We start from the raw sequence: 144,179 nt of genomic DNA, 5'->3' as shown, positions 1-144,179 counted from the left end.
AGAATTTCTCAGAGGAAAGTGACAGTGACAGGTTTCCATTCGAATTTATTTGGGTATGTTTGTCTTCAAATCACTTTTGACTATTGGAGACTATTTGGACAAGTAGCTACAGTTTTCTTTCAAAAGTGATTTCCATTGCCTACTTCTTGGGTTTGAGACAGAGTGACTGAGACAAGGACACCCAGTTGGCTGCATGTCTAATGCATAAGTATAATTCATGGTTTCCTAGTTTCTAGGCTGGTGCCTTAACTCCTAGACCAAATTGTCTGTAACTTTCAGCGAACCAGTAAAGCTGGACCTAAGAGGAAAAATAGATGTATCTCTATAAACTTTCACTTAGATTTTTTTTATAGATTATATGTATCTGTGTGTCCTTTTGGGGGGGTGATGCATTAAATGAACATCTTCAAGAAATATCTAACTTTTAGCTTTTTTTACTCCCTCTTCTGATGTTTGTGTGTTCTCTCTCTCTCTCTCTCTCTCTCCCTCCTTCCCTCCACCTCCCTCCATCCCTCTCTCTCTCTGTAGAGAGAGTCACTAAATTTTAATTATGCCTTCTGAAATGAGGTCTTTAACACTTTGCTAGAAAGTGCAAAAGCCAGTCACTTCACTCACATGAAAAAATTTTTTGGAAAGAATTATCTTACCCATTGCTTTCCATGCTGTGGTTCCTTATGGAAACTTGCTGCTCACAGCAACTCTTTGAATTGAATGGGAGTGAAGAGATTAGGAATATCATAGAAGATGACTGTATTTTTACCTCAGAACCATTTTTGAAGGTACATATTGTGATTTTAAAAAAAGACTCCATTGAGATCCTATCAGACATGAGAAAAGGAGCAAAGCTAGACTAGTTTCTATGATAGGATTTTTAGAAATGTATTACTAGAATGGTTATATAACTACTGAAATGTTAATTACGTTTGCTGTTTCAATACTGTGGCTTAGAAATAGCAAGATTACTTTATTAAGGCAAAGAAGGAAAGAGTTGCCAACATTAAATGACTGCAAATCTATGCATTAGGAATTAATCATACTGAATGGAGACAAATTTTAAAGCAAACATTCATAGGATTAATTGCATGTGAGTTTATTTAGCAGTTATTTCATTATTAACTATCAAGATGTTTTCAAAATATAGACGGTAAATAGTTGTTTCAAAACCAGATGGTAGATAGCAGGAGTTGGCTGGATGTCTTTGTTACCATTTAGTGAATATCTGCCTTTTGCTGCCAAGATTTGATAGTTATATTTTAAAAGAAAAGGGACTTCAGATCTAATCAGAATTTTGTTCATGATGAAAATGGTGATGATGGGCATCCAAGAAATAGCATGCATTTGGAACAAGAGCATGATGGAGTTAGAGGAGTTTAGTGGACCATCTAGTCCATCTTGTTCTTTCAGTTTTATTTATTTATTTAAGAAATTTATATTGCAGCCTAATCATACTATGGCTTATAAGAATATAAAAACCTCATATAAAAAACAATAAAACTAAAGAGAGAACCATATAATAAATTAATAAAATAATAAAATAAAATAACACCCCCACCCCACCAACAACATATCACATGAGCCGTTTAAAGGGCTCCATCCCAGTCTGGGTTCCCCAGGCCCACTGGCAGAACCAGGTCTTCAGCACCTTCCGCAAGAGTGTTAGAGTTGGAAGCCATTGTAATCTCTGGGGGAATGATATTCCAGAGAGAGGGAGCCACTATGAAGAAGGCTTCGGGGTCCCACCAGGTGTATCCCCCTAGGGGATGGGACCCACAACATTCCTTGCCTCCTCGCACTGGTGGGTCAGATAGATGGGCTTTAAAGGTGACAACCAGCACCTTGAATTGCACCCAGAAGCAAACCGGCAACCAATGCATCTCTCGCGGGAGAGGTGCATACAGAGATCTACACAAAACATGGGCATGAGTGATCTTGAATAGGGATTGTCCATCCAGGAAAGGGCCAAAGTTTAAGCTCCCCAAACAGGGGTGGGCTGCTACAGGTTCGCCCTGGTTCAGGAGGACGTGTTGCTAACGTTATGGCTGGTTCGTTGAATTGCCAAATTCCACCCTGACTGGCTCCACCCCTCCCATCCTGCTGCTCCCTCCCAGGAGTCTCCATGCAGCTAGTTTTGGATGCCAGATAAGTGCAGGGCCCACACGGAGGCTCAGGGAGGGGCAAAATGATCCTCCTGGAAGTTCCAGAAGCCTGGAAATCGGCCCATTTCCAACCTCTGGAGGTACTCTAGAGCCCAGGGGAGACCATTTACACCATCCCAGAGGCTTGAGAAAAGCCTCCGGAGTCTGGGGAAGGTGAAAAACAGACCCCCCAGAAGTTCCATGGCCACACCCACCCAGCAACCGGCCGAGAACCCACTGCTGAAACTTTTGAAGCCCAGCCCTGCCCAACAACGTAAAAAGGTGCAGGATATGCAAACAACAAACAATGCAATTCAGTTATCAGTTTCATTCACTATAAACTGATGAGAAAAATGTGCCCAATAAACAGCCCATAGTTTAAGCTATACAGGGGAGTAACTTTCTGAAGTAGAGTATAATTCAGTAACAAATTGCAGGTTCAGGGCTCAAGGGATATAAGGAAAGCTTATTGCTACAATTGTTTAAGGGATTTACTCATCATAAGCAGGGCTCTATCAAGAAAAAGCTTCATTGCTTCCAACCATTTCTAGTGCTAAATAGATCTTGAATCAACATGCAGAGTTACTTAGGACAAATTAACTGGTTCTTACTTTCACAGTTCATTCCTTGAAGTGTGGCAACCTACCAGTTCCTTGTTCTTAGACCCTTGACTCAATGCAGCTAACATTTTTATAGACTTGCCAGATGTGCAGACTTGTCAGGATTTGCAGTTGAAAGCCACTTCACAGGTGGCAGGAGTTGGTCCTGCCATGAGTTCTATGCAAGAGCCTGACTTTCAGGATTAAACTCAGCAAGCTTCTTGTCACATTGCTTCTTCTCTTCAAAAGAAGATTTGTCATGACAATTCAGATAAACTGCAGAGCTAGAATACCTTTCCTTAAATAGCCGGCCACCTCTGTTTGTAGACTTTCTGCAAAGGAGAAGAGAGAGGACCTCTTTTTCTTCCTGAATGTTTATTATTAAATGCCTTTCCCTAACATTTCTAGTACTTTAAAAATAATAATTATCCAGGTATTATTTCTTAGTTGGTTTTTGCAGGAGATATATATATATATATATATATATATATATATATATATATATATATATATATATATACATATATATATATATATATAATATATATATACATACATATATACATATATATATATATATATATATATATATACATATATATATATATATATATATATATATATATATATATATATATTATTATTATTATTATTATTATTATTATTATTATTATTATTTTCTTAAGTTTTCACAGGTACTTACATGTATGGCATTCAGCTTTGTTCGGGTATTTTCCCACATCATTTTAGTTGTGCTTTTAAAGTTGTGGCAACGTTTCGGCAGAATCTCATCTGCCATCATCAGGCTTCTATACTATACTTCTATACTAATATTTTAGCCCCTAAGTGACTATAACACCTGACTAAAGATGCTCCACAAGAGATGAGTGGTCACATAATCTCTGGAAATCTCTTGTTTTAGAGGAGGCATCCCAAAATGTTCCCCCAATAATTTCCAAGTCAAAAGTCATTAACTACTACTGAGAGAAATAGATTGGAGAAGATTGAATGGAAATCTTGTGAATCTGCATTCAGCCTGTATTTATGTGCAAATAAACCATTATCACAATAATGCTAAAAATCTGTGGTAATTCATTCCAAGGAAATCAAAACTTGAAATAACATCTGGATAAAAGTCAGAGTTTTCATGCTTGCAGAACTGAGAAAGGGCTGTGCATAATATTGCAAATCAGAGCTCAGTCAATCAGATTAATAAAGAAAGAACATGCTTCCTTAACCAAAATAAACGATTTCAGTCAATTTATCAAGCCTGAATGCATTATCTCTTTTGAGTCTTGCAATTTCTAATTAGTTCACTTGCTTTTGTGGATTTTCTTCTCATCCATAATTTGTTTTGGCCTTAATGGAGGATGTGAAATAGGGAACAGGTAATGCATCTCACAATAAACACAGAAACACCCTACAACTCCAAAACAATATGCTCTATGAGATAGCACAGAAATCCATACAATAATGGGCCAGGTAATATTTAAGACAGAAATTTATTGTTATGCTTTTTCAGCAGCGGGCATGTAGACTAAAGTTTTGTTGCAGTTGGGCAATAAATATAATTAACCTGCCAGTGCCTGCTGCTATTAAAGACACAGGAGTGGGTCCAATAGAGATATTGGTAGCCCTAGAGGTTTCACTTTACTGTTCCATTAAAAGAGCAGCATCTGGTCAATTGTATATGGGGGTGGGGATTACCACTGCAATGTCTCAGCAGCTAGCAACCATTGGGTAGGCTTGGTTGAACTCACAAACTAGGTTAGGATATGGATGGGAGACTAATGGGGAATCATCTGCAGGCTTGGAAATATATAGGAAAAATTGGGAAAAAGTATTTCAGAAGACAACGATCGAACATGTTGATGTTGCATCAATGCACCTGTATAGACATCAGGTGACTCAAGGGCATCCATTTCATTTAAATAGTACTGAGTTCCCCAAACATCACCCACTATGATAGGTCTACTAGCCAAACTATCTCTCCTACACCCCAATCCTTCATGAGTCAGGAGATGAAACTGATCTTCCTACTTTGGCTCAGGTGAGGATATAAGCTGTGATATATGAAGCAGCTGTATCTGCTTCCAAACTTTCTAAATGTCAAATATTGAGGATGTCAGTACTGGGAGCAGGGAGAATCAATTTTTATTCTGTCACAACAGTGCCTGAAATGATGAATAATTAATTTTAAGAAGCATACTCAGAGTTAGTCATTGCTTCTTTCCTGAACTTACATCTGACACATCCTGCATCGTAAAAGAAGTACTTCCTCAAGTGTTTTGTGAAACTGGCTGAAAGAAATGTTAAAAGGCAAAGTAGGAAAGAAAAAGAGCCAAGAAATTATTTCTCAGATATATGAGGTACAGACAACGGACATGGCAAGTTGCTTCTCCTAATACACCCCAGAGGTGCTTTTCCAAGAGGCAACTGGACTTTCTGTTTTTTCTTTAAAGATGTTTCGCTTCTCATCCAAGAAGCTTCTTCAGCTCTGACTGGATGGTGTACAGGTAGTCCTCAAGTTACAACCTCAACTCAGCCCAAAATTTCTGTTGCTAAGTGAATCACTGTAGTTGTTAAGTTAGTTAGTTAGGTGAATCTGGCTTCCCCATTGACTTTAGGATTGCCAAAAAAATAATAATTACTACCAACCTGCTTTCCATTGAGGACCTGTATACTGCATGAGTCAAAAAGAGGGCTGTGAAAATATTTACAGACCCCTCACATCCCGGACATAAATTGTTTCAACTCCTTTCCCCAAAACAACGCTATAGAGCACTGCACACCAGAACTAGACACAAGGACAGTTTTTCCCTGAATGCCATCACTCTGCTAAACAAATAATTCCCTCAACACTGTCCAACTTTTACAAAGTCTGCATTGCTATTACTATTAATCTTCTCATCACTCCTTATCACCCATCCCCTCCCACTTGTGACTGTATGACTGTAACTTGTTCTTTGTATCCTTACGATTTATATTGATTTTTTCCTAGTATGATTTGATTGCTTATTGTACCTTATGACTATTATTAAGTGTTGTATTTGATGATTCTTGACTCTTGACAAATGTATCTTTTCTTTTATGTATATTGAGAGCATTTGCACCAAGACAAATTCCTTGTGTGTCCAATCACACTTGGCAAATAATTCTATTCTATTCTATTCTATTCTATTCTATTCTATTCTATTCTATTCTACTCATTTTAATGCAGAATTTCAGAAGATAAGTTGTAAAATAGAAAGAAATCTGAATTATATCAATCAGACTGAATCAACTAAATAATTGTTCTGCACATGTTCCTATACTAAACAAGTTATACACAAAGCTCTGGTAATGAAATATGTGTAGTAAATCCAAGGTTTCTACTGAGCAAACCATTTGCTTGGCAGGCTGTACCCAGCTATACTGTATTGAGTTCCTCTCTTATAGTCATAGTAAGTACCATGTTAAACAGAAGTATTATGTCACAGAAAAACCTATAGTATTTTTTTACTTTGTTTATAGATAAGAGATGAGATGTGGGAAGAAGAGATCATTTGTATTTCAAGAGAAGGTGATAAATTACTAAAATTGTTCATACTTGTGATGATGAAGGGAAACATCATTTATTTATATATATTTCTTTGTTTTTTCTTTACTATATTCTTGTTTTTTCCTGTTTTCTTTTTTAATTTTCTATACTTTTTTCTTTTTTAGTTTGTATCTGTTTTTATCCTTTTAACTGTAACTTTTAATTAAAAAGAATTCCTCCTATTTCCCCTGCAAACTATCTTCTTATCATTTTTCAAGCCAGTTGTTCATTGTTTATTTGCTCAATTAACTTTCTGTTGAATTATATTAGGAAAAAGCATTTATTCCACTGCTTTGAGCAGCGGAATGCATTTATACTTCTTTCTCTCTTTTTGCATCTCTCTCATCCCTGCACATGTTTCAAAAGCAGAGCCAGGTGTCTGAGCAGATTATGGCAGACAGCTCAATGCCATGGATGAATGCTTCCTCGAGATATAAAAATCATGAATAAGGAGGGCAACCAAATATTTTGTGTTGCTCCAATCAAGCATTATGCAGACACAACCCAGTGCAATCTAAAGTGAGAATGATGGGGCTGGAGAGGAACTCTTATAAAGTGCCACAATTTCTGTAGAAAAAATGAGACAGGTGTCTTCGGGAGTGCTACTTGGGTAGGAAAAAAGAACACACCAGAAGAAATGGAGAGGGCAATCTGTTCTCCTTAAAATAAAATTCATATATGTAACTTCAGCAAACAGCAAAGTTGCCAAGAGATGTTCTTTTGGAACTGATGGAAACTAGTTGGAAAACAAGACAAAACTTTGGATCAAATTGCATTCATTTTCTTTCCTTGGTCTGTTTCTATTTAGTGCAGTGGTTCCCAACCTTGGCAAGTTTGAAATATGTGGACTTAAGCTCTCAGAATTCCTCAGCCAGCATGGCAACTGGGGAATTCTGGGAGTTGAAAATCACATATTTAGTCTGTTAAGGCGAGGCAGTCCTAAATGGGCCTGTGGGATATATTCTCCCCATTTTGAAGCTAATTTTGGAATAATCTTGATAGGGCTGTCTGGCACCTTGCAGTAAAAAGGCAAAAAGAGGGCTTGGACAACCAGGAGGCATGCACACCACCTATCTCCAATTCTCAAAGATGCTTTTTCAAGAGGAAACTGGAAACTTCATGGATAAGAAGTGAAACATCTTCAAAGAAAAACCAGAAAGTCCAGTTGCCTCTTGAAAAAGCACCTTTGGGACAACCATGACCTGGATGACTAAGAATCTCCATAGACATCTATTTCCAATTCCTTAAAGCATCTACTGATTCCTTTCAGAGGATCATGAAGCTGTTACATGTGATAATGATTCAGGGAAAATATGCCTTTGGTTGAAGAATCTGCAAACTAGTGCTATGTGTAAGTTCCCACATGTTCTGAAGCTCCCTTTTTGCCTTGAATCAAAAGCACTGAATGGTTCTCAACCTATGAGGTTGAAAGAATGCTCTAAACTTTGCAAGGTTAAATGCGCCTCAAAAAAAGTTAAGCCCATGTGTTTGAAGCCCTGCCCCCCCCCCCACTGCATAGAAAAAGACATTGGGCTTCAGTTGCACAGCTGCCAATCTTGACTCTTTTTGCCCCATTCCCTGTAATAACCACCCAGGACCATTCTGGAGAAACAGAGAGACAAGGTGTTTCTCACAAACAGGTCAAGCCTCTTTTAGTACCAATCATAAGGAGAATTCCGTGTTTCAAACTCTGTCTGCAGATTATTTATTTAATTATGCCGGCCTGCCAAAGTGAGATTGGCTCAACAAATCTGTTATACTTCCCCTGGTTACTCCCATCCAAGCTCAGTGACTTGCACTAGAAATTCAGAAGTCTCTGCCACTTACATCAGTGTTGGCAGTAGGTGTGAGCTAAATCAGTGCTTGTGTGATTGGGAAATCATAAGTATTTGGCTTTTTGTTGGAGTGTGTTGCATGAAATAATGTTTACAGCAGTATTTAAATCGCCATCTCTTCTTTTGTCCACACCATTCCCTCCGAGTGTCATAAAAAATAAAATAAAACCTGTTCTCCAATCCCAGATCACTCTTTCTGAAGCCTTCTTCTTCAGGGACAACCATGAGAAGCCCTGCCTCTATTTTCTCCTCAATGCTGCAACGTTGCTATTATGTACTGTCACCATCTGCTGTGGCTCTATCCTCAAATGTCATTTGAGAATAATTTCTCTTCCTTTTCTGAGCTGAGCACAACTGTGGAAAAAAAAATACACTTGCAGAAATCCAGATGACAAGTCTAATGGAAGAATGCAACTCTCTACAGATATGGTCCAAATATGAAAGGCCCTCTTTTGGAAATTAAGTCTAGATGTAAAGAGAAACATGATTACGTAAAGCAATTTTTCTCTTCCACATATTTATGTAAATCTGAAAGCAGTTCTGGAGAATAAGTTATGGTTGGGTTTTTGATGTTGCCTGAGACAACCATAAAGGAAAAGAGCATTGAATTCCATTATCAAAAAATAGTCTCCCCTTCCTCCACTGCCCCTGTGAGGTGGCTTCTGCCCCAAATCTGGTTGATCAGGACTCTCCGACGCCGAAGCATGGACCAAAGCCACGCACAGTCGCAGTCAGTGGTCCATCTTCGGGGAAGCTCAAAACCGGAACCCTTCCTCATCAAGTTTGAGTATAGATGAGATGCTGCCACCTGCTCTCATTTGAATAGAAACTCAAATATAAGCAGGGAGGTTATAACCAGATCATATATGTGCATATTCCTCTCTTTGCACCTCAAGCACTATTTTATGTCCCTTGCGGTTCTTCCCCTTATATTTTTGGTCTGTGGCATGGATTTAGACTTATGCTATAAGATGCATGACAATTCTGTACTTATTGTATACTTCCTAACTGTGATACTTTCCACTTTAGTTTACACACAACACAATTTCTATATTCCACTATTCTGTACCATAAAGAAACAGTTGGATGGACCTTAGTGATTATATCCAACTCTTGCTAATATAAGAAATAAATAAAATAAACCCACCACTGCATCCCCTTTCTGCATTTTGCCCAAACAATAAAATGTTCATTATAAAAATGAAAGTTAATACTTCGAGAATAAGTGTGGTTGCTAACAGTGCTCAAAAGTAAAGGGGGGGGAGGGAGGGAGGGAGGGGGAGGGAGGGAGAGAGAGAGAGAGAGAGAGAAAGAGAGAGAGAAAGAGATTTCAAGCCAAAATATTCACTGTGGGAAACTTCACAATTTACATCATGCTGATATGAACTGGCAGTACATAAGAATCACACCATTTTTTTACATATAGAAAGTGTGAATAGCAGTAACATTTAAAAAACTACTTGATACAGCTGTTATGAACTGCAGCTTATAAAGGACTCTCATTCTTAAAATGTTATCTATCTATCTCTATCTATCAACTATTATCTCTCATCTCTCATCTATCTTTTATCATCTACAATATCTATCGCTATCAACTATTATCTATCTATCTATCTATCTATCTATCTATCTATCTATCTATCTATCTATCTATCTATCTATCTATCATTTATCTATGCTACTGTATTTCACTACCTAGCAGTTAACAACATAATGTACAAATTAAAATGCCCACAATAAACTAAAATTAAAAATTAATTAATTCTATTAATGTCAAATACCCACAGTCATAATACCTAAGGAATCATTAAGCCCATTCATAAAACTGGGGTATTAGCTAATCGCAGTGGTGGGGTTCAAAAATTTTTACTACCAGTTCTGTGGGTGTGGCTTGGTGGGCGTGGTATGGCTTGGTGGGTATGGCAGGGGAAGATTACTGTAAAATCGCCCTTCCCTCTCCACTCCACTAACCTGCTTTCCAGCTCTGGTCTCCTATGCAGGGCAACCAAAGAAGACCCAGCCGATCAGCTGGGACTCAGGAGGCAGAGAAGAGATGGGGGCGGGGCCAGTCAGAGGTGGTATTGGCAAGTTCTCCAAACTACTCAAACTTTCTGCTACAGGTTCTCCAGAACTGGTCAGAACCTGCTGAATACCACCTCTGGCTAATCAGCCTATCCTAAGAGTTTTAGAAGGGCTCTAGGTTTATAGGTTTTCTGGCAGAAGTCAGTCCTGCAAACTCTAATTCTCAGGGAAGATGATTCCACAATGCCAGGGCCATAGCAAAGGAAGAAGGCCCTCAAGTTTCAATCCTCTCATCTTATAAAAGTGGGGGATTATCAAGATTTTTTTTTTCCAGGATGAGTGCACTGGTTAAAAAAGGCAATCTTGCAAGTATCTTAAAGGGAATGTTAGTGTGAGTTTAGCAACATAGAAAGTGTTTAGCCTGGGTAGGAATTCTGGAAAATAAAGGAGGTGAAGATGGGCTATCTATGTAATTTGAATTATGTTAAAGACAAGGCTAACTCTGTAGTTCTTGATCAGTTTTATCTCTTTGATGATTTGAAAACTTCCAAATAATTGTGGGTTTTTAAAATTCCCAAACATGCTTGGCTTGATCTATGGGATATTTCATAATCTATTGACAAGAAAATATGAGAAAATATGATTTCTTTTAAACCCAGTACAGACATTTAAGTCATATATTTTTTAAGCTTGTAAACATATGGAGAATGAGATGAGAATGTGACTAGAATACAGTTATTATTCTTGTATTCTATAACTGTATAAGACTATGCAGCATTACCATGATATCAATTTCCTATCTCCAAAACATACTTTTTCTCTAGCCATTACAATCCAGGAAACAAAAAAAATAGCAATATATCTGTACAGCATATTTATATATAGGGCCAATAGAAAGGAAAGTAACAATTGCAAGTTACACTTAATTGCATGGTGATTATAGAATCAGAAGTGACTTTGGAGGAAAACGTAGAACATTCTGAATAAATGGAATCCATGAGAAAAGCTGTTGTATCATATCAATGGCTGGGTGGAAGTGAGACATGAGTGTAAAGAAAAAGTTATTGAGCTATTTAAAGATCCAAGAGAACTGATTGTTTGGCTCCTTAGACATATTCAGCTTCAATACATAGTTAAAGGTAAGTGTATCATGAATATGTATAGCAAGGGAATTAATATAAATCTAAAAGCATGACTTGATTATTTATGTGAATGATTGATAACAATTGTGAACAATAGGTGATGATAGGTTCTGGGAACATTATTGGTATTGTCAACAATATAGGGGGAAGGGGGAATAAACTTGGAAGAAAACTATAAGAAACAAGTTTGAAGACAGTATTTAGATGAAGAGAAATTATAAATCTATATGAAAAAATATTAAAAGATAGGTGAATGGAATGTGGCTATAGTTTCTGTGAATCCTACTTGGAACAGAGTTAAAATAATTATATCACAACAGATCACAGAATTGTGTGGAGTTGTATGAATATGACGTTGGAAATTGGAGCTGTTAATGATTTCCAGGGAAGAAATGGAAGGCTGAAGATGGTTCAGTGAAAAGTTGAGCCACCAACTACGGTGAAACAAAGAGCCAACGAGTGGATTAGCTCTTGGATAATTCTTCTCCAGACAAGGAGAAGACTTGAGATTACCTTCAAGTTCTCCAGAGAGTTATTCACCATTTGAAGAATGAAGTGATTCTTAGTCATCTTAAGTTTCTCTTTCAAAGCATTCAGAACTAAAAATCTAGCTTTCCACTTCAGGCTCTAGGGAGAAGAAGTTACTTATACAATTGACACAAGGCAGAAACTCAGTTGTGGAAGACCCAAGAGGTAATATGATAATATGGTACAAGCTGTGGAAGTGAGCTCTTCCAATTACCCTAAATTATGGCTTTAATGATAATCTGAAGATAGCAGCAGCTTCATGCAGGAAATTTACTGTGAGTAATTTCCAGTTTAGTCTAAGCTCAGCTCACTCCCAGTCCATCTCTATATCCAGATCACATCAAATACACACACACCCCCGAGGTGATATTCAGCAGGTTCTGACCAGTTCTGGAGAACTGGTAGCAGAAATTTCGAGTAGTTCAGAGAACCGGCAAATACCTCCTCTGACTGGAGATTTTACAGTATCCTTCCCCTGCCATGTCCACCAAGCCAGGCCCACAGAACCGGTAGTAAAAAAAATTGAATCCCAGCATCAGCAAACATCAAAAACATATCACTGACAAAATTTGGATAAAAGACAGGCAAAATCAGGAAGGAAAGGCATGAACAATAGCCAATACCAGGTGATCCCTTCTCTATTTTGCACCTTGAAGGAAAAAGTTTGGTAGCTGGGGATTATATTCCCAATACTTCAAAGGCTGAATTCTGTTTTTATATAATGGAAACATTAGTTATTTACCAAACAGAATGATTGTAAGAGCATGAGATCTAAAGTATTGAAAAGCAATCTGGTACAATTAAAACCATATAAAAAACATGGATTCAAATAAAGTAAGATCACAAGGTTCACATATGGGGTTGGGTTATAGTGCTGCTTTGCTAATATCACATTCGCAGTCTTGAAATCTGAATGTGGGAACACAATTAGAAGGCAACAGCTATCCCTCCAAAGTAAAAATATTTGATTATCCATATCCTAACAGCGGCACATATCTCACTGGCTCAATTTTGGAAATCACCTAATATACCACCAATACAATTTATTATTCAAAAAATTTGTGAATATGCAGAAATGGAAAAACTCACACTAAAATTAAAAGGAAAAGAGGAGGTGGAATTTTACTCGACCTGGAATAAGTGGTATGATTGGCTAGAACTTAAAAAAAACAAAAAGGGGAATCAAGGGGGAAAATAAATTTATGAAACAGATTCAGATAGATACAATAACAAACAGGAATCATTAATATCAGTCTTTGACTCTCTCGTACTTTAAACAATCAGTCAAAGGAATTCATTGGTAAAAATAAATAAGTATAATCCAACAACAAATATTAACAACAGAACATTATGTTTGATAGAACATAAATAACAGAGAACCCATAGGAAGTGAGAAATAACTGGCACATAATATAATTTAGGAATATTTAACTCACTGTCAAATGTATTAAAGGAAAGTTTAATTAGTTTTAGCACAGAGATTATGGTAATGTTTGTCTGTATGAATCTTTGTTTTTTGAGTCTGTATATTTTTATATTTTAATTTTTTGTATTCAATAAAGTTGATTTTAAAAAAAGAATGCAACAGCCTAGGGCAGATAGAAGAACTTCCTGAAAATAGATATCTGCAAGGTGAATTATGGCAGCAAATGATTCTGAAGAGATAATGATAGAGATGAAGCAGATAGGAGACAAAAAGAACAGGTGCTTTGTTAGGAAAACAGAGATCCCTGGGAGAAAAAAGGCAGTTGTAATTATAGTTAAGCTCAAAGCCTATATCTGCCAACTTTTTAGCACCACAATTACAAATGCTTCAGCTTTTATTATTGTGTAATTTTTGTAATTATGTAATTTTTGTACAAAGTCAGGACATAGTGCTGATTTGTTACAACCCTCTGGGAATGTGGAAGTGTAGTCATTATTCTTCAGTTTGGGCTTATATTAAAATGTACAACATTGTTTAAAGTCTCCTTGTGATAGTGCTAATGAAAACTCACCATTGACTTAAATGAAACTGCAAAGAATGGCTGTTATTTAGTGATCTATGCACAGGAAGGGACTGTCTCATTCTTCAACTTCTCTTGCTGTTCAGATTCTTTTGTTCTGCTGCATAATAACAACTTGCTGGATCAGACAAAAGTTATATCTGGACTTCAAATATCTGGATGGACACTTAATGCCAGCAAACAGTCAATGTTTTCTTTATCTATCTAGGTACTCCTATGGTGAACTTAGTCCTCATCCAAATTTTTAGAACCCAAGTTTATGATCTCCAATTCATCATCATTTTAGCCATTGTCTATGTACTGCAGGATGGAGGCTTCATCAACATGATTCCAACCTATACAGTCTTGAGCTTTAATATCTTCTGCCTTTGGGGACATCCCCCCACTGCCGAGAGCAGTTGCTCTAGGGCCTCCAGGGAATGAGGGCCATTTTTGAGGTTGTATTGGCATGTGGAAGGAATAGACCATAATCTGCCATGCTGGTCCAGTGCAGATTGGCAGGTGTAATTGGTGTTAGTTTGGGGTATCTATCATGGCCTGTTCTCCTTGGGAGACCCTTCTGGACATATACATGTATGATGAGTTAGTCCACCATTTCATTTACCCATACAAGCCCCTTCACCTTGTCAAGGCCTCAGTCATAGAAGGAAGATCTCCAATTATAACAGGTAAGTTGGTTCTGTGTTTGAGAGGTGATTCCTGTACAACAGGCATATTTGCAGGATACAGTCAAAAAAGTCAAGATGACATGAGGTGTATTAAAAGAAAAAGCGATCACATTTGCCCACCAGTGGGTTTTGAACATCAAATAAATCTACATGTTTTATGTGTTACACTGCAACATGACTTGAGAATATCACCAGTGACTTTTGCCAGTTGCTTTGCCACATTAAAAGTTGCAAATAGCATCTTCTACTATTGCTGGAAATATGTCAGAAAGCCCAGCATTCAAGTAGTTGGAGGTGTTCAGTTGTTATTCATTGTCAACATATAATTCACAGTAGAAGTGATTCTAATCCAGCGGTCGCCAACTGGTGGGCCACAAGAAAATTTTGGTGGGCTGCAGAGAAATCTCACCCCCAGAGCACCCCCCCAAAGCAATTAATCCAGGCTGTACAGAAACACAAGGCTGTGCTGCCTGTTGTAGATTGAGCAATGAGAGGCTAGACCAGGGCATGGATGCAACAAGACTTTATTAAGGTAATAAAGGACTGAACGTGTTTGCCTTGCCTGGAGCAGGCTCACAGCGAACAGCGGCTGGCCGAACCCTGCAGCTGGCTTTTATAGCCGGCTGTCGAGGGAGGCCAGCCAATGAGGGGCAGCAAACGCCCCCGCAGCATGAACGGACCTGGGTGGGGACTTTGGCAAGTTCCAGGGACATAACACCCCTTCCCCCCAGATGCGAACACGCATAGTCATTTAAATAAGCGGGCGGTCTGTGCTGGCGCCCCGAGCGTCGTAACTCTGGTGAGTTACCAAGTGTCTCAGAGTTCGAGGAAACCGGTAGGGTTGGTGATGGGATGCAGCCTCGCTCTGAGATCTGCGCTGGTACCAGTGCAGTGCTACTGGCCGGCGATGTCGTGCCCCCATCTGCTGGTTCAGGTGGAGGACCCATCGGGCAGTCCCGGTCTACTGCCTGCTCCCTTGGCTCGGGTGATGGTGGCGAAGAGCCTCTGGCATGGTCTTCGATGAGCGTTTGGTGAGGCACCAGGGGGCCGACCTGAGCCCACGATCCGGCACTGGCGAGGGTACCCTGTCGCTTCCTTAGCTGGTCCAGGTGCCTTCTCCAGATGCGGCCATCTTCCAGCTGGACTCGGTACGACCTGGGGCTGGTGATGGCTACTATCACTCCTGGAATCCAAAGTGGGTCTCCGGCATAGTTCCTTGCAAAGACATGTTCCTGCAAGACAAAATCTCTGACCCCCGTCATTGAAGCGAGAGGGGTGTCAGGGCAATAGTGAGGGTGGAGCCTATCCAACACAGTTCTTAGGCGTCTACCCATCAGAAGTTCAGCTGGGGACTTGTTGGTGACCATGCAAGGGGTTGAGTGTTGGCTTAGCAAGAAGCGGGAGAGTCTGTGATGCCAATCTTCTTTGCTGAATCTGGCTAACGCTTCTTTTGTGGATCTAACGGCTCTCTCCGCCAGTCCGTTGCTGGCAGGATGAAAGGGGCCGTGAAGATGTGTCGGATGCCAAGATTGGTGGCGGCGCTAAATTCTGTTGAGGCAAACTGGGGGCCATTATCCGAAACTATGGTATCTGGTAGCCCGTGTGTTATGAATAGGCGGGTCAGGGCCTTGGTAACCGCTTGTGTGGTGGTCGTGGATAGTTGGGCCACATCGATCCATTTAGAGTATGAATCTCGACCACCAAGAAGGTATTGCCGTGTATTGGTCCCGCTAAGTCAATGTGTAGCCTTGACCAAGGCGCGTTAGCGCTCTCCCACTTTGTGGGGTGGTGACTGGAGGATGGTCTGGATTCCTGACAGGGTTGGCAAGAGCTTACCCACTTGACGATATCGTCGTCCAAGCCAGGCCACCAGGCGTAACTCCGAGCCAACGCCTTCATCCGGACGATGCCCGGGTGGCCTCGTGTAGCGCCTCTAAGACTGGTGTGCGGCGGGCCGGAATGACAACTCGGGTGCCCCACAACAGGCAGCCCTGTAAGCTAGATAGTTCCTGTTGACGGGTCTTAAAGGTGTGAATTCGGCTGCGAGGTTAGAGCCCGGCCACCCCTCCTCACCCAGTCCAGTACCTGGGCGATTGTTTTGTCCGTCTTGGATTTGGTGGTGATGTTGAGAGCAGTGACAGGAAGGTCGAGCTCGGTGACATCGAAGATGGCATGGACCGGGGCCGGGTCTTCAGCTGGAGCTGGCAGAGGGCAGCGGCTGAGGGCGTCTGTGTGGCTTAACGTTTTTCCTGGGCGGTGGATGAGCTTGTACGAGTAAGCCGCCAGGAACAAGGTCCACCTCGTCATTCTTGGAGACAACACTTGGGGAGTCTGCTTGTCTCCCGATAGGAGACCCAGGAGAGGCTTGTGATCCATGATTAGCTCGAAGTTGTGGCCAAAAAGGAATTCGTGAAATTTCTTTACCGCTGCCACTGCGGCTAAAGCCTCCTTGTCGATTTGACTATAGTTACGCTCTGTTGCTGAGAGCGTTCTGGAAAAGAAAGCGATTGGTGCCTCGGAGCCGTTGGGTAGTCTATGGCTTAATACGGCTCCAATCCCAAAAGGGGATGCATCCGCTGCTAGTACCAATGGGAGGTGTGGGTCAAATTGAATAAGGACCGCGTCTGATGTGAGCAGTGATTTGACTGCGCGAAAAGCGGTGTCTTCCTTGTGTCCCCAGTGCCAAGGTGATTTTTTATCTAAGAGCCTGTGTAAAGGCTCTGCTACTGATGCTTTGTGAGGTAGGAATGACGCATAAAAGTTCAATAATCCCAAAAAGGCTTGTAGCTCGGCTTTAGTGGTTGGCGTGGGTGCCTCATGGATTGCCTTGACCTTGGATTCTAGGGGGTGAATGCCTGAGGCGTCAATTCTATAGCCCAGAAAGTCCACCTGTTTAGTGGCAATGGCACATTTCTCCCTTTTTAATTTGAGGCCATGCTGTCTGAACCTGTCTAACACTGCTCTGACTCTCTGGAAGAGTTGGGGCTTGTCCCTGGCCGAGACCAATATGTCGTCGAAGTAGGGCACTACGCCCGGGAGGCCCTGAAGTATACGCTCCATGAGGGATTGGAAGATGCCCGGGGCAACACTTACGCCAAACTGGAGATGCCTGCACCGGAAGGCACCCCTGTGGGTCACAATAGTTTGCAGTTCGGCTGTTTGGTTGTCAACAGGGAACTGTTGATACGCTTGAGACATGTCCAATTTAGCAAAAATGTTGCCAGGCTCAAAGGTATGCAATAAATGTTGAATGACCGGGACTGGGTAAGCGCTAACTTGTAGAAAGCGGTTAATTGTTGTTTTGTAATCCGAACAAATTATCAGACTGCCGTCCTTTTTTAGGGGTGTGACAATTGGCGTCTCCCATTTGGCGAAGTTTGTCGGCTCAATGACCCCCTGCTTTAATAATTTATCCAGCTCTGCATCCAGTTTAGGCCGAATGGCGAATGGGACTCTATGAGGTTTCAGACGGACTGGAACCGCTTGGGGGTCAACTGCAAATGAGATGGGGGTACCATTATAACACCCTAACTCATCGCTGAATACGTCTGAGTAGTCAGTGAATAAGGAGTCAGTGTCAGAAGCTGAGACAGCATGGACTCCTGTTAACCCTAGGCCGAGGTAGGGGAACCAATCAAGCCCCAAGAGACTAGGGAGGTTGCCATTAACTACCACTAGAGGCAGGTGGCCTTTGAAAGCTTTAAAATTAACCAGGAACTTGCCTTTGCCGAGTACTGGAATGTCCTTCCCCTGATAGTCCCTCAAGGTGATCTGGCACTTCTGGAGCTGGTTTCTGGATAGTCTGGGCTGGATTTTCTTGAGAGTGCTCCAAGAGATGATTGAGAGCGCTGACCCCGTATCAACCTCCATACGACAAGGTTTACCTTCTAATAAAATGGAGAGTGTGATTTTACTAATAGAATGACAGGTGTGGTTAGCATGGTAGCAAATGTGACAATTTAGTACTTGCCTTTGGGGTCCTGAATGGGAAAAGGAAGGAACCTTTTGTGCTGAGTTGTGCGCGGCCTGGCAGACTCTGGCGATGTGGCCTTTTTTGTGGCAATTGTTGCAGATGGCACCTTTGAATTTGCACGAAGCTCTCGAGTGAGGTCCGCCACAGGATAGGCACAGGATGATGTGTTTGGGTGCACTGTTGCTTTCTTGCCTGTTTCCTGCCTGTGGTTGTTTGGCCTGAGCGAGGCGGTGGATGTCTGTTTGATCGTTGGGATCATCTTCGTTGATCACCTCTTCTGAGTGAATGGTGGCACAGCTTTGTTTGGGAATGGGACCTTGAATTTCGGTGGCTGACTGGGTTGCCAGTTCTGCAGCCAAGGCTTCCTCGACTGCCTGGGAGAGGTTGAGGTCCTTCCTGGCAAGTAGTCGCCTCTGGAGGTGAAGGTCTTTGACCCCGAAGACGAGCTGGTCGAGGAGCATGTCATCTAAATAGTTCCCGAACCCGCAGTGGAGAGCTGCAGTCCTCAAGGCGGCCATATACTGGTTGACGGTTTCCTTTTCCGCTTGCTTCCTCATCCGGAAGGTGAAACGCCTCGCGATCTGTGAGGGCCTGGGGGAGTAATGATTGGTGAGGATCTCCAGCAATTCTGCCCAGGGGACATTCTTTAACTCACGTGGAGCAACGAGTGCTGTGGCGGTATCAAAAACGATGGCTCCGCAATAACTGAGGAAGAATGACTTCTTTCTGTGCTCCCCAGCATCAGCCAGACCAATGGCATCGATGTAGTGGTTAAAACGATTTTTGTATGATTCCCACTTTTCTTCATCAGGCTTGAACGGTGGGAAGGCTGGGTTGGAGTTCATGTTGAGAACTTCTGCAGGTTACACTGCTGTGAGATCTCTCTGGGACGACAAATGGCCCTTTGTGCTTTTGTCAGGCTAGTGACTACAGCTCTTGAGAGGTTACACAGAATCTCTCTGTTCTCTCTGGGTTACGCTATGGCTCAGGCTGCAACGGTCGTTGGCAGCGTTATTTGAATTTCGCGCTCCTGGAGAGCGTAGGCGGTAATGGCTGACCGCAGCTGACAGTGATTTGAATCTCGCGCCCTGTGCTGGCGTCAGAGACTCCCGGAATGGCAGCACCGCGCTGTATTCCGGCTCGAATTCAAACGACAGCCGTTTGAATTTCGCGCTCTTTTTTGGGCTGAGCGGCTGCGGCTCGCAACGCTTCACTTTCCCTGTAGCTTGCTAACTGAGCGGCTACAGACGCTCTTCCTTTTGCTTTTGCTGACCGAGCTCTCCGGCGGCGTGGCTGCGGCTCAGCAATTGAGTGATTTCAGCTGTTGCGGATTGCCTCTGGTAGCCATCCCACCTTCGTCGCCAGTGTTGTAGATTGAGCAATGAGAGGCTAGACCAGGGCATGGATGCAACAAGACTTTATTAAGGTAATAAAGGACTGAACGTGTTTGCCTTGCCTGGAGCAGGCTCACAGCGAACAGCGGCTGGCCGAACCCTGCAGCTGGCTTTTATAGCCGGCTGTCGAGGGAGGCCAGCCAATGAGGGGCAGCAAACGCCCCCACAGCATGAACGGACCTGGGTGGGGACTTTGGCAAGTTCCAGGGACATAACACCACCCACATGGCCCATGGCAATCCTCCCCTCCCCTCACTCCTTATCCAGCAAACTTGCCTGCTAAATTGCTATTTTTCCGACCATCAGTTGTTCTGCTGTGCCAGGAGATTTAGATTATCTAGGAAGCAGGAAATGGTTGGATTTCTTGCCTTCTAGCTAGTCTTTAGATCTTCAGCTCTGCTTTTAAGCACAGCCAAACCTCTCTTAGGACTGAAGGTTCTATTATTCAGTGCAGACTCATGGCAAGCAAATTTTATGTGACAGCTAGCTAGCCGATGGCAGATAGATAGATCATTGAATGATTCTGTGAGCAACTCAATCTGCCTGCCTGCTTTGCCTTATTTTGAATAAAAGTTGCTCTTTTTTAAATAAAAAATATACATACATGGTATGTTGTGAGTTAATTTTGTGAGTTTGCTTGCTACCAGATGCATGTAGGCCTTGTGGTGATGAAAGAAACCAGAAAAGGACCAGTAAACAGAAGTATTTCTTTTTTATTATTGAATGAGTGAATATTGTTGAACTGAGAACAAGTATGTTCTGACCCAGCTCCCCAAACACAACCAACCCTCTGACATGAACTCAAAAGATTCCTTTTTTAGGAATGCCAGTAGCTCCGGCAAAAAGTTTCTCTCGCAGGCTAACAAGTCCATCCAGCAGGGCAATGTATAGTTGTCTGCCACACCTATTCATCTCTGCCCCCTGCCTTTTATCCCAGAGCTAGGGGGTGCTCATTAGCAGTGGTGGCTCTTCCTTCCCCAGGATCAGCCTACGGCTTTCCACTGCTCTTCTCTACCCTGCCTTCTGCAAAACTGTGTGACAGGCACTGGACCAGCTGTTCCTCTTCCTCTTCAATCAATCACCTTCAGAATCGGAGGCTGTTCTCCAACTGAGGGCTGGTGGATGGACCAGGCTCCACCTCTGTCTCTCTCTGCCAACTCCATTCCCTCTTCCCCCTTGGAGCTCTCAGGTTGTCCTGATGCTGACCTTGACTCCCATGCTTCCTCCTCCTCTGATTTAGCTGCTGGAGGGGCTGGTGGCCAACAGGCCACAACAAAGTACAATTCTAAAAAAATTTGGAGAAGACGGAGGGACTACTCAGAGAGTGATGGCATGCAGTTTATTTAGGATGTGATGCAAGTGATTTAAAATATGGAGCCAATTTAAAGTTATGGGCCAATGTAGTTATATAGAGTTATTATGTATATTATATTGTAGCTATTAGAGGACCAAATTCTATTTGACCTTTAATTTTAATACTTTAAATTATTAAATTTAAATAATCTAAGAATAGAATGCTAACCTTATCTCTCCCGGTGGCAAAGGACTTGGAAAAGTGTTGTTGAAGGAACCTGAAAAAATTATTAGATCAATAAGATCTTTTATTACCATTAAAAAAAAACCAGATTTTGTTTTGAGAAAACAAAAGATTAGTACTGTAGACCTACTTATAGTTTGAGCCCTGAATGGTTGCCGATAGCACAGTAGTTAGAATGCAGCATTGCAGGCTGGTTCAATCCTGATGGACTTGAGATTGACTCAGTCTTCCATCCTTCTGAGATCAGTAAAATGAGGACTGAGATTGTTGAGGGCAATATGCTGACATTGTAAACTGCTCAGAGAGTGCTGTAAAGCACCATGAAGTGGTATCTATGTCTAAGTTCCAATATCTAAGAGACTGCCATGAAGAAGAGGGGGTCAGCCTATTCTCCAAAGCACCTGAAGGCAGGACAAGAAGCAATGGATGAAAATTAATAAAAAAGAGGAGCAACCTAAAACTAAGGAAAAATTTCCTGACAGTTAAAACAAAACCAATGGAACTACTTTCCTTCAGATGTTGGGTGGGTGCTCCAACACTGGAGATTTTTAAGAAGAGACTGGACAACCATTTGTCTGAAATAGTATAGGGTTAAGCAGAGAGTTGCACTAACTAAGAGACTTCAAGGTCCCTTCCAACTCTGTTTTGTTATTCTAATAGGCAAATGGCTATTTCTGACTCTTTTGCTGATGGATCTCTAGTGGGATATAATGGCTATTAGACATCAAAGAATATTGTGTTTCAATAATCTCACAATAGCCCTTTCCCTTTCTTATTCCCTAAATTTCAACTATAATCCCAAAAGTCTTAGTCAGATTGGAACTGAGTACAACTAAATTAGTAGAGATGGCCATTTGCCCAAACCTACTCTTTATTTTTCCTATTTTTCAGGTTATTGTTTTTGTTTTAGTTGTATATTCAACTTACAGATTGGCTTATTGACTGAAATATCCATTCACCTTGCATACAACTATGACACTGAAGAACCTAGAGTAGTCTTTTTTAGAAGAAGAAAATTAATTGTTCAGTTTTGTAGGTGACTCAGCACCCAAGATTATAAATATCTTGGAAGATAAAAACTCACACTTTCCTTGGAAATATTATATGCTCTCTCTCTCTCTTATCCAAATCTATCTCTGCCAAATTATCAAATATAAAAAGTAGTAAAGCTTAGTTTTTCATTTAACAAAGTGACATTAATACAAAAAGGATAATAAAGCAGTTACACCTGGTCTTTGTTTCCAAATGAACACTGTTTATCAATTAGGTTCTGAAAGCAATAAAAGTTGGGTGTATGGAATAACAATAGATTTATGTTCTGTTAAAATAGCATTAAAGTATCTTTTTCTCATAATATGTATGTTCACTGAAATCCCCAAAGACATGAAATCTTAATCCAATATGTCAAATGTAGGATCTTTTATGAACAATAACTGAATTCAGTGCAAAGAAGAGTGACAGACTTTGAAGTACACAAGAAGAGTCTTTCAATACCTTAAAAAGGTTGTCAAATATATTGCAGCACAAGTTTTTGTGAGGCACTAAAATGATCCACTCTGTTAGGCATCCAGAAATTATCCATAGTAATCAATCACTCCGAGACAAGAATAATCTCCAATTGATTTGTTAGGAACAGCTCTGGTATGTCTATGGAAATTTCCAAAACTGAAACTCATTCCCAGCGCAACAAACTCCTTCACCCCCACTTCATTGTTCACTTATATTCTTGTGGCTGCTGAATCTCAGAGCTGACCCACTCATTCAGAAGACAATTTATCAGAAGTATCGATACTGTGACAAACCTTATATGGAATACCAACAGAGATGGAACAGCTTGCCTTCAGAAGTAGTGGGTACTCCTTCATCACTGGAGAGAAGAGATTGGACAACCATTTGTCGGAATTTGTATAGGGTCCCCTGATTGAGCAGGGGGTTGGACAAGAAGACATCCAAGATTCCTTCCAACTTTGTTGTTCTATTATTCTGTTTTGTTATACTGCAAACATCCTAGGCACATATGTTTAACTCCCCCCCACCCCCCAAAAAAATTTTAGATAAGCAAAGTGGAGCTACTACAGGAGTTGCTAAAAAGATTTATTACTCCATCCATTTTCCATTTCCTGCACATTTCCCAGGAGTAGCAGTAGCAGCACTACTGACAAATAAATTACTCTGAAGGGGGTTATCAAATCTGCACTGTGAAAAAGCCATGTTGCAGGGAGAGGCCACAGCTAGCTCTGGAGACATCACTCTGATGAACTCATAGCACACAGAAGGTGAGTAACTAGCAAATTCTGACCCCTGACTGTGCTTCCTAAAGCATGTTGGCAGGAATAAAACACTTCTCCTTCAAATGTTGAAACAATTGCCTTTTTATTTATTTATTTATATTTATTTATTTATTTTGTCAAGCTATTATAAGATTACAGGTATAAGTGTAGACATAGTCATAAGTACATGAAATGGATGCATGTAAGAAAAATAAAAAGAAACAATAGGACAGGGATGGTAGGCACGTTGGTGTGTTTAGGCACGCCCCCTACAGACCTCTTAGGAAAGGGGTGAGGTCAATAGCAGACAGTCTAAGGTTAAAGTTTTTGGGGTTTGGGGAAGGAACCACAGAGTCAGGTAGAGTATTCCAGACAGTGACTACTCTGTTGCTGAAATCATATTTCCTGCAATCAAGTTTGATGCAGTTTACCTTGAGTTTGTATCTATTGTGTGCTCTTGTATTGTTATGGTTGAAATTGGAGTATTCATTGACAGGTAGGACATTGTAATGTATAATTTTATGTACTATACTTAGATCGGACCAAAGGTGGCATAGTTCTAAGTTTTCTAGGTCTAGAGTTTCAAGTCTGGTGGCATAAGGTATTCTGCAATGAGTAGAGGAGTGGAGAACTCTTTTTGTGAAATATTTCTGGACTTTTCAATTGTGTTAATATCAGATACATAATGTGGGTTCCAGACTGATGAGCTGTATTCAAGTATAGGTCTAACAAATGTTTTGTATGCTCTAGTTAGTAGTGTGATATTACCGGAGAAAAAGCAACGCAGGATTAGGTTAACAACTCTTAATGCCTTTTTGACTATGTAGTTACAGTGGGCTCTAGCACTTAGGTCATTAGAGATGAGTACTCCAAGATCCTTGACAGAGTTTGGATCATCAACAAGGTCTTGACTATTCAGCTTGTATTTTATTTTCTGATTTTTTTTGCCAATATGTAAGACGGAGCATTTATTTCTTGAGATTTGAAGTTGCCATTTGTTTGTCCATTCTGATACATAGTCAAGGTCTTTTTGAAGGTTAGCAATATTGTCGGTGGTGTTGAATAGCTTTGCATCATCAGCAAAGAGAACGCGGTTGTGCTCTTAATATGATCACAGAAGTCATTTATGTAGAGAATGAAGAGAGTTGGTCCTAGAACACTGCCTTGTACCACTGTTGACAGGTACAGAATTTGCTAGGACACTCCCAATTTTGACCATTTGTTGTCTGTTTGATATGCTTCTATCCAGTTATGCAGTTGTCCAGAGATACCATAAGATTTTAGTTTTAGGAGTAGTTTGTCGTGTACCACCGAACCAAAGGCTTTACAGAAGTCTATGTAGATTGCATCTATTGCTTTGCCCTGATCGAGTTGTGTAGTCCATATGGTTTTGCAGTGTAAGAGTTGCAGATTACAGGATAGTTTTTTCCTGAAACCAAATTGTTTATTAGAGAGTAGGTTGTTTGTCTCTAAGTGGAGGATAATGGATTGGTTAATAATTGATTCCATGACTTTAGAGGTGATGCAGCATAAGGAGATTGGTCTGTAATTTTCAACTAGGCTGAGGTCTTCCTTTTTGAAGATGGGAATGACCGTGGCTTGTGACCATAGTTTTGGCAAGGAGCTGATCCTGAAAGATTTTTCAAAGATTACACTTAGAGGTTCGGCTATGGCAGTGGATAGCTTTTTTAAGAAGTAGGCACATATTTCATCCGGTCCAATAGATAGAGATGGTTTTAGATTGTGTAGTGCTTTTTCAACATTGTCTTCTGTAAAATCAGTATCTATTAGATCATTGTAGTTGTCTGTGATTTGACTAGGAAGTACTGGGCATGGTCCATTGCTGTTTACAAATACTGAGCCAAAGAATGTGTTAAAGAGGTTGGCTTTGATTGTGTTGTCATTGCAGTCGGAGTTTGTTTAACTTCCCAGTCCAGTCTACAGTCATGAGATTTTTCATTGTCTCCCATTCAAGTACCAATTAGCTCCTACACTCATGATCATATTTTTATTAGTCCAGATCAAAAGGCCTGAGTGAGGAGTAAAATCTTAATTCTTATCCTAAAAGGAAAAGAAGAGCCTCAGGAGACAACTGCAGGTGTGAATTCCATAGCTTGGAAGGAATTCTTTTCTGCATAATAAATGCATGAGTTTCTGACAGCAGGAATCCCTTTAAAAACAGCTTGCAAAGGAGTGCAGGTGTTGGAGAGAGAAAGAATCAGAAAATTAGGGAATAATTCAACACTCCTTCCTGTTGTGGCTCCGGGCTTGGATTCAGCTCCTGTGATTGATATGAGTTCAAGTGAAGAGGTCATCGCAGAAAAATATGAGCCGGCCTGGCTTACTGATTGGACTGATAACCAGGATGAGGAGATGGACGTGACAAAGGACGACAGACCTGATGTATTAGAATTGTCAGGACCTTTGACCTCCTCTGGTTCCTTATCTGATCAACAGCCGGGAATGGCTGACAGGGAAGTTTTGAGAGAGTCTTCTAGTGGAGATGAGAACTTGGAAAATTTGTGGTTAAATGTAAAAAATAGAAGATGGTTGAAAAGGCAAAATCAGCTGGAGCGAATGAGAAGAGCAAGTCAGTAAATTAGCACGTTGCCTCAATGAGTATAAAAGGACACAGCTGGGCTGGTACATTTTGCCAGGAACAAAATAACTATTTGAGTGAGGACGTTACAGCAAGGAGCTCTGAGACTGGAGATTTATTGCCAGGACTGGTTTGCCGGACAGAGTAAAGATTTGTGCTGTGGTTTCTGCCAGCCGTTATCTTGTAAGACTTCTTTCCATTTGATTTAATTGTGAAACGGCTGCTTTCTGTTTTGTTCGTTTGAATTTCGAAGGGGAGTCATAACACCTTCCCATGTACAATTTTTCTTCGTAAATGACCTATTGTAACAGTACAACATGGCAATGAATGTGTAGTTTGGTGCCCCAAAATGATATGATTAAAACCATGCTTGCTTGAATTTGGTGCTGTAGCCAGGGGTGCCCATGGGAATAATGAAATAGTGGGCACACCAGGGCAATCATACACTATTGAGTGTACAATACATGCAATGTAAATTTTAAAAAATGATTGAGGATTTGATCTCCCAATTTCACTCAGCATTTACATCATCCTCCCCTGCTACCCAAGATATCCTTGCTTACAAGTATGCTAAAATTTGCTTCAGAGAGACAACTTGCATGTAAATGTATGATATGATATACACTGAAGCTGGTTTATATATGCAAAATATAGAACATAAAGAAAACATTAAAAAGCTTGCCAATAATGAATTTTAAAGGCTTTTGCTTCTCTTTTGGAACAGGATTCAGTTTTAATGATAGGAATCTGTTTCAATTCAAATTGCTCTTTGATAACATGAACATTTCCTTTCTCATAGTACTTTTGCTTGGAACTTTCTTTACTCTCCTGGACAACTTCATCATCAGACAGGATTGTTGGCCTACACATTGTGTATTTATATTTTATATTTTAAAACCCCAAATAATTAATAGTTATTTAGAATCATAAATAGATAGTGCTGCTGGCAGGGATGATCCAGGAACTCTGCCAAGTACCCAGTTTGCCATATTGAGAATACAGATGAAAATGTAGATATAATAATATCTTATCAAACTGTTTCAATGTTGGTTGAAACATTGCAAGCATTAAATGACACAGAACCTTTAATTAAGCAGAACAGAAAGAAATTATATTTTATGGATCTAAACAGAGAAGACTATTTCAAGAGGATTATTGTGCTAGGCATAATCTACAAATGTAACCAAGTGAGGAAGAAATTGTAAGAAATTGTTATAGAGGAGTGTACGGAGAAGTTGAGAGAACTCAAATAGGGATGTTCACAAAGGATTTTGCTTCAAAGTATATCTGCTCCGTTCCTTTTCTGGGGCAGTATCAACTCCATTAATTTAGTATTAGTATTAATCTGGTTTCTGGGTGAACAAATATGGTCTGAGATCCTTATCAGTGGTGGGATTCAATTTTTATTATGACCTGTTCTGTGGGCATGGCTTGGTGGACGTGGCAGGGGTGATCATACTGTAAAATCTCCAGTCGGAGGTGGTATTTGCCGGTTCTCCAAACTCCTCAAAATTTCTCTACCAGTTCTCCAGAACTGGTCAGGACCTGCTGAATACCACCTCTGATCTGACCAGTTGTTAACATTCTAAGCAGTTTGGAGAACTGGTTGTTAGAAGAAATTACTGGCCTAATCCTGTAAGGAAGGCAGGAAGGAAACATTCTGGTATTGCTTACAGAAACTGCCTCTCCATTAACTCTTATTACATTCTTGGCAGGACCAGACTTCCTGTCTCTGGGACTTCTCTGGAGTTTTTTTTCCTCCTTTGCTGGTACTTTGCTTGTGTGGAGTGACCATTCAAAGTTACAATGGCACTAAAAACAGTGACTTTGATCATTTTTCACACTTACGACTGTTGCAGCATCCCCACAGTCATGAGAGGCCAGGCAAGGAGATGCGTGCCTTGATGTGAGTGATGTTGAGTTGACCATGCCCAGCCAGTCACATGACCACCAAGCCATGCCCACCAACTAAGCCATGCCCACAGAACCGGGTGTTAAAAAATTTGGATCCCACCCGTGCCTCTGATCCTTATGATTATGCCTCATCAAATGTTCTGCAATGTAATAAATATAAATACTTCGTTAAACGCAAAAGATGAACACATTTTGGGCAGAAAAGATCTATGCAACTGATATTTTTAACTTGTAGAAAATCCTTATCTCCTTTGTAGACCATTGGATATATTTCTCAACAAAGACTGAGCTACAGACATTGAGCATTTTTATTTTCCAAGCACAGCATGTGTAAATTCCAACTGCATTCTCAGAAGTAAAGATTATTCTAGGACATTGGTTGCTTTGTTTGCATTTTACATCTTGTTTCATATTCAAATACTATTACTTTTTTAAAAAAATAGAATGAGTAAGAGAGCAGAAATATTTTTTTATGTATTCCATATTGCCAACCATGCATTCATACATCCCAGATGTAGAAGGTGGGATCAACTGTGCTCAGTCCTTCCTTCCTTCTCACTTTAGCCAGAATGTGTGGAAAGTGTTACTGATTCAGACTGATTCTGTAGCAACAGTAAGAAAAATTGGAATAACATGCCTGGAAAGTCAATGAGTTCAACCTTCCCTTCTAAAATTGTATTGACTCCATCATATATTTTCCTGAACTGTTCATTGTACTATATGTGGCACTATGAATTAGTATCACTCTCCTAATTAATCACTCTAGCTGTTCTTTGGAAAGGAATGTATTCTTCTTACCAAAGGAACATTTTGAAATCTTAGAAAGGATCACAAAATATTGTTCAGCCATAGGAACAACATGTATAGAAACCCTATATACAAATAAGAGTTATAGATTATTCTCCACATCAGGGGTCTGCTACTTTAGCAACTTTAAGACTTGTGGACTTCAACAACACAAGTTGAAGTCCACAAGTCTTAAAGTTGCCAAAGTTGGAGACGCCTGCTCCACATTAGAAGGCAATTAGTCATATCTATTATTTACTTTTACTCATATGATTAGTTTGATATAGTTTAATATAATTCAAACTGTTAGCAATATATTTATTTTATTTAATTAATTCCCTTTAAGATATTCCCCATTCAAGACAGAACAGCCAGAATATCCAGCTTTATTAATTACAGTACTTGTCTTTTCTCATGGGGACTTTTCTCTATCCTAACCAGTCACAAAGAAAAACTTTAAAGGTTTATTATGACTTTGTTCAATTACATGAACAAAAGGTCTGGCAGTTGCCCTGGCAACATGGAGATGTCAACTCCACATTAGTTCTGAAAAAACTTCTAGAATTAGATTGCCCTCAATTATTGCAATTTGCCCCCAAACATTCCCCAACTTCAGTGCTGTCTGAAGGGAGAAGGGTGAAAAAAATCAAAACAGTGGCCACAACTATGCAATCATCCCATCCTGTTTTACATGCATTGCAAAACACATTTAAAAAATGAGGCTTTGAGCAAAGGTTTATGGGTACCATGTTTTGAAAGACAAACAGGAGAGAGAGAAAAATGGGATAGAGTCACATCTGCCCAATATTCAGCAGGACAGCTTTCTGATATAAAATACATAAATATGTAAAAGTTTACTTTATTTATGTATTTCATTTTTATCCCATTTTATTACTTTATAAGTAACTGAAGGCAGTTAACATATATAATACTCCTTCCATGACAGATGATTTTCTTTTTTACATTAATTTTATTTAATATGTTGAAAGATTATAAGTAAAAGGAATATAAGTAGGGGAAAATAAACAATGGAATTATTAGGATATAAGATACAGATAATTATCCCTGACTTTATAGAATGAAAGGTGGAAGGAATTGGAAACCATACAAGCCAGTATTTCTCAGCCTTGGGATCTGAGTGGACTTCAGCTCCCAGAATGTTCCAGCCAGCTATGCTGGGAGTTGAAATCCACATATCTTAATGTGGATTTCCCAGTGGTGGGATTCAAATTTTTTTACTAAGGTTCTGTGGGTGTGGCTGTTGGCTGTGGTGAGGCTTGGTGGGTGTGGCTTGGTGGGCATGGCAGGGGAAGGATACTGCAAAATCTCCATTCCTAGCTTACTCCAGTTGGAAAGTTATTGCAAAATCCCCATTCCCTCCCATTCCTGGGGGAAGCTTACTGAAAAATCCCATTCCCTTCCCACTCCACTAACCTGCTTTCCAGTTCCGTTTTCCTGTGCAGGGCAGCAAAAGAAGACCCAGCCAATCAGCTGGGACTCTGGAGGCAGAGAATAGATGGGGTGGGGCCAGTCAGAAGTGGTATTTGAACTACTCTGAACTACTGAACTACTACCTGAACTACTCAAAATTTCCGCTACCACTTCTCCAGAACTGGTCAGAACCTGCTGAATACCACCTCTGATCTTAATGTTCCGAGAGTTGAGAAACACTGATCTAACTTCCTGTGTAGTTCAGGCATCCTCAACTACAGCAGAATCTGAATGCTTCAGTGTATTTAATCTCTACATTCTCATCTATCTCATTTTCCAACAATGTATCAGTGACCATTCTATCTTTCTAAGATAATTTGATTAGAAGTTGGTAATCAGTGGTAGAACCAGTTTGGTTTAATAGTTAAGGCATCAGGGTAGAAACTAAGAGACTGTAAGTTCTAGTATGACTTTGGGCACAAGGCCAGCTGGGTGATCTGGGCCAGTCACTTTCTCTCAGTTCTAGAAAAAGGCAATGATAAACCACTTCTAAAAAACTTTGGCAAGAAAATTTCAGGATTTGTCCAAGTAGTCTCTGAAAATCAGACATAACTGAACAGAAGAAAAAAAATAAGTGTCAAGTGGTATGCTGTAGCAGTAATGGCCAAAAATAATGACTTTGACGGTTTTTCACACTTACAACTGTTGCAGCATCCCCACAGTCATGAGAGGCCAGGCGAGGAGATGCGTGCCTCGATGTGAGTGATATTGAGTTGGCCACGCCCAGCCAGTCACATGACCACCAAGCCACACCCACCACCTAAGCCATGCCCACAGAACCGGTTGTTAAAAACTTTGAATCCCACCCCTGGAAATGGCCCAAGAGGTTTGCTGGTGTCTTAATTGATCAAAGACCTCCAAAGCTATGCCTGACTGGATGTGAATGCCACTACATTTGCTTTTAGTATTTAGTATTTATTTGATTTGTCAATCGCTTACAAGATACAGGTATAAGAATAATATAGTTTTGAATACATGAGATAGATACTTATAAGAAAAATAAAAAACAATAGGACAGGAACGGTAGGCATGATTGGTGCACTTATGCATGCCCCCTACAGGCCTCTTAGGAAAGGGGTGAGGTCAATAGTAGACAGTCTAAGGTTAAAGTTTTTGGGGTTTGGGGAAGAAACCACAGAGTCAGGTAGAGTATTCCAAACATTGACCACTCTGTTCCTGAAGTCGTATTTTCTGCAGTCAAGTTTGGTGCGGTTAAGCTTGAGTTTGTATCTATTGTGTGCTCTTGTATTGTTACGATTGAAGCTGAAGTATTCATTTGCAGTTAGGGCATTGCAATGTATGATTTTATATACTATATTTAGATGTTATATTATATTTTATATCATATTTATATGTTATATTAAAAGTGATCATAACTTCATTGTGTGTGCACCTTTGCCTTGCCTATGCACTAAAAAAAGGAATATTTTCCCTCTATCAGGAAGAAGAAAAAAGTGGGCAATTGTAACAAACAGCATTTGTGTGAGAAGCTGAAGAAAAGGTACAAAAAACTGGGATGAAAGATTTCCCAGCAGCTTCCATAAAATGGTTGAATTCTACTGCATAAAATCTTTGTTAAAGAAGTCTATTTTTTAAAATGGTAAATGGTATAGGCCAGGGTTTGCACTACAGCCAGAGCAGACGGTTGGACTACAAGACCTTCAAAGTCCCTTCCAACTCTGTTTTTCTGATTTCTGTTAAATTAAAACAGAGGATTTCTGGTTTAGGAGTATCCAATCAGTTTATTGAACCAAGCTTTTTTTCCTGACACTCTGAATTCAGCTGGTGGATATTCAAATTGGCTTATGATGAAACTATTGTTAACTCAAATGAAGAATGTTTTTATTACTTCTTAGGATTGTATCAATAGACTTAAACTCTTTGCACATTCATATGCTGTTCTTAAACAAATATCCACAAAGCCATTTATAAATCTAATAAATCACATTGCAGCAGCATCATTAATTTAAAAATTAAATACACAACACGGTGAAAAGAAAGAAGATCAAATTATGAAACAATCCTAAATACAATTTAAACTTGAGTTTTCCCATTCCTCAAAATATAGCAAAGAAATCCTTAGGCAAAGGCATCTAAAGATAGTGGGGTGAAGTTACATGAATTTATATCATGTAACGAACACTACACAACAAAGTTGAAGTTTCATCTGCTCTTACTTGGGGATGGGAGGTCAGTTGCTTGCAAAACCTGGTTTACTTGCAAAAGGTCTGAGGGTCATTTTTTTTCTTGGAAAAGATAGGAAAGATTTCAGCTAGAGAGCCATTACTAGTCAGTGAGAAACAATACTAAACTAGCCAGATTTGATTTAAACCAATTTCCGATATTTTTAAGCCTTGTTGTACATGGTGGAGTTTATTTAAACATGCATATATTCATGTTATTTCCTATAATTGTTTTTTTTAGTGAATTGTCACTAGGGAAGCACAAATATGTCAAGGCTGACTTATTTCAGTTTTCCATGTTTTCAGTCAGTAAATTTTGTTCACCTGCTTCTGCGATAGTTTGAAAAACTGAAAAAGTGTTGTAAAATTCTATGTGACCAATATATATATATATATATATTATTTATGTATTTTATATATATATATATATATATTATTTATGTGTTATATATTATTCATATATATATGGATCTTTGGTTATTTGGGTTTTCTCCCGCGTAAAATTGGAAGTATTTTGGCGACGTTTTGACGAAATCTCATTCTTCATCTTCAGGCTTGTCTCTTCGGCTTTGTGCTTCTTGGAGTAATGTGAGCTTGCAGCTGTTTTTTCTTTTAACTGCCAGTGGGAGTGCGGCTTGACTGGGTGTGGGCTTGGCTATGTTCTCATTGGTTGGGGGAGTGTTCTCATTGGTTGGGGGCCTGGCTGTGATCTGATTGGTTGGGGGGTTGGCTGTGTTCTGATTGGCTGGGGGTGTGTTCTGTTCAGGTGGGGGCTTGGCTGTGTTCAGGTTAGTCTTAGTTGTCGGAGGATTTGAGTTGGTGAGCTGTGATCCTGTTGTTTGGCTTCGCGTTCGTGGTCATGCCACATCTTCATGTTGGGCGTCAGTTTGCTTCATGTATGGGTCGGAGGGGTTTGAAGCGGGTAGTGATGCAGCTGCAGTACGGCTTCTGGACTGTGGTTGTGTCTCATCATCTGTGTGGGTGTGAATCTGCTTTCTACGTGGAAGTGTGGTGGTAGCATCTTGTGTGGCCTTCATGGGTGTGGGTCTGGTGTCATTCTTCATGTTAGGTACTCGTTTGTTAATGAGGGTGGGTATATAAACACAAAGGCCACACAAGATGCTACCACCACACTTCCACATTTCCATCTTATAACACTTATAATGCTTATGGGAAAAATTTGAAAACATTCAAAAATTTAAAACGATCACCAGAAAGAGAAGAATAATGGGGGGGGGGGTATTTTCCAATTGCAAAGTCAAATAAATCAAGGGTGAGAGGATTATTTGTGTTCTATCAGTACTTTAAGATGAATGGACTTCAGCTCCCAGTATTCCCCAGCCAGCATGTCACAGATGTTATTTATTTAGGTAATCAAGTATCTGCAAGCAAAAACCAACCTCAAAGAACACCAAGGGCCTACAGACCAAATCAAGCCCATCATCTATGCAGCTATACTGAGTTGCTTGCAAGACTGCAAAGATCAGAACATCCATCAGCAAGATGGGTGGTTTCTAAATTTGATAAATAAATAAACAGAAAAATATTTGCAACACTGGGTAAGTGGAGAGACTGTATTCTTGTTTCCCTTTTTAGTAATCTTGCATAATAATAACAATTCTGTTGCATAATAATTACAGAATAAGAGTCCTTTTAGGATTACTATGAATAGGAGGAGTGTGTGTCAATCTTTCCCCCCTCAATTTGATTTATTTATTTTATTTGTTTGTCAAACATATACAAGATAACAAGTTTAGGTATGAACATAAATATGAACAAAGGAAATAAATACAGATAAATGGGGACAGTAAGATAGAGATGGTAGGCACGCTGGTGCGCTTATACACGCCCCCTTTAAGGACCTCTTAAGAATGGGGTGAGGTCCACAGTGGACAGTTTGAGGTTGAAGCTGTGAGGGTTTGAGGCTGTAAAAACAGAGTCAGGCAGAGCATTCCAGGTGTTGACCACTCTGTTGCTGAAGTCATATTTTCTGCAATCAAGTTTGAAGCTGTATACCAAGTTTGTATCGATTGTTTGCCCTTGTGTTATTGTGGTTGAAGCTGAAGAAGTCATTGACAGGCAAGACGTTGTTGACAGGCAAGATGTTTGTGTACTATGCTGCACAGGTGAGGCAGTTCCAGATTGCCCAAGCCCAAAATTTCAAGCCTGGAGGCATAAGGATTTTGAGAAATACCTCTGAACTCACTCAATCATGTTAATGTCCGCTATACAGTGTGGGTTTCAGGTGGATGAGCTGTACTCAATAATTGGTCTGGCAAAGGTTTTGCATGTCCTAGTTAGCAATTCAATGTTACCGGAGAAGAAGCTTCACAAAATTAGGTTAACAACTCTTAATGCCTTTTTGGCAATGCTGTTACAGTGAGCTCTGGGGCTTAGATCATTTGAGATGACTTTTGTCTCAACATACGTCCACACAAAAACCACCACAATGATGTGATCCCCAATTATAATTTCAAAAAAGGCAACTATGATCTTATAAACAACGATCTCTCATCCCTTGATTGGCAATCTCTATTCACTGGATGCAATACTGTTGAAGACCATTACAACATATTTTTACTTGAAGTCAAAAGAGTCATCAAACTATATGTACCAACAACTACTCCCAAAACAAAACAAAAAAACAGATTGCCCATAACAATAAGGAAACTTCAATCCAAAAAGAGATCACTCTGGCGGAAAAACAAATCTGGTCACGTTGCCAATTTCAAAAGCAGATACAAAAATTTATGCCACCAGATAAAGACTGAATTGCACCAATTATCACATTAAACAAGAGGAAAACCTCCTAAGCACCAATTCCACCAATGCTTTTTACAATTTTGTAAACAACAAACTAAAAGATTCAAGGTCCATCCCACCCCTGATAGGACCTAATGGTAAAGACTGCAACGACGACACCATTAAAGCCAACATCTTTAACACATTTTTTGGCTCAGTATTTGTAAACAGCAATGGATCATGCCCAGTATTTCCTAGCCGAACCACAGATAACTACAGTGATCTAATACATATCGATTTTACAGAAGACAATGTTGAAAAAGCACTACGCAATCTAAAACCATCTCTATCTATTGGACCGGATGGAATATGTGCCTATTTCTTAAAAAAGTTATCCACTGCCATAGCCAAACCTCTAAGCAAAATCTTTGAAAAATCTTTCAGGACCAGTTCCTTGCCTAACCTATGGTCACAAGCCACAGTCATCCCCATCTTCAAAAGGGAGACCCTTGCCTAGTTGAAAATTACAGACCAATCTCCTTATGCTGCGTCACCTGTAAAGTCATGGAATCAATTATTAACCAATCCATCACCCTCCACTTAGAGACAAACAACCTACTCTCCAATAAACAATTTGGTTTCAGAAAAAAAACTATCCTGTAATCTGCAACTCTTACACTGCAAAAACATATGGACTACACAACTTGATCAGGGCAAAACAATAGATGCAATCTACATAGACTTCTGTAAAGCCTTCGATTCAGTGGTACATGACAAACTACTACTAAAAATAAAATCCTATGGTATCTCTGGACAACTGCATAACTGGATAGAAGCATTCCTGTCAAACAGACAACAAATGGTCAAAATTGGGAGTGTCCTATCAAATTCTGTACCTGTCAATAGTGGTGTCCCCCAAGGCAGTGTTCTAGGACCAACTCTCTTCATACTCTACATAAATGACCTCTGTGATCATATTAAGAGCAACTGCGTTCTTTTCGCTGATGATGTAAAGCTGTTCAATACCACAGACAATACTGCTACCCTTCAAAAAGATCTTGACTGTGTATCAGAATGGTCAAACAAATGGCAACTTCAAATCTCAACAAATAAATGCTCTGTCTTACATATTGGCAAAAAAAATCCGAAAATAAAATACAAGCTGAATAGTCAAGACCTTGTTGATGATCCAAGCTCTGTAAAGGACCTTGGAATACTCACCTCTAATGATCTAAATGCTAGGGCCCACTGCAACTACATAGCCAAAAAGGCATTAAGAGTTGTTAACCTAATCCTACGTAGCTTTTTCTCTGGTAATATCACACTACTAACTAGAGCATACAAAACATTTGCTAGACCAATACTCGAATACAGCTCATCAGTCTGGAACCCACATTACGTATCTGATATTAGCACAATTGAGAAAGTCCAGAAATATTTCACAAGAAGAGTTCTCCACTCCTCTACTCGTTGTAGAATACCTTATGCCACCAGACTTGAAATTCTAGAACTAGAAAACCTTGAATTACGCCGTCTTCGGTCTGATTTAAGCATGGTATATAAAATCATACATTGCAATGTCCTACCTGTCAATGAATACTTCAGCTTCAACCATAACAACACAAGAGCACACAACAGATACAAACTCAAGGTTAACTGCACCAAGCTTGATTGCAGGAAATACGACTTCAGCAACAGAGTGGTCAATGTCTGGAATACTCTACCCGACTCTGTAGTTTCTTCCCCAAACCCCAAAAACTTTAACCTTAGACTGTCTACTATTGACCTCACCCCTTTCCTAAGAGGTCTATAGGGGGCGTGCATAAGCGCACCAACGTGCCTACCGTCCCTGTCCTATTGTTTCTTTTATTTTTCTTTTATTTTTCTTATATGTACCCATTTCATGTATTCATAACTATGTATACACTTATACTTATTATCTTGTAAACAATTGACAAATAAAATAAAATTAAAATAAAATAAATAAATAAATGAGTATTCTTAGGTCCTTGACAGAGTGAGGATCATCTACAAGATCGTTTTTTCCCAGCTTGTATTTGGTGTTCTGATTTTTATTGCCAATGTGTAGGACAGAGCATTTATTAGTTGAAATTTGGATTGGCCAATTACACGACCATTCTGACACAAAGTCAAGGTCACTTTGTAGGGCAGCAGCTTTGTCAGTAGTGTAAATAATTTTACATCCTCGGCGAAGAGGACACAGCTGCTTTTAATATGATTGCATAGGTCGTTTATATAAAGCAGGAAGAATGTGGGTCCTAAAATGCTGCCTTGGAGGACACCGCTATTAATTGGTGCGGATTTGATAGGGACCTCCCTATTTTGACTATTTGTTGCCTTTTTGATAGGAACGCAGCTATCCACTTGTGCAGGGATCTGGAGATGCCATAATAACTTAATTTTAACAGTAGTTTGTCGTGCACCATTGAATCAAAGGCTTTGCAGAAGTCTATGTAAATTGTGTCTATTGCTGTACCCTGGTTAAGATATATGGTCCAAATGTTTCTGCAGTATAGGAGTTGCAGATTACAGGACAAATTTCCCTTTTTTACTATTATAACAAACCATGTTGAAGGAGATTGTACTCTTAATGTTTGCTTATAAATGCTTCAAATAAATATTTTCTGGAACTGATCCTTACTACCGGAAAGAATGTGTTGAATCACATTCAACTCAGCAGATGTTTAGTGTCCAATGTAACTCCCCTTTGACTTCAGAGATATGAAACTGTGTGGAGATATAGATCGTAGATTATAGAGTACCTTTGAGTTTGTATCTGTAAGTTTCATGCATATATATAATTACCATCATCATTTTTATCTCTAGAAGATTAGTGTGAAATTTTTAAGCAAGCCAAAAATATAATTAACACTGGTGCCACTTTGGAGGCGGAATTTAACATAAAAGAAAATAAATAAAGCTCTGAAGAGAATGAAGTTTAATCACATATTTTCAAACAAACAAAAACTATGGGCTGCATTTGAGGTAAATCCCTTCTTAATTTAGCAAGAAGTTTGTTTTGTATCTCTGGGTCAGGGAGGGAAATTCTTCCAGTACTGTAGTTTCTGTGAACTTTGCTATGGATGTTATACACAGAGTTGGGTTTTGTTTGTTTGTTTGTTTGTTTGTTTGTTTTAACGTGGGTAGTATTAGTCAGCTTCAAGAGGCAAGACTAAAAACATACACACAGTTCTCCCCTCTTGCAAATGGGCTTAAGAAAAGAATGGCAGGCAGTGACATGTCCATAGAAATGTCAAAGAAAATATTTAAATAAGAAGAACATTTCATCAATTCCTGAGGATTAAGGCCTCTATGCCAATTCTCCACTACTCCAAACCTATCCCTGAGACTGGATGTGTAGGAAATTGAACAATTTAAGTTGCAAGCATTTGCAGATCTGGTTTTTATTCTAGAAGACCCACTAGAAACAGCATCAAAATTGATAGAAAAGATAGAGACATATGGAAAGGTGGCTGGTTTGAAAATAAATAAAGATAAGACAAAGATCTTGACAAAGAATATGCTATCAAGATAAAAGGAAGAACTGGCAGATTTATTGAAAATTCAGGTTACGAATAAGATCAAGTACTTGGAGATATACTTGACAGTAAGATGCAGCACACTAAAAGAAAATAATTATATCAAACTTAAGCAGCAGATAGCACTAGATTTGGCAAAATGGGAAAATTTACAACTGTCATTATTAGGGAGAATATCAACAATCAAGATGAATATATTACCCAGAATTTTATATTTGTTTCAAACAATTCCAATTAGGCTTGGAAAAGACTATTTTGAAGATTTAAATAAAATTGTGTTGAAATTTATTTGGCAAGGTAAGAAAGCGAGAATACAGTTAAAACTTTTGCAAGATGCTAGAATAAGAGGAGGATTTGGTTTGCCTAATTGGGAGTTGTATTACCAAGCTACAAATTTGATGTGGGTTAAGGAATGGATAACATTAATACTAGATTGTTGACATTAGAAGAACATGATCTGTTGTTGGGGTGGCATGCTTTATTATGGTATAAAGGAACTAAAACACAGGGGTATTTTAGAAGACATTATATATGGGAGTCTCTGTGGTTAAACTGGGAGAAGATTAAAAGACAATGTTATTTGAAAATTCCAGTCTGGCTATCGACTATTGAAGCATTTTCTTATCCTATAATATACAAAAAGGAACAAATAGTTAGGTTTGGTAAAATATTGAATGAAAAGGGTGAACTTAAATCTATACAAAAACTAGAGGAACAAGGTATAAAGATGAATTGGTTTTCATATGCGCAAATACATTCAAGATATGATAAAGATTTTAAAACAGAAGGTTTCTATGATAAACTGACTGATTTAGATAAGATTTTGACAGGTACTGATGAAAAGATGATTAAAAAATTGTATGGATATTTATTAGAAATTAAACTAGAAGAAGAACAAGTTAAAGAAACTATGATTGCTTGGGGAAGAATTTTGGATATGGGATTGGTCTAGAGAAATGGCAAAAATTGTGGTCTCAAAATTATAAAATGACAATGTCAACAGCATATAAAGAAAATTTGTATAAGATGTTTTACAGGTGGCATTTCCCCCCGACAAGAATAGCAAGAATGTTCAAGAATAAATCCGAAAAATGTTGGAAATGTCATCAGACACCTGGCTCATATTACCATATGTGGTGGACTTGTGCGGATGCTAAAAAACACTGGACTAAAATCCACACGTGGTTGGAAAAAATGACAAAAAAGTATATAGACTTGAAACCAGAGATATTTTTATTGGGAATTTTACCTGAAATATATAGTAAAGATTTGAAATACCTGATTGTAAATGTATTAACAGCGGCTAGGATTGTATTTGCTAAAAACTGGAAAAATGAGAAAATACCATCACAGGAGGAAATTATTAAGAAAATATTGGAATGTGCTGAAATGAGCAGATTGACATTTGAAATTAGAGAACAGGATGATAAACAATTTTATAAAGTTTGGGATCTATTCTATCAATGGTTAGACAATAAAGTACAGTAACGAAATATGTAGACTTTTAGAAAATACTAAATATATAAAGATGTATTCTTTTCTTATTATATCTACAAAATGTTTTTAGGATAGATTTTGGATGATAATATGAATTGTCACAAAACAAGTTAAGTAAAATATGATTATTTTCCAAAGCATGAATGAATAAAAGTATAGTCAAATGATTGATTAATAATGATATCAATGTATTTAATATTGGATTGAAAATATGAGATCATATACAATGTAATTGTAATTGAAGACTACGAAATGGAAGCACAAAACAATTTGTAAACCAACCGGCACACTGTATGTACATATATGGAAGATGGCCTGATGTTTTTATGTTTTGTTTGTTTATGTTTGTTTTAAAAACCAATAAAAATTAAAAAAAAAAATATTTCCGGTTCTTTGAGCATGGCTTGGTGGGTATGGCAGGGGAAGGATATTGCAAAATCTCCATAGCCTCCCCACCCCATTAACCTTATTTCCACTTCCGTTCTCCTGGGCAGGGCAACAAAAGAAGACCCAGCCAATCAGCAGGGACTCAGGAGGCAGAGAATAGATGGGGGTGGGGCTAGTCAGAGGTGGTATTTGCTGGTTCTCCAAACTACTCAAAATTTCCGCTACCGGTTCTCCAGAACAGGTCAGAACCTGCTGAATACCACTTCTGGGTGAGAGGCTATGTTGGATTTTGGTTTCTCACAAATGTGGCTATTTTTTGGATACATGTGTGTTTTTATTGTTTGGCTTCTTGCTATGTATTTTAAGACACTAGAGTCTTTTGGGAGTGAGGCAGTATCCATATCTCATACTAATTAACCAATAAAGCCTAAGGGTTGAAAATAACCACCAATCTCCTTTTTTTGCAAATTTGTAACGCTTGCTACCACAACTGCTGAAGGTTTTAGGTATTTACAGTTTTCTAATGTTCTGAGGCAGGAAATAATGCAGAAATTATATTGTAAATCAGAAATATCCAGGAAAGGTTATAAAGAAAATGAAGAGGGCAGTAAACCACACAATCAAGGCCCTACTCCTTTTTAATGTGCATTTGGAATTGCCTTCCCCCAATTTTTAAATAGCCTTGCCCTCCTGCTCTTTACATGGGCCTTGAAACCTGTTTTTTCCCCTCAGGCTGTGACTTACCTGGAGTTTGTGTTCTGAAAAGCAATTGTGCAATTTATGTTGGTAGCTGTGCAGGTTATGTTGGTTCTCTGGTTACTGGCATCTTTCGTCTTTTATATTAGGCTTTTTTTTTAATGTATATGCCCGAAATTTTTGCAAGTTAGGCAGCTCTAAAGATATGATAAACAAATAAATAAATGCACATGTCTATGTAATCATCAGGAGTTGTGCTTGGTTCAAGTGAGATGTTTTTATTTTATGGCAAATCTGTGTATTCAAACTCTTTTGGGTTGTGCATCATCCATTATCTATATTGCCCTCTATTGCTTTTTTTTCCCTTGAGAATTGTATTATATAATATTAGCTTTCCACCAATGGTGCAAATTGCTCTTGTAAAATAGCATTCAACAAAGTACTGATGCCTCCTGTTGCTCTTTTTTCTTGTGCTTTCTAATAAGCTTCTTGTAGAGGTACTGGATTCTCTGGTTTTCTTGGTTCTCAAAAAACGAGGCTGAAATTTTTCGGCATAGACGGTGTGAGTATGCTTCCAAAAATACCGTAGCATAAATGATACAAAAGAGAAGCACAATGGCCAGAACCAAAGCTGTGTGGGGAGGATTTGGCATTTGCATGAAGCATTTAGAAGAAACGAAAGTCAAGTTTTGATGGTAATTTCTCTCAAATATAACCATTAGGAAAGGTTGGATCTGAAACAAGAAATGAATTATTAATTAGAAATGTAGAGGCTACCTCCAAGGGGTGGGGTGGGGGGGGGAATCAGACACCTTAAAATCTTCCCAGAACATTACATTCTCTTTTCCGTTTTCTTTTTTTAACCAAGTAGTATTTACCACTTTTAGAACTGAATATTTGTACTCTACATTTTCACCATTTATCTTTTTCTAATCACATTTGATTTTGTTTATCTCTCATGAGATTGGTTTGTGTTTGGAGGGGAAACTAGGAGGTTGAAATTATTATTGATTTGTTGATTGGTTTATTTGATATAATGTTTTTATTTTTGTTTTTACATTATAATTGCCAGAAATGCAGCACAGGTTGTGAAAACATTGCCTGTATCTTACACAGGAATTATGAAAGGAAGCCAAATGAAGTTCTCTCTGAAAATAGGTAGTGTTTGGTATTTCAGACATTAGCGTTCTGTCCTGTGGGCTCAGCTATACCATTTTGTTGCCTACATTATTAAAATTCCATAGTAAATCCAGTAACATTCATTTGATATGTATTGACAAATGGCATTTCATGGCTTTATTTGAAATCCTGGAGGTTGCAGCCCTAACATATCTGAAAAGTTCCAAGCTAAAAGAGACCAATTTAAGCCCAAACTAGAGACTTCAGTACTCACTTCATATTTTACCCAGAACGTAACTGGGACAACAGGGATCCGAGTGACTTCAGTTACAGCTGTTTGTGCCAAATGAAATGCAATGTAGTCAGCTGCTATGACAAGCAGCATCACCACTAGAACTAATGTGAGAAGAAAAACATGTCTGAGGGAAGCCTTGAGTTCTTTTGGGGACAATTTGAAGCTGGTTGGTTTAATTAACTTCCTGGATGTGCAGATCAGTACATCAGCTGTTTTGTTTTCCCGAGCCAAATCTTCCAGCTTTGGGGTAATGTAAATATTATCAAAACGAACATCTGTAAGATAGTTCTTCAGGTACCATGTCGCTTGAAAAAGGAGACAGAAGAGAAAGAACCCAGCCATCACCCGGTTGGTCAAAAGTATGATGTTCTGGACCAACTTATCAGCATATAAAAAATCTTCCTTGATACTTTGGCTAATGTTAACCATTTTCTTATTTAGTTGGAAGATATTACTGTCATTTCTAAACTGAACATGGCTATCCCTTGAACTAAAAAAATTATCTGGCATATGGTCAATGACGCTTTTGAGAGAGTGGCTGAAATCCCAGGAAGCATTACCCAACAAGAGCATTGAGGCCACAAGGCTTTCCATGGAATTCTTGCAGGTGCATTTAATGATTTTCAGGATTGCTTGGATATTGTTCATAATATTTGGGATAATGTTGACAGCTACAATCATAAAGCAGGCAGACAGCAGCAGCCTTCGTCCTTGTCTAGTCCCTAATGTAGGCACAGTTATAGTAAACAGGCACCGAACTGGATGCACCAAAAAGAGGATTAAGAACACCAGGAAACTAAGGACAGAGGATGCCAAGGCAGAAAACTGAAAGGAATATTGTAGAGAGGAAAACATCCAGCAGTAGAAGAGGCCTCCAACAGATGCTGCAACACAGGAGCAGATCACACATAAGGATAACAGTTGGCTGTGGCTGGATGGTAATGGTATGGAGTAAGCAAGCCAGATATCCAGCATGAATTCTTGTATCTTTAGGAACTTAATGTCCCAAATGTAGGTCCAGATTCCCAACCTGTATCAGTAATGGATAAAGTAGTTTCAATTGCTAAAAACTATTTAACACACATATGTACACATATTTCATTTACACATGCACACATATCTCTCTCTCTATAGAAACATATACACATTCAAGTTTGAAGGAGAATTCTGTATTTCCCACCTTTTATTCTGGAGCTCTAAGCAATATACATTGTGTTTCCTTACAATAACTTGTAGGTCAGGAAAAAAAATAATGATGATGAGCCCAAAGTCTCTCTCTGGGTGAATTGGATTAGAACTTGGGTCTCCTTGCTTCTAGCCCAATATTTTACCCAATTAAAAATAATACTATTCTGTGCATTGGGCAACATAAGCTCTTAGCAAATACCAAAACAAAATTGTTTGTAATCAGTTGATCAAACAGAAATACAAGGTAACCATTCAGTTACAATCATGTACTATTAAATCTATGCTTATTTTTGGACTGATTTGAAAAGAAATCTTCGTGCAATTACTCTGCACTCCTCTGTACAAAATATACAATTGCAACTTAATCTTTTCAAACAATAAACTGAAACTCATTTGCACTGATTTCAGAATAATATAGGTTATGTTAATATAATCATTCAATTCTTCGCTATATTACCCAAATGTTTTTAATGAAAGCATTCTCAAAATAAGGTGTAACAGACCTATATTTTCTTCAGTGGAACAGTTCATACTAGCAATATAGTCATTGTTTTTGTTTCTTTTGTTAACACAAGAGAGGATATTATACAATATCAATTAAAATATTTTTAAAAAATTACACATACCCAATTTTATGAAGAAGTTTCCAGATCCTTTGGAAACAGTCAGCAATCCTGAAAAAATTCATCTTATTTTAAGATTAAAAAATAAAATAAATTAATTGAAACCCAACAACAAAATGGGATAGAAAAACCCAGAAAATCTGGAATTAGATAATAAGAGTTATTAAATTAAATTAAAAATTAAAAATGTTAATTTAAAAAAATAACCTTAACTGTTCATTTAAATTGTTAGTTCAATCTGCAGTGTATCCTAAAGATGAATACATTTTCTCCATTTGTGCCTGTTGCTGATTGAATATCATACCAGGAATATTAAACATAAGATTAATAATTGTAGCTGTAGAGGATCTCTGCCAGTCCTTTTTTTGGTGCTAGTAGTATATTGTTAAAACTACGCTTAGTATTGCAAAAGTAGAGTCAGAAAAAGAAGAAGCTAGGGAGCATTTATTTTTATACTATACTGAGATTGGTCACTCGGAATTACCACTGAATCATGGTGGTTAACTTAATCAGCTGATTGCAACCTACTTTAATATGTTTCCGAAATGTGTTGTTTATTATTGATATTGTTTTCATTGCTGATTGGGAGCTGCTCAGAATTTGATATAAAATGGGCTGCAATATAAATGCTTTACATAAATAAATAATTTAATATTAGTAAGCATATTTTGATGGCACTGTACTCATTTAGAAATCATGTTCTCAAACTTAAAATATCTGTTCATGCAGTGCATTATACCAATTATACCATTATAGCAAAAATTCAATCAGGATTTTTTGAGACATTTTTTTGGACATTAGCAAGAGATCAATAATAAACACAAGTACCACAATTATTATGTAATTCCCTGACTATTTTCCAGTTGCCCAAATCTCAAAAACAGTATCAGAGAAGTTTTACAGCAAAGGAAGATGAAACAGCAAGGTGCGTCTGATTTCTTGTGACTAGCCATGCCTACCAAGACAAACATTTTGTTAGAATGCCATGACATTCTCAAATTCCAAAACTGCTTACAGTCTCCAAATATTTGCACCATCCAAAGAACCAGTCATTTCTTAATTTTGAGTCAAACTAGACTTGATGGCGTTCTCACTGAAATCAATGTTCTGTTAAAGTCAGTGGCAGCTGAATTAAAACTGGAGAGTGAATATTGAACTCTTTCTGCTTCGTTTATAATAGACTTTCCTTCTTGAAAATAAAACAATATAAATACCAGCTTGAAGAGATATCTTTTGACTAGACCCATGACATGAAATAAAGGGCAATCTTCATCTTTATGAATAGCAATTCTTATCCACCATTCGTAGTATTTATCCTACATAAAGAGACTAAGGAAGAAAATACAAATATTTTACAAGATGATGATGCAGCTCGACTGTTCTTTACTCCTTCCAGCTCAGATTGAACTGTATTTATCCCTAAGCCTTTTCTCCACATTTAGGTGAAATGTTATTCCATGATTGAACTAAGAGCATGCGCTTCAGATGAATGATTCAGAGAAACATGGGAAGAAATAAATACATATATGGTGCCTGAGTGGGCAGCATTTGTTATTAATAATACAATTGTGTAGCTTAGTAGAGTAATAACATCCCATGAAACCTTTTTCCTTGTGAAAATGCTGAAATCACTTACCTCAAAAACCGAAAGATGAACAAGTGTGATATCACTCACTTCCCCTTCCTCTTTCACAGAGAAGAAAAATTTTCTTTATTGGCTATTAATGGAATTTTCTTCTCTGTTTGTTTTAAAATCTTACTACAGCAGGAATGTTCACAACTTTAGGACCAAAGCAGATTTTTGCAGACACTCAGAGGAATAAAGGCATAAAATGGGTGCTTTAAAGTAAGGCCCTCAAAAATTGCTTTTAAAAAAATAAATTGATTGGCTTCATTCACTCTGAGATTTTGTAGATCACATTATTTGCACTCCTTCCTTCAGTGGTTACATTGAAAGGAAGTTATATCCACTTACGTTTTGGTAGAAGAGAGTGGGAATGGGAATATTTCGCATAAGACAGACCATTCTTTTTAAAAGCCTCCACTTTTCCCATTGATTGAGCTCTGTGTCCCTTCATACTGTCTAAAAAAATCATAGCTGATCTCTTCAAAAAGCCATTTCCGTTTATGGAATATATGTGGATGTGATGTGATGGGTTCTGAAAGCCTGCAAAGAGCAAGAAAAAGGTTTGCTTTTTTACAGATGGAGAGAATTATATTTCAGTTTGTTTTGCTAATAGCTTCTGCCCACAGTTCTCCCTCTCCATTCCTGGAGCAGCCATTCCAGGCTATTTATGGTCTTCTTCCAACACGAAGGTACTTCTGCTCCTGTTTTTCTTTTTCCCCTAGGTACTTTTAATCTCATTTTCTTCTCTTCCAGAGCCCTTTGTGATGCACAGTTTAATAGGTTATCCTCATCCACAGGACATTGGTGAAAATAATAGGAACCCTTTGCAGATGAAACCAGAACTGTACTTATTAGGATTTATGGAAGAAGAACTGAGTAAAAAGTACAGAGTCTTGTTGTTCTATAATATGATCGTTGCCACAAGATTATATGTGCAGAAATGGAAAACTAAAGTAGCTCCACGTGTTGAAAATTGGCTATTTAAACATTTTAACACAGATGGCAAAAATGACATGCCTGATCAGAAAAATTTACAGAGGTTTTTAATAAAGACTGGAGTCTGTTTATGGATTATACTACAAAAACAGAGAAATTAGCTTGATCATAAAGGACTTTATAAAGTAAATAAGGGGAGATAATAAAAAGTTTAAATAGTAATTATAATTGTTAATGGATCCATGAGGAAAGTATAAAGAGACACATAAACCTGCAAATACAAAACTAAACATGTATCTTAAAAAATAGTTATATATTTTAAAGTTACATGTTTAGCTTTCAATTTGTAGGTTTATGTTTGTTTTTATGTTTATATGTTTTAAAAATTGTTATTGTCCAAACTTGGAGTTTCAGAAAACATATGCTGGCATCTATTGTACTGCCCCAGTGGCCAGATGCTCTTGTTAATAAAATCAATGGCTGTTACAGACCTTTCCGTTTTAATGTGGGGCAACTTAAAGAAACCACTTGAGAATTTTCTCTCCCACCAAGTATTGTCTGCCAGTGTGAGAGACAAACCACCTGCTGTTCTTTTTAACATGAGGCAGGACAAGTTGACCAGTCAGCTTGGTTATTTTTCAATGTGGAATTAGAGACTAAGAATACTAGATCTGTGCTCAAAAATATTCTGAGTAAAGATCATAAGCACAGAAGTGGGCCTATAAGGAACATGGAGTGTTTCCTCCCTCTTCACCCTTGATTCTCCACTGCACCTGTAACTGATAGCAAGGAAGGCCCAGTACTGTAAGAATGGTAGTGTTGACAACATTGTGAAATAGTCCGTGCATGAGGAAAAATGTCACTTCCCCAAATAATGAAAAAGAGTTTTAAAAAGAGTCACATGAAACCCCTGATCAGCAAACCCAATCAAAAGCCTGTACTGAACTCATTAGTCAAAGAATCATCAACACAGAGCTGAGAGAAACGAGAACTCTCTTCCTTAGTTTAAAAATGAGCCCTAAATCTCCGCATATTAGGAATATTTTGGAAAGCACTGGTGAAGCATCATTGAGGCAAATTCCCCTGCAGGGAGTTAGCCATGATATTAAAAGATCCAAGGCTGGACTGAGAGGGACCAAAGTGGGAGTGGTTTGGGTCAGGGTGGATCTTTGGCTAACTTAAAGATTACCTTTTATTAGCATGGAACAATTTCTAAGAAAAACCAATGGCTGGTAAACCAGGCCACAACAGGAGCCATCCAGTGAGTCTTGTTCTTTCTGCAGGGATATTAAAGGCAAGAAGCAGAAAATGAACAATCAGATATTGTAATGGTCATGGTCCAGATAAAGAACCAGTTCAGCCATGTTGCCAACCCACTGCGATCCAGACTGGAATTTCCAAGAGGTGGCTTAAGAAATTGCTAGGAGAAGCATGGGAGACGAACAACATGGAACTGACTCAAGATTAGTTTAAAGAAAAAGAACATTAAGAAGAAAGAGTGAGTGAGGTGACAGATGACTGAGTAGTCATCATTCATAGTCATCTTCTTAAGTTGAGGTACATTTTAATCCTATTTCAATCATAGTCATGATCCATATTTACATTTTTAAGGTGATAGATTTTTTTTCTTTATGTCTCTTGGTAATGCATCAGAGACAAGTAATGCTGTTCACAGACAAAAGAAGGAAAGGGGAAAGAGACATAAATTCTTCAGCTCCGTTTCCATCCTTGCTGGCACTATGACTCAAAACTGCCCTCTTCATAATGAAAACTATTTCATTAAAATTTCAGTAATCTTCCTTGACATTAGAACAGGATTTTATTTTGTTTTGTTTTATTTATTTTATTTTCACTTTGTTTCCTGCCTCAGAAAAAGCGATGGATATCATGACATCATTGGTTTTAATGATGAGTGGGACTGAAATTTTCAGATAAATAATTTTCTTGTCATAAAAAAATCTTTTTCAGGTATCAAGGGACACCTGCACAAAAATAGCCAAAAATAAAAAACTTCACAATAGAATTCACATCTAACAAATATAATCTATAAATGGCAGACCAGCAGCTGAGTCATGGCACATAAAAATTCCAATCACTGCAAGCACTAGCATTGCATAGTGCAAAACGTTTTTTAAATGTTTTTTTTAATCAAGAACTCTCACATAACCCCTAGCAATGTCTTGCAGTTCTGCAGAGCCTCAGTTGAGAAAAGCTGCTCCAAAAGACTCACCCCCAATTCTCCAAAGTTTTTGAAGACAGAAGGAGCTGCAGAGAAGAGAGTTTGCATAGAGTTCCTGTCTCTGCACCCCTGTGGTAATCCTGTGGTAAATGCAAACCCATCATTTGCAAGCTTGTCATAGATTTCTCCAAACCTGAGTTCTACTAATAATAGCAAAACATTTTGTTTCTCATCATCCTTGATCTTGTATTAACATTCTCATATCCGTGTGTTATGTCTCCTCTTGGAAATTCAAACGAACAAACATAAAGCAGCCGTTTCACAATCAAATCAAACTGAAGGGAGTAACAAGATAACGGCTGTCAGAAACTGTTAGGACTCCCCTTCGAAATTCAAACAAACAGAGAGCTCTTTGCTGTAACGTCCTCATTCAAAATAGTCATTTTGTTTCTGGCGAAATGCACCAGCCCAGCTGTGTCCTTTTATACCCATTAAGGCAACGTGCTAATTAACTGGCTTGCCCTTCAGATTAACGTTTCCTGGTTCTGACGTCAATCCACGATCTAACAGTCATCAGAGTCAAAACTCCCAACAGGACCGATCCTTCCAATCACAACACTATCCCCCACCGCAGGGACCTTCCCCCGAGTCTGATGATTAACTTGACGATGTTTCGTTGACAACCCCACTCTGTCTCCCACAGCCAATGGAGGCGTCGCTCGTTCCAATTGTCTCAGGTGGTCTACACATTGGAGACTTGGAAAAGAAATACCATTCTGCAACCAAGCCACCAACGGATTGTGCAAACGCAACCAGGACATTCCGAGCACCAAAGGGAGATGAAGGTTCAAGGTGATATAAAAACTTATCGCCTCCTCATGATCCCCAATGATCATACGCACTGGCTGGGTGGCGAAACGAATGGGCCCAGACTTGAGCTCACGCCCATCCACGGTTTCCACCTTAATGGGTGGATGTACAGCAACCAATGGGATCCCATAGTGCGTAGCAAAAGCTCGGTCCATAAAGCTGGTTGTAGCCCCTGAGTCCACCAACGCAACAGCGGGAATTCCCTCCTTCTGTGACTGTAGAAAAATTCGAGTGTCCAAAAGTAAATGCCGAGGAGGGCCAGAAACAATAATGTTATGTCTCCTCTTGGAAATTCAAACGAACAAACATAAAGCAGCCGTTTCACAATCAAATCAAACTGAAGGGAGTAACAAGATAACGGCTGGCAGAAACTGTTAGGACTCCCCTTCGAAATTCAAACAAACAGAGAGCTCTTTGCTCTAACGTCCTCATTCAAAATAGTCATTTTGTTTCTGGCGAAATGCACCAGCCCAGCTGTGTCCTTTTATACCCATTAAGGCAACGTGCTAATTAACTGGCTTGCCCTTCAGATTAACGTTTCCTGGTTCTGACGTCAATCCACGATCTAACAGTCATCAGAGTCAAAACTCCCAACAGGACCGATCCTTCCAATCACAACATCCGTGTATCAGAGACATGACTTAATAATCTCTGCATTCAATGCACATATCTCCATGAACTCATTTATTTGCTCTCTGATTGATAATTAGTGCAAACATTTGCACAGAAAACTTTTTAAGAAAATGTTAATCAAAGCATCTTGTGGTGGTTTTTGTTCAGGAAAAAAAAGAGACAGAAAGAGCACAAGCTTTTAAGCAACAGCTGTCCTTTGAGTAATTTGTCAGTGATTTTGATGGTCTAGAGTGAAAAAAGCATGTGAAAAAAGTGCATATACTGTATAAGGTAGCAATATCAACAGTCTATTTTCCTCCTAACACAATACTGACTCCTTGTGGCCAAATGATTTTATTTTATTACAGTGCTGCCTGAAAATGCACAATTAAAACAGCAGAGATATAAGTTCTGCATTGCAAACAGAGGCCATTGTATTATGAGTATAAATGCAAAGCAACAGTGTGTATCACAAAACCAACTAGCAATTATTTCCATTGTTTAGATAGGAACATCTCAGATTATCAACTAATAGTCGTATCTCTAATTTGGGTGGTTGTGTCATAACAATAGGAGGAATTAGTGTTAAACTACCAGTCAATTGTTTTAAAGCTAATGATTGAATAGGTATGCTAGGAGATAAAAGGCCCAATCACCCAGAAATGTATCTACCCAGTCATGTAAAACAACCAGGGATCTTGAGATTTACAGGCTTATTCTGATATGTGATGGTTTTAATTCTGTAGGTGTTTTTTTTAAAATGAGGGATTACAGAGTCATAAAAAGGGAGTTTATATGTTTATAGTAGTTGCTCCCTACTTTTTGCAAGCCCTACTGTGAACCACACACTTTGGCTCATTGAAAGATTCTGAGGCTCAGCCCACATGTAACACACTTGCACTTTCCCAAACTATCAATATTTACTGCAGGACTCAGTTCCAAAATGTACATGATGCCTTGCATGGCAGTTCTAAGAAAAGGAGCAGAGCAACATATAAACTCGGCAACAGAGCCCATCAAATATGTGAAACATAATCACTGGCTCTTGTTCTGGCTGACACTATGTACAATATTTTCATTGAAGGTTTGCCTGTGTGATCTACAGATGGATGTGGATGGGGCTGTTGACTAGGCTGGTTTTGACCAATCTCTGTGGCCATAGCTGTATCATTGGACTTCTGAACTCATAATGTTATGTTGTTTTGAATGATATATCACAGAGGGCAATGAGAACCTCCCTCCTGAATCAAGCAACACTGAGTAAGTGATAGTGATAGAATGTGTTCATGTGTGTGGGGAATTGACATTTAGAAATGTGACATTGGAAGAAAGAATCCCCTTCTTGTGAACTATAATCCTTATGCTAATTGGAAACCCCAGTGGTTAGTATTTAAAATTGAAAGTTTCATGCAAGGTTAATTTTGGCCCTCTTTGCTGAAAAGTAAGTAAAATACAATTTTGGTTTTCTACTTTTCTTCTGTTGTAACAGATGTAGAAAGCTTACCAGGAAACAGCTCTTAGACCAGTCTGATGACTTCCAGGATATTGGATTGGCTAGCCAGTGGGCATACCTGCTGCAAATTGGTGTCCAATTTATTTTGTGGGCTCCAGAGTAGGGAAAATTATACTATTGCTTTTGGGAATTTTGTTTTGTTTGCTTTGGTGCCAACATCAGTTAATCCATGAGTTAAACATGCTGCATGGTAATGGTAACCTGTCTCTATTTTAGAAGGACCACTTTTGCTTACAATCTTTAGACATATCAGAAGCAGAGGTGGTATTCAGCAGGTTCTGACCAGTTCTGGAGAACTGGCAGCAGAAATTTTGAGTAGTTCGGAGAACCAGCAAATACCACCTCTGAATGGACATTTTACTGTATCCTTTGCCTGCCACGTCCACCAAGCCATGCCCACAGAACCGGTAGTAAGAAAAAAAAGAATCCCACCACTGAGTTAATTGCTTTTAGCTGTAGAGGAATATATTTTGTAAGATGAATGGCTTTTTTTTGTCTTTTAATGACCCTGTAATCCCTTGCATTCAGGTGGAGTCAGGGCAAGTGAATGGAGTTGAGTGTTACTGGCTGGATGCCTTTCCTGTCTCTAATGAAGAGTTCACAGCTGATATTTACTCAATGTGCCCAGAGAGAGAAATACCTGCCACTACCTAGGATCAAACTCATAGCCTCCTGATTGTGAGGTGAGAGCTCTACTTCTAGGCCACTGCCATCACCCATGAGTGGCAATATAAATCATTTTTAAAAATAAATATTCACTATAGAAAATGACAGCAGCCAGGAATTCAAAGAAAGTTAAGGAAGGTCCAATCAGGTTAGTACTCAGATAGAAGAAGACCACCAGAAATCCTACAATTATGCTAAATTGGGAAGTCAGAAAGGCATCCCCAAGGAGGCAGCCATAGCAAAACATTTCCATGCTGTTGCCAAGATAATTTTACAGTACATATACAGGCAATCCTCAACTTATGACCACAAATGAGCCTAAAATTTCTATTGCTAAGTGAAACATTTGTTAAGTGAGTTTTGCCCCATTTTATTACTTTTTCTTGCCACAGTTGTTAAGTGAATCACAGCAGTTGGTAAATTAGTAACATAGTTGTTAAGTGAAACTGGTTTCCCCATTGACTTCGCTTCTCAAACCCCTGGACAGAACTACCTTCATAAATATGAGTCAGTTGCCAAGCATCTGAATTTTGATCATGTGACTATGGGGATGCTGCAATGATTGTTAAGTGTGAAAAATGGTCATAAATCACTTTTTTCATTAAATGAACTGTTGTAAGTTGAGGACTACTTATTGATCCTAGAAGTTTAATCCAGCTTCAAAAAACATCTTTATCATCTATCCAAGAGATTAAAATATCCTCAGTCAGGAGTTGAAGTTTCTAATAGTTAGAATTATGGTTATATTTCAAGGAAGTGCAATTTCTGTGTGTTGTTTTGATAATATTTGTTTGGAAAAGGACCCATTCCTGAATGCTTGCTGCTATAGTATGTGTCTCTAAAAGTTACTATACCCTGCATTATAGAGCATTCAATAGTCATCATAAACCATGTGAGTAGAGAAACTTTGGCAGTCCTTAACCAACCTAGGCTGATGTTGAAAATTTAAACAAATGATAATTTGATTGGGGGATCTGAGTGTGATTGAATGGGAGACCACCAAGATAGCAAAGGATTGTTGGCTAGGCAGGGAAATGTTATATTAAATGTTATAATATGAATGACCAATAGGAGGCACTACACAATCAGTTACAACCCTACTGACTTTTTCTGTAAACTACTGACTACCAGGCCAAGATAACTCTAAAGTTAAATGCACCACATAGCTAAGCTTGTGGATTCAAGGATTAAACACTGGGTTGAATATAGAACATCTAGAACTCAGAATAACTTACGGCAGATAGCATGAACTATATCTATGTCTAAGAGTCACAACATGGATGAAAGTATGTGCATAGTGTCTCCTATGTTCAGTACCTAATATAATATTTAAAGTAAGATAAGGCCCACCCTTAAAGGGAGAAAATCTTGATGCCTCTACATAAGGCTCAAACCAATACAAATCTCAAAATTCCCCAGCAGGAAAGCATGCTTAAAAAAGAGAAAGATGTACTTGCATAGCGTCTTTAAGTCAAGGAAAACAAAACACATCTTAGAAGAAAGGAATGTCAAACATATATTATTACCAAATAAATTAAACTGCCAAGAATCAAGCTTGATCACAGGAGCCTTTTTCTTTTTTTGTAGGGTCTGGGCAAGCACACACATCAAACACAACATGCCAGTAGTAGTTGCACTCATAACTAAAAATAGGTGGGCCCACTCTCTTCAAAGTAAAAGCTATACATTATGATAGATGCAAGATTCCTGGAAAAACAGATACCAAGTTTATAGAGACCAAATTAAGGGTGTTTTTTTTAATGGCTGTGTTTGTAATCACGTCCAATATTTAAACATTCAACAGCTGGTTTATTTTCCATACATGCTTTTATAGAAGTAAAAATTGCAATGCTTCAATTCCCCAGTGAGAGGTGCATGGCAGCCATAATATAAGCTAACAAAGAAGGGTGTTGGATAAGTTCTTCTATCATTCAAAATGCTGACATTACTGATGCCTTAGTATTTTTTAAAGCAATCATTGTATAGTTTTTATTTGTGATTTATAAGCATAATGATTTATCAGTGATATTTCTTCTATGTAATTTTAAGAAGCTTCATAATACTTGTGTCAAAAAAATCAGTGCAGTGTTGCAATTTTAGCAAAAATATTTCATTCCCTTAAGCCTGCAGGGGTGTCAAACTGGTGGCCCATGGGCCAGATGCATCACATGCAGGCCACACCCAACTCTGCAAATGGGGGAAAACATCACAAAACGTCACGTGATGGCTACATGACACAGCGAATTGGACACCCATGTCTTAAGGCTTGAAATCCAACCTGCAAAAATTCATACAACCACTGCTTCTAATGGTTTCCTGGATTTTTTTCATCCGAGATCTTCTACAATTATATAACCAGCCTAGTCAACATAATTATCTTGTTTTATAGTGTGGAAATTAATTTAAAAATGTTCATTTGGACAATACATCACGTTTATGAAAAAAAAGGCTAAACATCATCCCTTCCTTGTGACTCACAAACAGAACACAACGATACAATAGACTAATTAATGCATTTTATTCTCAGTCATCACAGTAATGCACCTCAGGTATCTAGAGTTATATCATCTGATGCTTGGGTGGTTATATGTCAATGATTTAGTTTGACCTTTTCCTATTTTCACATCAGTGATGTTGATTTAATATAATTTTTAAAGTAACATGAACCTTTAACAAGAGAGAGTAAGAAAGGCAACCCAGCATTCTATTTGCCACATATGCTCCAGAAACAAATCCTGAATTAAGTTTCGGCAAGGAATAACAAAATTCATCATAGCAAAATTCATGGCTGAACTTCCATATACCCTCAGCAGAATTCCTTAAAGTATATTAAATTTTCCAAAGTATGCATTGATCTTATACTTGCTTAAAGTCCATTTCCTATACACACATATTTAATAATATAATACAGAATCAGGTTTACAGTGTTGATTGGAATCAATGTTCATACATAAACACTTTCACTGAAAGTACACAGATCATCAATCAATAAAAAATGATCAGATTTTAACACCCATTTCTCAAATCCAAGCAACAAATAATTCTCCACAAAAGACTAATGGACATGAGAAGATCAACAATCAAAACTTTTACCATTTTCATGATTTGGATACAGAGAGAGATCTAGATGGTGACTATGACCAGCAATAAAGCATTCTCAAGTATGATGCTGCCAATAACTAATGCCTTCTCCATGTGAGCTTTGTCATTTTACTTTATTCCAGATAAATTTCTCCAATGAGCAATGTAAAAAGAAGCCACACTGGAACCACATATTCCAGTTTTTCCCAACCTAAGTCACTTGAAGATATATAGATTTCAACTCCCAGACTTCCCTAGCTACCATGGGGAATTGAATTCTGGGAGCTAAAGTCCATCTTTTCAAGTGGCCAAGATTGAGAAACACTGCTCTATCCTATGCCCAGCACACTATTTTATATGAAGTCAGATCGTGCATTTGGTGGAATCTAACATACTCTAGAGAATAACAATATAAGACAAACCTTAATACCAGTTCAGATCTCCTTCATACATTGCTATGTACTGTAAAAAAAACTAGTATAATGCTAAGGGTAACTGGTCACTTAAGCCTAACGGTATTTTTGAATGAAAACAGACCAGTATTCAATTCATTTTCCGCTTTATTTTGGATTACTTCAAATCCCTGACATTAATGGGATCAAAAATGCACTGAAAGAATCTAGCAAGTCTGCAATAAGACATGGTAGAATCTAGAACTGACTAGGTTCTCATTTCAAAATCTTACTGTTGACAATTTTTCATAGTAATTGCTTTTTGTTAAAGGATCATTTTAATTCAGAAAACCTGCATTCCTCCCTTTTTTCTTCAATAAATTGTTTATCATTTACTGGACTAATAAGCTTATGTATGGCGCTTCTGGGCAGCCAACATTTTATGTGATGCAAACTCATTTGAACTTGAACATTGAGTACCAAAATTCATGGAGATATTCATGGAAAAAGCCATACTGTATATAATTTCATTTTACTCATATTTACATGTGATTAACATTAATCTCATTTATAATTACTACTCTCTAGCCATATATTTAACAATTGTCCCTTTTTTATCACATAAAGTACAATCTGAGAACAACTTTTGGGTATGTGCAAGTGCCATATCCAATTCTTCCATACAGCTTAACTTCAGGTTTTATATCACTAGAGAAATTGTTTAGAGATCACCGTGCACATATATAATTTATCAAGAATATAATTAAAATCCTTAAGTGTGTAATTCTGGTAGGAGAGAGTATACATATTCAAACATTTTTTTAAAAAAATGCACACAATGAGTACTGTTCTTTGGCCTCAAGAAACAGACACAAAAGGCAACGTCAAGGGTGTTGATCTACTGACATGCTCTTTAATACATATCAGTGTTTTCAACAATTTTGCAAAATGAAACTCTGGCTTAAGAGGTGATCACAGCATTTAAGTTACTACAGATTCCTATCAATGTTCAACAGAATTGGCTGTCCTGTTATTTGACCTTATTATGGCTATTTTGTTTATAGATGGTAAATAAATATCACACAGAAAATAAGGATGATAAATATTTTTCTTTCTTATTATATGCAGTACTTTCCGACCCATATTTCATATATATGCGAAATCATTCCTTTTCCATTTTATCTCTCCGATCTTTCAGAACAACTCAGATTTATAATTTTGTCAATATTATCTTTTCTCCTGATTTTTCTAAATACCAAGTTGTCACCACCATGATCAAACAAGGTCAGATGGTTTTTAAAAACATTTCTGCTTTGATAACCTGCTATGCCGGTGTCTGGCAGAAAATATATACTGTACTTTGCAATAGGCTTTATGATTCAAGGGGAAATACTTTATTTTAATTGCTCATGTGCTTCTGTATTCAGATGACAATATGCTCCTACATTAAATACCCAAATACTAAAGCAAAATAATCCCCTTTATTTGAACAAAGAAAGATAGGAAAAGATCTTCCAGGGCTCAAACAGTGAAAAACTAGACTTATCTAAAGCGATTTGGTAATTCTTTGAATGAAAAATGAAAAAGTCTTTTATGTCTTTCAAATAGTCAATGAATATTTACAAAGATTTGTAAAAACAAATGAAAATACTCGATGGTCCTATGGTGGAGGCACATCCACAGTATGTCCTTCCATGTGTACCAGTATTCAATATCAATTTAATTTAGTGCTCAGATTTGAGAACAGACGTTTTCTCACTCAATCTCATCAATAAGGTTGCTTTACTTATAGTTAAGTAATAGTTATATAAGTTTATTTATAGTTAAGTTCAAAGTAATGTTCTGAGCATCTCCCAGTAGGGTGGTTACGTTTTCCATATGAATGTTGGCCCAGGAAGGAAAGCTGCCTAGTTGAAAAATGCTCATAGCCCAAGTATTGATGGCCAAGCTCAGAAGACAGATTCCCATCAAATTCATCAGTAGGCCAGTTCTCGCCTGCAAGGAAAGAAAGCAAAGAGAGTAAATATTTTTTATTTAGAATGCAGGCTGTGGCTCATTACAGCCTTATAAAACTGAAGCAGGCTTTAGAAGTCATCAATTCCAACTCATTGCTCAATTTAAGACATTTAAAGCTCTATGATCTACAGCTGATGGCTGTTCAACCTTGGTCTGGAGAGAGACCCAATGGCATACCAGATATTTCCTTCTTTTGCCATTAGGATGCTTCTTCTAATGTTCAGTTGAAATACATCCTTCTTAATTTAGAACTCTTAGAGCTAATTCAAAATAATCTGTGCTATTTGTTTTCATGAATAATTCCCATATTTCCTACATCTTTTTTTTTATAAATACAGTTTATTCATTTTTACAATTAAAACCAATCACAATACATACACAAATAAGCAAAAGAAAATAAAGAAAGAAGAGAGAAGAGGAAGAGGGGGAAAGAACTTTGGGAAAAGAAAGAAAAAGAAAGGGGGAAGAAAGAAAGAAAGAGGTTACAAAGTAAAAAGTATTCTTATTTTAACAGTTTGCAAAATCTTCTTTCGTTTTCATAACCTTAACTTGTGTCATATAACCACACCTGTTTTTAACTTATATCGCTACCTTGTTATTATAGGTTGATACTTTTCTTTCATGCCTTATGATATATAATTTATCTTTGATCAATCCAATTATACCAACAATTCCACCTATCGTAGTATAGTGAAGTGTCTTTGTTTTTTAGCACCAAAGTCAATTTATCCATTTCTGCACATTTTGAGATTTTTTCAATAATCATTTCTTCTGATGGAATTTGATGTTGTTTCCACTGTTGAGCGAAGGCTAATCTGGCCGCTGTTAAAATGTGTATTGTTATGTATTTGGCTTTTTTTGAAATTTGCTTATCAAAAATCCCTAGTAGGAAGGACTCTGGTTTGTATTCGATCTGCTCTTTAGTGATTTCTTCCAACCAAGTTTTAATTTTCTTCCAATACTTTTGGGTTTCTGCACAAGACCACCACATATGGAAAAAGGTTCCTTCTTTTTTCCTACATTTCCAGCAATGTGGACTCAAGTTGGGGTGCATCTTCGCTAACCTTGAAGGGGGGAGATGCCATCTATAAAACATTTATAAAGATTTTCCTTGTATGCTGCCGATTTGGTAATCTTATTGTTTCTACCCCAAACTTTCTCCCATTCCGCTAATGTAATGCTGCGCCCTACGTTCTTACTCCAAGCAATCATATTTCCTTTTGCAATTTCTTCTTCTAGTTCTGTTTCTAATAAGTAGTTATAAAATTTTGTTATGTTTTTTTTTATTGGATCCTAATAAAATTTTATCTAATTGTTGCAGTTTGTTATTAATTCCGAATTCTTTTTTGTCTTGTTTGTATCTGCTTTGAATCTGGAGGTAAACCCATTGATTTCCTACATCTCATCTTCTAGAAAATCATTTGTGCAACAGCCTTAAGCATGGGGTTTCAGACAGGTTCTGGATCAAGAAAGCCAAGAATATTTCAGAGAAGGAACTTCATGGTGAGTTAAGCTCCAGTAATAATACAGAAATGTATCCAATGAGTTAATGTGGAAAATGTGCATTTTAGGCAATGATCGGAGAGAGAAGGTCTCTTTTGCTAAACATTTGATAATGAGCTGATAAAGGATTAAAGTTCAAATAATTGCTATACTCCTATTTTCTATTTCAAAGCAAGACAGTGATAAATTAATATCCTCAGGTCTTGCAAACCTGATCATTAACAAAATGGGGCAATTTTGAGTAAGGAAACTGCAGTTACTTACTCAAAGATCAAACTAGATATTTACCAGTACTAGGAATAACTAGCCCAGGACTACAGGTGAAACTCAAAAAATTAGAATATCATGTAAAAGTTCATTTATTTCAGTAATGCAACTTAAAAGGTGAACCTAATATATGAGATAGACTCATTACATGAAAAGAAAGATCGTTCAAGCCATGATATGTCATAATTATGATAATTATAGCTTACAGCTCATGAAAACCCCAAATCCACAATCTCAGAAAATTAGAATATTACATGCAATCAATAAAACAAGGATTGTACATAGAACAATATTGGACCTCTGAAACGTATAAGGATGCATATGTACTCAATACTTGGTTTGGGCCCTTTTTGCAGCAATTACTGCCTCAGTGTGGTGTGCCATGGAAGTTATCAGCCTGTGGCACTGCTGAGGTGTTATGCAAGACCAGGATGCTTCAATAGCGGCCTTCAGCTCTTCTGCATTGTTTGGTCTCTTTCATCTTTCTCTTGGCAATGCCCCATAGATTCTCTATGGGGTTCAGGTCAGGCGAGTTTGCTGGGCAATCAAGCACAGTAATCCCACGGTCATTGAACCAGGTTTTGGTACTTTTGGCAGTGTGGGCAGGTGCCAAGTCCTGCTGGAGAATGAAGTCAGCATCCCCATAAAGCTCATCTGTGGAAGGAAGCATGAAGTGCTCCAAAATCTCCTGGTAGATGGCTGCGTTGACCCTGGACTTAATGAAGCACAATGGACTAACACTACCATATGACATGGCTCCCCAAATCAACACAGACTGTGGAAAACTTCACACTTGCAGTGTATGCCTCTCCATTCTTCCTCCAGATTCTGCGTCCTTGGTTTCCAAATGAGATGCAAAAGTTGCTCTCATCAGAAAAGAGGACTTTGGACCATTGAACAACAGACCACTTCTGTTTTTCTTTAGCCCAGGTAAGACGCTTCTGATGTTGTTTGTTGTTCAGGACTGGCTTGACAAGAGGAATACAACATTTGAAGCCCATGTCCAGGATCCGTCTGTGTGGTGGCTCTTGATGCACTGACTCCAGCCTCAGTCCACTCCTTGTGAAAGTCCCCAACACTTTTGAATGGCCTTTTGCTGACAATCCTCTCCAAGCTGTGGTCATCCCTGCTGCTTGTGCACCTTTTTCTTTCACGCTTTTCCCTTCCACATAACTTTCTATTAATGTGCTTTGATACAGCACTTCGGGGAACATCCAACTTCTTTTGCAATTACTTTTTGAGGCTTTCCCTCCTTATGGAGGGTGTCAATGATGGTTTTCTGCACAACTGTCAGGTCAGCAGTCTTTCCCATGATTATGCTTCCTACTGAACCAGACTGAGAGACCATTTAAAGGCTCAGGAACCCTTTGCAGGCGTTATGGCTTAATTAGCTGATTAGAGTGGGACACTTTGAGCCTAGAATATTGAACCTTTTCACAATATTCTAATTTTCTGAGATTGTGGATTTGGGGTTTTCATGAGCTGTAAGCCATAATCATCTCAATTATGACACATCTTGGCTTGAACTATCTTGCTTTGCATGTAATGAGTCTATCTCATATATTAATTTCACCTTTTAAGTTGCATTACTGAAACAAATGAATTTTTGCACGATATTCTAATTTTTCAAGTTTCACCTGTAGCTGTTTAGACCTCACTTGCTAATATCTCACTTGGTCTGGCTGGGATACAGCCATGCTATATTACTAGATAAGTTCCTAATGCTGAACATATAAAGCAAGGTTTTTATTATTATTTATTAGTCACACAGTGAACCAGTTGTCCAAAGTAGATTTGGCATTTTTGTCTACCTATTGGTCCTTTCCAAGGACCTGGGATAGGCAGATCTGGATGCTTGATAGTGTTACAGATTTTGTCACAGGATGGAAGCTGTTCCGAGTACAGCTGCCTTTTGCAATTGACTGATGGTGAATTTGTATTATTATTACTATTAGTGTACGGTGTTGTTACTTTAGCCAGGAAATCATATTGCTATTGCAGAATAATACTTTGCATTTTACCAGCCAATTTACCAGCTCTGTTATAGGACACACTCACGTGCTTCCCAAGGTGTGGCATAGGAGGGTGAGCTGGCTTTGCAGCAGAATGAAAGATAAGTGGTTCTTCCTTGCAGCAGCATACCCCCACCCCTTCCCTGGAGCCACATAATAAATGGGCACCCAACCAGGAAGATTCAGAGCCAGTACAAATCTGAGTGCTTTCACATAGCACCAGCTCATCTTCCCACCAAAGTGGTACCTACCTATTTATCTACTTTCATAGAACATGTTTTCAAACAGTTAAGTAGACATAAATTGAGACAAGTGAGGGGAGTTCACCCCGTCACACAGTGCTAGGATTTGAAACATTAGAGCAGATATCATCTCCAGCATCATTAAGCCACTGAATCCCTATGCCTCTATAAAGCAAGATGTATAGTAGCTACAAAAGGTATGGAGATGTCCCATATTCTTCACCAAGAATTCCAGCTGGTGCCCACTTACAGCTGGTAATATACTTATAACATTTTGATGAATATGAATATAGCAATGAACAAAAAGGAAATCTCTGCATAGTCATAGAACACAGGAACCATCTTGCAATTTGGGCAGAAGTAAGCAATAGGTTTTGGCCATCGTTTTTTTTTTCTTACTATTTATGGCATCCAATGGTCATAGAAATAATAATAACAGGATGTACTCCCTAAATTGTGAGCTGCTTCAAAGGTCATCAGTTGGTTTTTGATTGCTTTGGAATACCATTTTTTTTCATTTTCTTCCCAAAATTGTTGCCTCATCTGCAATTGTGCCAATGAATTACTCCACCCTAACCTCAGATCCACTAAGAGGAAATTCATAAGAATCGTTTCATAAGAATTTGTGTAAGAATATTCATTCCTTTATATTCTTTAACCAGTCCAAAAGAGAAGTAATACTTTTATCCAAATGTGCATATTTATTCAGAATCCTTTGATGAACACATGGTCTTTGACAGTCCAAAGACTCCATGTCAATAGTTATGACAGGCTGATAGCTAAACTGGGAAGCTGGCAATGAGGGAAAGAGATTTGTTTAATTATTTTTCCCTGTGCTCTTTTCCCTATCTATATTCCACTGCTATGAAGTTATGATGTCTCCCATTAGCTAAAATATTCAGTTACCAGGCAGAATTACATGTCATGTCATATCATATCATACTGTATGAGTTTCCTTTGTGGTGTAAATCAAAGCTATGCATGTACAGGACAGATTGGGGAAATGGCAGTAAAGTACATCATTGCTTAATCATTGCTAATTCACTTTTTCCTTAAATGTGTATTATAATGCAAACAAAAGAAAACAAATGAATTCTAGTGCCAGGTAAGTAGACTTATCAATTTGATGGGGAAATTGCTTTAGAATTTTTTGTTTTTTAGCAGATGAGAGAACAATACATTGAAATTCTCATGGAAGAAGTGTGGCAATTGGTTTGAATACAAAACATCTGTTTTACAAAACGAGCTTTCCCAGTCATTATGGAAGTATTAAAACTCAGAGAACAGTATTTCAAAATGCAGAATACTTAGAATTCAAAATAATTAGAATTGGAAATGTTTCCAACGCCCTTATAGAGTATGATAAATGTCTTGTCTTTCACTCGAAAATCATTTCTCCAGCTGTCTGTAGCCTCCCTAGCTTCCCATGTTTCAGACAAATTTTAAATGAAAAGTCTGGAAAGGAACTTTTCATTGTTTTTTTTCCCCCTCCGTTGTGGTATTATCTACCCTGAGAAAGTGGGGTGGGTTTTTTTTCTTTTCAAGAACAACAAAACCATCCACCCAATTTTTCTGCCCACAAATTTGGTAGAAAATTCAAAACACTAACTCTATGCAGGTCTAATTTAAACATATCCCCCTTCAGACTAGCTTTACATCTCAATTTGGCACACCTACCTGTATCCATTTTCCACAGGTTTTTTTTAATTTCTCACTGTAAACTAATTTTGAGCTTCATATGATAAACGATCTATAAGTGAAATGGTAACTATGGTGACATGTGGTTCTGCAAATTAACTGAGCCTATGGGGCCAAAATAGCCACCTTTCCCTGTTGTTGGTAATTTTGCTATAGTAATAATTACCTTATAAAGCAACTTACCATATCTTTGACCATCAAATGCCCAGAAGCAAAAGCAATGGAATTTGGGGGTGTAGAGACTGGAAGCATGAAGGCAAAAGAGCATCCTACAGTTCCTGGTATCATTAAGTAGAGTGGATTCACCTTCAAACGAATGGCCTTTGAAAAGCAGAAGTTTTTTAAAAAATGAGACTTTAAATGATCATTTATTAGTAAATTACACATCTCTGAGGACAGTCTGAAGATACATCTCTCCACCTCTGTTATGTGAGCTGCACTGGTTGCCAGTTTACTTCCAGGTCCAATTCAAGATATTATTATCTATAATGCCCTTTGTGGCATGGGTCCAGATAACCTGAGGAACCATCTCACCCCAATGGAATTAGCTCACCTCACTTGCACCAGTAATAAGGGCATGCTGTAGATCCCATTGGCCAAGGAATTTTGGTGTGTGTGTGTGTGTGTGTGTGTGTGTCCAAGAGAAGATCCTCCTCTGCCACATCAATAACCCTGTAGAATATCATATTTCTCTGCTATGAGATCTGCTCCTTTTGATCTTCCATAAAGGCCTGAAAATCTGGCTAAGTCAACTGGCCTGAGGCTTGGATGGGGACATGTGTAGATGGTTTCTGGATTAGAAGATCCTATTTTCATTCTGTAGTATATCCCCTACCACCTTGGTTATTTCTTTGCTAATTTTAACATATTTATTATCTTATTGTCTTAATCATTTATAATATTGTTTTACTGTAAGCCACCTAGATTTGCAGGAGCAAGATAAGCAGCAAATAAACTTAATAAATAAATAATATCTAGTCTTTTGTAAATGCTTTCACTAGATGATCCCATAGAAACCTAGTTGACAGAATGATTTAAGGAAAGCATCATGTTCACGGGATCACTAAATAAGATCCTGTTATTGACATTGCATCAAGTAAAGGAATTCCCTTCCTTGAAGTCTCTTCAAATTCAATCCCAGTGTGAGATCTACACAAATTCAAAGATTTGTTCCAAGTCCTATGAAAAGGCTCCTACAGATGTGCTTATCAGAAAAGGGCTGCCATATGAAAGGATATAACACAACCTGGAAGAGAAAATGAAAGTAAGCGCAGCCGTGGTGGTGCAGTGGTTAAAATGCAGTACTGCAGGCTACTTCTGCTGACTGCTGGCTGCCTGCAATTTGGCAGATCAAATTCCAGCAAGCTCAAGGTTGACTCAGCCTTCCATCCTTCTTAGGTGGGTAAAATGAGGACCCAGATTGTTGGGGGCAATATTCTGACTCTGTAAACCACTTAGAGAGAGCTATAAAGCACTGTAAAGTGATATATAAGTCTTATTGCTATTGCTAGCTATTGCCTGTGCCAAGGTCTCCTCATTGATAAGAGAAAAGAGAGCTTATGCTGCAAGCTATTCAAAATATATATATGAGTCTTTTACCAGCTCTGCCAAGACAGGCAAGAAGATGATGATTGTAGCTGTGTTGCTGGCAAATTCTGTGAACATTGCTATAACTGCTGTGATGAGAATTACAGCCACAGGGGGAGGTAAATTCTCTAGAGGGTCAAGACGACCGCCAATCCAGACAGACAAACCTGATTCCTGTAGCAAGAAACGAAATTTTCCAAAGTTATGTAAGAGAAAAATATTTAAACCCCTAAAAATCTCTTTCAATTCTTATCATGCAATGACAGTATTTGGAGAAGATCATTTAACTGACAGTAGACTTGCATCTCTGGAGGACTCCAACCAGGGAGGACCGGGGAGATGAATGAAGGTGGCCACTTTACCTGTCATTTACTGTCTCGCATGTTGCTGGTATGGCAAAATATCTCTTTATACTATTAGAATAATAAAGACATCCAAGCTTGCTTGGGATCAGATAATTAATTGTAAAAGATGTAGCACATTTGTGATTTTAAACAATAAACCTGTTTTGAATTATTACCAATGTCTGTGATTATTTTCAATTGAGCAGTCCCTATGGTACTTTTTCCCCTTCAGAAAAATTCACATGATGATATTTTTCTATCATCTATTTATTTTACATTTCAACCAAATGTGACTCTTAGTAATTATAAGAGTAAGTCCCTGTCTAGTTGTTTGCTACTGATTTCTTCATAGGGCTAACAAAACATGAGTGGCTCAACTGGTTTCTGGATCTAAGGAAGGACTAGAACTCAAATTTCTCCAGTTCTAGTCAAGTATCTTAACCACTGGAGCAAATTGGTTTTTAGTTCAATTATACCACATATATCAGGACTTTTTGAATTATAGGTAGTTAAACAAATTATATTAAGCTTCCCAGATGACTTTTGAGTTAACGGTTGGGATGAACAGATCACACTAAGCCAACATTGACCAAATTGAATTGAATTTAGTGTGTGCTACATGCCACTGTACATGCATGTAGCATAATATAATATGAAGTCATATATGACAACAATGCCTATAGAAAATCAGACTCACAGACAAAAATGTTTCACAGGCTGCACTTTAACAGACATACCTCACATCCTTTTGCCATTGCAAACCCTCCTCCAAGCAACAGGATTATATTCCAAGGCACACTTTCTTGGGCTTTGCTCCAAGTTAGCAAAGGTTCATTCTCAACATTTGATGCTAGATGAAAAGGTTTGTAACAAAGAAAGACAGAAATTAGTAATACAGTCTAGAGTAGCCTTCCCAACCTAGAACCTCCAGATATGTTGGGATTATCCAGATGTGTTGGGAGTACAAATCCCAGCATTCTTAACCAGTCAGCCTACGGATAATGGTGGGCACCAGGGACCGGTTCTGTGGAGAGAGGTTTTTCTGTGGGGCGTGGTTTTGCATGCTGCTTGCATCCTGTGGATGGAGCTTTGCTTGTTTGTGCAGCCTAGTCTCTGGCATGCTGTGGCCCAGTACTGGGCCACAGACCCAGGATTGGGACCCCTGCTCTAAATAATAGCTTAGCATGATGTGAATGAGCCTAGATAAAACTGAGCTGACAGTCTTTTGCCCTTCTCCAAATCCATAATACATGCAGATGTTTTTGTGTCTTTTGCTAAGCCTCAAGCTGGCTACTTTCAAATAAACTAGTTAATATTAACTATGATTTTCTAGTTTAGGCAACATGATAAACAGTATCTAAGCAAAAATAAGAGCAAATCCTCTGGAATTCTCATGGCTATGCCAGGGGAGGAGGGGAAGGGTCATAGGAGCTGAGTTCATGATGCTAAACTATGAATTACTATCCTATTATAATGGGCGTCTCTTGTGTCCTGAACCATCTTCCATTAAAGAAATCCATTTATGATATTCTATGTATAAGATATAGGCACGTAAATCAAAATTTCACAGACTGATGAACCAGGAATTGATTTGATACAAATGCTTGGGAGGACAGGGCTTTTCAGCATAATATAAATGGTAATGTTAACACCAGCATTTCTGATTTACAAAAACACTGAAAAGAAGTACATGGATTAGGCCTAAAAAGCCCCAGATGTGAAAGAAAATAGAAATATATCATTTAATTCATTTCTTAAACCACCATACTGTTGCATTCCAAATATGATGGGCAATGATTTCCAAAATCAACACCATTCAATCAGCTTAGTCAATCATTGGCTATTTTGACTAGAAACTGTGAGCAATAATGCAAGGAGGATGCCAGGTAGATAAACCTGTCTTATATCACTATGATATCTAAGAGCATATTTTACTGAAACAACTTCAGCTTATGCAAAACATGGATCAGAAAATCTACCATAATTGCAATTTCTGGTCAAACAAAGCATGAATAATACATAAATAAATACACTTCTTCCAGTAAATGTGATTCATCACTTGTTGCAAAAAATATATATGGAGAAATCAAAATAATTCAATCTGTAATCTTATCCTTTTAGTCAAGTACTGTATATTTTAGGGTGTAGTGTGCAGATATACTGTATTTATCTGGTGACCTTTGTCTATACAAATATCAGAGTAGAAATATTGAATATATATGAGCAACATTTTTACATTTGAGTTTGAAATCACGTTTTTTGGCTTTTGCTTTTATCATTTGCTTTCTACTTATTTGCTATTTGAGGTTTTGAACTTGATGCTTCAAATAAAAAAGTATTTTAAAAAATCTAATGCACACTCAGTGGGCATTTTAAAAAATAATTCGCACTTTGGAACAAGAGGGTTAATTTTCTACTCACAGTTCAAACATTACACTTATGGCAACAAATAATCCAAACCTTATCAGTAAAGGTTTATAAATGGATTTTTGCCTGGGAAGGCATCCTGTTACCTAAGTCAATTCTTATTACTAAAGTAAGCACGTTTATGTATTTGTGTATTTATCTGTTCAATTTATATCCATCTCATAAAACAACTGAAATGGCTGTTTTTTTGTCATTAATACTGTTGGGAGAAATATCCATCTGATTCAGTTCCAGGCTGGGAGAGACACTGGAAATATGGAGGCAGATTGGAAAGATGGTTTAATGATGAAGCAGAACCACCAAGTCCATAGCACTGGTGCAGCTGACCACATGGAGTTGAGAGTGAGGGGTTTTTATACCTTCTCTTGGGCTTTTTCTCTTGAACTTCCTGTGCAAGAATATGTATTCTATTGGCTGTTGTAGGTGTCATAGCTGGCTCTGTAAGTTGTCTGAACTCCCAGGTTGGTTGAAGTTTGCTGCTGAGATGATTCAATGAAGAAACTTGTGTTCTGAAAGGGTGTTGAGCAATTCCTATTATGGCTTAATGGCTTTGTCCTGATTTGGATCTTGAGTGTGGGCTATTTGCTTATGAATAGAGCTATCTAGCTATTTATCTTTTAAGTGCTGACATCTGCTGGGGGCTATTATGGAAGGTGGGAGCTGCTTTCCAAGAGCATGTTTTTCCATTTCGTATCCAGTGAAATATAATATTTTGCCTTTTTTAATATTTCTCAAAATATTTCACTCTTCTAGGAGAGGGGTGGGTGCTAACTTTCCACACTACAATTCTCCCTTATACTGAGGACAAAGTTAGCCAAGTCACATAATTTTCTGCAACACTGTCTCTATATTAATTATCCAAATGTCTGTAAATTAATCAGTCTACATACTTCATTAGAACAGGTACTATTGGAAAGAAAAGCATAGGAAAGCAAACAATTATATTTGGGGAATTAAAGCGAGGATCTTCAAAAGCCGTTGCTTCTATTGTTTTCCACAGTCAGTGCTGAAGAGAGCAGAGAACTTGGTGCTTTATGGTGTACAGGGATGTTGGCACCTGACAGAACACATTATTAATGAGCCCACTGACAATTGATAGTCACCCCTTCTGGATCTTCATTGTTTTTCCTTCGTTAAGATTCTTTAGAGCAAGCAAGCTTAGGTATGCCTAACATCTGCCTGTATCTCTAAGCCAAATGAGGGTTTTTTCCTGGGATCACATTATAAAGGCAACCATGTGGTCCTGGGGAAAGATAGTTGTTTGCTGAAAGGTACTACATGAAAGCCTCTGTGCACTCCAAGGCACCCTTTTCCTTTCCAATCCAAAGTGAAGCACAGTCCTAATATCAATAACTGTTTTCCCTTGTCCCTCTTTGCCTAAATGAATGTTTTTAATCCTACATAGGATAAATGAGTTAAAAGGGAGAAACCTATTGATCAACTTTTTCTATAGGGCTGTGGAAACCAGTGTTACAATACACGCTAGGGAGAATTCAAAAATATAAGACCCGAGAACAAACTTCGATAAACCAGCAATTTACCTTTTAGATCAAACCACCATTTAAGAGATGGCTTTTTCGCTGGGAAGAAGAACAGTATTGTCACTATTGTGATTCCAGTAACTGCATCTGAGACAAACCTAATAGAAATGGAAAGAGGATTCTACATAAGGTTTTTATCAAAGAATAAGTTTTTATATCAGGTTTCATGAATATTTACAGTTTATAATTATTTTTTAAAAACCATGGAAATTACTGCCCTCAGTTAGAAAATTAACTGTAACTTAAAATTACAAATTGGAGAAAGCACGAGAAGTAGCCTTTATTTTTTTAAATCAAGACTTGTGTTTAATCATTGACTGATTATTGATAACTGACAAATTATAGGGTACAATAACTGAAATAATTATATTCTAAAATTAAGAGACTTTCACCAGCTACAGGCCAAAGAATTTCAGAGTCAGATATTGTATATCCAGGAGGGGACCTGATGAAGATAACTTGTTGAAGACCTGGAAGAGTAGGATGGACTGTAGTGAAAGGTGATCCTGAAAGTAATGTGGATGTAGGACATTTAAACTCCCCACTGGATTTTGATCTGGATTTAAAAAGTGACTGCAACAATGCAGCTGTTTCAACACAGGGGTGAAGTGGGACCTCTGACTTAGGCTTAGCACATCTTTTAAAAGAGCAAGATTAAAAAATAATTAACAGCTTCTGCAAAAGTGAACATCCAAATCTTGGCCCTGTCCAAGTGCATGATGAAAATTCAAACATCCTCCCTACAAATATAACTGGTGCTTAGAAGTTTGTCAGTGTTTGCTCTGAGACATTAAGTAAAAGTTCTTCAAACTTCTAGACAATTAAATACTCTAGATATTTAATTGGATATATTAGATATTTAATTTCCATGTAAAGTATGTGTCCTGCAATAGAACTATTATCTAAGAGGAAATAAAAAAGAAAAACTTATGATCTTTTCTTCTGATACATGAAATATGAGTTTTCATTAACATGATGCCCTATGAGATACAATTTCCATCTTTCTGCAACAGACACAGCTAAGAAGGCAGATCTGGGAATTTCAACTAAAACATTATCAAAATTTGGCATCACATAATCTCTTAAATATAGGAAAAAAAGATTTAAAATGCAATACATGCTGACTTTGAAGCAAATTGAGAAATCAGTGGATTATACAATATAGCCCCAATAAAGTTTATAAACAGTGTTATCAGAAGAAAAGGGCATGAGTTTTCTATGTATTCTTGAAAATTGGAAGCATGTTCTCACTTTTTAAACACAGCTACATTAATCTGATAGATATTTTACAACAAAATTGTTGTTATTGTTGTTGTTTTTAAAGACAAGTTAGGGTGACTTTTTCAAAAAATATATGAACATTGGATTAAATTTTCCATTCAATATTGGATAGAATTCCTAAATCTCCTATTTGCCTGAATGAGTTTTAATAAACTAAAAGCAAAAACTTACCCTGGTTTGAATAAGCTTGCCCAACCTGTGATGAATTTTGGATCTCTGGAGAATAGCAAGATGGCAAATAAACAGAAGAGAACAAATACTGCCTGCTCTGCAAACCTGTATTGGAATAAAATTAAGTTAAGCACTTAACTTAAATATTTGCCTGAAGTTTAAGTTCAGTTAGAAATAGCAGATGGTAGGAAATAGAAGAAGAAGAACAGATTATTTAAGGTGTTTTTTAATGTGAAAGGCAACAAAATGCAGGAGAAACCTATAAAAAGAACATAACTCCGAAAGTTATTCATATGTTATGTAGCACATGTCATATAACAAGAGTCAGTTTTGTTTATTGAACTAGGCATGGATCTATCTGAGTTCTTATCTTGCTTAAAGCATGAAGCCAACTGTGTGATTTGGCCAGTCACTTTCTCCTAGTTATAATGAGAAGGCAGTGGAAAAATCACTTCCGCAAATGCTGCCAAGAAACCTGCAGCAATTTCTCTATTTAATTGCCAAGAGCCACTACACCTTCTTATTTGAATCTTGATTGTACATAAGCATGGATATAAGCTATATCCATACATTCAAATAAATGAATATTGATACAAATGAACATGAATTTTCCTCTTACATACTTTCATTCTATTTGAGGAACTAATGTCTGAAATGGCTAATGTATATCTGGAAGGTGTTGAGTAGACAGCAGCAGCAGCTGGTCAGGACTGATTGTGAAAACATCAGCAGAGCCAGGCTTGGGTAGCATTTAAATGAGCGATCTCTGAGAAATACTGTATATGACTGTCTAGACAAGATTAGGAAGTCAAAAACATTCCAGAAGAAGGCATCACCAATCTACATCCATACTATTGGCAAGACACATTAATGGATATGTCTAGGAAGCTTAACTGAGTCTTGCCTATATTTATATCTGAAATATGTTTGTCATGATGTCCCATACCTTGGTTATATTCACATTAAATGATAGTCATGTGTTATGCATGAGACTGCCCCTGAAGATAGTTTAAAGATTACAGTAGATATGGAATACAGTACAAATATGGTTGTGGTGACAAAGATAATCTTGTATTGATTACATTGGTTGCCTATTGCTTCCATTCACAATTCAAAGTGATGTTTTTGAGCTTTAAAAATGTCAGTCAGTCTGCCCATATTTTAAGAATGGGTCGGAAGACTTATTCTCTGGCTAGACAGTGAGAACTGATAAATTGGCAGGTAGAGGTAAGTTAGGTGCATTAAATCATCAGTGCATTTTTGTGTGTACATTTTTGACCTATATTTTCAAATGCTTTGTGATTTATACATCAATGGCTGATGATAGTACTCCAAAAGGTGAACTTTGTTTTTCAATAAATAGATTTTATATGTGGAGATTATGTTTCACAACTCACATAAGAGTATAGCATTTAATAGTCAGAATCAGAAGTAGGCATTGTTTGTTCCATATGTGCATTGTTTTCCAGGAATGTGAAAACAATTCATATTTAATTTGGTTACATTAGATACAATACTATGTACTAAAAGTCTAATTTAATAATTTAATCAGTTAAAATCTCAGCCTTTGGGTGTTGAGAAGGGGACAGAATGGAAAGCTATTTCATAACAAGTATTTAAAAGGAGATTCATTACTAAACAACCATAGCATCAAAAAGCACTTTAAAGGCAACCAAAGCATCAAAAGCAAATAAATAAATAAAAGCAGAAAACCATCAATAGATTTAAGGAAAGAACAAGAAACAGAAGCCATTTCAAAGAAATCTGGAATTGCTAATCAAATTGGCAGGGGCTGGTTTAATGGAGTTTTTATATTCTTAAACAGTAAAAAGCCTTTGATTTTTACAGTGACACTTTGCAGGTTCCTGATGTATAATCACTTGAATGGTGGAGTGGGAGACTAATTTCTTGCATAACCATCCCTTAATGATGAAATCTTATAAGCATCTTTTCAGGCAATCTGTCCTACCTTATCTATGCAATGTCTATACGTAGATTTTTAAAAGTCAGGTTTAAAAAGGTAAAAGTATAACACAAAAATAACCAAAATCTGAGGAAAGTGAACAAATTAAAAATGTTGTCTAGCTTTTTCTGAAAATGTCCCTTTTATTGTTCTATTTGAGAATATAAAAATATAGGTACAATATACAACAACTGAAACTGAGCTAACTACCTTATTAAGAAGAAAAGTGAAAGCCATGGTCTCCATAAATAATTTATAGAACAGCCCTCTAATTATGTGGGCTGAAATTTTCTAGCTTTTGTGATAATTCATGAAGGACATCATTTATTGCTCTGTAGGATCATTCTTGAGTGCCTGAACTACAAATTTTCAAAACTCAGAAGAGTAGCTAATTAAAGAATTAGCTCACTCCTTATCTAAATAATTTAGCAGAGATAATTAAACACAACAACAGCAACAATATTTCAAACTTATTCTGTCATTTGAAATCTGCTCTTGAAGCATGGCTCCAACTAAGCATTTTTGATCAATGAAAAGAAGACATTAAAATAGAAACAAAAAAAGCCATAGGAGAATGTGTATTTTATGAACATTCTTATTGCTACAGTGATTTTTCTTAAGCTGTTGACATACATTGAAATCTGAAATTTATGAAAAATCCCCATTATTAGATGACAGTACTGACATTAGAATTAAATTAATTCTAGAGTCCTTAGTTCTGACCTAGATGTACAATCGTAAACAAAGACCTTAAACACACATTGCACATAAAAAATAGACAGGCTTCCACTGCATCATCTCAACCACTACCATAATTTTTTGACTAAAATCTGCAGATACCACAGATGTTAAATGTGACTGAATAGAAATGTTACCATTATAATGCATATATTTGATATCTCGTGTCCTTTCTTAATAATTTCATCTTCTTCTTTGTGATGTTTGTTATTCTCATTGTGACTTACTTTATTGGTCCCAGTTTCTCATAGTCTTCCATTATAACTGCCCGAGCTCTGCCTTCTGCTTCAGCTCTTAGCTTTGATTTCTTCTTTTTGCAATTTCTGATAATTGGAAAAGGGGAAAACGTTGTTCAGTTTAAGTTGGTAGCCAATATTTCTCCCAGATCTTCCACAATATTTATTGTAAGATCCTGGCTTTCAGAAAAGAATTCACACTGCTCTTGATTAATATGATTCTATTTTGGGATTTTGGGGATTTTAAAGTTTTGGTTGATTATTTGTTAACATTTTTAAAATTGTTTTAACTTTAGAGAAAATAGGTTATATGTCTAAGAGATACTTTTGAATGAATTTTGAATTTTGTCATGCCATGAAAATAAACTATTTACATATAATGTACTGGCTATATTCAGCATAGTGAATATATATATATTCACTATTTTAGCAGCCAAATGACTCTTTAAAAGGTTCAGTTTAATACTTATGAAGTCCTGTTTCTGAGAAAGAATTATAAAGAAAGTGCCACTATAAAGAAGATGCAACATCTAGATTTGTCTGCCTAGACATACTGTAGGTACATATGATTATTTATTGAGAATGTTCATTTTGGCATTTTTGACAAATGCCAATTATAAAACTGGAAAGAGATAAAAATAATGTTTATAATATGGGTGGAAATTGTTGAGATCCACAAAATGTCGTAAACAAAATGTTCTTTAAAACAATATGAGAATGGAATTTAAGTAGCTATCATGTTGAGAACTATTCCAGGTGCGTTGTAAGAAACTCATGATTTTTGTATTTTTAGTTAGTAAAGTAACTAAACCTCTTTCTTTTCTATCAGTAAGAAGCAAAAATACTTGTATATGCAAAAAACAATAAAGAATCAGCCTCCCAGTTGTAAAAAGAATGTCCTTGTAACTATGAAAAGTACATTCACAAATCTTCTGCAGCTACTGTATGTATTATCTCTGTGCATTGAAGGACTTCTGATTTCAGATTAGATTTCTCACTTTATCACAAAGTTGCTCTATTTCAAAGGGATTTCTCATAGTTTCCAGCTAGTCTAGTTACAGAAAGTATTCAGACCCCTGGCTTCACCTTTGTCAATTTTGTTTTGCTACAGCCTCATTCTACAGTTGTTGAAATTCATTTTTTTCTCATTAATCTACACTCGGAACTCCATAATGACAAAGTGAAAACAGAATGTTAGAAATGTCTGTATTAAAAAGGAAAAAACACTCCGGGGAAAGAATATGTGAATGTCAAATTACATTATTTTATGACACAGATTATTTTACATACAGTATTAATTAAAATACAGATATTGCATTATCATAATCTTCCTCACCTCATCTTGGCACTGAAAGCAGTTAACATAAGAAAAATAAACTGTCGAGAAAACCAAATTAAAAACTACCTGTGAACTAGCTCAGTCATCTTATCCTGTGCTATGGACAGATTACTATTATAATCAGTGGTGGGATTCAAAATATTTTACTACCGGTTCTCTGGGCGTGGCTTGGTGGGCGTGGCAGGGGAAGGATATTGTAAAATCTCCAGTCAGAGGTGGTATTTGGTGGTTCTCTGAACTACTCAAAATTTCCACTACTGGTTCTCCAGAACTGGTCAGAACCTGCTTGAATACCACCTCTGATTATAATGATTATCTTTAAAGTTTAGAAAATATTCTTTGAAATGTCCCTGAATTCCTTAGAAATGTTTTCAGTTTGAAAGCAAATGAAGAAGGCATCAGTGGAGATGAGACGAGGATGTTGTAAGTACCCAGATTACAAAAGGTTTACAATAAAACAGTTACCAATTAACACATTGTGTAATGAAATCACTGAAGTTTAATCCTTGTGAAATGTAACATGCCCTGGTCCAAATAATATACTTTAACTCTAATTCTGCAAAACCACTGAAGCTTGAAAGAAGAAAAAACCCACAAGTTTTTTACTTTCATAAGATGTGAATATCTACCGTCATCACAATACATTTTAAAAAAAACAATAACTACAAGAACAGAACATTTCTTCTAGTTACTGAATATTCAAGTTATTAAAAAATACTAGTCTTTGAACCCTATACATTATAGCAAATTAGTGAAGCTCCCTGCAGCTCACAACAAAACTGTCAATATCAGTTTCAGAATTTTTATCATGATGGAAGAATAAGTGTAGAAAGAACTGAGAACTCATCCAGGATTAGAAACATCTCTACAACTTCCATTTCCCAGTTGCAATATCTTGCTAAGTATCTTTTGTGTCTAATGGAAATTTCCAGTTTTAAAAGTCAGCATGTTTAGGAACAAAGGCAACAAACCCCATCATTTAAACAAAAATGATTTTAAAACATGAAGGGCCTCACAGAAAATTATATCAATGAAAAGAGGTTAAAAATACATTCAACTTAAAGGTGTCCCTCATTCCAGCTTTTGGATGAACACCCAGTTAAATTAATTATTTGAATAGCAAATAAAAACAAATTCAAGTTATGCATATAATTCTGATACAACAATACCTTAAGCTAATGCATCCATAAAGGAAGCATATCCAGAGCCATCCAAGAAAAAGGAAAAGCAACATTAAGGGAAAGGCAAACACAAACCAAGAGCCAAAGTTCACAACATCACATCCTGGAAAATAACTAAGAGAAAGAAAAAGACCAATTAATACAAAATGGAGAAAATGTTTTTGAATACATTTGAAATAAGAAATAAATAACCAACACAATATGTCGTGCAACCTTCCAAAACCAATTTATAAAATGCAGTTAATACAAGATTAGCCAAGATTATCTGAATTTTTTTTTTACATTCTCTAGGAAAATCCTACTCAACAGTCCTAACCCTGTAATTCCTGATACTGATTTCATAGATTGCATTAATCAATGCTGTACTTAATAAACACTTTAAAACAGGTCACAATAAGTTGGTTCACCCATTTGGGGGTCACAAAATAGAGTGACTGGATTCACATCATATATAACAAGCCAAATCAAAAAGTCACATTGTGCATTGTGTGAACCTGGCCAGTATCTGAAGGTTTCCTATTATTGTTGTGAGTATTGTTAGTTTTCTACAAATATCAGATGCCAAACTCTAACAAAAACTGTACCTCTTTAACTGTCCTGAAAGGATGAGATTTGGGGCTGTCCCAGTCAGTGTTGCTGTTCCACCAATACTAGCAGCATAAGGGATGGAAATCAGAAATGCTTTCCATACATTTTTCTTGTCTTGTTCTTCCCTCATTACATCCAAGGAAATGTCAACTGTGACTTCCTTCTCTTCAATCGCATCTTTCCTTCAAAACATTCCAAATAAAAATATAGCATTTGAGATACATTTTGGCTTGTAAGTCAACTGTTATCTTCAGAGAGGGATATTTGGAGCAATTTGTACATTCTGTACAGAATATATAATATTCTATACATAATAAGGTTAATTCTTCTGCAGGAGAGTAAGACCTCTATGGGTTCAGGTTGGATTAGGTTTGAAGCAGCAAGAGATTGCATCAGTGACACCCAATCTTTTAATTAATTTTACTATTTTTTTTTTGTTTAAGATTGTGACTATCTTTAAAATAGATGAAAAATAAAAAATAGAACCGTTCTAAATTTAATACAGAGATGGGAATGTGATTGCTGACTATGGGGCATGCTCAATATTTTTGGAAGAGTGACATTATAATGTAAAGTGGTTGAAACTATTATATATGAACAAGAAAACTTAGACTAGGGTTTTTTTTCCCCATTTTGCCCATCCCTGCTTTTAAAAACAATGTAGAAGATGAAAATTCAGCAGACACAACTTTTCTTTCTCCTGCATGACAAGCCCTTTGTTTTTTATCTTTAATGCAAATATGAAAAATACTTAAATTCTGGATGGTTTTTCCTTTAAAGACAAAAGGAGAAAAGTTAACTTGATGGACCATAAACCTGGTGTCAGAACATGCACTTAACTTGTAGAGGGCTCAAGGTTCAATCTTTAACATTTACTGTAAAAAGAAATGAATGACTCCTTGCGAGCAAGGAATGTTTGCCAGAAGGAACAGAAGTCTCATATCCATAGACTAGGCATAGGCATAGTTGAATTGTAGGTGAACTATAGACTAGGTCCATTTGTCCAACACAATCAGTGCTGATTTGCAGAAACTTCTCAGGTTTTTAGGAAGGGATCTTTCCCAATTCAGTCTGGAGATGTCCAATATCCTTATTACATGTAGCCTTATTGAATAATGCCTTGTTGGATTTTGTGTAAAACCACTATTTAACAGATTTATTTAACCATACTTGTGTGAAACTGCTTTCCTTTCCATTTTCTTATACTGGCATAGCAAAAAAGTAGGTTTTGCTTCCATTTCCAATTAATTACACTCTTGTTCTTAATGATTGTATCAACTGTAGTTGATTTGAACTAAAATGTAATCAAGGTGACATAATCTTTTCAGCTCTGGAGACCACTATAGTGGCCACAGTTACCAACATTGCATTGCAGTGTATCTTCACTTTCCCAACAAAATGTTTTCTCCCCAATGTAGAAGCATTTATTCTAATCAGACAAACAAGAATGACTGTGGCATGATGCTATACCACCATTATAATTACACTTGGTATCATGATATATAGGCAGTCCCCTTCTGACAGGTAATTGACAGGAAAAAACATAGTACCATTACAGCAGTCTCCCTTCCTACTGATTGAATTCCATATGAAGAAAAGAAAAATCACTTTAGCAGGATTCAAACTAGTGGGATGATGGGAATTATGGGAACACTAAACTGCATCTATTTTTTTAGAAAACTAAAAGATTCCCCAGGCATCGCTTAAGCAAGCCAACAGTACAAACATATTTTAATCTTTACTTGTAAGGCTAAACCAGTACTAAAACTAACCATAATTAATCTTGGTTAGGAGGACATCCTGATAAACAGCAGCTCCTTGAGAATGGAAGCAGATGGTTTTCTCCTTGCAACCCTATCAAAGGAAAATGGAAAAAAGCAGACACCCCCCATTCTCTTTCCAGATTTCTCAAAATGAATCATCCAGTTATATGGAACAATGCCCAGAATCCTGGTGCTATTGAGAATTGTCCGAACTGCTATCTGCAAGCAGTAACTAGAAATGCTACTAATGAGGATGAGTGTGCTCTAAGGTTAGATCAGTAGATTTATTGCACATAATTACAAAAACATATATTATAGAAAGATCTTCATATAGCAGCATGGAATCCTACCTCTCTATAAATTCATCCCCAGATCTAAATCCTAGGTGTCTTCTTACCATCTTTTTGCATCAAAATCTGTGCTTGTTTCTCAACTGTGAAGGTTCATAGAACATAGAATAACGGAGTTGGAAGGGACCTTGGAGGTCATCTAGTCCAACCCCCTGCTTGAGCAAGAGAGCCTATTCCAAATATTAGCCTCTTCCTAGGGTCGAACTCCACCTCTGGGCCACCATCTGTCTCTTGTTTACAAAATGTCTTTCCCTAGTAAGAAAATTAGAAATTCCCATCTTACCAGTTGCCCAAATCTTACAAAATATAGCAGGACATGGAAGATTATTTTCTATAAAAACAGGAATATATGCCTTGGAGATGACTGCCAAGTAAGCAATTTGATATTTCATATGGACAGTGCCTTCCTTTTCAATAGCAACTTACTCATTAGCATTTGTCAGAAACTGCATCTCAGTTGGCACCATGTGAAGTTTGTTCTGATGTACTGAACCTAAAGAAATAAATATTTCAGAAGATTTTTTACACAGAACCGAAAAATGATTCTTGAAGTATATTTATATTGTTATCATATTTATTAAATTTGCATACAATGTATGTGACTTGCATTGATTCTTACCATTATCAAAAGTGGTCTTCTTTGATATCTGCTTTTCAAAAAATGGAAAAAATGTATATTGGCTTCTGGACATTCATAAAATTCATTTCAGTCTATACTAAAATAAATATTAATATTCACTGCAATTATTGCATTTTAAAAAAAGAGGGAACCTGATATATATTGACCTGGTTCTAAGAGAATGTGCTGTTCTGATCTCAGTAGAATTGTTGCAGACACACACACACACACACATTTTACTGCTAAACTATATTGCTTATACTAGAAATAAAATACAGCCATCCTGAATTAGTAGTTTCATACTTTACTGCTCCATGAATTTATGTAATTACCTCTTAAAGCCATATACATTTTAATTGATCTCTGCCATTTATAGAAGCAGAGTTGCTAGTCTCACTATGCTGCGTGGAATATTACTTTTTGATAAAAAAAAATTTTTTTAGGCTCTAAGGTGAATTTAAAAGTTTGCTGAGCACTACATGGCAATCATGCCATGATGGGTTCAAAATTATACTGGCTCAGAATAAGATTTGATTGCTTTTTGCTTTGAGGTATCATACCACTAAGCTCAGAGAGGACCAAGGATACTATAAATATTACATTATTGTTTGTTTTGGCTTTTTTTTTTAAAGGAACAAGAAATCTACTTGCGGTTGCTTATCTACTATAGCAGATATGTAGCAGATATAGCAACTGCATATTCTATATCTATTTCCAAGCTCCCTGGAAACTTTTACCTCTGATGGCACCGTATTTATTTTATTCATCTTATTGGGGCTTTTCAAGATTCATAATTAACAAAAATCATCTTTAACTTTGTTGCCCTTTTTTGAAAAATGTACTTATTAATATAGTACCTCAGTGAAATGCTTGTCTTCGTATTTATTAGAATCTTATTAATACACTTTTTTGCAGAGGGCCAGGATTAGGATCACTAGGGATTAAAACACCCCATTGAGTCTTGATTATAACAGAACCTGTGCTCTTTTGACCCTAAATTTTGTATAAACTTTTCCACTTGGAACTGTCATTGTCTTTTACTTCTTTCTTCATGTTGGGACAGACAGGATATTACAGAAAAGCACAAGGTGGACAAAGTCTATGAACCTGCTCACTCTGCTGTTGAAAGTATGTGTCTTTACTGCTCAGTGAACCTGTGACTTTTGCACTTCACTATTCTTTGGCATTCTTTCTTATTTAAGCAATAAAATGGTGTCTCAGCTCTTGACTAGAACAACAGGGAAGGAATTAAAACAATAATATACCGTGGATGCATTTTCCATTCCACAGTACAAAAATGTATGTCTCAGACTGGGCAAATGTTGATACAATCTAGCTTTTGAGTTTGTTCAAACTATTAGGAAAAGGATTATGTTCTCTGGGACAGCAGGTCTGTAATCAAGAACTTCTTGTCCTTGGCTATTTTAGATCTACTGAGGGTGGTGATGCCAGGAAAGATTGTCTTAGATACAAGTGAATCTGAGGTGGTTGGATCTGGCCACAGCTATCCATGCCTTGGTAGCACAGAACTTTGTTTGAGACTATACTTGAAGAATAACAAAAAGCTTTAGTTAGCAAGCAGTGAGCTAGCTAATTTGCTACCATGTAGAAAATACCATAAACCCATCATACCCATTTGAAAAATCTCAGTGGATTACCAGGCATTATCCAAACTCAGTTTAAGGTGTTTAAGACTGAGAGCTACAAATGTAGAAGGACAGAGCAACCTGAAATAGGGCATTCACAGGGAGGGATGAGGGGTTGTGAATAGTGTAAAAACAATGTGTGGTAGGCATGACTCGGCAATGACTTCCAGAAGAAGAGAGAGGAACCTGCCCCATTTTACATCAAGGGGGCTGTGTGGAGAGAGTTTCCTCCTTTAAATTCCTGGGAGTCTACTTCAGTGAAGATCTTACCTGGAAAATCAACACAACCCAAGAGGCCAGAAAGGCCCAACAGAGACTCCATTTCCTCAGGGTCTTGCATAAGAACAAAGTGGAACAACAACCAGTTCTTTTACCAGTCCACTATAGAAAGCGTCCTCTCATATTGCATTATGGCGTGGTACGCTGGCTTGACAGCCGCAGATAAACATTACAGAGGATGGTGAGCTCAGCACAAAACATTGTGGGCTGTTCCCTGATACCACTAGATGACATTGCTAGGGCTTGCTGCCTTAGAAGAGTGAGGAAAATTCTCAGGAACAACTCGCACCCCGGTCAGCATTTCTTCACTCTCCTACCATTGGGTAGGAGATATAGAAGCATAGCCAGCCGCACCAACAGTCTGAAGAACAATTTCTATCCATGGGCTGTCAGACTTCTGAACGGAAAATAACTTCATGTCTACATAGTATGACAGACTTGCAGGGCTGGCACATTGTTCATAATTCAAACAATAGTAATTTATAATCATTCTTTATAATCATTTTATCATCATCATTATTATTCCAATAATTCTTTAAAAAATAACTTGAATTGTAAGTCATAAAATATTTATATTGATATTTCTGAAATCTGGCAGTCTCTGTCCACTCTACCACTCATGTCTGTAGACATACTTTTTTATATACTTTTCAAAAAGTATAAAATATACTGTTCATCCAAGCAATTTGAATAGCATTGAACTGCTTGTGCTCAGGTAGTTTAAATCAGATCGTTTCTTCAATTCGTATTCTTGTACTCAGAAGAAACATTTTCCCATATGAAGTTACCCTTGCTAGAGTATAGGAAAATGCAGCTTTGAATACTGTGTATATATGCAGACCTACTGTCCTTCTTATTCCTTGTTGCAGTACCGTGGGAACTAATATGCATATACATATAAAGATAAAGGTTAACTTGTCAGTCATGTCCTACTCTCAGGCACGGTGCTCATCTCCATTTCTTGACTGAGGGAGCCAGAGTTGTCCGAAGACAATTTCTGTGGTCATGTGGCCAAAGATGCATGGAATGCTGTTAATTTTCCATTGAAGTGATATCTATTAATCTACCTGTAATTGCATGCTTTTGAACTGCTAGGTGGGCAGGAGCTGGGGCAGGTAACAGAAGTTCACCTTGTTGCATAGCTCTTGGCAGGGGTGGGATCCGACCGTTGTAACTACCGGTTCGGTGATTTTACATTTTGTGCACATGCGTGTATATCATTGTCATCTAGCTGCCTGGACAGCTGAGCAGCGCTGCTCGCGGGTGTGCAGCGGTTGAAAAAGCACTTTTTTCCTGCAATTTTTCAACTGCAGTTGTGTTGCGCAAAGCAGCAGTGGTTGAAAACGCAGGGAATAAAGGTCAGGTAAGAACCCAGGCGGGCGGGTGGGCCAAAACAGCAGCAGATATAGAACCGGTTCTATGTATGCTCTCTGTTTTCTGCTTTTCAGAGCAACTGGTTCTACAGAAGTGGACAGAACCAGTAGAATCCCACCCCTGGCTCTTGGGCCAAACCTGGGCTGCTAGCTCTCCAGCTGACAAATTCAGCACCTTTAACCTCTGAGCCACTACCCTCCCCCCCGTTGCATATGTACATATACATATCATACACACACACATACACATACATATCATACACACACATATACACACATCATATACGCATACATACCAAAAATGAACTGGGTTGGGTCAATCAGACTTACCTTTATTTTCTTCTTTTACCCTATTGCAATCATTAGATGTTTCCTTATCTCCGAAAAGGCTTTTTAAAACAGCCAATGCAATTGGTAACATCATAGCAGTAGAGGCTGTGTTACTCAGCCACATGGACAAGAAGGAGGTTGTTAGCATCATGCCTAAAATGAGTCTGAAAAAAGAGAAGGGGAGGGAAACGGAGGGGAGAGGAGAGGAGAGGAGAGGAGAGGAGAGGAGAGGAGAGGAGAGGAGAAGAGAAGAGAAGAGAAGAGAAGAGAAGAGAAGAGAAGAGAAGAGAAGAGAAGAGAAGAGAAGAGAAGAGAAGAGAAGAGGAGACTAAAATTCAGGATCTTATAGAATCTTTTTTTTTTCATTTCAGTTGAGAAAATTCCATGGTGACATCATTCTAGATTAATCAGTACAGTGCAATATCACCTACTAGCACATACCAATTTGGTGCCTTACTGTCAGTCTTACCAGATAGGCAGACGCAGAAACATATGCCAGGTGTGCCTAAAACTTACTTTTGTTAAGAATGGCTTGCAACAGAACCTTGCAAGTCTGAATGTGCTTCTCCTCCTATCTTTTTTAGGTTCGTGTGAATGCACACGAAAGATTGTTTGTCTGAGATATTTTCAGATCTCCTCTGCCACATTTGGGCTTCCACAATGTTTATCTGCTTGCTGCATTCATTCACTCCATCAAGATCACCTTCTCTCTGTTCTGACTGTGGGTAAGCAAAACTGAGCCAAAGCACAACACGAATTATAAGGGATTAACAGGAAAATGATTTTAAAACCAGCCAAATGTTTTAAAAACCCACCAAATGTTAACATTAGCCCACATTGGCTGATCTCAAAAAACCTGAGCTGGGACAGACCTACTTTATATTAGGATAATAATACAAAAAACCACAGGATGATTGAATAGGTTGAAAAATTGGAGGGGAGGACCCTAAAAAAGGTCAATGACAAAGCACTTTTGTATTGGCAGCAATTTATGTAGTCACCAGGAGCTAAGATTGACTCAAAAATGCCTTTATTTTACTTTCTGACTCTTGGCAATTGCCTACACTAGTCTCTGCAAGTTTTTTGGCAATAATTTTTGGAGTGGTTTGCCATTGCCTCATTCCCATGGCTGAGAGAGAATGACTGGTCCAAGCTCACTCACCTAGCTTTTTGCCAGATAGGACTAGAACTCACAATCTGCTGATGTTTTAACCACCTGAACAGGCTGGCGCTCTGACTTTTTTTTACAAGAATTAAAATGCAGCACAAAATGAAACCTACAAGAATGGAAACACCTTGTCCTGTTGTCAAGGTGACAGCTACATCCATAAAATATGTTGAACAGGTTTAATGACATAATAACAATTGAAACCAGCTAAACTGTACAAAATAAATACATATGGCACCAAATAAAGTAGTTACTATGGGTTTTATTACAACCAGGAAATGGGGACCTTAACAGACTCGAGGATCCAGGCCTGGGCACACAACCAAGACTTTGCAGCCTTGTGAAAGGCCAACAGGGCCAGAGTCATCCTGAAATCTGAAGGGAGAATATTCCAGAGGCAGGGGACAGTTGAATGCAGGGGTGGGCTGCTGGGGGATTGCAGGGGTTCAGGAGAGCCTCTAGCTAAGATTCTGCACAGTTTCTGCCCCACCCCTCCCAGGAGTCCCCACCATTTTGGATGCAGGTAAGTGCAGGGTGAGTGCGAAGGCTTGGGGAAGGTGAAAAACGAGCCTCCCAGAAATTCAGGAAGGCCAGAAATGGGCCCATTTCTAGCTTCCAGAGCCTCTGGAGCCCAGGAAGGCCAAAAATGTTCCAACCCACCATGGTGCAGGAGGCCAGCTAGGCCACGCCCACCATGGCCACACCCACCCAGAAATCAGGCAGAGAACCTGTTGCTAAAATTTTTGAAGCCCTCTCCTGATTGAATGGTATAATTTTAGGGATGTTTACTTAGAAGTTCTTTCTACCAGGAAACTCCAAAGTAAGTGTAAGTGGGGTACAATCATAGATACTTCTAAATGAAATCACAAAGAAGTAAATCTGAGCCTCAAAATGTAAGGGAACATATGGCTGATCTTGGGGAAGAGGGCAAGAGATGCTGCCTAGGAAATAATCAGGTAAGAGAGGCAGGAGTTCCCAATGACTTAGCGATCGGAGAAAGAAACCTAAGAAGGACCCATCCTATGGCCCAAACAGTTAAAGGAGATGGTGGGAATTCTGTACTTTCAGATTTGCAAGACTGATGCCAGTTCTCCCAGGTAAACCAGACAGGGGACACAATCAGATGAAGTAATTCTACTTTATTGTAAGGCTATATTATCATAGTCTTTCAAGTTGTTCTGTTTATTTTTTATTGTATTTTCCTATGTGGGAAGCCACCTACAGCTGTCAGGGCATACCATACCATACCATACCATACCATACCATACCATACCATACTATAACATTACCCCATACCATATCATATACCATATCATACCACATCACATCACATACCACACCACACCACACCACATACCACACACCACACTACACCATACCATAACATACCAGCTTATTTGCAAATACTATAAAGTCTTTTTAAACAAATTTACAGGAGCCATGGTGGCACAGTGGTTAGAATGCAGTATTGCAGGCTAACTCAGCCCATAGCCTGGAGCTTGATCCTGGTCGGCTCAAGGTTGACTCAGTCTTCCATCCTTCCAAGGTTGGTAAAATGAGGACCTAAGTTATTGGAGGCAATATGTTGACTCTATAAACTGCTTAGAGAGGTCTGTAAAGCACAACCAAGCAGTATATAAGACTAAGTGCTATTGCTATTGCTATTGCTGTTCATCTTCCAAACTCAACAAGTACAAAAGAGCCTGACTAAATCCAAACTTGATATGTTTACAAAAAGTGGTATAATGGTGTTAGGCTAGAACTAAGAAAACCTGAGTTAGAGGAGGCAAAGTTACTGCATGATTGTGTGCAACCTATATCACAGCACTGATGTTGGAGGGAGGGAGGCAGTGGAAACAGAGACAACCTTATGTTGTCTTTTGTTCCTGGAGAAAAGATAGGAAATAAATATAACAAATAATATGTATCTGGGATCCACACATTTCTGCTATATGATAGATCACCATGATAAGTGTAATGTTAGCCCACTCCTTTTTTTCTTATTTTGGTCACAGCTAAACTCTAGTTTTAGTTGTTTCTGTAGTTACTTACCTGGCTGGTTGGACTCCCACTAACATAAGGATTCTTAATGCAATTCTACGATGTAGATTCCACTCTTCAATGGCGGCCGCCATGGTCAAGCCACTCAAAAAGAGGAAGTTGGTGTCTAAAAAGTATTGGGGACATACTTTGTTGGCTGGGAGAATTCCAAGGAAAGGAAATAGAATTATAGGGAGAAGAGCAGTCACTGATAAAGGCAGAGCTTCGGTGCACCAATATATAGCCATCACCAAAATGACATAGAGACATTTTCCTTCCTGCAATGAAAAAATGGGGGGGAGGGGAAGCATTATAAAGGATTTCTAAATCATTTGGAAAACTGCAAAGACGTTTGTAATTCTTATTTCATTTTCATTGATTACAACAGCAATGCTACGAATTAGGTTTCTGTTAACCTTAGTGCAGATCAACACGATTGAGAGTACTAACTCTAACTTTTTTGCAAGTTTTTTTTATTTGTTTGTTTATTTGTTTATTTATTTATCAAATGTATAGAGTTGCTCATTTCACCGAAGTGACTCTGAGTGGCTCAAAACAAATAGGTAAAATTACATATTAAAAAACTCAGGTATAAAAAATATATAAAAATCCCATTAGCGATGTATTATTATTGGTTATTTTAACAGAATTATGCAAGTCTGATGGTACCCCCCTCTCTCTTTAAAAACTATGGAGGTTGCTTTCTGTCGTGTTTCCATCAACCCTTTCTTTCAGACTCAATTTTCCTTTATTAGCTCTTCCTTCTTGTCATCAACATTTGTCATCAGTGAATGTTAATAGCTGCCTTCAAGGAAGCATATCTGTGATGATGTCTGAGCCAGGCATATCAGGTTCCCTTGGGAAAAGGGGGGAGGCTGAAAGTTTGCACTCAGACGAATCCTAGATAGAAACAAAGTTTAAGTATTTCTGTATCTCTTTAACGCCATGGGTGGGTTAAATACTCATTGTGCCAGCCCAGGCAAACGGGTATATGCCAGTTCTGCAGCTCAGAAGAACCAGATACAATTTTCTTTTGAAGACTAAAGCCACTGCATACCTTCATAGTTATTAAAATAGTGATCTATTATATTAAAGTTTGACTATAAACATGAAGTATCTGAATTATGCAAAAAGTGCTTCAGAAGTATGGTTTATTATAAGTGTATGATAAGTTATTTATGGTCTACACGATGGATGCACTAAATGGATTTCTTAAGGCTGCAAGAAGAATTTTAGGTTATAGGTATATCTCAGATGGATTAATTTCATTAATGGAGGGGGATCAGATAAGAAGGAATCAGATAAGAAAATAAAACAAAACAGTCATTCAGGTGAAAAAAAACAAAGTATGAAAAGAGTCAAAGAAAGAAAAACATTATCATTAGCTCATCATTCAATATTTCAGAAGTGCTGGGGATATATACACTGGAATGGAAACTACACAAGCTGAACTAAGAAATCTATTTAATCACTCACTTAAGTGCAGCATGCAGAAACTGAGTTGGAAACACGAGTTGGAAACAAGACTTACTAGCCAAAAAAATTATTTCAGTCATTGACCAATAAAAGTGCTAGTAAATAAATATTATTCCAAGTCATATTACCTATATTTCTACAAGCCATATGAAGTGATTAATCTTTATTCAAATACAGAAGTCACAACCACAGGATCACCAACTTTAGCCAATGTAATTTTAAAGTTTTGAGTATGGCTGCAAAGAAGTATCATACGTAATTTGAAAAAATGGGAACTTCCAGTCCTGACAAATGGGCTATTTGTGTTGTCCACCTGTTCTTCAGGTTTCCAAACAAATTTCCAAACAAATCTATCAAAGCAATCAAATTTCCCATCTCTCAATTTTAACATAAAACTCTTGGGAACCAGTGCACAAAGCATCCATGAAGTGAATTTAGTCAAAGGGCATCAGTTCCCACTGAAAGAGAAAAAAGATGTAAATAGCATCTTTCTTGATTCTACCAGCTTTGACATCTGCCTTACTGTGCTCTAGGGCAATGACCAATTAGTTTTGATCCAGCCTCTGAATTAGGCCAAATGTTCTTTTAAAAAAATAATTATTTGACTTGCTTAACATTCAGAATGACCTTTTTTTGTTACAAATGCAAACTTTCCTACGAGTCTTGTGACTGAGTTAATTTTCCAACCATGTAATAATTGCCAGCAGAGTTGTGTTTTCCTCAGTTATGCAAGACATGTTTTACATAATCTGTTACCACAGAGGAAAAAGAAGAATATTTGGCAGTTCGAGTCTCATCGACTCAAGGTTGACTCAGCCTTCCATCCTTCCAAGGCCAGTAAAATGAGAACCCAGATTGTTGGGGGCAATATACTGACTCTGTAAATCACTTAGAGAGAGCTATAAAGCACTATGAAGTGGTGTATAAGTCTGTTTTTCTCCCTTATTTATTTATTTATTTTGGATTTCTATTCCCATCAGGTCAGACAGAATGCCAATATTCAGAGATTGTGGGAATAATTGCTCAAAATATCTTTTAATGTCTACCTTTGCTATAACTTTCTACTTAAACAACAGCAAGAGTTTTCAATTACAAAGAAGGCTGAGTTCCATCTCAACAACTCAGAGCTAAGTAAGATCTCAGAATAGGGACAATGGTCTATGTTCTAAAAGATACCATGATATTTCTGTGCCTTCCTCTCTCTTCTCTCTCCTCCCACCCACTCACTGGGGTTGTTGTTTTTTGTTTTGCCTTTTCTTCTTCTATATGGCATCCTTTTTTCCCCAGAATTACAGTATATAGGTGGCAAAAAAAGCTGTGACAAGAACTTTTTCAATATCAGAACAAATTGTGGGTCTCCTTGGAGAGTCTTGGGAAGCTCAAGTGTAGGCCTCAACACCAATAATAATGAACTCCCTACCTCTTCTCAGGAGATATTTAGTAGCAGTGTACAGATGGTTCTTGACTTATAGCCACAATTGAGCCCATGTTGGTAAGTGAAACATTTTTTCAGTTAATTTTGCTCCATTTTACAATTTTTCTTGCCACAATTGTTAGACGAATCACTGCAGTTGTTAAGTTAGTAATACGGTTGTTAAGTGTACCTTGCTTACCCATTGACTTTGCTTGTCAGAAGGTCGCAAAAGAGGATTATGTGACCTTAGGACACTGCAGCCGTCATAAATATGAGTCTATTGCCAATCATCTGAATTTTGATCACGTGACCATGGAGATGCTGCAATAGTCATAAATGTAAAAACTGGTCATAAATCAGTTTTTCAGTGCCACTGTAACGTTGAACGGTCGCTAAATGAACTGTTGTACATCGAGGCCTACCTGTAGTCAATTTCAAATCTCTCTCTCCCCCCAAAAAGTATACAGTATACTTTTTTGGGGGGGAGAGAGATAAATTATATGAATAATATATATGAACACATATATTAACTGTGAGAAAATTTCTGGAGTTTACTTGTCTCTGACTACTAACACTTACAATATTTAGCAAAAGATTTACTCTGAATTACCTTGTCTTGACTCTTTATTTAATGACATTGAAGCCTACATTAAAAATACATTAAAATATCTTTCGATGCCCCCTTTTGACCTTGTTCCCCACTAATTGGTCAAGTGTGCTTTTATGGAGACTCTGCCAAAATCTGAGCATGGTGCCCTTTTATTGTGGCACAAAGGCTTGCAAAGCTAGCTATTCTGTCTTTGTGTCCAATTCATTGATGTGCATAACTTCACCTTGGATTGGATCCCATGAGATGAGTGACTGAGAAACTGAGCTTCCCAGCCCAATAGGCTAGACTCCATAATGATTTCACCCTTGCAGAGTTCTCTCTTTTTTATATTTTTATTATAGTTTATTATCTCATTTTTATACTGTAAATGAAAATAAAGATCAGAAAGAAAGGGAAAGAGGGTACAAGGTAAAAAGGAAAAGGAAAAAACCAGCGACTTCCAACTATTTTCAGTGCAACAGAAAAAAATTTCTCAACCTATTCTCAAGATGATAATATTAGAATTCCCTTCTCCATCTCTGTCTCCATGCTAAGCCCTTTTCATGGATTCCATTGCAACATTTGTGCATTTGCCATCTCCAAATAGCTGGAAACCTGCAACTGATGTTCAGGAAAAGTGATCAGTGAAACTTCTAAAATACACTGCGGGTGTGGGTGTGCCTGTGCCTTTGTCTGTGTTTGTGTTTGTGTCTGTGTCTGTGAGTGCAATTCTAGGGTATAGGTTGCTCATCTCTGTGTTATACTTACAGCAGAGCAAACACTAGAAACAGGGGGTTGCCAATAAAGCTGTTTGGCAAAAGAGTCAGGACAAAGAGTGGAGGGGGGGAAGCGTTTTTCTGTAGAATTAATACTGAGAAGTCGCTATAGCAATAAAAGACATGTGGATGGCCACTAGGGGTAAAAGACTTTAAAACAGAATCAACAGATTAATGGAGAATTATTGGCTATTGCTTATTACCATAGATATATGCTGCCTCTACTTTCAGGAACTGCCTCTGAATTACCTGTTACTGGAAGGAACAGTAGGAGGAAGCTGGTACTTAAGGCTTTGCTTCCATATCATCCAAAGTAAGTAAACAAAATTGTATGTAAGTGGATGCTAGACTAGGCAAGACTTTGATCTGATTCAGCAAAGCTGTTTTGTTTGTTTTTCAGTCAAGGTGTAATCCAAGTGCCAGCAGTATTATAATGGAAAGTTTCAATACACTTTCATCTGATACAAGCATACTTAATATGCTCACAAATATTTGGGTTCCCGACGGGTTCCAAATTCTGCCAAATTCAACCTGACATTTTATACTTAAATAAATAGAAATATTTTTGTTTTATGAAATGTACATGCCATTGCAACTCTGAGCAACCAAATTAAGATTAAATATTTGCATAAAAAATCAAAAAGTAACTTTGCACTCCTGTGTCAGGGGCAGGTATATGAATTCAATTCAAACAAAAGTATCATATTCCAAGGGGACAGAATTTACAATACATCTGTTTCCAAAAGCCTTCTGGAAAAACCAAATTTAATTGCCTTTGTAAAATTGCAGAGAAGGCCAGATTATTTGTAAGTGTTCCCTGCTGTCCAGAAAATAAAGGACAAAGATAAATAGAAGTCATTCAATTGAAGTCAGAAGTTCTCCTTAGAGGATTAATTGATAAATGGTTAGAAAAAAGCAATAGAATATTTTGGTATATGATTATTGAAGCAAGATAACTATATTCACAGAGATGCAAAGGTTTGACACAATCCACTATGGAAGACTGGTGAAACTGATACATTTTTCTGAAATGGGTAAATTGGCTTTTTCTTGATTAGAGAAAAGACATTACCTACATGCAACAGTGACTGGAAGCATCTTATGGTCTTTTTGCCTACAATAAACAAAAATTAACTTCTGATTTATGGTTTTGAGGATTAGAATAGGATAGGTTGTCAAAAGAAGAGTAATATGATATAACTTGAGAGAGAGAGGTGAAATGGTATTTGTTCTTAAAACTGCTGTGAAGAATGTCAGATGCTACTACTTTATACCTTTTTTATATTTTGAACTTTTTTTCTTTTCACATACTTTTTGCTTTTTCCTTTGATTTGTTTTCTTCCTTATTTTATGTTAGTGTGCATTAGTTTTTATCTGTAAAAAATTTAAAAACAACTATGAAAGAAAGAGAGAGAGAGAGAGAGAAGTCATAAACAGGACCAGCACCCAAAATCCCTAGTATCTATCAGACCAAAAAACTTGGAAATCTCTGGCCTGTTGAAGTTGCTTCATCTTTCCTAGCAAGTGAAAATTCTAGAGTTCAAATCTTACCAGGTTTCATTTCAATTTAGAAAAGTATGTCTAACAGACCTGTTTCTTTCCTGTTGCATTGAATAGATCCAACAACCATATGAATTTCCTTGGCCCACTGTGTATTTTCTTGGTCCATTACTAAGCCGAAGAGCCAGCACTGTCTGAAGATGTATCCTTAGTCATGTGGCCGGCATGATTAAATGCCAAGGTGCACAGAACACTGTTGCCTTCCCAACAAAGTGGTCCCTATTTTTCTACTTGCATTTTTACATGCTTTCGAGCTGCTAACTGGCAGAAGCTGGGACAAGGAAGCTCACTCCGTTACGTGGTGCTAGGGATTCGAACCACCGAACTGCCAACCTTTCTGATCAACAAGCTCAGCATCTTAGCCACAGAGCCACTGCTTCCCAGACTTTACTAGACTTTCCCTTAAAGCAGTGTTTTTCAACCTTCGCACTGTAATATATGTGGACTTCAACTCCCAGAATTCGTCAGTGACTCCTAGGAATTACACAGTTGCCAAGGTTGAAAAATACTACCTTAAAATCTATTGCTTACTTCTTTTTCTTTTTTCCTACTCAGGAAAGAATGGTTTGGGGGAGGAAGTTACCTGTCTCCTTGATATTAAATGTTTAATTTCTTATCATGTTTATTTGTAATTCTATATAAACAGTAGTTAGATACTGTTTAATATTTTTCTTAATTTTTTTTATTGCACATCACTAATGCAATAGGAAACGTCTCAGGTAAAGAATATATTTCTTGGGAGTCAAGGACCTGTTTTCTTAGGATTTTTGATTGGCAAGGAGTTTCTAGTCCCGTACAAGAAAAATAAAGCAGAAACCTCTTTAGACTTTATTGTTGAGAGCTGTAAAATTATAAGAGGCTTATTGGTCACTGGTATTGGAGAAAAGACCAAGATTTCTAGTTTTTCCTTACATAATTTTCATATCATTTCTTCATAATCCCTTTTCCCACAAATGTTGCATATGTGATATATAAAAAAGGACCCATCACACAAGAACCATAAAGGCAACTTCGAGACAAAAATCAACTTGCCCCTTTTCATCAGCAGAAATTCTTTATAAAGGACTGAATTATAAATGAATAGCAAAATGGGGCCTTTTATATTCACTAGGAATTTAGGACAGCATATTTATGAAGTCAAATGTGAGGTCATAAAAATTATGTAAGTTTAAGTCCATCATATTCTAAGGATGAAACTAGTGAATTGGGAAGACTTAATTCTTAGACCAGACAGATTTTTGTTGTTGTTAAGAAACCAATGCTCCCAGTACTCAAGGTTGGGAAATAGATAGTTAGGAGTCTTTGGCCTCAAACAGATAGAAGGAAAAGCCAAAGATTTAAACCCCAGGAGGTGTCCTATAGACATCTTTAGAGAACACCTTTCGGGGAAAAGCTGTAACTAAGCTGTCTGGTATATCTCATTCAAAAGTAGAGACATTAAGATTATTCATACTAAAGATTTTCACTGTCATCCAGTCACTGCTGAGGTGATATAATATGGATGGTGCTATTGGTCTAGAGAATAGATAGCCTTATTGCTGGGACAGATAACATATGAACTGTGTCATCTAACCAGTTGCAGAACATGCTTACAATTGGATTATAAGCTCAATGGGAAAGGACTTTTGCTAATATTGTTTGGTACATTGATGATATTATTGTTGCCTTTTAAGAGTAGCCACAAATTGTGAGATAAGGGGCATATGAATTTGATAAATAACATTGCGCATAATGTAGCTTGGAAGAACTCTGTCAATCTCTACAGTTTATTTTAGCAAAATGTACGTGTGGCAAGAATCTGAGTAAAAAACTGAAGCAGTTTGATGATTAAAGTATCAGGCTAGAGGGGGGATTTTGGACTAGTCTTCTCAGTCCAATTTACCTCATAGGGATGTTATGGCTGAGTAAATAGGAGCAAGAGGGTAAGTTTATCACTTTGAGTTATTTATAAAAAAAACAATAAAGGCCAGGTTTTAAAAAACTAAAAATTAAAATGTTGCTGTTTTTCCTAGCATGTCTCAATTGAATGCTTGGTTTGCACTACAATTGTTTCACTTCACATAGCAAAGCTTTCAGTATCTGATGTAACAAGGAGTTCTAACTCTTCCATAGGTTGTTGTAGAACCTGATGTTAATATGGGCTGAGAGAGCACGACTGACGCAAGATTAGCCAGCTGGCTTCTATGCCTCTCCAAGGGATTGATTCTGGGTTCTCTTATTTTGGTACATCATCTTTAACCACTATACCAGGGCTGTCAAACTCGTATCACATGCTAGCCATGCTCATGACCAGTTTAGCGAAGGGGGAAAAAGTCACAATACATCATGTGACAACACGAGCTTGACACCCCTGCACTATACAGTACTAGCATTCTTCAGTAAGAAATAAACTCAAATTTCTAACGTGTATCAGAAAAGGACCCATTATTTTTATAACACTAACAAGTTGATAATCCATAACAGAAGCTGAACAAAATTCAGCACTCAAAGTTTAAATAACCCTTCTCAAATTTCTTTACAATTAGATTCTCCTTCAAACATACAGGTTTTAAAAACACTGGTCAAATTGAAAGAATGAATGCAGGTAGAGGTTAACTTTTTCCTTCTCTCGTTGCAAATGCTGAAACTTGACTTGTTGCAGTAGAAACCCCATTCGCTTATGCCAATGGTCTTATTCTTCTAAACACAAGTATCAGCTTTAGAGTAGGGATTCATTTCAGCATTATTGCAGGAAAGAATTATATCTGTCTCCTCATCTGCTATGATCTCATTTATTATCAGTTCTTTAAACTATCCTAATAATATTGGCATTATTTTAAACACATGCAGGTTTAAACTCATTTCGGATTATATCTACTTCAGTCCTAAGAATAACATAAGAATACAATATAATTGCTTCACTTTAGGGCTAAGATATAAGAAACAAAAGTTTCCCTAGATGTATAGGCAAAAACTGCTGCATTATTGGATCCATCAACTGAACTTCCAAGTAAATGGCCAGATAGATATCCCAGTCATCTTAAAACACTATCTTCAATGATAGAAACAAAGAGCATTAGCATTCTTCTATTCATTCTGGTTTATATGAACATGTATTTTAATGCACTTAGAAAAGTTTAATTAGTAAACAAAGCTTCTAAAGAGATCCATTTTGATATAATGATTACAGATACCTGGCTAGAAACCAGGATATCGAGAATTCTAGCCCTGCTTTCGGCAAAGCTGACTTAGTTACTTAGGGTTAGTCACTTTCTTCTAGCCCTAGGAAGGCAGCAATGGCAAACCACTTCTGAAAATGTCCCAAGAAAGCCACATGGACTTCTTCAGGCAATTGACAAGAGTGCAGACTGACTTGACGGCACTAAAAAAGAAAAAAAAAATCATTCTCTGAGTTTTATAGCTCTGCCAAGCAAGCAGATGGATGGATGAGGAAATTTAACAGGGAGTCCAATGGTATTAAGAGTTATATTACTACAGGTAGTCCTCACTTAGCAGCTCTCTCAGTGACTGTTTGCAATTACAATGATGGAAAAATAATTTTGCAGCCAATGTTCACATTTACCATTTTCACAGCATCTCTTTTTCTCAGTCAGGTATTCACATTATGGTCAATTAGTATACCTCGTCCTGTATAAAATCATAAGCATTTGCAATCACATGGTTTTTCACTTAGCAACCACTTTTCTCAATGACTGAGCTATTAGACCTAATTGCAGGCACTAAGTGAGGACAACCTGTAGAAACAATTTGATTTTCATGGTATAAGGAAAAATACCATCAGATTTCTATCTGATTGATGGCAATGCAGTTTAGAACAAAGGCAATGTAGCTGAATGAACATTAAATTGTGTAAGCAATGCCACACCATTCTGAACATATTCAGGAATGGTCAAAATGCAATACACAGTAAGAGACACAGTTCTTGAAAGCACTAGTGCTGGATTTTATTGCACATGATTGCAGATCTTTTAACCTGAAAGACATTTAAAGATTGAAGCTGCGGATGAGACAGGGACATTTTCTTAGAGAATTGGAACTGGGTGCCCTAGTTGTTGGTCTCCCTTGTGCCAGTTAAGCTCTGAATATCTCAATTAGAATTTGGCAAGAGGAAAAAGAAAAAAATGACAATCCTAGGATTTGTAAGAAATGCTATGTGCCATTTTTCTATGTTTGATTCTACTTTTAAAAAATCCTATTCCACCTTTTAATATTATTGTACAGAAGTATGTATTATCTATAAATGTATTGAAATAGCTAAAAATAAGGTACAATTACACAGCAGACAATGCATGGAGGGACAAATTTAGAAAGTGGGCCAAATAATTGCTTAGAAAACTCTTGATCAAATTGTTTTGTACTGTTTTTCTTAAAAATAAATTGCATTGGATTACAATCTTAAACTACCTGCTTGTATATTAAAATGTACAGAGCTTATTCTATTCTGAGCATTCTCTCTGGAACATCTTTTGTGATCAAAAGATAAAATGTTACAACGAAGTATCTTGGAAGCAATGACCAAGAAAGAAGAGACAAAAATTGGAATGAAGCGATGTTATTTTATTAATCAGGTTCATTTGGAGCACAGGAAACAAAAATGTTTGTTTTTGTCACAAGCACCACGTACGGATAATAAAACCTCTGCAAGAAAACTATCAAACTTAGAGAGCATCAAGGACGCCTCATTTCAACACTGAGCTACAAATATTCTTCTTTATTGGTACAAAAATGTTTGTCTGGACTTGGCATCTGAAAAAAAAATAATGACCAAGCTCTGTGTATTTCTCCAATAAAAATATTCATATCCTTGGGATATTAATGAGAAACAGTTCTTGAACCAAACTAACTACATTAATTTTGTAATGAAGCAATCAGGAACTGTGATTTTCCATTATTTTACAGAATGGAATGAAGGTTTCTCCAATAACTAGTCTTCTTCCATTAAAATATTCAGATTTAGGATGCTGCATTAAGAGACAATCTTGTACCAGGGAATTACACTAGAACAGGCCAGAGCTACAATGTTTAGCTGGAGAGAATTAAATTTGGAGAGAACAGTACATGGCTCACAGTATTCTTGACTGGGTGGTAGAGAAAAGTTATTTTCCTACAGCTGCAAGTCTTTTAACATAGCAGAGGGGAAACAGGAATTTTAAAGACACAGAAATATTATTTTTCTATAAGAAAAATTAATGATTTAGATTTGAAGAAAAAAATACTCCTTTCAGGAAAATATTTCTTAGAGATAAAAATGCTGAGGGAAAAAGGAAGAAACCTGGAAAAGAAGAAAGGAAATACATTTGGTGTATATGATACAGAACAACTGTCAGTGAAAATCATCTTGTATTTTGAAAGATTCTCAGTTGGAAATGGGAATTGTCTCCAAGTTGCTGCCCTACAAATACACTGGATTAGAACTGTTTTGAGTCATTATGATCTTCAGTCATCAGAAATCATATTGGCTGGGGTGTACAATCAATAAATTGTAGGAGACCAAGATGAAGCACCAAAAACTTTAAGCTCCTCTGAATAGTTAAGGGAAAAGGCAGCATAAAAATATTTGAAATTAAAAAAATAAGTTTGCAGGAATCAAAGCCAGTAATTATTACCACAGAAATATGATAGTAATATTTTAGAATCCTGAGAGAGCACAGAATAAGTGGCATGGATTGGGACATTAAGCAAGACAGTTGATAAAGAGGAAAAGGGAGAAAAAAAAAATCAAGTTAACCAGACGAGATGGGGAAGAGGAACAAGGATCAATGTCAACGAGTTGCTTCTCAAGAATTTCTTATGAAAGAGAGGTCTGGTCCTTAATTAAAGCTCATATTGCTTTACTTTTGCCTAACAATAGCTGAAGAAATAATTAAGGCAGAGATTTTAGTTCAGCAAAGTAGAGGACATGCTACCCTTTCCCCTGCTACTTTAATTACGTGCCAATGGTGACAGTCAGAAAGTTATTTGAACCGAGCGTCCCACCCCACACTAAGGGTTGGGAGATCACCTGCTCAGATGTTGCCTATCTTAGTTAACAGATAACAGATAATCAGAGTTGGAAGGGACCTTGTAGGTCATCTAGTCCAACCCCCCCCAAAGCGGGAGACCCTACACCATTTCTGACAAATGGCAGTCCAATCTCTTCTTGAAAGTCTCAAGTGATGGCACTCCCACAACTTCCGAGGACAAGCTGTTCCATCGGTTGATTGTTCTCACTGTCACAAAGTTTCTCCTTATTTTCAGGTTGAATCTCTCCTTGTTCAGTTTCCATCCATTATTCCTTGTCTGGCCTTCAGGGGCTTTAGAAAATAGCTTGACCCCTTCCTCCCCGTGGCAGCCCCTCAAACATTGGAAGACCTCTATCATGTCTCCCCTGGTCCTTTTCTTTACTAGATTACTACCGTACTAATTAAAAGACAAAGTTGGAAAGACTGGGGCCCCAGCTTGGTCGGTGGAGTAGCTCGGTGGTTACTCCGCAGGGGAGAGACACTGAGTCCGGGATTGGACCACGGAAGGCACGAAGGGAAAGAAGCTGGGGGTGGGGGGCGAGTCAGAGTCATAGCCTAGAAAGGATGGCGGGCAAGGCGTTACCTTGGGGGGCAGGCTGAAGAGGATGGGCAGCAGCACCAGCGGAGCGCACAGAAGCACCAAATAGCGGCGGATACACCACACTTTCTTCACTACGGCTCCCAGCGCTGCCATACCCTGACAAAGACCCCACGGGACCGGCTTAAAGGAGACCGGCCGCAGAGCCGGGACAGAGGTTTTATCTCAAAGGAGGGGGAGGAGGAAGAGGAGGGAGAGGAAAGGTTTTCCCGGGGGAGGAGGGGGCATTAGCGGGCCGGACCGGAGCAGGGAGGTGTTCCAACCGATTCCTGCTCCGTCCCAGCCCTCGGACCCCACAAGACGAGCCTCCAAAATGTCGTTGGCTCCGCCTGAGGGCCAGCCCTCTCACGCCGTCTCTTACTCGCCTGAGACGAGGAATCGAGAGGGCGGATCGGCGCCGCAACAGTCCCTGCTGAGGCGACGCTCGGCTCTTTTTTAAAAGGGTGCTTCGTGGGAAGGCGGCGAGAAAAGTGGCAGCGTGGTTCGGAAGTGCAGCGGGGTGATACCTCAGCCCTGCTCCACCCAACCCTGGCAGATCTCGTCTTCTGCCCAACGTCTGCCCAACGAATGGCTGTCGTTTTCGAGCAGGGATTAAATATTTAAGTCGTCCTCTACTTCAAACAGTTCGTTAGTGACTGTTCAAAGTTACAACGGAACTGAAAAATGTGGTTTATGACCATTTTTCACACTTAGGATCTTGGTGACATCCCCATGATCATGTGATCAAACTTCAGATGCTTGGCAACTGGTTCATACTTATGACCGTTGCTGTGTCATGTGATCACATTTTGTGATCTTCTGACAAGCAAAATCAATAGGGAAGCCAGATTCACTTAATAACCAAGTTACTAACTTATCGACTGCAGTCATTCACTTAACAAGAAGAGTCATAAAACGGGGCAAAACTCAGTTAAATGTCTCACTTAACAACAAGTTTTGGGCTCAAATGGTCATAAGTCAAAGACTACCTGTACTTGAGTCCGTCTTTGCCCTTCTTCCATATTTCTCTAGTTCTGTTCATTCCATTTTTGTGGAATTCACTACTGGGTACTTTATCAAATTTATAGGCTGCCTATCTTACCTTATTTGGCTGGCTTACAATCATGAGAAATAACTATATAAACTACAAACATAAATACATTAGTTTAAAATGCAGAACTTCATGGCTCAATTAAAAAGGGGGGAGCAGGATGGGGAGAGGTGGGAGCTATTGTTGATTGATCAGAAGGCCACTACAGTTTCCTGGGTCTGTTAGGTGACACTTTCATAGAGGAGACTTGAAGCATGTCCACCCTGGCCCAGATCTCACAGGACAGGCAAAAATTTAAAAAAAAAGCAGTCTGTCAAATAATTGAGCCCTATTCCATGAATAGTTTTAAAAGCAGTAACTTAAGTCTTTGAATTGCACCTGGAATATTGTAGGAAGCTAACACAATTTGTGGAGCAGCAGTGTTTATATAGATGTGCTATTGTGAAGCCATATTTTCTGCACTGCCATATTATGGACCAGTTGCAAATGTCTACATGTTCTTTTAGGGCAATCCCATGGACAGTGCACTTCAATAATTCAAACAGGAGATGAATGGATGATAGCAGGGTTTCCTAACCTAGGAACAAGAATAATTCTTACACAAGATAGATTTACATCTTGACATGGTACTGTTTGCTCTTCCAACAAGAGCCAAGAGTCCCAAAGGGACCCCCAAATTGGACAATAATTCTGAATTCAAAACTAAAGATTAAATGTCCCCAGAATCAGGACACCCCAAGCCAATGCCAGTCAATCTAGAAATTATGGGGCCTGATGTCCAACATAACTGGAAGAGTGAGGCAAGCCCATGCAGAATCATCAAATTCCAAAGTGACAATATAGATTGGTATCTTTTGTCTGTGTTTTGTCTGTTTGATAAAAATAAACCTAATCATTTATGTATTGATTTTTGTCAGATTTCTAGACCAAAGCAACTCTGATCAGCTTCATGAGATTAAAAGAAACAGTAATATCTGAAAGGATAAATTAAAAAAAAACATGTTTCAGAGTTTCGGTCATTGTTTTTTTTGCCTACCATTTAAAATATGCTATATATCATCTAGAGTCATTGCATTGATTGAGGCAGCTCATAAGTTGAACAAATAAATAAGTAAATGCTTACAGTACATTCAGAACCAAATATATATACGGGAAAGGTTGAATTTGTAATCATATAACAAAATTTAAATTGCAGCATTATAATTTAAATCAAGCATCACAATCATCAATGCAAATGGAAAGGAAGATACAAAATCCTACATGTGATGGAATAGTTAGAATACACATTCTCTTCTGTCCCAAAAATACCAATAGGAATAGCACTTAGACTTACATACAGCTTCATAATGCTTTATAGCCCTCTAAGCAGTTTACAGAGTTAGAATATTGCCCCCAACAATTTGGTTCCTCATTTTACTGATGTCAGAAGGATGGAAGACTGACCCAACCTTGAGCTGTTCAGGATCAAACTCCTGACAGCGAGCAGTGAGTTGACCTGCAATACTTCATTTTAACCATTGTGCCACCATGATGCATCTTAAGGGATAGAATGAGAGATTTATTGAGATGTTTTGTACTGTATTGGTATTAACTAAAAACTTTCATTTTGCACACAACTGGCAAGAAGCGAATCAAGATGAGTTTAAGATGAACCACCAAAATCCAAAAGCCACTGAGAACAATGGGAGACTATTGAATGAAATGAAGGGTTAAAGGGCAGCATAACACATATATGTCAAAGGTTATATATAAACAGTTGATAAGGCATTCTGTAAACAAACAGTTCCATTGCAAAAGACTAGATGTGTATACTTAAGTTACTTTGTTAAATGAATATTTGGGTTACAGTGCTTCTATTTATTAATCTATTTAGGATATGATCCTATGGTCTCTGGCCATTCACTTATTCTGGTGGCAGCCAGACAGTGTTTCCTCCTCTTCTACAGAATAAGGAAGCACTGATTCTACACTGAGACTATTTGGCAACAATTGACGGTGCTGGTCTTGTGTAACGAAGTCCCTTCTATTTGAAAAGATCTTAGCCAGAATCTGTGCAAATGTCAAAGCTGTATTACTAGGGCTAAGACAGCAGGTACATTTTCCATGTCAAAGGCTAACTTACATATTTAAAAAAAGTTTTCTCAGGGGAAAAAAGAAGGAAAAATGTTTAAATTTATTGCATCTACTAAGCCAGGATGTAATCAAAGCTTGTGTTAGGGAAATTCCAGAATTCATAGGGGCATTTGAAACTATATGGGCATGCCTTGAAAAAACTCATTCTATAGGGTCATTCTTCAGACGATTATCAAATATTAATCCTTTTTTACATGCACAACATGAGCTATCTGAATTAAAGTAAATCACACAAAACAATGTAGTTATTTCTGCTTAATAGGAGCTGGATCCTGGACATTTAGACTCATACAACATTTTTAAATAACCCAGTTAGACATTATGAATATGTCTAAATGTTGGGTTTATAAATGTGTCTAAATGTGCAGATAAATTTATTTTATCTATTTATTTGGTTTGTCAATCACTTACAAGATAATAGGTATAAGTATAAACATGAGTAAGAATACAGGAAATAGATATGAATAAATGGGGACAATATGACAGGAATGGTAGGCACGATGGTGCACTTATGCACGCCCCTTGCATCTTAGATCCAAGGATTTATTTACACATATTCACTTATTTTATGCATGTAAGGTGATGTGTGCAGCAAAAAGGTGTAATTTAAGAGATTTGTTTTGTTCCCAAAGCTTGCCTAATAAAATTACAATTTATACATAAGCAAACCTTATCATAACTGGAATGTTACAAAAAATCAGGCATCACAGCTTTCCAGTACCATAAACAGAGAGAAAATTGACAATAGGGAGGCAAAACAAAACCAGTCATTTCAACAAGGGAGTTCGTTAGAGAATCTCAGCTACAGGCAAAAAGAAAAAAATATCACTTTCATGCCATGTTTTATCATGAAATAGAAGAAGAGATCAAAGCATAGAAAGATAAGAGGGCGAGGGACAATTATCAGCTGGATTTGCCTTCTGTCTCACTGATGTTTACAGTCAGAAAAAAAACTTTCCACAGTAAGAAAACAAAATAACTTCTCTCTTTTCCCATTTTTATGTTACACATAATAGATCTTAGCACTTGTTCTAGACTTTAATAAATAAACCTTGTAACTGTGACAGACAAAAGTAAGATTAGACAGAAATCAAGCTTTGTTCTTCCTATATAACTATCCAGCAAGAGAGATGGAAGTACTTGAGGGAAGGAATAGAATTATATAGTAGCTGTAAAGCAATTCCATCACAGTGAATTGAAACTGCAACTTACACTGGAGGTGCACAGGAAAGGCTCAATTGAATAATTATTGGATTAATTTAGAAAGAAGGAAATCCTCAATTCACAATACAATCACAAATGAAACTTCTTGTGGGCGGCATCTCAAAATGCCCTGTTGATTTTGGAAAATTGTAGTGCCAGGTAAGCTATGCTCACCTTTTTGGAATAGGATCTTTTCCAACTGCTGATCTACAGCATTACCTGCAGGAAAAACACTATTAGTCCTACTATACTACTGCCTCCAATGTTGATCCCTATTCAGTTTCTATTGTATTTGTTCCCAGTCATGCCAGTATTAAGAGCCTCCGTGACGCAGTGGTTAGAACGCAGTACTGCAAACTACTTCTGCTGACAGCCAGCTGCCTGCAATTTGGCAGGTCAAATCCCACCAGGCTCAAGGTTGACTCAGACTTCCATCCTTCTGAGGTGGGTAAAATGAGGACCCAGATTGTTGGGGAAAATATGCTGACTCTGTAAACTGCTTAGACAGGGCTGTAAAGCACTATAAAGCAGTATATAAGTCTAAGCGCTATTGCTATAATGCTGTCCCGATTTTTCATATGCAGCACATGATAAGCACGGTGCTTGGCTGACTCTTCTAGCTTTGTAGTTTACTCCTTTCTCCAAATCACCAGTCAGTAGGAAATACCCCTGCCAATCATCAGAAAAGGAGAGGGCCCAGTTGCAGGATTCTACCATCTGTAGCAGCAATTTTGATTGTACATCTTGATCAGTCAAAACATTGATTCTGAATCCCCAATATAAGATATTTATTTTAAAATTATATGGCAACAATATAGCACTTAAAAAGCAATATATTAAGTACATCATAAAACACATCAATATTTAAAAGGATGATCTAATGATGAAATAAACAATATTCTAATATTTTCTTCCTAGATTCCAATGGATCATCTGGGTCTATGCATCCCACTGATCTGTAGATTCTTTCCTGTGTTGTGGAATACATTTTGAAGGCTTTAGATTGCCTATAATATTACTGTTGGCATGGTTATAAAATGATACACAACATCAAAAACATATAATTCTTACTCTTTGATGCTCACTGTCTTCCCATTGATTTTTACACTTACTTCAAGATGTTGGTGCTGATATATATCATTTAACAATTAGGATACCTCTGGCAGTATATGCAAAAGAGGCTTTGTCATATTGACATTGCCCAGATGTTGTACAAATGAATGACTTTTCAATTGCATTGCCTTTAGTTCTTTGGGTTTTGTATTTGATGTTTTATCATTAAAAGTCATTATTTTAATTTAATTTTTATTTATTAAATTTATATGCTATCAAGTTGATGTCAATTCTTAGTGATCACATATAGATGTACTTTCTAAAGAATCAGAGCTATAATTTGTGATTTTTAATAGGAGAGTAGAGTATGAGGGTTATTTGATCTTAAGAAATGCATCCTCTAATTTGTATAGACCATTGTTGCCGAACCAATCGTGGTTTATTTCATTAGGAACCCCATACATGCCCAAGTGACTGTATCTGTATATACAGATATATAGAGGTATTATACAGATATATACAGGAAAATATGTTGCAAGGTATTTTCTTTGTCACTGAAGATACCTTTTAAACTACATGTTAAAGGTGAACTACAAATCAGGGTTTATAATATATAATTTTACTGTAATAGTTCTGTTCTATTGTTTCCCCCCCGCCCTTTGTTCTCTTTTCATTAAATAAAGAATATATTAAATTCTTAACTGGGGAAGGAACAATGATCAGAGCTTAGTTAGAAAGGGAGAGCGACATCTGTTGGCTGTAGACAATATTTTACTTTTCACCAAGTCTTGATGCTCAATCAAATTAAGCTACTTTTGGTTTGCTTCTACAAAATACTGTATTCATTTCCATTTCATAATACTGTTCAATTTTCCTTCAATATAGAAAAGATTTTAAAAATATATTAAGGTTTTCAGGTTGCTGACTTTTCACTGCAATCATTGTAACTGTATCTTTAATAGCAACTTGTTTTGTAGTTATTAACTATTTTACACATGTGTGAAAATAATCACTTGCTGAGTTTAGTTGTCCAATCTTTTATTAAAGGTACAAATACAAATGAGGGCAATTTTCATATGGCGACTAAACAAGTATATGCTTCACAGCAGGTGTGCCTGTATGGTATGGTCAAAGGTCAAGAGATTTGTGGCAATGCAGTTAAAGCTCCACTCAGTTTTAATGTGCAGACACCCCTGGTTTTTAAAGTAAATTAATTGCTTATAGTAAACAGCTTCCTTAAATAAAAAAGCTTCCTTTTAGGCAAGGAAGCTGGGCTGAGGCACACTCATCCTACGCAGGTCATAGGGATCCTTGCATTAATCTGAGAGTAATGGAAAATAAGCAGATTTAGGCAAGGAAATCAGCATACAGCAATAATGTCTGGGAACATCATCCCCTCCTACCAACTGTTTAAAAAAATCCCCAGAAATCATTTTGTTAGAAAAAAAATCCCAAGCACTCATTTTAAATGGATATCACTGTTTTTATCCATTTACAATTTTGCACTTGCAAAAATACGTTCAAGTATTATTCCAGACTGAATGGTTAAGCCAATCATTGGCTCTTAGTTGTGGCATTTTTTTTACTGCTGAGAAAATCCACAGGTATTTACCAATATTCATTCTCCCTTGTTTCTTAAAATAGTCTTTTTTCCACCTGGGAAGTCATACCAGTAGACAGGCCATTATCATTTCCAATCTTGTTGCCAGCTGCAAATTACTTCCCGGTGTATTCTTATTTGTCCCAGGAAATAATCAAGAGTTCCTAATTTGAAAAAATATCCCATTAACTTGTTTAATTGGGAATCTGTCATTTTGAAGTACTCTCAGAAGATAAATACCATAGTATTTATATTATTTTGGATACCAGGTTAAAGAAAATTTTATCTGGTTGTATTCAAGGTTAGCACTATCAGAGGCTATATCAGATGGGCCTTATCACACGAACATCTTCAGTTCTATTTTATCCATCCCCAATGTAGCCCCAGGAAATAAAGGATAAACAGGAGATGGTAGCCTCATGACTGGTAAACTCCCATTCAAAATCTGTGGTGGCACAGTGGTTAGAGGGTATTACTGCAGGCTACTTCTGCTGATTGTTGGCTGCCTGCAATTTGGCAGTTCAATTCTCATTGGCTCAAGGTTGACTCAGCCTTCCATCCTTCCATGGTCAGTAAAATGAAGACCCAGATTTTAGGGGCAATATGCTGACTCTGTAAACTACTTAGAGAGGTCTGTAAAGCACTGTGAAGCGGTATATAAGTCTAAGTGCTATTGCCATTGTTTTTTTCATGGGCCATTCTAGAGCTTCAGTTTTGCCTCAGAAATGGGAATGGACAATTATTTCCTCAGTTAACAGTTTGCCTGACACTACTGACCAGGGCAAGTGAGTTAATGTAGTCCTGGGGTAGCTTAGCATTGAAGCTAACCCCCTACGAGTTAGTTGCTGAGGTTAATTAACTGGGTTAGAGTGTTTGCATGGGGCAGTATTTTTGCTCCCAGAGCAAGTTAACAGTGTTGTGCAAACAGGGCCAGAAGTACTTTGCCTCTCAAAGGTCCCACCAGCTGTAAAATCTGGGGCCATTCTCTCCATGTTCACATTACTTGCATTCATGGGGAGCAGTCATGGCCTTGATTGTAATAACTACACCATAACATTAATAATTAGAAATGAACATCTTCAAAGCTCTCTGTAGGCAAAATTTAATCTCCTTACCACAGTATGTGGTATTTTCACAGATGACCATTTCAGACCGAAAGCCAAAATGTGCTGCTGTGCATCCTGCAGTGAAAGAGTATCAGAATGCAGGTCAGGTCACATTTAAGCTATTGCCTCACTGCTTTTCTATTCATGCAGCTTTATCTAGAGTGCATTTTTGCCCCCCTTTCAGCCCACATGTTGTTTGGTCAAGGATTTTATCAATTCAGCTGACTAAACGGACAGTATATTTACAATTTCTACACCCTATTTTAATACTCTGTGTTCTACTCTACAAATAAGCCTCATATTTCTCAATTTCCATCATTGATGTGACTCTCAGAAGGCTTTTCCTGGGGTACAAAACATTGGTGCCAACTACAAAGTCTGAGTGAGAGATCCCAACATTTAACGGATCCTTATCTTGGAACCAGTTCACATGGATCACACTAGGAAAAAAATGTCTTGTTCAGCAGTTTTTAATGCAACCTGCAGTAGGAATTCAGAATATTCTGGTGTGAGCTCTGTTGGATGAAAACAGGCAACTGTCTTCAAGAGTGAAGACATGCGCAAGACATGCTGTGATAGAAAGGCCATTTGAGGAAACATAGCAAAATGCCTGTGGGGTTCTCTCTTCTGCCTGAATTTCATAATTCTGGGATTTGCATGTCACGATGATAGCAATTTCATGAATATATCAATCTACTTATGGTGGCCTAACATGCTTTCAAAATTTCAAATGTGTCCACTAGCTAAAATATTTAGGGAACATTTTGTGTGACTCTCTCTCTCTCTCTCTCTCTCTCTCTCTCTCACACACACACACACACACACACACACACTCCAACGGCTGCTCTAAGTATTTTTCAAACTTTGCAATTTCCTTCAATTGTTTTAAGTTTTTGTATAAGGAAGGATTACTGGATCCAGCTAAAGAAAATCAGCATAGTATAATCAGCTTTCCATCTCTTTATTAGATGATCCTCACATTACAAACTGAAACTATTTGGAAACACCAAGATGAAGCATTCTAGTGTAAATGCTATCTATGATTACTAGATGTTAATTACTCCTGAAAACAAAATTGTGGAGTTTTTTTTCCCCCTGATGCTAAGGAACATAATTAAGAAAGGGAACATAGGCTCAAGGGGAGCCAGGATATTTTGGCATCTTGTAAAAATCTAAAGCACCTGATTAAGCTGTAATGAATTTTTTTTTAAAAAAATGATTAGTTTGCTGAAATTATAAATGCTTGTGGAAAACAGGAGTAAATCTGTGAGTCCAGCAGGGCAGTCCATAAAAGAGGGGTGGATCAAGATGGTGGCTGTAATTGGGTTAGAGCCACCATGCATATAACATAGGGTAGAACTTCAGTTTCAGAAGTTAGAGCCACCATTTTGATATCCCTCTCTCCCTCCCCCCTCCCCTCTCTCTCACACACACAGCTTTCAACTTCCAGAATTCCCCAGCCAGCATGCTTGAAAAACTCTTCTGAGTTCCAGTGTTGATACTGAAAACGAACTACTGGATTGTGGTGTTTGTTCTCCAAAGTTCTCCAAAGCCCCCATAACCTAGCCTACAGCACCGTGTCTCAACCTCAGTAAACTTAAGACATGTGGACTTCAACTAGCATTCTCCTGGGAAATTCTGAGAATTGAGGTCCACAGGGGCACAGGGAGAGAACTGCACTCCAGAAGACCTATTTCCCCGCACTTTTCTCACCCCACTCCTGTTCCTGTAATCAGAGAGCATGGGATATTTCAGCAATTTTCCCTCCTGCTCTTTCTTTCCCACTGTCAGCTTTTCTTGTGGACAGAATTCCTTACAATAGGGACCACAACTGGCCCCAATGCAACTGGTAAAAAAACCCTCAGTATTGGTTGGAAACATGCGGAAAAGGCCTTCATCCTGCAGTGGATAGACAATGGCTAAAAGATGATATTATTATTATTATTATTATTATTATTATTATTATTATTATTATTATTATTATTATTATTATTATTATTATTATTATTATTTCTATATGGTTTAGAGGCTGCACAAAAGCGCTGTAGACCAGTCTTGCCAGCTTTCAGATGAATGGATTTCAATTCCCAGAATTCATGGCTGGCTGGGGAATTTGGGGAAAGTTTGAAAAACACCGGTTTAGACATGTCCATGACCAAAAAAAAAAAAATGCTGGAAGAGACCTATGGCTATTCAGAAAGACACGGGGCTGGCATTGGGGTAGAAAAAGTTCCCCTCCTCTCATGCAAGGAACGCGAAACAACTGGGAACCGGAGAAGAAGTGAGCGTCGCGGACTAAAATTATGCCCTGGCCGGTGGAACCCTGAATCCACGAGGAAATGGGCACATGGCCTGGAGCAACTTTTCTAGCAAGTAAGTGAATACGCCTCTGACACGAGCAGTCTCAGGCGTTAGGACGCTTGCAGGGAGACGAGGTCTCGAACTCATATCTGCCGAGCATTCATAAGAAACTGCAGTTGCTCTTTGCCGCTGCGCTACGGTACTTTTGGAAACGCCCAGAGTGTTTTTAAGTGAACAAGGTGGGAGCGGATCCTGCTAAACTGTTCTGTGTAGATTATGTGCATTTTGTGGTGTCGTAACCGTCGTTCTCGGTGTCTCTTTTGATTTTTCGGCATTTCTGGTGTGACGATCAGCTTCATCCCCGGAGTGCGTGGCCTTTCATGGAGTTTATACGATCTTCAGACGCAACCCACCGGGAAAGTAAATCCGGTCCAGTCCATCGCTCCCACCAGGTCTCTTGGAAGAGTTGTCAAATATTTTAAATACCGGATGCCTAAGAGGGCAGTTCTTAAACCAGGACGCGGCTGCATGCGCTTACTCCGGTGTCGCGCTTCTAAGGAACCCAGCAGAAAACCTGCCGCCTGTAACGCCACGCCTTGAATAGGAGAGCGGAGGCGATACAAAATCCACGTATCTACATATGCAAGGAGGAAAGCTAATCCTTTCCCACTCACTAGTTTTCCTAACTAAAATACCTCGCTTGTATCTGCCTTATTAATATATATTGTTTTTCTTCCTCTTCTGGTGCTTTGGCAACTATTTGAAAGAAACTTTGCATCCATGCACCTTTCTATGGCTGAAGTTTACCTCAGGTCCTAAATCCACACAGAACTAAGCTAGTTTTTTCTTTAAAAAAAAAGCCACTGCATTATCCGTTCTGTTCATTGTATTGTTTGCCAAATGGAAAAAGACGTTTAAAAAAAGCTTTTATGGAAGACAGGATATTTATTGGCATTGCCCCTTTTTTCCTTTGCTATAAGTATTGTATACTGTAACAACTTTGTAACAGGCAGGCAATGCTCAGGTAAATATTTTGTATTTTGTGCTCATTTGCCACTTCTAATTCTGGGAAATACTGCATGCTGGGAAACGAATATTTACCTGCCACATAATTATTTACAAGAAACTTGCAGAAGAAAAACTGTCAAGTTCCATTAATTTAGTAAATTTTAATCAGATTTAATTACTATAATTAATTCTAAGGAAAGCCACATGGGTGACTTTGGGCCAGTCACACTCTTTCAGCCCAACACATCTCACTGTTGTTGTAGGGAAAATAGGAGAAAGGAGTATTAGGTATATTTTTTATAGAAATAATAAAAGCTGTATCTTTATTATCTTATTTAGCAAGAGTTGCTACAGAAAAAAAGGGAAACTTAGTTTAAATGTTCTGTAAATGAATTTCCATAATTTATTTCCTTTTACCAACCTAGTAAGCAACTGCTAAACATTATTAGTAATTTCTAATAATGTATACAAATATATGCTTTACTAGGTTGCACTTCTGTGCTTTCTGAGAAGGTAACATAGCCTGTATGATTTAATTTTTCTGTTCTGAAAGCTCAAATAAGCTCCAACTTTGAAGGAAATCTGACATTAGTACCTTTTTCTATTTTTTAGAAAAACTCTTAAGTGATTCTGCTATCATTGATATGTGTCTAGACTAGCATCTAATCTGTTGTAACCTTCAGGTGATACATGACCTCCTTCCTATAGGTTCAACAGGATATTCATTTAAATTAAAATCCAAAGGACAAAAATAACCAAGAGGTACAAACATTGCTTCATTTCTTCCAGTACTCAGAACTGCAGTCAGATAGTCCATTTTCCATGGATATATTTAGAAGAAAACTCTATTGGATTCAAAGTGGGCTTATGTGAAAGACTTATGACCCTCAACCTCTTTGGAATAATATATGCATTTGAAATGTCAAAAACCCCAGGGGCACTTTCACAATAGAGGTACTATGAATGAAATTCACACTTAGAGGTACTATGAATGAAATTCACACATCAGAATGATATCTGCCACATTCCCTACTAAGTACACTTAGTTATGTTTTAATTCTAGACAGATGAAAATGCATCAAGACGAAGTACTGGATTGCAGAAATCAAAGATTAGGAAAATCAGATGCTTTCTTAGAAATAAACATGAAGGTGGGCTGACCTTTTGTTTTGCATTATGCAACTTATTATTAAAAATACTAATCAAAGGAGTAATTGGTCAAGGGGACAAGTCTGGCAGGAAACAAGAGGAATATTCACAGGCATATTCCTATTCAATTGCCATGTGCCCCCAAGGAGATGAGCAGCAAACAAATGAATGAATGTTGAGAATACATAGTACATAATACAACTGGTCTAACACCACAGATTGTAACAGATTTAGGGATATTCAACCCTGCAGTTATTAACAATATTTATTGAGGCCATAAATGTACTCTTGGCATAAAAGGGAGTGATGCAAATAAAATCTTAAGAGATTAATAGGAACTTGCAAGTCTTGAAATGGCCCAAATTATTTGAATCATATGACTGGGTTGCATAAGATATTACATCAAGGATTTTCATCTTCACAATAGGATTGTAGGTCAAATTCCAACTGATTCAGGAAATAAACAATTACAAAGAAGCAAATACCAACTTCTGTTCTTGAATTTTTCACTATTATCATATAAATCTAGTAATAAAGTTCCAGTACACAAATATGAAATAAACAGCCAAATTCAATTTTATTATTAGACATAACTGAAAATATTTAAAGCACATATAAAATTTACATTCCTCTTCTTTTTCTCCCTGTGTTGTCTGCATTCTTTATCCAACCATAGATCTTTTTCTTCCTCTTAATCGTACTTCATCCAGCTTTTTTATCACTGGAATTGATTTTTTAGATGTAGCTGAATATTTCTTCAACAGTGCTTCAAACAGAGCTGCTGTATTTGGATGGGTACTCAAAAAGGCTTTCTCTAAGACATATAAATCAACACCCTTATCCTCAGGAAGGCCAGAAATAAAACTTAGTCCGAAATCTATTAATGTCAAATCCAGATTCTGCACTGGTGGACGCAAAAGCATGTTAGAAGTTGTGAGATCCCCATGAATGAGATCTTCATCATGCATTCGTGCCAATATCTCCCCTATCTTTTCAGCTAATTGAATAAGATTGCTGATACCTTCACCAGATTGCTGCTGGGAGATTATATAGTCCCGAACAGTAGTTGATCCTACAATGTCTTCAAGATATATACAGTTGACAATATAATCCACAAAGTACACAACAGGTGCAGAAATCCCTAAAAAGAAGACAAGAAACATTAGTTGGTGGTGATCATATCATCTTAGGAGATAGACTAAAGTTCTGAAGAAAGTATTTTTCAATGCTTATTTTCCTTCAGAAAAACCTGTTACCATTCTACCTTTTCCTTATCATAGGCACGTGCTATTGTATGCCATCTTTCTTGCTTTTGAGCTATAAAACAATCAATTAACATATTGCCATGCTATTTGTAGCTGGCTATTATGAAAAGCTACAGAATCTAGAAAATATAAGAGAGAAGCTGGGAATGCTCGTGTAGTGACAAGATATGACTAAGAAGTGCATTTAAAAGTCTGGATCAGAAAAAATACTGATTTTAAAGCTGGCATGTTTTATTCAATAAAACTTGCATTCTATCTTTCCTCCTCCAAGACACTCACATAGCACTCTGCCCTCTATTTTTCCCTAACACCCTTAAAGAGGGATATCAGCTGAGATGAAAAGCTGGCTCGAAATCACCCAGTGAGTTTCCATGGCTGAGTATGAAGCTCACAAGGTCATGGCCACTACCCAAAGCAGTCTAATATCCAATTTAATTTAGTAAGTTTAATTGAAAAGATGTAAAACACAAGCTGTACTTGATCAGGAACATACTCTGGCTTTTACCATTAATATTTCCTATGGCAATGTCTATGAAAAATTAAACTGATGACAGCAAATGGAATTAATACATTAAAATTGAAAGATTATAGAAAAAGGATTTTTGTAATATTACAAAAAAGAGGTGGTGGTATATATTTTCCAAATAGGACACATTGAAACATGTTTAACCTATCCATTACTTTAAAAAAAAATTAGATCTGACTCCTTAGCCATTTCAGACAGTCCCTCCAATTAAGGGAAATAAAAAAACACTTTGAATCACGCTCTAATAAAAACTGATCAATATTCGAATTTCCTCATATATATTTTCCTTTGTCAAACGGGCGCTATTTTGGACTCCCTCTTTTAGCCTATTTAGAATAGGATGGAAGCGGATCTAACTCTTCTTTGATTGGCCGCCCTGTGAAGCCCACCCACTTCCTGCCTCATCCAATCTCTGGCTAAGCCCCACCCCACCTGCCCGTCGACAGCGTAGCAACGAACGGGCCTCCTGTGCTGTTCGCTTGTGGCTGAGCCTCTCATCCATCGTTGGGTGCCGGTAACGTTTCGGGAACCGGAGTTTCATCACCGTCGGTCTCCCTAAGAATTGGCCCCGATAGAGGCGGGCTTCGGCTCCCTGCTGGATCAACTGTAGGCCCTCCATGGGAGGAAGGAATCCTGGTGGATCGGCTTCGGCCGACCCGTCCACGGAGTTCGATCCTGCCATGATGGCAAAATGGCCCGGCCAGCTTCCTCTTTTAGTACGCATGCGCAGCCATCCTAACCTGCGTGGGGTGCGCAAATTTCGGAGTTGAATGAGCAACGTTATTGGAGTTGTAAGCCTCAGACCATTAAATGTCAGTAAGGAAACTGAGGAAAATCTGCCATCTTGTGGTCGGCTGTGTGTTTGCAATCTACATTTTGTAAACCGTAATAAAAGAGTAAATTTTCCTACATTATTTCTGGAATGATAGGGCTAGAATACCATGAAAAAAATCTGAAGAATCTGAATTTGGGGCTGTGCTACATAAGCTGCGCTGCATGTTCCATATCGCTCCTTCCTACAGACATTCAGATTTCCTTATCCAGAAAATTCAGTGGGAGTTCCATCCCAAGTAATCTGTGCTTTCCTGATCGTTGCATTACTGCTCCTCTAATCCCCTAATTTGTTTTTATTTGATTTCTAACTTAAAATATATTTGGAGATTAACCTATTTTTCTTAAGAAGGCAATTTGGTGTAGTGGCTAAAAGATACCAGAATAGAAACGAAGACTATGAATTATAGTTCTGCCATACTCACGAAGCCAATAGGTATTTGGACCAATCCCACACTGTCAGCCTTAAGAAGGGGGCAAAAGCAAACTGCTTTTGAAAATGTTGCCAAGAAAACTACTGGGACTTGTCCAGGCAATTACCTGGAGTCAAGATTGAGTTGAAGACATTCATACATACACATAAAATTGTGTTTATTTATTGCTTTCAATCAACACTTATGCATAAGTATTTTAAGAAGTGGGTCCCCCCAAAAGGCTTATTCTAGCAAATACTCTTACATGCATTTAGGAATGCTTAGCAACAGAAATTTTGGGCTCAATTGTGGTTGTAAGTCAAGGACTGCTGTGTGATACAAAATATGTGGCCCAAGACAATTCCTCTTCCCTCAGTGTGGCCCAGGCAAGCCAAAAGGTTGGACATGCCTGCTGTTAATTAATGAAAATTGCTACTCTGAAAATACTTACTAGATCGTGGGTATCAAACTCACGGTGTCATGTTGCCATCACATGAGATATGATGTTTTTCCCCTTCATGGAGCTATTGTGGCCGTTGGCTGCATGTGACATCCAGCCTGTGGGCCTCCAGTTTGACACCCCTGATCATCCACACTTAGAATATCTTGCGTAGGATTTAACTGCATGCCAGAATTCAAGCTGAAATGGGAAGTGAGAAAGGGAAAACTCAGGAAAATAGTCTTTTTAAAGCAACAGCTTAAAGTTCTAGGCCTCTCTTAGGCATGAAAACTGTCTGGATGACTTTGGACTAGTCACCCTCTCAGCCCAACTACCTGAGTTGTTGTTATGGAGAAAATAGGAGGTGGATTAAGTGTGTTTGTTGCCTTGAATTATATATAAACAGCCAGGATACAAAATAAGAAGAATAGAGTTAGGACACCATGTAAAATCACAAGACCTAAGACTGGCTTGTAAGATATTGTGTATTAGTATATGAGTATGGAGTCAATTACTGTCAAGTTTCAAAATTTATATGCAGAGCTCTTCCTAAGATCTCTAAAATAACTTAGAGAAGGTTCATGTCATTTTCAGGTTGATGCTGCACTTAAATCTTCTGAAAACCTTAGTCCTATAATAGTAAGAAGTGATGTAGTAACATACAAACATAATGGGATAGTGACTGACATGTCTGTATGTATGGAGCCCCCAAATCTGGTCTGGGAAAGTCCAGATGCCTTCAACCCAAAGAATTAGTTTTCCGTATGTCTTTGGCGCCATTTAAAGGTTGGTCATTCAGTTGTGCCCTAGATATGGTAAAACTACAACATATTCATGGAGTTTTGAGGCACCAAGAGATGCTCATCTTGATGCTACTAGCTCAAGAATCAAGCACTGTGTGTCTTGATTATTAGCTGTCAGAGATTAAGAGTGAAGATAAGCTACCATCCTCCTGTCCTAGTTTTTAAGCTCCCCCCCCCCAAAAAAAAAAAAATTGGTCAAGCATTATATGACACAAAGTTCTGGATTAAATGGGCTGTTGAACTACTGCAGTAGGACTCTTCTCAAATTTTATTTCAAAATAAATTATTCTTTGATGGAATGAAATGGACATGAAAAGCAGTGCCATACTTCATTTTTAGAAATGCCTTTCTCCTCATTTTGCTACCAATATGAAACCTGGCATGATGCATCTGAAAAGCATGGAGTCATACTCTGTACAGTAAATTCTGGAAATTGCTTGATATAATTTGCATATTATTAAAATGGAAAGTTTATCTTTTTTCCTATTTACCCATTATATTGAAATTATTGTTTCCCTTTTCCTGTCTTTCCTAAATATGAAATTAATCTGTCAAAAGTATAGGCAGTGGATTATTGTAGTTGTTTTTCCTGCTCTCTAAAGTTGCACATATTTATTTCTTCTTCCCATGTCCCATTTCTTATCTGTAGAAAAATTCATAAAACCATCTTTTCAGTCCTGGTGTCAGCAGAAAGTCTAGAAAAGATAACTAGAAGTACCAACATCTAATCTTGATCTAATAAACCAACTTTGTATTCCTTCCTTTTACTCCCAATAGACTTAATCTTTAGTTCATTCAAAAATTGTTGTAGAATTTGATTTTTCTTTGTTTCTTCTTTGCTTCACAGCACATAGTTCTTCAATGTTTTAACAAGCTTCTTTTGTAAATCCAATAGGAAAAAAATATCTAAATCACCCTCTTGGTTTCTCATTTGTACCTCACCTTCACTACCTCAGTAGTTTCTTTTGTAGATTCAGTGAAACAATCATTTTCAAATCATTGTTTCAGCCTATCAGTTATAAATACACTTTCAATATGAACTCTATTTTGTCAGATAAAATTTGTTTTCCATCTGAAATTTATTTAGTAATATCTTTTGGACATAAGTCTATCTACAGAATCAGACATTATTACTGATATTGTTGATATTGAGGCTACTGTTTTCTGATTCCATTCTTCAAAAGTTTTCTTCGGTATTTATATCATCATAATGTTTTCCATCATCTTATAGGCCCATATGTCTTTCTTCAACCTAAAAACCATAGTCCCCTCTAGTGTCCAGTTTTTGAAATAATGAAATATATGAAATATATTGTCATGTAAAAACCAAAATGGATCTATTTCACATAAGAAACAGTGCTTTATAATAATTGTATTTGTAAAAGTTTCAGTATTCCAATTTTATCTGGATTTTTAGTCTGTTTATAGCATTCTGAAATCTTATTTAGCTCTTTGCTATTTATTTCAGATTCTTTAAATTCTTAAACTTATGATCAAAATTTTCTTTCATTCAAGCTTGAAAATAGACTCACCCAGCATTTTCAAATCTATAATTCCAAAGTTCTCTCATAGCTTAGAAGTAGTCCTTTAAATGTCTTTGTCACAGTTGCAAACAAGGTGGCAATCCTGTAATGTCCAAATGCTGAAACTTGCAGAAAATAGCTGTCTTGCAGTTTCCTCACAAGGAGCAAATATCTGAAGCAAATAAGTGATTTTCCATTCTCTCATTAAGAGATTCTGAGCAACTGGTCTACTCAATGTTTTCACAGAACTGTCTTCAGTTTTCCATACTTCCCACCTGAGGTGTGAGCCCAGTTGTTGAATGCAGGATATGGCCCAAATCCTAATAAACTAAATGTCAGCCTGGGAAGAAATGAAGGATTGTCACTGTCATATTAAATACTAGACCAAGCATGGTGATCAGCAATTGTTCTAGTTAGCAAATCCTTCCAACATCATTTCTGAATCCATCTTTCAAAACCCCACTTCCTTCAACATTACTGATTTTATGGCTTTTCTTCAGTATCTTATCTGAAGTCCTTTTGAACCATTTATAAAATGTAACCATTCAGGATAAACATTTTTTAATGTTTCCACTGAAACTGAAATTTGAAAAAGAAAACAGTAAGCCAATCTATAAAATGTCTAAAGAGCTGGCTTATTTAAATATGAATTAGAAATATGAAAAAAACCAAGTTTGGATATACACCCCTCTGACTAGAACAGATTATCTTCAGTTATATTCCCAAACACGGAGAGGAAATAGGAACCAACTTCATGTGTTTAAAAAACAAGAGTGAAATTCCAAAGAGAGACATTGTTGCAACAGTTTGTAATAAAATAAGGTTTTTGAAAACAAAGTGTCTTCATTTAAGGCACAAAGCAACAATTTCAAGGACAGCAAATTGATTGGTGTTAGTTATTCCTAGGAATCCTTTGATCATAAACCACACTTGAAAAGGTGTTACAGAAAATACTGACTTTATCTTGTTTGCAGTTAAATACACTGCTCAAAAAAATAAAGGGAACAATTAAACAACACAATGTAACTCCAAGTCAATCACACTTCTGTGAAATCAAACTGTCCACTTAGGTAGCAACACTGATTGACAATCAATTTCATATGCTCTTGTGCAAATGGAATAGACAACAGGTGGAAAGCATAGGCAGTTAGCAAGACATCCCCAATAAAGGAGTGGTTCTTCAGATGGTGACCACAGATCACTTCTCAGTTCCTATGCTTTCTGGTTGATGGTTTGGTCACTTTTGAATGCTGGTGGTGCTTTCACTCTAGTGGTAGCATGAGATGGAGTCTACAACCCACACAAGTGGCTCGGGTAGTGCAGCTCATCCAGGATGGCACATCAATGCGAGCTGTGGCAAGAAGGTTTGCTGTGTCTGTCAGCATAGTGTCCAGAGCATGGAGGTGCTACCAGGAGACAGGCCAGTACATCAGGAGACGTGGAGGAAGCCAACAACCCAACATCAGGACCGCTACCTCCGCCTTTGTGCAAGGAGGGACAGGAGGCACACTGCCAGAGCCCTGCAAAATGACCTCCAGTGGGCCACAAATGTGCATGTGGCTTCTCAAACGGTCAGAAACAGACTCCATGAGGGTGGTATGAGGGCCCAATGTCCACAGGTGGGGGTTGTGCTTACAGCACAACACTGTGCAGGACGTTTGGCATTTGCCAGAGAACACCAAGTTTAACAAATTCGCCACTGGTGCCCTGTGCTCTTCACAGAAGAAAGCAGGTTCCCAGTGAGCACATGTGACAGACATGACAGGGTCTGGAGATGACATTCTGCTGCCTGCAACATCCTCCAGCATGACCGGTTTGGTAGTGGGTCAGTAATGATGTGGGGTGGCATTTCTTTAGGGGGCTGGACAGCCCTCCATGTGCTCGCCAGAGGTAGCCTGACTGCCATTAAGTACCGAGATAAGATCCTCAGACCCCTTGTGAGACCATATGCTTGTACGGTTGGCCCTGGGTTTCTCCTGATGCAAGATAATGCTAGACCTCATGTGGCTGGAATGTGTCAGCAGTTCCTGCAAGACAAAGGCATTGATGCTATGGACTGGCCCGCCCGTTCCTCCAATTGAGCACATCTGGGACATCATGTCTCATGCCACATTGCACTAGACTGTCCAGGAGTTGGGGGATGCTTTAGTCCAGATGTGGGAGGATATCCCTCAGGAGACCATTCGCCATCTCATCAGGAGCATGCCCAGGTGTTGTAGGGAGGTCATACAGGCACGTGGAGGCCACACACACTATTGAGCCTCATTTTGACTTGTTTTAAGGACATTACATCAAAGTTGGATCAGCCTGTAGTGTTTTTTTCCACTTTAATTTTGAGTGTAACTCCAAATCCAGACCTCCATGGGTTGCTAAATTGGATTTCCATTGATAATTTTTGTGTGATTTTGTTGTCAGCACATTCAACTATGTAATGAACAAAGTATTTAATAAGAATATTTTATTCATTCAGATCTAGGATGTCTTATTTTTGTGTTCCCTTTATTTTTTGGAGCAGTGCATATACAGTTCTGCTTTTTTAACAAGTTTGCTAAATGGCTAAGAAGAAAAACAATAATAAAACAAAAGGCAATCCTAGTCTAGTCCAGACTGGGTCTGTAATGTTGCAAAAGAAACCTGATATTAACAGAAAGTAAACAGTTTTATTATGACACAGAGATAGAAAACGAGCTCTTAGATTTTTTTTCTTGCAAGAAGGAAGGAAGAGAAATAAAGCTTCTTAAAGAAAACCACTATATAGAGAGAGAGCGCAAAATAAGCAAGGAATCAATCAGTTATTCCTGACCTGTGGCATACATTCTTTGTGAACTATTTTTTATGGTTTTCAATAATTTTTAAAATCAATAAGGATTTGATCTTGATTTTACTTTTCAACTCCTGAAAAATAATGGACAGAATAAAACACAAACCCTATCCCCTTTGCTTACTTGTTAGTATCACACACACACATATTCAAAAGGATGGGATTTGTGTTGTCATTTACTAATTTGATCTATATCCCAAGATTCCATGATGTTAGAGTAAAATTATTTAGGATACTTACAAGAATGTAAGAATTGCTTTGCTAGATCAGGTCAAGGCTCATCTTAATCAAGAATCTGGTTTCTCACCATAGCCAACTAGATGACCTCTGCTATTGTTATTCCCCTCTGCAAGTGGTGTTTAGAGGCATGATAGTCTCAACCTGGAATTACCAAAGCGTCTTTAAGACAGATCTGCTCTTGATGAATGTATCTAGTCTCTTTTTACAGCTGTCTGTTTCTTTCCCTCACATGTCGTAATGAATCCCATAGGTTAATGGAAGAAATGCTTTCTTTTAAGGTTGTTCAAGACCTCAGATTTGAAAGGGAAAGGTACTTCAGTGTGCAAAAAAATCCATATATGGCTCTTGTCTGCAACCCCTACATGTAAACACAACTTTTTCTAGGGATCTTCCTAGAGTTGCAGAGGGCAGCCATGGATCCTAGAAGATCCAGTAGCTTAAAGCAATTGCCAACAGATCTTTTAAATTCTTTATTGAAATTCAAGATATTAAAAAATGTACAAAATACAAAATATTAAAAAGATTTGCAAAAGTTTCTGTAGAAGAAATTATGTCAATATCTTTCAACATCACTTTCTTGACAGTACCATAAATGCCATAGATACACATAATATTTTATAGTTATTTATCATATTAGTGATATTAATTCACAGTGCTTTGCTACTATTAATAAACAAAAATATTTTATCTTTATAGGTCAATAGTTCAAGTATGAAAAGAAGTATGTTAATACTGCGTGTGTGTGTGTGTATAGTCAGGAGTAATTATAATCTATGTATTACATTTTAATAAGCATGGGGGGAAATGGAGTACACATTTTTAATAGTTCGATATATGTATTTCTACATTGGCATTTATGAATCTGAATATAAATATTTAATTAAGTTTCCATTTTTCTGACAGTTCCTCCTTTTCTACAACTTCTCCTTTTTCCTATCTATATACTAGTGTTTGAATTTTATTTCCTTTTTTGACCTTTCTTTATCCTGTTTTACTGTCTAACCATTGATACCAGATATTCCAGATTAAGTAATACTCTGAGTCCTCTTTGTCCTTTAATTTCAATGTGAGTCTATCCATCTCTGCACAATCCAAAATTTTGCAAATTATGTCATTTGATGGAATGGTAGACATCTTCCAGGTCTGATCTAGCACAATTCATGCCACCATTAATATATGTATAATCAAATATCAAATCTTTGGGGGATTTCTCTTTAATGATTCCCAGGAGGCAATTGCCAACAGATCTTAATGAGCACTCCTGTGGGCACTGAAGCACCTTTTTCTGTGTACATCCAGAGTGCCTTTCTTTGTCTATTTTAAATATGTTTTAATGCTTCACTGGGTATTTTAAGAGAGAATAAATTCTCTATCCACTTCATATTATTCCACACATAATTGTATCTTATATCTTAATGCTGTCCCCTTTAACATCCATTCTTAGAAATTAAAGTTTCAAATGTTCTAGCCTTGTATGTATTTATTTCTTTTTAATAACTGTCTCATGCATTTATCAAGTTTAGGCAAGGAAGGCTAAAATTACTCATTACTATAAATCTTACTTTTAAATGCCTCTCCAGTTCTTTCTTGTCTTAATGGCTGATTCACAAAGGGGTTGCTGACTTTAATGTGATTCCTTGGAGAAAAAATACATCTTCACTATATCTTCTTAGTCCCCAATCTCTAGCCAATGTAGCTATAGTGTAGTGTAGCCGTGGTTTATATAGCAAACCACAATGAAACAAATCATGACTTGGCACTTTGAATCAAGCAACTACAGTTCAAACCAAGGAAACATAGTTTCTCTCCAGTAGTATATATATTGGGGATCTACTATCTAATTGCCATGCAGAGGCAAGACATATGCATCCATCCTGATTAAATCACACACATTATTTACACACAATATTGTGTACTGTGGCCACTACTGGTAAAGAGTTTGGAAAGTGACATGCTTTGCATGTTTGTTTGATTTCTATAGCTGCCCATCTCAGCAAACTCTGGACAGCTCACAATTCAAAGTTGAAATTCTGTTCAGGCCAATAGCAGCAATGTGAAGGTTTGGATCAGAGGTAGGGAACCATGGCCCCTTTATGACTTGTGGACTTCAACTTCTTGAATTCCTGTACATTATGACTATGAAAATAAACACAAACATACATCCTTCACATTCTATACACTGAATTGAAAACCCCTGATATTGCATTAATATTGCACTATACAGAAGAATTCAATAGATATTGAATTATAGGTAAGAGTGTAGCTACAGAGAGAGAGAGAGAGAGAGATGGAGCCTATATGTGTGTTATGTACACTTTTGAGAGCAGGCAACATAATTTCATTTTTAATGAGCACATTTTTAGTGTGCTCACAGTAAAAAAAAAATGACAATAAAGGTTATCTTATCTTAAACCAGGTGCCGATAAAAGGCAGCTACCCCGGTGCCAAAGACGCTTTTCACGATGCTTGCCTCTAACCAACATTCCATAAGCATGGGGAGAAATGGAGTACACATTCTTAATAGTACACATTTTAAGAGTACACATTTTTAACAGGCAGTTGACTTCGCAGACCAGAGATCGTCTACGCAATCTCTCCGGAATGGATGGGATCTATTCTAGCGAGCCTGAGCAAGGGGGCCCTTTGCTCGTTTCCCTGCGCTCCCGGTTCCCACCCAGCCATGCCCTGGAACAGGGGTCTCCAACCTTGGCAACTTTAAGACCTGTGGACTTCAACTCGGCTGAGAAATTCTGGGAGTTGAAGTCCACAGGTCTTAAAGTTGCCAAGGTTGGAGACCCCTGCCCTGGAAGAAGGAGCGAGGTCGCGCGCCTCCTTTTCCCCAGCGCCGCTGACTATTGCCCCTGTTTCTGCGAGGAGGTTCTCCTCCCCGCCGGAGCATGTAGGCAGATCCGGAGCAACGTGGCGCTCTTCGGTCCCGTCTGCCGGCGACGAAAAGAAAGGAAAAACAACAACCACAACAACAACCCGAGACCCAAAACTTCTGTGCGTGCAGGGCAAAGTTAAGCTTTCGCGGGCCTCCAACTTCCCGGGGCTTTCGAAGGGGTGGGGGTGGGGTGGGGGACATTTCTGCTCCTGCCTTTGTCCTTCTGCGGCGGCGCGGGCATCCAGGATGCTATCCTAGCAAACCGAGAACTTTGTCCCGGGGCGGGGGGGCAGCGGCATGCCCCCTAGCGTCGGAATGCGGCACGTCCCTTCGTTCTCGGCGCTTATAAAGTCCAGGGCTGGGAAGCGCTGGGAATCCGCTAGTTGAGTTTTCGAGCCCTTGGGGCTTCCGGGCCGGGGGAAGCGGGGGGGGGCAGTTTTCTATTTTCGCCCGTTCTCGAGTTGGAAAACAAACTTTTTTGGAGGGGATCTGTGCGCGCCGCTTCCATCACAGCATGGGTGAGTTCCTTGTCCGGCGAGGAGAACAGCAGGGGACGGGGAAGGGAGGACTTCTGTGTTCTCTGATGGAAGGGAACTTTTTCGACTTGCTTTCCTTTAAAACAATTCGCCTTTGCGGTTCGCTTCTCTGCTCTCAAATCCCGGTCCTGGCGTTCTCCGTTGTCGCTTTCCTCTGCCAGGGCAATGAGTTAATACCGTATCTATCTATCTATCTATCTATCTATCTATCTATCTATCTATCTATCTATCTATCTATCTATCTATCTATCTATCGCGTGCTTTGCCAAACCCTTTTAAAATGATCTCAAGGAAAAGTGGTTCTTCTTTATCTTGGATTACAGGGTTAGGTCTAGGAGCTGATGCATTAACATCTCCTGTCTGATTGATGCCCCTTGGAAGTATTGTGTTATTGCTGACCAGGGATTATAGGAGTTGAGATCAAGTCTTGCCAGATTGGAAGAGGCTGAGTCCAGTGAAAGCCAGGAATTCCACTGCTAAGAGCAGCTGATGGCCTTCGCTTTCCTAATCAAACTGCATTCTTTTACACCAGGGGTTTCCAAACTTGGCCACTTTAAGACTTGTGGACTTTAACAGCCAGCCAGCATCGCTGGAGAGTTCAAGTCCACAAGTCTTAAAGTGGCCAAGTTTGGTGACCCCTGTTTTACACTGTCACAGTGCAGAGTTGGTAGTGTTAGGTCACAATGTCACAGTTCATGGTGAACCTAAGCAAGTAGCTCGTGAGACTACTGTCTAAGACCTGTTTATAGTTCTTTTGGCTAATCGGCAAACTAAACTTGCCAATTACATTTTAGCCCAGTGTATTCTGTGAATGAGGGATGCGCTAGCTTAATGGCTAAGACGCTGAGCTTGTCGATCAGAAATGTCGGCAGTTCAAATCCCTAGCGCCGCATAAATGAGTGAGCTCCCGTTACTTGTTCCAGCTTCTGTCAACCTAGCAGTCCAAAAGCATGTAAAAAATGCAAGTCAAAAAATAGAGACCACTTTGATGGGAAGGTAACAGCTTTCCATGCACCTTCGGTGTTTAGTCATAGCCATGCCAGCCACATGAACATGAAGATGTCTTCAGACAGCGCTCTTCAGCTTTGTAATGGAGATGAGCACCGCCTCCTAGAGCCAGAAACGACTAGCATGTATGTGTCAGGAGAACCTTTACCTTTACCTCATTCTGTGAATGGATCCCATGGAATTAAGTTTATATTTCAGCATCTCATGCAATCCCAGAAAATTGGTTTCATGGAGCAATTTATAAGAAGGTAGGGCATGAGGATATTGTCTGCCTCTGATATTCAGGTGGCCTTTTAATAAATGTTACATGCTTGCTCAAGAATAAGACCTGCTCTATTAAATGAGTTTTGTTTAGATCGGGGTGTCAAACTCAATTTCATTGAGGGACACATCAGGATTGTGTTTGACCTGGGCGGAGGCCAGGATGAGTATGGCAGTTTCAAGTCTCTCATGTTGGGGGTACCTGTGGCAGCCCGAGCACTCTACCAGCGAAAACGGGCTCCCAGGCTCCATTTTCAGCCACGATAGCCTCATGTAACCCTCTGCCAGCGAAAACAGCACTCAGGGCCAGTCCTTCGCTGTTTCCAGGGCAGCCTTGTGGACCAGATCTGAGCACCCCATTGGCCAGATCCAGCCTGTGGGCCTTGAGTTTGATAACCCTGGTTTAGATGGAAGGCCAGACCTTCCTTAATCATCATTTACAGAATAAAACACCTTGCCGGTTATTTCTCCAGTTAAATGTGGCCACTAGTTTAATCTATCTTTTTAAGTAAAAATGTACATGCTAATCTCAGAAAAAGATTTAGTACAACCATTAATGATAGTTCAGTTTGAAATCAATTTGCTCCTCTGTATCAGTTTTCAAAGGCAGCACACTATTTCAGCTAAAAATTAACTTGGCTTCCTACCCTTTTTTATAATAGGATGGTGGGGTGCCAGGGAATGGGGGAGAAATTGAAAGAATACAGGATTGCAGCTATTGACACAATTTTCAAGTGGGTTGAGAATTTTAAGGGTTGATGTTTGAAGATTAAAGTTTACAATTACACCAAGCCATGGTTAGCTGAACAAGACAAAGTAGCTCCGTTCACACGCAAAGCAGCAAAATCATAGTTTCCAAATTTCATTGTGCTAACTTTAACACAAGTAAACCACATTGCGGTTTATAATACATGATCCTTGGGTAAAGGAGAAAAAAGTACTTCTTTTTATCCAGTTATCCTCAACTCTTGTAACAGGTTGGGCTACAGACTCAACTATAAAATATATAAAACCTGAAAGTTTTTCAATAGGCATAGAGAACGGAAAGAAGCTGCTTTAATGAATAGTAGAAAGGCATGGGTGCATCCGGTCTGAAACATTTCTTCCCTTCCAAATCATTTTTGAAGTATGCCTTAAATCTATTCTGTTTGTTCCTTTATTTCTGCTTTGAGCAATCTCTGGGTTAAAATATTAATTTTCATCTATGAATACCAAAACTTTATTATTTATGCCATGACTGATCTGTCCAATCTGTACCTCCAAACTTTGTGTTTGAGTATTAAAAGTTGCAGTATTCAGTCTCTGAGCTGTTGTCCCTAAGGAATACACACTCCATGAGTGTGTATTCATTCATTCCTGTATTCAGACATTTATCTTACAGGTCTTGTATACAGCACCAACTTCACCTCTAGGTAGGTAATAATAAAATAACACAATAAACTAGATAATCAATAAACTGAGTCAATTTGGTATAACATTTAAGGTTCTGGATTAGAAGCCATAAGATTGTGATTTCTAATCTTTCTTTATGCATAAAAGCTATATAGGTGACTTTGAGCCAGTCACACATTCTCTCTCTCCCTCCCTCCCTCTTTCCCTCCCTCTCCCTCTCCCCATTAAAGAATCTTGGGGGGGGGGGGAGGAAGAGGGAGATTTATGTATGCCATATTGCATAAAATAAATGTGGATAAAAATCAAAGACCCATAGTAAATATTCAGTTATAAAGATAAAGCAACTAAAAATTTAAAAAGTAATCAGATTTGGCCATTAACAAAAGTGAAGCAAACATAGCCAAGAGTTCTTATCTTTAGTTTGTTTTTTCAGTCTACTTGTTGCATACTGAGTTTAGAACTTAATGTATTTAAATATAGGCCTAGTTCTTCACAAGTTACAGTCTAATTGTCTCATTCCAAAGCTGGAAGCAATTTCTGTAGAAGTAAATGCTCCAACAGACCAAGAAATCTTTCATATGGAAAAAATGATTCAACAATGAAAGTTGTGCTCATTTGTTTTCTCTGATCTATGTGTTATCTATTTGAGAATAGGAGAGATAAAGTTAGATACTGAAATTGTCTGAAATATGAAGCTAGACTCCACCCCCCACCCCCCCAAAAAAAATTATGCTGCAAATTGGGTGTAGCTTTATATATCTAGTGTATAATGTTTTAAAAAATTCAAGCAGCATATGTAAAATATAGTATGATAAGTTAATTGATGGTGCCAAATGTGTAAAAGACTAATATAATCATAACCATTAGGTGTGCTAGCTGAAGTGTACGGTATAGGAAATTTAGATCAACAAGTTGGCAGTCTGGAGAGCATCGGGTTGCAATTCTTTGGTGTGATTTCCAGCTAGAGAAATACATTCATGCTGTGGTGCCTGTTTATAGGATATTTACCCTTCTGAAAATACATATTTTTTTTAAAAAAAAACCTATCATATTGAATTGAAATAAACAAGATTGCTATCCAGCTTCCTGGTTTTCTATTACTAAGAGATCCGATTCGGTCTAATGGTTAAGGCCCCAGGAAAGAAAGTGGGAGAGCCTGAGTTCCAATCCTGCCTTAACCATGAAAGCCAGCTGGTTGACCTTGGGCCAGATTTAACCCAACCCACCTCACAGGTTTGTTATTGTGTAAAAAATAGGAAGAGGAAGGTGTGATGGATACCTTGATTTGTTTGAAAAAATAAATCAAGGATAAGGGATATGCTTGAAAATAAATATACATAAAGTTGGATTGTAAGGATGGGGTCTAGATTAAGCCAATTGGTCTAGTTCCAATATATTGAATGTTAAAAGCTAGTAATTATGGTGTTTCTGCTTATTGCATGCAGGACAATCAACATAGAGTTTGGATCCAGACTTAAATATTTTCTGAATGAAAAATAATGTTTTATAAATCTTCTCTCTAAAAGTTTAAGAACAGAAACCTTGATTCACTAAATGGAGTTCTCTGATACTGTGACATCCATTAGTATGACACTAACATGTCAGTGGCTGTTAGCATGCTAATAAGAGCTGATGTGTTACATTATGCTGTTCATAATAATGTGCAGTAAACATTGCCCTGTTGGATTGGACACCTATTGCATCTAGTTTAGCAATCTGTTCTCATAATGACCAACCAGCTGCCCAAGGAAGCCCCCTAATTTCCAGCAGATGGCTTTCATGGGCAGTAACATTGTTTTACAATCTGCTGCTAGGGAATTTGAAATTCAACTTCCCTATAACACTAAGCATACATCCGTCACAGATACTAGAAGCTTACAAATACTCCCACTCAGCCTTGAAGTTTGCCAGTAGACAGTTCTTGTCTCTCTGCCCAGCCTAATATACAAGATGGTTGTGAAATAAAATGAATTGTTACAGTGAACATATGTCCTTTACTATAAAGGACAGCCTTTTACGGTATTTGAGAAAGCTGTTCTTCAGATTATAATTATTCAAAAGTTCACATTTGTCTTTTATTTTGGTCATTTAACTTGTGTCATACAAATGATACCTCTTAATGCCTGAGCTTTCGCATTCATGTGAAAAAATAGGGAAACTGAATTCTTTAAAAAAATAAATTTACATATACTCTTTGATTTTAAATATTTTAATATGCATTTTTGTAGTTTTTCTTCATTTGCTCTTGAATTTGCCCTTATGTAAGCAGTTAAGCATTTTTATCTGCATGAACCTCTTTCAGATTTGCCCCTTTTTCAGGTTTGTCCTTTGTTTTTTTCCAAGAAAATATGTTCACTGTTATGGTGAGATAATTGCTAGCTTCCACTTTTACAAGAAGGCCAAAGTATAAATAGATGGTGAATACAGATTTATAATTATACAGAAGGAATCCCTTCAGAGCAAAATATGCACCCAAGTAATATATCCTTGTTTTTCCTTAATATGTTGCTATGCTTACTTTGATATAAGGTGTGTTTGTATACTACCATAATCTAGGTACAATTTTGTGTTCAGATTTAGGCCTATAAAACCTTTGAAACACAGCTTTATTTATTTTTAATAATTTGAAAATAATGGACACTTTCCCAGGAACCAATGAGATGTTCAAAATATGTTGCAGTGGGAACTGTACCAAATCTGTTTACAGTACTCTATTTTCTACCCTAGCAGTTTTTCCATGTTTTCTAACATTGAGTCATACTTCTGTGACTCTTTACTGAGGCTGTGGCATAGGTTCTCCTAACTCTGCTTTTCCCCAAAAATATTATTTTGCATTTCAGAAAATCCTGCCATTTCTGACCTCAGAAATGTTGACATTCAGATTAGTTTTAGTACATAGGGCAGATAGCTAAGGTCTTAAAAACTACAATATCATTAAAGTGAACATGCTTATGTACAGATAGTCCTCGACTTATGGCCACAATTGAGCCCAAAATTTATTTTGCTAAGTGAAACATTTGTTAAGTGAGTTTTGCCCTATTTTACGACTTTGTTAAGTAAATCACTGCAGTTGGCAAATTAGTAACACAATTGTTAAGTTAAACTGGTTTCCCCATTGACTTTGCTTCTCAGAAAGCTACAAAATGTGATCACATCACACACCCCGGACACAGCTACCACCATAAACATGAGTCAGTTGCCAAGCATCTGAATTTTGATTAGGTGATCATGGGAGATGCTGCAATGGTTGTAAGTGTGAAAAACAGTCATGTCACTTTTTTCAGTGATGTAACTTTGAACAGTCACTAAATGAACTGTTGTAAGTTGAGGACATGTATTGCTACTTGTCTTGGAAACTTAATTCTGGATTGACTTTATTATATATATAAAACAGTAATAAGAAATTTTGCTTTCAAATGTGGTGAAGTGTATAACACTGAAGTTATTCCTTGTAAGCTCTACCAACTTAAAGAAAAAGCTCTCTCAGATCTTACTCTTGTTCTTCTTCTCAATCTCCAGGACAAGCGTTGTTCATCCTCCTGTTAACATCAGCAATCTCACTCCTTGGAGGACTGATCTTTGGATATGAACTTGGAATCATCTCAGGAGCACTGTTGCAGCTGCAGGAGGTTTTCCATCTTCGTTGTATTGAGCAGGAGGTCCTTGTGAGTGCCTTACTCATTGGAGCTCTCATAGCTTCTTTGGTTGGAGGAATCTTTATTGATCGGCAGGGAAGACGGAAAGCAATATTGCTCAGCAATGCAGTTTTGCTGTGTGGCAGTCTCATCCTGACACTTTCTAGGTCACTTATTTGGCTGGTGGGTGGGCGCCTGACTGTAGGTTTTTCCATTTCTTTATCATCTATGGCGTGCTGTATATATGTCTCTGAAATGGTGGCTGCCCATCAGCGAGGACTTTTGGTATCCCTTTATGAAGCTGGCATCACTATGGGCATCTTACTTTCGTATGCACTGAATTATATCTTTACTGACACACCTGAGGGATGGCGATATATGTTTGGCTTGGCTATTGGCCTAGCCGTCATCCAGTTTGGCAACATCCTGTTCCTCCCCAACAACTCCAGGACTTTCAAGGCACGCCACAGTGTGACTCATAGTAACCTCATTCAACCTCATGAGACTGAAGATGGTGAAGACATAGCATTGCCATGCCCCGTGGAGAAGGATTATTCTCTTGTAGATCTCTTCAGATCAAAGGACAATATGAGAAACAGGACTTTGGTTGGTCTAGGATTGGTTCTCTTTCAACAGTTCACTGGACAGCCCAATGCCCTCTATTATGCATCGACTATCTTCCGTTCTGTAGGATTTCAGACGGATTCCTCTGCTATCCTAGCCTCTGTTGGTCTAGGGGTGATGAAGGTGATCGCAACTCTGTTTGCCATGTGTTTTGCAGATAAGATTGGCCGAAGGGTATTGTTGATGGCTGGATGTTTGGTGATGGCTTTTTCAGTTATGATTATTGGCCTGGCCAGCTGCTCTGTTCCATTAGATATGGTTAAAGACTGTGAAACACTCATAGATTCAAACAATACTTCCTTCAGTTCACCTCCTCTTCACATAAATTCAGTTTCTCCCCAACCAGCTGCTTCCCATTTTTTATTGACAAAAGATACTAGTGAAATAAAAGTTGAATCAACTTTTGCTATCATGAGACCAGCAATCAATGCTAAAATGCTTATCAATAATAAAAGTGGAGAAAAAGGAGCAACCATTACATTAGAAACTGAGCAAACTCCATTTCTCAACCAATCACTGAAAGAAAAAGAACAGGATGCCAATTCTTCAATCAGTGGGACTTCTTCCAAACGGCACTTGCTTCTAAACTGGATTACACTCCTGAGCTTGATGGCTTTTGTAAGTGCATTCTCAATTGGATTTGGTCCAAGTAAGTATCTTCCTGATTTCACATTTCTTGTCCTAGGGCCCTTTTACATAGATGGACCTGTCTATACGTGAAGGTGTTTTGAGTTTTAATAAATAGTTTATTATGTTTGTTTGTTGGGCTTCTGTGCTGCCCAATCAGTTTGGCTCTGAAATGGCCTGCAATTACTCCTTACAATATTAAAATTAAAATCTATATATATAAAAGCAAAATACCACTCGTGCATCATCACAAAATCTCCAGAACTGGAAGCCTACAAACTTGAAATTTGGCACATATGTTTCTCTTGGCTTCTAGGTGCTCACTAAGAAAGGATTTTTTAAAATGACCATCAGAGCCTTAGTATTTTGTATATTATTATTATTAACATGCTCTGATGCTAAGTAGTTCTATTCCCCCTCCCTACCTGAAAAAAAAATGTTTTCCAAATGTAAAGCACAAGCAGAGGAGAGAAGTTTCAGTTTTAGTTTCACAGTAGCAACCAGCTTTAGTACAGAACAGTTGCGCTAAGCCAAGCCCAGGCTCCTTGCTGTCTCCTTGTTCACACAACAAATACTATTTCACTTTCCAAACAGCCCTAAACTCTCTCACACACTGACAGGATGCTAGCCAGATGAATACTGATGGATGATGGTAGGCAGAGGCAGAATTTCCCCCCTTATTTTCCTCCCTAAAAAGTAAGCCCGACCACATAGTTTCATAGCAAAGCACGGGTATCAAGCTAGTTAGAATATAGTTGTGTGTGCCATAATGGAACAAGTGAAGTAAATCCTTTGATTCATGAATCTATACATGCAAACCATAAATGTATTTGCAGCTTCAGCAGGAGTTCCTATTCTTCATTAGAGTACTCCATTATAAAGAGGGTCAGGAGTGGGGGGGGAAAGAGTGTTCATTAAAAAAAATAACCCAGGAAAAGAACTCTTAATTTTCAGTCATTGGCCTCTTAATTAAATCTTATAGGGCTTATTCTGGCTAAACATGAATAAACTTTTGGGTGGATAATTTTCTGGTCTTCCAACTCTGTGTTCACTTCAGAGATGATTTTAGACCAGGGTAGCAATCTTATGCCCAGGAGCTTCATTTGAAAACAAAACAAAAATGAAACCGCTTGGCTTCCAAAGGCCACAAGGTTTAGGGCAAGTAACATGAGAAGTTTGGGCGGGGGGGGGTTTGTTATATTAAAATTCCATTACTCTGCAGAAAGACAAGCAGCAAGTTTATCCAGTTCCCTTTGGGACAGGTCACATAGGAATCCATGGTTTATGCACCTACCACATGTCTTAGACCCATGATGGCGAACCTATGACGCAGTGGCACACAGAGCCATCTCTCCAGGTACACCAGCTGTCACCCGTTGCTCTTCTGAGTTGCAGTACTCCCACACACACACGTGCACGCACTCCCATTTCAGCACTCGGTGCCGAAAAGGTTGGCCAACACTGTCTTAGACTATTGGTCTGTCTCACTTTAAATGCTAAAGACAAGCTTTTTCCTATGCTTTGGCACTAAGCTAAGCACCTTGTCTTGTTCCATTCAATAATTGGAATCACTGGCGTTTTTTCTCTCTGACACACACACTTTCTGAAAGAGTTCCTTTTACTTATCTATTCCAGGAAGTAAGCACTGTGTTCAAACGTTATTTATTTAGTTAAGCAAACATAGCTATGGATAATATACATTTGCCAATTTATAATTCCACAGTTTGCAATTTATAATTCCACAGTTTGCAAATCAGTTGAGGCGTTAGTACTATGAACAGTGACCCCAACATATTTTGTTTGCCTCCTTCAAATATTTGGAAGTTACTTGAATGAAAGAGGAACCTGTGTTGGCCAGTTATTAATCAGGCGAGGTTTGCATTTGGTTAAAAGAAAAGTATTATTTCAAGAAAAGTTGAAGTTCAAACTAGCTGGTTTTTATTAACTGACAGTTTAATTGGTTTATGTGATTTCTGCACATTGCTACTTTTCTTTTCAGATGCAGAGTGGTTTACAAAAGAAAAATTTTAAAACAGTCTTAAAGCAGTCACAATAAAACCAAAATGTTTAAAACCTAATAAATACAAACATTCAAACTCATTTACCTTTTTAAAAAAAGGAATAAAAACACTGGTCATCTTAAAGTGAATCTATTCCTAGAGTAATTGTTATCTCATAAATTGTTGGGTGAATAGACATGTCTACAGTTATTTTCAGAAAGATAGCATAGGTGCTAGCTAAACACCTTTCTGCAGTTTCATAATTGGAATGCTATAACCAAGTACTACAAGTGCTGCTCCAAGACATTGCCTGTGAACTGATCTCATTGGTGGAACCACAAGTAGGGCTTTTATCTTCATTATTTGGGCCAAGCAATCCCACAAAGAAATTGATAAAACCTTTAATGAATGAATCTGATATTGACTTCTACATTATTTTATATTATTCATGATCCAGCCATTTACCATGGTCAATTTCTTGGTCTTTTTCTTGGTAATTTCTTTTGAAAGGAAGAATGATATTCATATACTTGAAAAAGCAGTCCACAACTGCCCTCTGGTGCAATGCATTCATTGGTCCAGCCTTTTTATTGATGTTCTCTAGATGGATTAGAACTGTAACTAGAACTCTGTAATTTCTAGCCATCAGAGTCCCTCTTGGTTATTAAAATGACATGGGACACTTCTGTATTTACTAAGAATGCACCTACTAATACAGTTTTCCAGAATGAAGAGAAAAGGTAAAATCCTCCCTAACTTGAGTTGACATCTGGAGACTACATATTCCATGTCCATATTGTTTTCTTACCAGTGAGGTGAAAGTTTTTTTCCACTGCCTTTTGGTATTTTTTATTAGTTCCCATTCTAGAATAGAATAAAATAGAACAGCACAGCACAGCACAGCACAGCAACAGAACAGAACAGAACAGAACAGAACAGAATAGAATTCTTTATTGGCCAAGTGTGATTGGACACACAAGGAATTTGTCTTGGTGCAAATGCTCTCAGTGTACATAAAAGAAAAGATACATTCGTAAAGAGTCAAGAATCATAAGGTCAACACTTAATAATAGTCAAAAGGTACAATAAGCAGACAAATCATACTAGGAAACACTCAGTATAAATCATAAGGATACAAGCAACAAAGTTACAGTCATACAGTCACAAGTGGGAGGGGATGGGTGATAAGGAGTGATGAGAAGATTAATAGTAATAGTAATGCAGACTTTGTAAATAGTTGGACAGTCAGTTTATCTGCCCAGAGGTAAACTGACATTGACTGACATAACCAGAAGGTTGTTAGAAGAAGCAAGAAGACGGCTGGATAAGGACCAACTGAGGAAGGAACAACCACAAGAAGAGGATTTGTGTTCGACTGCCTATACTGTTAGGAAATGTTTTTCTTGTGGGGCTAGGGGACATATAGCTAGATTCTGTAAGAAGGGAAAATGACAGAATACTGGTAATCACCAGAAGGCTAAGAAGAATGTTAGTTTAGCTATGTCTAGCAATTCAACTGTAAACCATGATTTGTGGGTTGTTGATAGTGGAGCATCGCAATGCATTACTAAAGATAGAAAAAGATTTATGAAGATGTCTACGAGTAAACAACATGTATTATTGGCAAATGGATGGAAGATGAAGGCTTCAGGTGAAGGTACTGCATATTGTTCTTGTATAAACATTTAACTATGTTATATGTACCTAAACTGAAATTTAATTTGCTATCAGTAAGGGCTTTAGTTAATCTTGGTTATGTAGTAACCTTTAGGGGAGATAACTGTATAATAGAGAAAGAAGGTAAAAGTGTTACTGCTACTTTAGAGAATGATTTATATGTGATACATGATGATCAGTTGAAGATGGCTAACTCAGTTTATAACAATGTTAAGCCACATGCTGAATGTATACATTTACTGCATAGACATCTGGGGCACATAAATTTCAAATGCTCAAACAAACTGTTGAATTGTCAGAGGGAGTAAAATTGAAACCCTGTAGCAAGTATTTAAACTGTAATGCTTGTAGCCAAGAGAAAAGTAAGGTTACTCCTGCAAACAGACTAAATGGGTTTAAGACCAAAGAACCTTTAGAGGTTGTTTTTGCTGACATAATTGGTCCTAAGAAACCTAATTTAGGAGGTGCCTGCTATATTTTGAGTATTATGGACCATTACTCACAATACAGTTTCTGCTATCTTATGAAAAACAAAACAGAAACATTCCAACATTTCTTTAACTGACTAAGGTTTGCTGAGAGAAAAATGAGGAGTAAAGTAATTACTTTAGTTACTGATAATGGGACTGAATTTATTAACAAAAGATTCCAAACTATGTTGAAATTGGCTGGTGTCGAGCATAAATGTTCTGCACTTTACAGACCACAACATAACTTGTTTGTAGAATGAAGAGGGCAAACATTACAAGCCATGGCCCGCACTACATTATTTGATTCAGGTTTGCCTGAAATATTGTGGGGTGAAGCCATAATGTGTAGTAACCATGTTTTAAACAATGCAGTTAACACAACAACTGGTGAATTGCCATTCACTCGTTGGCCTGGCAGAAAACCAAATTTAAGTTATTTACACACATTTGGAGTTCCAGCATGGGTGCATATTCCCTCACAAGTAAGACTGAAAGGGCAACATAGAGCTAAGAAGTTATTTTTTGTAGGTTATGAAGCCAACCATAGATCGTTTAGATTTTGGGATCAAGGCACAGCTCATGTTTATTGTAGTGCTAGTGCAAAATTTCTTGAGCATGTTGGGTGGAATAAACTGGAACAGGAATCCAGCAATGATATTATTATTGACACCCAAATAGCCCCTAAAGATTAAATAAGTAAACCATGAATAGCCATTAAAGGGGAAAAACAGGTACAGGAGGAAGTAGAACAGGCACAGGAGGAGGTAAAAGAACAGGAGCAGGTGGCACAGGTGAGTCCACCAGTAAGCCCTGTATTACCAAGACGTTCAACCGGAGTAACACGACCACCTGATAGATATCAGGCTAGTGTTGTATGCCAAGTGAATACAGTTCCAAGTAATTATAATGAACTAAAACTGTATCCTGTTAAGGATCAGGCTGCTTGGCAGGAAGCAATGGATAAGGAACTGGAATCATTAAAAATTTGGAAGTATATGAAAACATTAAGTTACCACCAGGTAAACGTGCCATAGGATGTAAATGGGTTTATAAACTAAAGACAGGTGTAGATGGGACTGTTACCCATAAAGCCAGGTTAGTAGCACAAGGGTTCAATCAGACAGCAAATGACTATGATGTGGTGTTTGCACCTAGTCTAAAGGCTACTACATTAAGGGCAGCATTAGTGTGGGCAGCTAAGGAGAAATACATGATAAATCATTTGGTTGTAGAGACAGCATATCTGCATGCACCATTGCAACACACTCTATATTTAAAGAAACCTTTAGGTATTAAAAATGATAATACAACTGATTGCTGGAGACTGAAAAAGAGTCTTTATGGCTTGAAGCAATCAGGATAAGAGTGGAACCAGTGTATAGTTAAAGAATTAACTAAGATAGGTTTTGTAGCTGGCATGGCTGATCCATGTTTGTTCAAAAGAGAAAATAATGGTGTAATTTCATTGTTGCTATTGTTCACTGATGACATAGCATTAACCACCAAAACTGAACAAGAAGCTACTAAAATAATCTCACTGTTAGAGAAGAAATTTAAGATAAAACAGTTAGGAGAAATCAAACAATATCTTGGTTTAAAGATAGATAGAACTAGAGGAGGATACAAGATCTCACAAGCAGATAAAATTAACCAATTACTAAAAAGTTTTAAAATGGAACTTTGTAAGCCAGCTAAAACACCAATGAGCCAGGAGTTTAGCAATAGTGATGTTCAAATTCCTATTTTTATAAGAACATTTATCAGTCTTTGATTGGTAGTTTATCTTATCTCAGTAATTGGTCAAGGCCAGATATTGCATACTGTGTTAATCAATTAGTGAGATTTAATGCTGAGCTGACTGAAAGGCATTGGAAAGCTGCTAAGCATGTGTTAAGATATCTGAAACAAACAATGCATTATGCATTGTATTTGGACCCTAAAGATGAACTGAGTTTAACTGCATATGCTGATGCAAGTTTTGCTACAGACATAAATACATGAAAATCTACATCGGGTACTGTAGTATTATTGGGAAAGGTGATTGGATGGAGGTCTATTAGACAGAAACATCTAAATTTGTCAACAATGGAGGCTGAATTCTCATGTTTATCTTTATTATGTACAGATTTAGTTGGTTATAAGCAACTACTAATTGACATGGGAATTGATGTAACAGATTCTATTGTTATTTACAAAGATAACCAATCAGCAATACAGATGGCTTCAAATATTGCTGTTAAAACAAGAACAAAACACACAGATTTAAGATATTTAAATGTGAGACAATGTGTGCAAAGTAAGATGATTAAGCTAGAATACTGTATGTCAGAAAACAATATAGCAGATAATTTTACAAAGGCCCAAGGTTCAATAAAGCATAAGGCGTGCTGTGAAGATTTTGGACTTAGAATGTAAGGTTGTATATATTGTCCTACCCAAAAGGGGAGAATGTTAGGAATGTAAGTCACCTAACAGTTATTTGGGTTGGAAATATATAAACTAGGATAGACATTTTAATACTATGTCTTTAAGAGCATGCTAAAAATATAATTGGGTGTGGTTCCACAAATGGCCATAAGATGGAGCCAGAAACCTGGGTTGTTTAGTCTCAGTGAGTCTCTGTTTCTTCTGTTGGAGAGTGTTGCTGCTTCCTCCTAATGACTGTTACTGATCGTTGATGTAAGTCTGTTACTGAACTGTTTTTTGATACTGGACTTTAATATTTGGATTATCCTTGAACTGAACACTGACTGCTTTACCTGTGAATGACTTGGACTGCTTATTTTGGACTGGGCTTAAACGTTTATTGGAAGTAAAAACCTACATTTACTGTACAGTGTATCTGTGTGCTGTGTGTGTGTGTTATTCTTCACTTCTCTCATTACATCTCCCTGTATGCGCTCATTCTCCTTACGGGGAATTACCCCAACAGCATCATTTTGAGGGAAGGAATTGAAACAGTTTGTGTCCGGGATGTGAGGGTTCTGTAAATATTTTCACAGCCTTCTTTTTGACTTGTGCAGTACACAGATCCTCGATGGAAGGGAGGTTGGTAGTAATTGTTTTTTCTGCAGTCCTAATTACTCTCTGGAGTCCGTGTCTGTCTTGTTGGGTTGCAGAACCACACTGACCACACCCACGCCCGGTTTAGCAAAGGGGGAAAAAGTCACGATACATCACACCACCCTGCCGTGATGACACGAGTTTGACACCCCTGATCTAGGTACTGCATCTGTTGTAACAAGTAATGTTTTTTAATTGTTCCAGTTACTTCACAATTCAGTGAAAATGTTTGTCTTGCCCACTCACAATCAGTATTTTCTGGAACAGTATATTATATATCTTTTCAATGTTTCTTGTAAAAAAGTAACATGCATGTGCAGATATGTGTTTTACATTTAAAAGTATGTGAGTTTAAAGGTCTGTTTAGGAGCAAGAGTATTAGTGGTAGTAATCATCATCATAATAATCCTGAGTGTCTCTCTTCATATCTTCATTGTGTTTAACTTGAAGCTTCTGAATAATTGCATCTTCCATTTCAACAGTTCAAACGTTCTTTCTATAATATTTTTCCCATTCCAGTTTCTTCTTATGGTTGTACAAAATGTTATTTATGATTTGTTTCTTCCCCATGCCTAATTCCACTCCTTGACTTTCTTTTCTCATCCTTCAGTGACATGGCTTGTCCTCAGTGAGATATATCCAGCTAGCATACGAGGGAGAGCTTTTGCATTCTGCAATAGTTTCAACTGGGCTGCCAATTTACTGATCAGTCTTACATTCCTTGACGTCATTGGTATGTATAGTATTGTTTTGACATTCTTTGTGGCTGATAACCATAGCAGAACTGATAATAGGGTACACTTAGATCAGTGTTTCTCAATATCAACAGGTGTAAAATGTATGTACTTCACCTCCTAGGATTCTCAATTCTGGGAGTTGAAGTTCGTATGTCTTAAAGTTGCTGAGGTTGAGAAGTCCTGATCTAGACCAAACAAAGGGTCACTGCCTTTGTTTGAGGATCCTGTCTCCTGTTTATTATCTCACTTCTGGAGTCGTGATCAGATATATAATCACTAGAATGTTCCATTTAGACTCAAGCTAGCCAAACTCAAATCCCTGCCAAACCAAAAAACTCAGTTAAAGGCAATCTTAGTCTGTTCTAAGCCAGAAGCTATGCTGCTTCTCATTATTTTCTTGGATGGGCAAAAGTAACATTTAAAAGAAGGTATCATAATGGTGTTATTAGAAAAAGAAAAAATCCAAAGTCCACAGTTGGATAATGTAATTCTTAGGCAATACAGTGTTTTCCTAACAAAACAGCAGATAAATATTTACATGCTTCAGAACTTTGCATCAGAGGAGATAATACCAAGGCTGCAGAAGAAGGTAAAAAATCCAAAATTACACCAGATGTTGTGGTTTGCCATTTAGTGTCATTCTCTAGAATGGGATTGCAGATTGAATGTATTAAGTTGCTAGTAGATATTAAATTAAAAATTACAACTAGTAGTCTGAAATAGTTGTTGATCCAGACATGTACAACCCCAGGTCTGAAATTTAAAAAGCCACTTGTTTTCTATTGCAATAATAAAGACAATTCTGAAGCTAATATGAAGCTACTGTATTTCTGAAGCTCATGTGAAAAAGTAAGTTTATAATCTATCTGATTTTATGAGGTCTATAGAGATTCTTAACCATGCAGGTCATGGTTGAAGAAGAAACCGTAGAAGCTTCTTGGATGAGAAGCAAAACATTTTCAAAAAAGAAGAAAAGCTAGAAAGTCCAGTTATCTTTTGGAAAAGCATCTTTGGAACTTCTGTGAGAAGGGTTGCATTTCTTCAGTTAATTTAGCTGGTTTAAACATTGTTACTTTCAGAAGTTTTTAGAATTATTTTTGTGTTTGGGGTAATATTTTAAAATATTGTCAAAATATTTCAAGTATTGCCAGATATTTTAATTCCAGAAATATTATATCAGCACTCATTTGTAGTTCAGATATACACTGCTCAAGAAAATAAAGGGAACACAAAAATAAGACATCCTAAATCTGAATGAAGGAAATATTCTTATTAAATACTTTGTTCATTACATAGTTGAATGTGCTGACAACAAAATCACACAAAAATTATCAATGGAAATCCAATTTAGCAACCCATGGAGGTCTGGATTTGGAGTTACACTCAAAATTAAAAACACTACAGGCTGATCCAACTTTGATGTAATGTCCTTAAAACAAGTCAAAATGAGGCTCAGTAGTGTGTGTGTGGCCTCCACGTGCCTGTATGACCTCCCTACAATGCCTGGGCATGCTCCTGATGAGGTGGCGGATAGTCCCCTCAGGGATCTCCTCCCACACCTGGACTAAAGCATCCCCCAACTCCTGGACAGTCTGTGGTGCAATGGCGTTGATGGATGGAGCAAGACATGATGTCCCAGATGTGCTCAACTGGATTCAGGTCTGGGGAATGGGCGGGCCAGTCCATAGCATCAATGCCTTCGCCTTGCAGGAACTGTTGACACACTCCAGCCACATGAGGTCTAGCATTGTCGTGCATTAGGAGGAACCCGGGGCCAACTGCACCAGCATATGGTCTCACAAGGGGTCTGAGGATCTCATCTCGGTACCTAATGGCAGTCAGGCTACCTCTGGCGAGCACAAACTGGTCATGTGGAAGATGTTGCAGGCAGCAGAACGTCGTCTCCAGACCCTGTCACGTCTGTCACATGTGCTCAATGTGAACCTGCTTTCATCTGTGAAGAGCACAGGGCACCAGTGGCGAATTTGCCAATCTTGGTGTTCTCTGGCAAATGCCAAATGTCCTGCACTGTGTTGGGCTGTAAGCACAACCCCCACCTGTGGACGTTGGGCCCTCTTACCACCCTCATGGAGTCTGTTTCTGACTGTTTGAGCAGCACATTTGTGGCCCGCTGGGGGTCATTTTGCAGGGCTCTGGCAGTGCTCCTCCTGTCCCTCCTTGCACAAAGGCGGAGGTAGCGGTCCTGATGCTGGGTTGTTGCCCTCCTATGGCCTCCTCCATGTCTCCTGATGTACTGGCCTGTCTCCTGGTAGAGCCTCCATGGTCTGGACACTACGCTGACAGACACAGCAAACCTTCTTGCCACAGCTCGCATTGATGTGCCATCCTGGATGAGCTGCACTACCTGAGCCACTTGTGTGGGTTGTAGACTCCGTCTCATGCTACCACTAGAGTGAAAACACCGCCAGCATTCAAAAGTGACCAAACCATCAGCCAGAAAGCATAGGAACTGAGAAGTGGTCTGTGGTCACCACCTGCAGAACCACTCCTTTATTGGGGATGTCTTGCTAACTGCCTATGCTTTCCACCTGTTGTCTATTCCATTTGCACAAGAGCATATGAAATTGATTGTCAATCAGTGTTGCTACCTAAGTGGACAGTTTGATTTCACAGAAGTGTGATTGACTTGGAGTTGCATTGTGTTGTTTAAGTGTTCCCTTTATTTTTTTGAGCAGTGTATATTAGTCTGTGTGTGGAAGAGGAAAGCCATCTGGTCCTGCTATTAATAGTAAAACTCATCTGAAAAGTATTTATGGCAATTGTCCATCCCCAAGGTACTAAAGTTGGAGAAACATTGCAAAACCATGCTGTTAATGTTTTTAAAACCTTTTATTATTGTTATTACCTCACCCCTGAGAGGTTTTGCTATCAAAATGCTATAAAATGATAATTTAAACTCAATTTAATTAAAATGACTGACAACTTTTAAAAAATGCATCTATTGTTGTAATAATGCCCAGATGAAACTTCTGATTTTGCTAAATGCATGAGTCTAATAAAGTGTAAATTTACTGTTGAAAGGAAATTTTGCAAGAAAATTTTGCAGCTCCATTTAAATAATAGCCTTTGGTAAGCTCCTGATTTCATGACAGCCTTTATCCTATCCCAGCAAATGTGGCTTTATTTCATACATTGATTTTGTTATATTTCTCCATGCAGATGTCATTGGCTTGTCGTGGACTTTCCTTTTCTATGGACTGGTAGGATTGGCAGCTGTATTATTTATTTATTTATTTGTACCTGAAACCAAAGGACAGTCTCTGGAAGAGATAGACCATCAGTTCTCAAAGAAGCGGTATGTCGTAGTGGGTTTTGGCCACAATATTTGTCACTGCTAACACTGACCAATGTAGAAGTATTTTTCCCATATCCTAGAGAATTTGAAATAAGGCATGGTCAATCCATATTGATCTGTTCCTTGTTTTGGCAGGTTGCTGCAAAGGAATACATGCTGGCACAAACTATGGAAAAGAAGAGAAATCTACACACGTGCTCAATATCAAAGAGTAGACCATTCTAATACTTCCTGAAAAAGGAGCCATCTTGTGATATGACACATGGTTATCTATATCATGCTGGAAGTTTTATGGTGACTTTCCCAAAGAAACAAATTCTGGACCATTTCATGAAAACCTTGTATTTATGTGGGTGACAGTATAATTCTTTTTTAAAATAAATATGCATATTTTGTTATATGTAGAATCTAGCACTCCAGCCCCTGGAGGAAGAATATCTGATATATTCATATATTTTATAAATATTTGGTAAATAAAGTACATTTGAGCCTCTTGATTGGATAGTTTGATATAAAGTACTGGGTTTTTTTTTCAACTTAATGGCTTTTGTTTATGCTAAAGGAGATGCATTTGTATCTCCAAAACATTTGGAAAAAACCTCCTCCTTCATCTATTTTCCAATACCTCTTTCAGTTTCTGGGTAAGTAGCATCCTCCCTCTCCAGACAATCCATTGGGACCTGATTATGCTAAACAGTAAGTAAATGCTGACTTTTTTAGAAATCAGACAGCAGAATGTCAGA

At 37.9% G+C, this 144,179-nt stretch overlaps 4 protein-coding genes and 1 long non-coding RNA gene across 7 annotated transcripts; 2 read left to right on the top strand and 3 right to left on the bottom strand.

Annotated features, from left to right (window-relative positions):
* Nucleotides 1–40,174: 40,174 nt before the first annotated feature.
* Nucleotides 40,175–45,175, bottom strand: OCSTAMP (osteoclast stimulatory transmembrane protein). Its single transcript, XM_087929040.1, has 3 exons — nucleotides 44,773–45,175; nucleotides 42,938–43,988; nucleotides 40,175–42,278 (listed from the first exon to the last, which is right to left on the bottom strand). The coding sequence occupies exons 1-3, from the start codon at nucleotides 44,832–44,834 to the stop codon at nucleotides 41,976–41,978; spliced, it is 1,416 nt and encodes a 471-aa protein (XP_087785166.1). The 5' UTR covers nucleotides 44,835–45,175; the 3' UTR covers nucleotides 40,175–41,975.
* A 10,496-nt stretch (nucleotides 45,176–55,671) lies between these two features.
* On the bottom strand, nucleotides 55,672–99,895 carry SLC13A3 (solute carrier family 13 member 3). Of its 2 annotated transcripts, XM_087929042.1 has the most exons (14): nucleotides 99,748–99,895; nucleotides 90,437–90,558; nucleotides 87,360–87,625; nucleotides 84,140–84,303; nucleotides 80,319–80,385; nucleotides 77,776–77,961; nucleotides 77,180–77,305; nucleotides 74,663–74,758; nucleotides 71,735–71,839; nucleotides 70,283–70,380; nucleotides 67,052–67,164; nucleotides 65,983–66,144; nucleotides 64,567–64,704; nucleotides 55,672–58,640 (listed from the first exon to the last, which is right to left on the bottom strand). In XM_087929042.1, the coding sequence occupies exons 3-14, from the start codon at nucleotides 87,593–87,595 to the stop codon at nucleotides 58,449–58,451; spliced, it is 1,683 nt and encodes a 560-aa protein (XP_087785168.1). In that variant the 5' UTR covers nucleotides 87,596–87,625; nucleotides 90,437–90,558; nucleotides 99,748–99,895; the 3' UTR covers nucleotides 55,672–58,448. The 2 variants fall into 2 exon arrangements, with proteins under 2 accessions (XP_087785168.1, XP_026553319.1); XM_026697534.2 differs by lacking the exon at nucleotides 90,437–90,558.
* On the top strand, nucleotides 90,203–93,304 carry LOC148126033 (uncharacterized). The gene is made up of 3 exons (XR_015742704.1): nucleotides 90,203–90,315; nucleotides 91,834–91,915; nucleotides 93,220–93,304. It is a non-coding gene; the product is annotated as an uncharacterized LOC148126033 (long non-coding RNA).
* Nucleotides 99,896–112,898: 13,003 nt separating the features above from the next.
* TP53RK (TP53 regulating kinase) lies at nucleotides 112,899–114,860 on the bottom strand. Its single transcript, XM_026697533.2, has 2 exons — nucleotides 114,569–114,860; nucleotides 112,899–113,486 (listed from the first exon to the last, which is right to left on the bottom strand). Exons 1-2 carry the CDS (start codon nucleotides 114,858–114,860, stop codon nucleotides 113,008–113,010), a joined length of 771 nt encoding a protein of 256 aa, XP_026553318.2. The 3' UTR covers nucleotides 112,899–113,007.
* Nucleotides 114,861–124,095: 9,235 nt separating this feature from the next.
* Nucleotides 124,096–143,933, top strand: SLC2A10 (solute carrier family 2 member 10). Of its 2 annotated transcripts, none has more exons than XM_087929039.1 (5): nucleotides 124,096–124,209; nucleotides 130,807–132,195; nucleotides 139,994–140,116; nucleotides 143,301–143,436; nucleotides 143,572–143,933. In XM_087929039.1, exons 2-5 carry the CDS (start codon nucleotides 131,151–131,153, stop codon nucleotides 143,669–143,671), a joined length of 1,404 nt encoding a protein of 467 aa, XP_087785165.1. In that variant the 5' UTR covers nucleotides 124,096–124,209; nucleotides 130,807–131,150; the 3' UTR covers nucleotides 143,672–143,933. The 2 variants fall into 2 exon arrangements, with proteins under 2 accessions (XP_087785165.1, XP_026553317.1); XM_026697532.2 differs by having other exon boundaries at nucleotides 124,196–124,608.
* The last annotated feature ends 246 nt before the right edge of the window (nucleotides 143,934–144,179 follow it).

This window comes from Pseudonaja textilis, chromosome 3, assembly GCF_049901715.1.
Source record: "Pseudonaja textilis isolate UNSWEBS1 chromosome 3, rPseTex1.2, whole genome shotgun sequence".
NCBI classification, from domain to species: Eukaryota; Metazoa; Chordata; class Lepidosauria; order Squamata; family Elapidae; genus Pseudonaja; species Pseudonaja textilis.
This window is presented reverse-complemented; position numbering and strand designations above follow the sequence as displayed.

What these genes read in the sequence shown, in the direction of transcription:
- OCSTAMP (XM_087929040.1), bottom strand. Translation starts at nt 44,834, where the DNA reads ATGAATTTTTTCAGGATTGCTGACTGTTTCCAAAGGATCTGGAAACTT. An exon ending in AAACTTCTTCATAAAATTGG is followed by an intron (nt 43,989 to 44,772) that starts GTATGTGTAATT and finishes TTACTGATACAG; the next exon opens with GTTGGGAATCTGGACCTACA. An exon ending in CGTTCTGGGTAAAATATGAA is followed by an intron (nt 42,279 to 42,937) that starts GTGAGTACTGAA and finishes TTCTTGTTTCAG; the next exon opens with ATCCAACCTTTCCTAATGGT.
- SLC13A3 (XM_026697534.2), bottom strand. Translation starts at nt 99,858, where the DNA reads ATGGCAGCGCTGGGAGCCGTAGTGAAGAAAGTGTGGTGTATCCGCCGC. An exon ending in GTGGGAGTCCAACCAGCCAG is followed by an intron (nt 84,304 to 87,359) that starts GTAAGTAACTAC and finishes CTCTTTTTTCAG; the next exon opens with ACTCATTTTAGGCATGATGC. An exon ending in ATTTGATGGTCAAAGATATG is followed by an intron (nt 58,641 to 64,566) that starts GTAAGTTGCTTT and finishes CTTTCCTTGCAG; the next exon opens with GCGAGAACTGGCCTACTGAT.
- TP53RK (XM_026697533.2), bottom strand. Translation starts at nt 114,860, where the DNA reads ATGCGTACTAAAAGAGGAAGCTGGCCGGGCCATTTTGCCATCATGGCA. An exon ending in GCTACGCTGTCGACGGGCAG is followed by an intron (nt 113,487 to 114,568) that starts GTGGGGTGGGGC and finishes TCTTCTTTTTAG; the next exon opens with GGATTTCTGCACCTGTTGTG.
- SLC2A10 (XM_026697532.2), top strand. An exon ending in CTCAATTGGATTTGGTCCAA is followed by an intron (nt 132,196 to 139,993) that starts GTAAGTATCTTC and finishes CTCATCCTTCAG; the next exon opens with TGACATGGCTTGTCCTCAGT. An exon ending in TACATTCCTTGACGTCATTG is followed by an intron (nt 140,117 to 143,300) that starts GTATGTATAGTA and finishes TTCTCCATGCAG; the next exon opens with ATGTCATTGGCTTGTCGTGG.